The sequence below is a fragment of the Ceratotherium simum genome, chromosome 7, assembly GCF_057802395.1.
Source record: "Ceratotherium simum simum isolate JZ-2026a chromosome 7, ASM5780239v1, whole genome shotgun sequence".
Lineage (NCBI taxonomy): Eukaryota > Metazoa > Chordata > Mammalia > Perissodactyla > Rhinocerotidae > Ceratotherium > Ceratotherium simum.
This window is the reverse complement of record NC_141906.1, coordinates 69946035-70086953: the sequence shown is the minus strand read 5'-3', so window position 1 is coordinate 70086953 and position 140919 is coordinate 69946035. Positions and strand designations below refer to the sequence as shown.

At 54.4% G+C, this 140919-nt stretch overlaps 2 protein-coding genes and 1 pseudogene across 2 annotated transcripts; 1 reads left to right on the top strand and 2 right to left on the bottom strand.

The window, feature by feature from the left end:
- Positions 1-5247: 5247 nt before the first annotated feature.
- On the bottom strand, positions 5248-6304 carry LOC101408294 (L-lactate dehydrogenase A chain-like; annotated as a pseudogene).
- Positions 6305-27794: 21490 nt separating this feature from the next.
- On the bottom strand, positions 27795-41245 carry LOC147916703 (uncharacterized). Its single transcript, XM_087434089.1, has 5 exons — positions 40798-41245; positions 36295-36389; positions 34229-34330; positions 31426-31487; positions 27795-28182 (listed from the first exon to the last, which is right to left on the bottom strand). The coding sequence occupies exons 1-5, from the start codon at positions 41243-41245 to the stop codon at positions 27795-27797; spliced, it is 1095 nt and encodes a 364-aa protein (XP_087290215.1).
- Positions 41246-41367: 122 nt separating this feature from the next.
- On the top strand, positions 41368-108056 carry NECTIN1 (nectin cell adhesion molecule 1). The gene is made up of 6 exons (XM_087433820.1): positions 41368-41562; positions 91027-91377; positions 91942-92244; positions 92630-92747; positions 94209-94360; positions 103828-108056. The coding sequence occupies exons 1-6, from the start codon at positions 41484-41486 to the stop codon at positions 104373-104375; spliced, it is 1551 nt and encodes a 516-aa protein (XP_087289946.1). The 5' UTR covers positions 41368-41483; the 3' UTR covers positions 104376-108056.
- The last annotated feature ends 32863 nt before the right edge of the window (positions 108057-140919 follow it).

Here is a 140919-nt window from a genome sequence, read left to right as displayed (position 1 = left end):
GCTGTGCTTGGAATTCTGACCCACAGAAACTGTGAGATGATAAAATATGTGTTGTTTTAATCAGGTAGGTTTGTGATCGTTTGTTACCCAGCAATAGAAAATGAGTACATATGTCTAACCAAATAAAACATCACACAATAGCACCACCTAATAGGATTTTGCCTGTATCCCACTCTGATGCCAAGCACAAGTGGCCTGCCTTCTCTGCTGTTTAGGAGGTGACCAAGACCCCTCCCTTGGACCCCAGTCGCTGAGACTAGGCCACAAAGACAAACAGCTACCCAAGGAGGTGCTGCCTTCTCCCATATGAAGACAATGACATCTGCCCAGCCCAGTGCCAACACAGGATGGTAGAGACCACCCCAGGGGACAAGTGCCCTTCTATTTCTCCCAGCCAATCTGATAATGGCATGCAAATGACTCTATTTGCTTCCAGGCCAATTGACAGCCAAGCCATGCGTTATGTAAATTGCCTCCAGGAGGGGGCCCACTCCCACCTCCCATAACAGAGCACCTTGGCACCCAGTGCAGACGCCTGCCCTCTGCCCTTCCTCCTTCTGTGTTCTTTCTGCTGCCCCCATCTCTGCCTGCCCCATGGGGCACCTGCCCTCACTGCATCTGCCTGCCACTTCTGCCTTACTACAGTGGGAGCCTCATCCAATATGACACCAGAGGGCGGGGGCACAGGGACCCCAAATGGGGCTTTGGAATATGCCATACCAAGGCCCAGGGGATGAGGGTGGAGCACAGGCCCTATCCCCCTTGTCCAAGCACACCCTCAACCCCCTCTCATCTCCACTACATATACCCCACTCCTTCCCTGATCTGCACAGGTTGAGTGTGAGCGGGGAGGATTTCCAGAGATGAGCAAACCCTATGGTGCAGTCCTAGGGCCTAGAGTCCCTTCATCCATCCCATGCCCCTCTCTGGATATGCCAGAGGGCAGCTGTCTCCAAGCCCCTGAGCAGAGGCATCTGCTAATTAAGCCTTTTCCTAGTAAGTAACCCAGGACTTCTCTGTTTCCCTGTCTTCCTTCCCTCACATCCTAGTCCCCACATCCCCATGGAGCCAGGCAAAAAGTGAGGAATGGGGCTTGATGAGGCAGTGAGTTTTCTGAGGCCTTAACCAAGGAGAGCTTGAAAGACTTCTATGGTTTATCCTTTTATTAAAAGCAGAGAAATAGCACTGGCCCTATCTCTGGACACTTGAGAAACAACAGGAGTTGAGGGGAAAGGAATTGGCTCATAAGCCATTGGCCCTGAGAAAGGACTTGCTGGGATGGATTTAGTGCCCTTGGGGCTTGTTTGTACAAATCTACAAATGCCCCATCCTCCGAGGCTGGGGTCCTGAACAGTCAGAATTCATAACCATCAACCCTAGTGCTTCTAGGTCCAGCCACACTAAGTGTCTCCTCCTCTGAACAGAGCAGACCTTTCACTTCCCTGCATTTGCACAGGCTGGGCAGAGCCTCTCAGAGTGTGGTCTCTCAGTGATGCACACCATAACCACCCGATGAGCTTGTTAAAGACGCAGATCCCTGGCCACTTAAGTTCTCCAGGTGAGTCTCACGCAGACTGAAGTTTGAGACCCACTGTCTAGTTCTCTGCAGGCATTACTCTTATACTTTGCTACCAAGTAAATACTTAGAGAGGAAACCATGTAGGAGCAAGGTCATATGTTTGATCCACCTAGTAAGTTATGTGGTACTTACTGGGCAATTTACTTAATCTCTCCAAGCGTCAGTTCACAGGTATAAAATGGGAATATCCATGTTGCAATGTTCTTATAAAGTAACATATATTCATTCCACAGTTATTAATGGAGCGCATACCCTGTGCCAGGTACAAAGACAAAATGACAGTCTCTGTCCTCCTGGAGCTCAGTCTTGTAGGGAAGAAACATAAACAAAATAAACAAAAAAAATCAGGAAATAAACAAGAATTTTTCAGGTAGTGTAAAGGGCTGCACAAAGAATTAAAAATAGAGTGATGGAAAACTACCAAACCTCATTCAAGAAGAAATAGATAAACTGAATTGCCCTATATGTATTAAAGAAATTGAAATTGTTAAAAATCTTCCCATAAAGAAAACTTTAGGCCCCGATGGCTTCACCAGTGAATTCTACCAAACATTTGCAGAAGAAATAACATCAAATCTATACAAATTATTCCAGGAAATTAAAAAAGAGGTACTGCTTCAAAACTCATTTTATGAGGTCAGCATTACTCTGATACCAAAACCAGACAAAGACATTATAAGAAAACTACAGACCAATATCCCTCATGAAGATAGATGCAAAAATTCAGAAAATTTCAGCAAATTCAACAATATAGTAAAAGGATAACACATCACAACCAAGTGGAGGGTATCTCAGGAATACAAGGTTGGTTTAAAATTCAAAAATCAATCAGTGAAACTAACCATATTAACAGACTACAAAAGACGAACCATAAGGTCATCTCAATAGATGCATAAAAATCATTTGATGAAAATCCAACATCCATTCTTGATAAAAACTCTCAGCAAACTAAAAATAGAAAGAAACTTCCTTAAACTGATAAAGAGAATCTATTAAAAAAATACAGTTAACACATTTAATGCTGAAAGACTGATTGCTTTCCCTCTAAGATCTCTTCCCCCTAAGATGTCTACTCACATCGTTTCTGTTCAACATTGAACTGAAGGTTCTAGCCAGTGTAATAAGGCCAGAAAAAGAAATAAAAGGCATCCAGATTAGAAAGGAAGAAGTAAAATTATCTTTATTCACAGAAGGCATAATCATCTATTCAGAAAATCCAACAGAATCTACACAAAAATTTGTTAGAACTAATCAATGAGTTCAGCAAGGTTGCAGGATACGAGCTCAATATAAAAAAAATTGTATTTCTATAGAACATCATCAATCAATTGGAAATTAAACTTAAAAAAAAACGCCTTTTATAATAGCATCATAAAATATGAAATATTTAGGGATAAATCTGACCAAAGATATGTAAAACTGGTGCATTGAAAATTACAAAGTATTGCCGATAGAAATTAAAGAAAACCTAAATAAGGCAGAGATATACCCTGTTAATAGATTGAAAGACTCAATATTGTTAAGATGTAAATTCTATCCAAACTGATTTATAAATTCAATGCAATGCCAATCAAAAATTGCAGGAGGCTTTTTTATAGAAATTGGCATGCTAATTCCAAAATTTATGTGGAAACACAAAAGACCTAGAAGAACCAAAACAACTTTGAGAAAAAAGAACAAAGTCGAGGGGCTCTCACAACCTAACTTCAAGGCTTATTATAAAGCTAGAGTAACTAAGGTACTGTGGTATTGGCATCAAGACAGGCAAATAGACCCATGGAACATAGTAGAAAGACAAGAAATAGATCCACTCATGTCTGGTCAATTGATGTTTTACAAAAGTGGAAAGGCAATTCAGTGGAGAAAGAACAGTCTTTCAACAAATGGTGATAGAACAATTGGATAGCATACACAAAGAAAAAAAAGAAAGAAAGAAAGAAAAAGAACTTCTATCCATAACTCATACCATATACTCAAAATGCAAAATTATTTTGTAAAATAAATGCAAAATACAAAAGTTAACTCAACATGGATCACAGATCTAAATGTAAAACCTAAGATTACACAACTCCTAGGAGAAAACCTTCATGACCATGAGTTAGGCAAAGATGTCTTAGATATAACATCATAATGCATGATCCACAAAAGAAGAAATTGATAGATTTGACTTCAGCAAAATTTATAACTTCTGTTCTTTGAAAGACACTAAGAGAATGAAAAGACAAACCAGAGACTGGGAGAAAATATTTGCAAATCCCACATATCTGATAAAGGACTTGTATCCAGAATATAAAAAGTACATCCCACAATTTAATAATAAGAAAACAAACAACACAATTTTAAAAGAGGGGTACAAAACATTTGTACTCCTCTACAAAACAGAAGGTTTACCAAAGAAGATCTACAAATGGCAAAGTAGCCCATGAAAAGATCCTTAACATTATTAATCACTAAGGAAATGCAAATTAAAACCACAATGAGAAACCACAACATAGCAATTAGAGTCACTAAAAATCAAAAGACTGACCATGCCAATTTTTATCGAGGCTATGAAAGAACTGGAACTCTTGTACACTGCTGGTGGGAATGTAAAATGGTACAACCACTTTGGAAAAGAGTTTGGACAGTTTCTTAAAAAGTTAAATCTGATCCAGCCCTTCCACTCCCAGTATTTACCAAAGAGAAACAACTTGTACATAAATGTCCATGCAACTTTATTTATACAAGCCACCACTAGAAATAACCCAAATGCCCATCAACAGGTGACTAGATAAACAAATGGTCTATCTGTAGAACAGAATACTACACAGCAATATAAAGGAATAAACTATTGATACATGCAACATGGATAAATTTCTAAGTAATTGTGCTGAGTGAAAAAAGCCAGACTCTCCAAAAAAGAGTACATCCTATATAATTTCATTTATATGAAGTTCTAAAAATGCAAACCTATCTATAGTGACAGAAAGCAGATCAGTGGTGGCCAGGGGATGAGGTGAGAAGAGTGGGAGGAACAGGAGGGAGGGATAACAAAGGTGCACGAAGAAGCTTTTGAGGATGATGGATACGTTTATTATCTTGATCACAGTGATGCTTTCACAGGTGTATATATGTGAAAATTTAACCAAATGAGCATTTTATTTTTTTTTCACTGTTTAAGGTTTACTTGGTGTTTTAGTTGGTACGACACTTGGATAGTTGGTTGCATCATTTATATGTAGATTTTTCTTTTTACATTACATGGCAACGTACAGTATTCTGATACATATAGTACACAAAATAAGGTCCTTTAGAACAGTTATGCACAAGATATGCTGTACTGGATTTATACATTGCATCCCAGGATGTGATTGATCAAAGGAAAAAAAGTTGGACTAGGTGTGTTGAGTGAAGGAACCCGAAGCTATATAGCGCACAGTAAACACACATCTGGTCTGATGTGCCACGTTGTGCCAGCATGTGCCACGTTGGCAGTGGTGCCTGCCAGGTGGTAGAGCTATTTTACACTAACCAGTTTAGGACTACAAGGTAAGTATCAACCAGCATCAGGACACAGCTGCAGGGTTTTATGAACCATTCCTATTTTAACTTTAGGAAATTGATGTTATTCCTAGGCTACCTTAATATTACTGCTTTTGTCACAGATCAGATGAAAAGGACAATATGCACAATCTCCAGCTAAAATCCTGTTGCAGCCTAGACAGTGAAGTGATACATTAGAAGACTTTAAAACTGCAGCTCTTTTTGGATCCTCCAAAGTGTATCTGCACTCTTCTCCAAACGGGCCTCTTCCTCAGGAGTCAGAGCCACCTTCACAACATCTGAGATTCCATTCTGTCCCCAGATGTGAGGCACACCAAGGAAGATGTCATCTTTTATTCCATAGAGACACTTAACACAGTGGAAATTGGATGCACCCACCTACGATTCTTCATTACTATACTTTCTGCCAAGTCTGCCTGGACAGTCCCATGGCCCAGGATGTGTAGCCCTTCAACTTCGATCACCTCATAAGCACTGTCAGCCACCAGTTTGCGAACCTCTTTCCAATGCTACTTATCTGCATCAGTGCCTAAATCAGGGTGCAGATTCTTCGGAGAGACACCAGCAACATTTACCCCGTTCCATACAGGCACACTAGAATCTCCATGCTCCCCAAGGATCCACTCACGACACCCTAATGGGTAGACTCCCAGCCTTTCTCCCATTAGGTAACGGGACCAGGCTGAATCCAGGTTGCAACCACTTCCAATAACACGGCTTTTGGGAAAGCCACTTATCCTCCAAGTCACATAGGTCAAGATATCCACTGGATCGGAAACAACAAGCAACTTGCAGTTTGGGCTGTGTTTTACAACATTAGGAATGATGAATTTAAAGATGCTCCCATTAAGCTGGACCAAATTAAGACGACTTTCTCCCTCCTGCTGACGTGCCCCAGCTGTGATAATAACCAGCTGGGAGTGTGCAGTCACACTATAGTCTTTCCACAGACAATTTTTGGTGTTGTAAGGAAAAGGCTGCCGTGTTGGATATCCATCATCTCTCCCTTCAGTTTGTCTTCAGTGACATCAACAAGGCAAGTTCATTGGCCAAGTCCTTCATTAAGATACTGATGGCACAGGCCGAGCCAGTAGCACCAACCCCAACAGCTGTAATCTTATTCTGGGGAGTGCATTCTTCCTTAACAAGATTCTGAATCAGCTGATCCTTGAGAGTTGCCATATTGGACTTAGAACAGAAGGAATCAGGAGTGCACGGCAGGCAGGCAGGCAGACAGGTGTCAGTGGTGCGTGGCGTTTGATATAGACTTGGCTGCAGCTGCTCCTGTATTCCCAACTGAGCATTTTAAATATGTGCAGTTTATTGTATGTCGATTATATCTCAACAAAGCTATTTTTAAAGATACAGTGATAGGATAAAGAATGCCTCTGGCTACTTTAGGTTAGTAATCAGGGAAGGCCTTTCTGAGGAGGTGACATTAAGCTGAGATCCAAATGATGAGAAGCAGCAAAGCGGAGGTATGAGGAAGAGCACTGAGGCAGAGGGAACAGCATGTGCAACGGCATTAGGAGACTAGGAGGAGACTGGCCTGTTTGAGGAGCAGACTGACTCACTGTCAGGGAGGGAGAAAGTGGTGCAAAGTGGGATCAGAGAGGCAGGCAGACCCTAGATCAGGGAGGGCTTTGTAGGCCAGGCAGGGAGTTTGGGTTTTATTCTAAGCAGACGAGAATTCATGGGATAGATCCTAAACAAAGTAGTGACATGATCTGACTCTTGTTTTTTTAAATAATGCTATTTTGTACCAAGTATTACCTATTAAAAAGTAAACTAAATTTAGAACAAGATCATTTTCACTGTTAGGTGGAGAATAGATTGTAAAAAGGAGTCCCATCAACAGGCAACCGTAGGGGCTAGGCGAGAGAGGGCTCGGCCCAGGGTGGAGCCACGCAGGTGGGGAGGATGCCTTTGGGTTCCATTTGGAGGTGGGATCTGGAGCATATACGAGTGGGCGGGGTCCGGGTGGAGAAAAAGGCAAGTCGAGGCAGGCTCCTGCCAAAGTGCAAGCTGCTGGCCCTCAGAACGTGGTGGCTCTCTGATCTCCACAGACCCTCTCAGTCACCCCCTGCATCCAGTAAAAACCTGGGCATCACCCTGGCTCATCTTATGGTTGGTTATGTGTCTGCCACCCTCTCTGGCCAAAGAGCTCTTCTTCCTACCCTAGCACCTGGCACAGTGCCTGGCACAAGGCAAGCAAATATTAAATGTTTGTTGAATAAATGAATGAGGGAATGAATGGCTAACTAGCTAGTTAATTCATGAGAGTGGAGCAAGGTGTCAGATCTTCTCCTCCACCCCTGCCCCACCCCACCCCCAGCTACTCCCCCCCTGCCCCACCACCCCGACTTCAGCAGCTTCCCTGCTCTCGCTGCCCAGAAGCTGCACCCACATGGCCCGGCTGCTGGGCAGTCAGTGCTGGCCGACTCCTGCAGGCCGGCAGCACGACCTGACCTAGTTTGGAGCTGGCCAAGTTTGATGATGCCACAGCAAATGCAGCTCCTCGGACAGGCTTAGCGTGCTGGGATCCAAGGCTAAATTCAGCTTTGAATGCCAGGAATTTGGGTAGAGAGCTATCTAGGGGGATGTCTGAGAATTACGGGGCTGGGACAGGGGGTAGAAATAGAGATGTTACTTTTTTCCTGGGAGCCCAGTTTCTGGTTTCCAAGCCCCTTTATGGGCATCTGGATGGGGGCTCTCAGCCCTGTCTTACCCTGTCCCACGGGGAGGGGTGGGGGACATTGAGAAGGAATGGGGGATGGGAAGGACTCCTTCAGCACCTCTCCCATGGCCCTAGTCATTGATTAGTTTATTAATTCAAGCATTTTGCAAACACTTATTAAACAGCAGCAATGTAGGCCAAGCACAGAGCTGTTGCTGAAGGTCCTGAGGTGATGAAGACGTTGTCTCAACCCTCCGAGGCTCACTGGCAAGAGTCAGGGAGGAGCATCAACACCCAACCCAAAGAAAAGCAGAGAACATTTACAGTGGAGATGTGTGCCCAGCTGGGTGGCACTTCAGTGGGAGCAGAGGCCAGGGAGGCATCACAGCGGAGGCAGATCTTGAGAGGAGATGCAAAGGAGGAGTAGAATCCTTCTAGGTGGCGAGGGGGGGCAGGTAACAGTCAATCCCGGCAGGGCGTGAGCACGCACCAAGGTCTCAAGATGAGAATGAGCAGGGTGTGTCCAGGGCTGCACCGGTTCACACGGCTAGAGCAAGCCTCAGCATAGGGACTGGGGAGAAGCAGGCTGCAGAGGACAGCAGGGCTGAACCATGACGGGCACGGGTGCCATGCTCAAACTTAGATGTGGTCCTGATAGCCATGGGGAGCTACTGAAGGATCCAGAGCAGGGAAGAGACACAGTCAGCATTTAGGGTGTTGGCAGCCTGGTAGACGCAATGGAGGTGGTGAGGCTGCAGGCAGGCAGAGCACTGGGAAGACTAGAGTCTGGGTAAGCAATGATGAGGTCTAGGGTAATGGAGCTGGAGAGGAAGGCTCAAGTCACACCCCGAGGGGATAGTTAGGAAGGCCTTGGGAGGAGCGGACGGGTGCAGCCAGCCCCTGCTCTCTGGAGCTCAGCTTGTGCGCAACTCATGCCTTCTACCCCCACCCCTCACTCCTCATGTTGGATACCCCACAGAGCCATGTGCCCCCCAAAGCCACTTTCTTCCTCAGGGCTATAGGCATGTGCCCTCTCTGCTATCCCTCTGCTGCTCCCCTGCCATCTTCAACCTAATGCTGTGGACAGAGGAAATGGGGGAGAGTTGCAGAGACTAAGCTGATGATGAGCAAAGCAGAACAGGGACCACGCTGATGGGCAGGGGGCTGCTAGGTCTCCCGTGGGCCTAACAGGGTCTGCTCTTTTCAGGAGGCAAGATCTGAGGTCTTCCCCACTGCAGTCTACCCTGCATCCAGGATTCTGTAGGGCATCACCTCTGAGCCGAGCCTACAGAGAGGGACTGATGGTTCCCTGAAGACTGGACTCTCCCCACCAAATCAGGAGATATGGGTCTGGCCCCCTGGGAGGCCAGGTGGAACTGTGGAGGGGTCAAGGCTCCTGCCCCCAGTCGAACACTCACTCCTAGGTAGTGGCACCTCCTGAAGGCCAGGCACCCAGGAGACCCTAACTGTATCCCCAGGGGTCAGGAAGGCCACCAAGTATGGCATCCAGCAGGAGGAAGGGAGAGAGGGCCTGGCAGCTGATCTCTTGGCTAGAGGGAGTAGGCCCTGAGTGCCCGCTTAATGCAGTGTGACACTCAGGCCCCCACAGCACCATAAATACTCCACATCACGGCAACTGAATCTGACATCTCCTCCCTGGCGCCCCCGGCGTGCGCCTTCCCCATCCATCTCTACCCACCGACCCAGGGGGTCGGGGCCAGGCAAGGGAGGGCCCCAAGCCCCACTGTTGTCACAGCAGGTTTTCACTGCAGCAGCAGCAGGCCTGCGCCTACACAAGCACAGGGGGTAGGAGAAGGGGATTCTCCCAGGCCTGTGAGTCAGCTGGGATGAAGGGAAGGGCAGCATAGGAGTGGGAGAGGGGCCAGGAAAAGACCGATTCGTTGGTACAAGTGAGACAGGTGATAGAAAGAGCCCTGGAAGTAAGGGACCCAGATCTCATCCCAGCCAGGACACTCACTTGGGCAAATCACTTAACCTCCCTGAACCTCAGTATCTTCATCTATGACAGGGAGGAAATACTCTCTCTTCCACATGGGGTTCTTGTGGAAAACAAAGTGGATATATTTAGGAGAGCTCATTGAAAAGAAAATGCTAAAGAAAGATCAGTCAAGGTCATGGAGAGATAAAGCTAGATCCTGTGGCAGTATGAGTGGGGGGCAGCCAGGCTAGGCAAGTGAGCCAAATTCTCCCTCCCAGTGAACAGAGGCAACTGTGGGGGCAGCGTTGAGACTGCTGTGCGGGTCTGGCTCCATTCCCTGACCCAGGGAATGGTCAAGGATCAAGACTCTGGGAGTTCACCCTCCCCAAGTCTTAATAAACTGTGCATTCTCACAGTTTTTCTCAGCCTTCACAACTGAAGGAGCAGGCAGAGATAAGGCAGGGGGTACCCCAAGACCACAGATACTCCTATCTCTCCCCCCATTCACCCTGGGCCTTTCCCATGGGCTGCTTTAGAATCCCTCCGTCTTGACCTTCAAGAACCAAACCATCCTTCTTACAGAGACCCCCTATGAGTTAAATTGTATCAAGTGGAACTAAGTAACAAAGCTGAGTACTCATAATATGTCATAATATGTCAGTAATAACAGTAACAACAGTTACCAGCATTTGCACAGCGCTGTAGAGTTCACAGTACCTCCACCTTTAATTCTCACTGCAACGCTAGGAAGTAGGTGCTAAATGATTATCCCCATTTTTCTGGTGAGGAAACTGAGGCTCAGAGAGTTACACCACTGCCTGTGCTCATACAGCTGTGCGACGATAGCTCCCTCTCATCCCTCCCTCCATAACACCAGCCCAGCCCACGTCACCTGAGCACCTGCCAGGTGCGGGTGTTATAGGGGCTGCTGATGGCACGAGGGTGAGAGCAACACGGACCCTCGAGGACAGAGACAAGAATGTGGGACGCAGAATCACATCATTTCACACCAGGAAGGAACCTTTGTGGTGTCTAACTCGAGCTCCACATTTCATAGATGAGGAAAGCGAGGAGTCAGCAAACATTTTCTGTAAAATACCAGAGAGTAAATATTTTAGGCTTTGCAGCCACATATGTCTCTGCAGCACTTTATTCTTTGATTTTTTTTCTTTTTTTTTTTTTTTACAATTCACCCCTTTAAAAATGTAGAAACTGTTCTTAGTCTGAGAGCTACACAAAATAGGCTGGCTTCAGGCTGGGCCAGTGGGCTATAGTTTGCCAACCCCTTTCTGGGAGATCATACATCCAGTTGCTTCCTGAGCTGGGGTTCATTCCACCATCAACGAACCAGCCAATGCTTTGAGCACCTGCTATGTTCTGCGCATTGTGCCAAGGGCTGGAGGCATAGAGGATGATGTTACATGGTCCGTGCCCTCAGGGGCCTGCAGTTGGTGGGCAAGATGGACAGGGAAGGAAATAATGTCACCTCAGCACTTGATGGAAGGCTATACAGGGTGGGTCACCCAGAGCAGGGGGGAACCAGATCTTCCTGGGGTCTCCTTTATGACGCCTCCTGTGGTGGCAGATGTCACAGCGTATTTTAATCTCTACTTCTCCATGTCCCCCCTCCCAGTCTGCATGTTACTGTGTCCGTGTTGTTCACTACACCATCCCCAGCACCTGGGACGATGCCTGGCAGTAGTAAGCAAGCTGTATTTGCTGAACGAATGAACGAATGAATGAATGAGGATAGCAGCTACAGAGCTACAGCTCGGGTGCTCAGGTGGACTGGCTGGTGAGAGCTTCAGGAGGAACTGGAGAGACAGAAGGATTGCTCATCCTGTCCCCTCCATTGTTGAACAAAGTGGCTGACTGAGCCTGGAAATATCGCCCTGGGCACCAGAGCCTTCTGCTGCAGCCTCTCTCCATCCCCCTCAGTCCTCTCCCCACCCCGGCCCTCTGCTGACTCACAGCAGCCGCTAATCACACCCCAGTCAAGCGTGCTTAATTAAGTCCCAGTTACCCACAGCTTCCTAGCAAGAGAAAAGGATGGGACTCCAGTTGTGTGCCAGGCCAGAAGGGGCTGGGCCGGGCGTGGGGTCTGGTGGGAGACACATGTGGACGACAGTGAGGCATTCACTGGGAACCTGCCCTAGAAACGGTAATAATGATAATAGTGCAGATTTACCGAGCACCTACCCTACGCTAGGCCTGGCTCTCACATGTTCTGTGTATTCACTTAAGTCTCCTCGTAGCAAACTTACGACATGGGTACTATTATTATCTCCATTTTACAGGGGAGGAAATTGAGGCTCAGAGAGGCTACATGGCTTGCCCCAGGTCACACAGCTAGTAAGTAACAGAGTTGAAAGGACTCCCCTTTTCCTGGTTTCCCTGTTCAGGGAGAGAGAGGGCAGCCATGTCCAGAGCCCTGACCCCTCTGCCTGGTAGCCTGGGCCCCTCCAGATAGCAAGGCCATCCTGACTCCACACAGAGATGCAATTCCATTTTTAACTCAACCCGCATTTATCAGACACCTACTATGTGCCAGGCTCCGGAGACACAAGTTGAAGAGACAGAGTCCTTCCCACAGAGAGCTCACAGACCAGTGAGGGAACCAACACACCTGTTGGGGGGAGCAGTGCTATAAATACAGCAATAAATATCAGTACCGGTGCCAGGGCTGGCACAGGGGCGCTAAAACGGCATCTATTGAACACCCAATAGTAGCAGACACCAAGGATATCACACCCTTGACTTTTCCTTCATAACCTATAATTGTATACGGGTTGGTGTGACCCTTTAGTGCTGGCATTACTGGTGTTATTGATTATTCCACACTAGACCATATAATCTGTGACACGAACCACGGATCCCAGCGTCTGGCATGGTGCCTGATGTTAAGTCAGTGCTCAAGAAGCGTTTTTAAGTAAGTAAATGAAGGCAACACCGTTCCTGCCCTCAAGGAACTTGAAGTCTAGGAGCGGAATAGAGATGTGAACAGATGGTTGGGATACGGTGTGACGGATGCAACAGCAACGAGAAGACAAAGTCACATGGGAGCAGAGAGAAGGGAGCCACCTGGAGCAGGGGAGCTGGGCAAGGTGTCCCAGAGAGGCAGATGCCAAAACCAGGTCTTGAGAAAGAGTAGGAGCTTCCCAGGGACTTGGGAGGAGATGGGGTCCTCAGAGCTGCGAGCACAGCCTGGAAAAGGCACGGAGGTATGACCCACCCTCTGTTAGAGAAACTCTAAGTGGCTTCATGAGGCTGAATTATGGGTAGGGATGTGAGTAGGGAGGGCGACAAGAGACACAGCTGGGCAGGGGGGCTGGGACCAGATCTCAGAGCACCTTGCTGCCACGCCAAGGAGACTGGACCTCATTCCTTAAGTAATAAGGAGTTATGCCAGGGTTTTAAGCAATGGGACACATAGTTCAATTTATGTTTTAGAAAATAGCCCTGGCAGGGTGTGGAGGATGCATTGGAAGAAGGTGACAGGGGGCAAGCAGACCAGTTAGGAGACTGGTGATGGGCTGTGGGTGTTTACAGTGAGCAGAAACAGTGAGGATGGTCAAGTAGGTGAGAAGAGGCATAAAGTGAGACCGAATGGACAGAACTGAGTGACCATTTGGTTGTGAAAGAGGGAAGAGGTCACTTAAGCTCTAGAGTCTGAGTGCCCTCCTCCTCAAAGTGAGGATAAGGAGGTCCACCCAGCAGGGTCACTGTGAGCCTTCACAGAGACAGACTCTAAAGGCCCACATGGGGTCTGGCAAGCAGGAGGCAGCTTTTTCCTCTTTGCACTTCACTCTTCCTTTGTGCCATGTCTTATACTTTTGCATCATCAGCAGAGTCAAACTCAGAGGGAACAAACAATCCTGGGGTGGGAGGGAGACGTCCCCTGGGCTCTGGCAGCACCTACGTGCCAGAGGCACGTGCCCTGGCAGTGGGATGGGGTGTCCTGGCCAGAACAAAGTTGCCACATCGGAAGGACTCCAGGTGCCAGGCAGATCAAACCTGCTCGGATCTGCTGTGCATACACCATGTTCTTTCTGCAGGGAACAAGTAGCACATTCACTCATTCACTCCACTGAGTTCACTGAGGGAACAGAAACCACTCCAGGCCTTTCAAGCAGAGGGATTTAAATCTGGGATTTGGCTGTACAGATGACAGAAGAGGTAGGACAACCCAGAGATTAGCAACAGCAGGAAGCTGCCACCTTCCTGGGGCTGGAGGCAGGAGCTGAGGAGTTCTAGGAGCTGAGTCCACCAGATGGAAGCTGGAACCACTGCAGTCCTGCCAGAAGGAGCTGGCCATGCAGGAAGGGGCTGCTCAGCAGGAGCCAAAGAAGAGACTCGGATGCTACAGAGACCTGGCCCGAAACAGAGAGAGGGAAGAAATATCCTGGCTTTTCTCCTCCTCCCTGTCTCCACCTTCTTCCAGTGCCTCCCATTGGCTGAACCTATCCAGAGGCCAGTAGGTGAGGGAGCCTAGGAAATGTAGTTCTCTGTGCCACAAAACAGGGCAGGAAATGGATCTGGGCATAACAGGCAAATGACCAGCACACTCATTCATTCTTTCACTCACTCACTCATTCAGTAAACATTTATTGAGCACCTAAGTGCTGGGGAGATCATGACAAGCAAGAATTCTGGATCCTATCTTCACCGAGCTTAAAGTTCAGCAGTACCTGGACTGTACCCCTCATTGCCCACCACCAGCCAGCTGTGGGCATCTGCTCAACTGGCCTTGGGGGAGGGGGGTTGGTGCTAAGCTTCTGGGGGCCCCTGGGAAGCATCGAGTGTGCAGAGAGGATGGAGCCAGGCTCTGCTGAGGCTGTAGATTTGGAGGAGCAAGGAGTTCAGTCGGCTCTGCCTCCTCCCCAGCTGAAAGCTCACAGCTCAGAATGAAATGTCTCCAAAAAGGGAAGAAAACCCTTAAATCCCACTGTTTGTCTTTGGAGCCTGGGAAGCAAGGATCTAATGAACATGAAACATGCGGGCAGCTCAGAAGTTGTCTTTGAAACCTCCCCAGGCCGGCTTTGTCAAGAAGCAGCATTGCCTTTCAAAGCTGCCCGGCTCCAAACTCCCCTCTCCTCCTTTGTCGGTAGCAGGCAGCGAGCAGCTAATTATCCAGAGATGTTAAACGTTCCCTAATTCCTCGGAGAAGTCCCCAGGCTTCTGGGGAACTGGCAGCAGGGCTGGAGAGCTGAGTACTTCCACTCCTCCTAGCCCTCCACCCCGTGCCACCCCCTCCCTGCCCACCTGCTCCCAGCCTGGGCCCTCTTGGGTCTCCTCCTCCATGCCAAGCTTGCCCTCCCCACTGCCTCACACTGGCCTGTGCGCCAACGCAACTCTGTTCCCAAGTCTTATCTTCTGGAATCTGCCTCATCCAGGAAGACTCCCTAGAGGTACTAGCTGCACCCTGAGCCTTCGCCCCCATCGGGGGTCTTATACACACCCCTCCTCATGCATGCAGGCCCAGGGGCTGCCCTCACTGCCCACCACTCCGTGCAGCCTCCCTGAAGGAAAAGGGCTCCAACCTAGCCTGTCCTTGAGTGTTCATGCCAGCCCAGGGGAAGGAGGAGCACCAAGGCAGGAATACTCCAGGGCTTCCCCATATAGACGTTTCCAGACAGGCCATCTGGCCTAAAGTCATAGCCTGACCATAATGCCACTCTCTGAGACCTTGGGGAAGACAGGCCCTTCTGTGGGCCTCAGTTTCTCATCTGTAAAGCAAGGAGGTTGTACCAGCCCAGTGCTTCTCAAACTGCAGCGAGCATCAGAGTAGCCTGGAGGACTTCAGCACGGATCACTGGGCCACCCCCAGATTTCTCAGCCAGCAGGACTGGGGTGGGGCCTGAGAATTTGCATTGCTAATAAGTCTCCAGGCGCTGCTGCTGCTGCTGCTGCTTCTGGTCCAGGGACCACGCTGGAGAGCCAATGGAATAGACTGGTGGATTTTAAGCTGTATTTGTCAAAGCTCCAAAGGGTTGCGGGAAGCTGGCTCACTCACGGGCATGTAGGAGTGGCGATGTGGGGGGATGCTGAGGAGACTGGCCCCCAGCCCCCACCCACCTTTCCCCCAGCAGTTCAGCTTCCATTGTTCTGTTTGTTTGCATGTCCAAGTAAGAGTTGGTCAGAGCTGAGATTCCATGCTTCCAGTGAAATGTTTGGAAACCTGTTGACTAGACTAGTGGTCAGGGTGATCTCTTCCAGCTCTGACATTCTAGGATCCCCTGCTCATTTCACACCCCCTCTTGGGCTTCTCCTACCTCCCTTCTCTTCTTTACAGTCAAGGGGAGGTGGGGGCAGCCAGAACAGATCTGATTTCGGGTCTTTACTCTTAGGGGAAGGGGTGTGGAAATGGGTGGGGAAGCTGGTGGGTTCCTGGGTCATTGTCATCGGGATGCACATTTCAACCCAGAGATGCACCTCAAAGTGGTGTAGAGTGTGTGTGTGTGTGTGTGTGCATGTGTGTGCACACACACACACACCCTTCTGCTCGCAGCCCCCACCCTGTAAAGGAGCCCGGAGCCCAGCTGAGTTGAGGAAATTTCTGGAAAACATAGAATAGCTAAGCTGCATTTGGATGGGGCAGGGGCCGGTGCACGTGTGTGTGTCTGCATGTTTGCATGTATGATGTCTGTGCATACAAATGAGTTACAGAAAGAGAGATTTTAATTGGAATGATCAGGGTGTAGACAGATTCTAAATAAAGTAAAAGTCTCTTTGAATCTCCACATTTTAGAACTCAACTAGACATCATCACTTCCAAACCCCTCATATATCTGATGAGGAAACCGAGGTCCCTCTGGAGCTAGAACCAGGGTTCCCGACTCCTGGGTCAATGCTCTGCCCCTTGCCCTGCTCTCCATGGATGGCAAAGCCTCTCACGCACCAGAATGACATCAACTGAAATCAATAAAACAGCATGGCAAATGGACAAAATTGTTCACAGAAAAGAAGCCAAGGCAAACGAATCCCTTCTCAGCCCTGCCTGCCCCGCCCACACAGCCACTCCCTGGCCAGCTGCTCCTGGGGATGCCACCTCCAAGAGGGGGCCTGCCCAGCCCTCCAGCCGGGCTGGGAGAGCCTGCAACAAAAGCAGTGAGGAGAGAAAAAAGAGAAGACATAGCCCGGACCCTTTAAGATTAATGAGGTCCTCTGCCGCCCAGAGTTGTGCATGGATGGGAGAGAAAGACCAACCAGCAGACAAGCAGCTGGGAAGCAGGGCGATAGATGGAGGGGAGTGTGTGCGTAAAGGAGACACACAACAGAGAGATATCAGATTGTGCATATGTGTTTGTGCAAACCCAAGAGAGGCCAACAGACAGCAGAGCACTGTGCAGGCTGTGGAGGGAGACACACACACAGCCTGGATGTGGGTGGGGCTGGGAACGGGAGAACCAAGGTGCACGCCAGGAGGTGCAGCGCCGTTGGAGTGGGCCAGGGTGCAGGCCTGTTTGTGTCTGTGATGGGCTGGGTGACAGAGGAGGACAGAGCAGGTCTGTGCATGTGTGCAGGGTGGGGCACGCCCCAGGGACCTGGAGAGAGAACGTGGAGGGCAGGCTGGCCTTGGGCATTCCTGTAGTCAGCAGCCCACAGGCCTGGACACCCCTCACAGACGTGTCTCACACCTCTGGGGACCAGGCAGCCCCCCAGTGTCCCCTCCCCTGGGGCCCCTGCTGACAGCCTCCCTTGCTGCGTGCAGGCCCTCTCCTGCCTTCACCCTCCTTGCCGCACCCACTTCTGTCTCCAAGCAGAGCACCAAGCACAGACATTGGGTTACACAATCCCAACTTCAGATTTTGTCTACCTCTTACACTGTGTGACCTTGGACAAGCTACTCAGCCCTTTCTAAGCCCTAGTTTCTTCTGTTAAAAAAAAAAAGAATGGAGTTTTTGTGAGGATTAAATGAGATAACATATGTGAAGCCCCTGGCACTGTGCCAACCACAAAGTAGGTACTTCCCTTTCTGGTCCTTTTAATCCATGCTCCCAAGTGGTACGTCTTTGTTTCAAAGTCCCAGGGGCTTCCCAAGTGGCATCATGTTCTTGAAATCCTAAAGCTGAAGTCACCTTAAAAGTTGTGTGGTCCCAGCCCCACCTCCATGTTATCGGTAAGTGAAGACAGAGGCGTAAGTTGTATTAACAATGGAGCTGAGGCCAGAATACAAACCTCCTGTTTCATTACCATCAGCCTGCAGCCAAAGCCAGAGGATGTTCACAGGGATACTCCTGGGAGGTTTGTTCCCCACTGGTCTGGAGGTGAGACTGAGCCCTGAGGTGGGCTGGGGCAGAGGGCAGAGAAGGAAGACCCTGCGGGACAGAGCCTTGCCCCCTTCCAGAGTCCTGAGCAATTCAGCTCTGGCCCCCAACTTGCATTCCCACCCTGCAGAGAACAGCTCCCCTCCTCACTCCCCCACTGCCACTTAGAAGCACTCTAGTGCCCTTCTGTGGTCCCTCTCCCATGTCCCTTGGGTGTTTAACCCCCACCTATAGTAAGAGACCAAAGGATTGCTTCCAACCACACGCTGTGCTCTCCCTGAAAGGAAGGACCTCGAGTCATTACCGGCTTCTCCCCCTCACGATATTTCTGTAGCACAGACGGTGCCAGGTAGCCTATAAGTCTGTCCCTTTGTCCTGGCTCTGTGTCCTTCCCACCCCTCAGTCATGGCCAATGGGATCAGCAGCGCTAAGGATGGCAGGACTGTGCTGAAACCTGCACCCTCCCTGGACAGGGATCCTGGGGGAGGGGCTAAGACCAGCTGCTAAGATGACAGCAGAGGGGATACTCCTGTGTCTGCGCATCATACACGATGGGAAGGCCCCCGGGAGGGAGGCAAGTACATGGGCAGGAGATGACTGTGGCAGGGGGAGGTCTGGCAGGAAGGGAGAGCAGGACAGGCCAGGAACCATGCAGTTGGGAAGGGAAATGCTGAAGGGGTGCAGGAAGGGGGCCCAGCTGGGGACCGAGGTGGCAGGAACTGGGGACCAGGTGAGTAGAAGCATTTCCAGACTCACCTTCCTTGACCCTCCTGCAGTGACGGAGCAGCCCCCCACCCCCATCCCATCAGCAGGTGCTTCTAGGGACAGAAAGGCAGAGACCAGGACAGGGAACTCAGGGGCTCACGTGCCCATGCCCAGTCTCCTCAAGCTTCCTTAATCCTACAGAGTGGGAACCAGGAACCACGGCAATTTAGAGACCCCTGAGCCTACAGTTACCCCTACCCTTCAGCACCTGATGGGGAGGGTGGCAACGGGAAGGAGACTTCCTCCAAAAGGCCCTTCCTGGGTTCCCTGTCCCTCTCCAGACAAGCAGGGGCCAGCTGTGTCCTGCTCACCAGAACCACACAGCCTAATCTGCAGGAGTCACGCCATTCACTTCCTCCCCCAAAACTCATTTGTCCTAATGCAATGTACATTTTAAATGTCTAATGTGGTCCATGCATTCATTCCTCTAGAGAGGCAGTATAGCATTGCAGCTAAAAGTATGGACTCTGGAGCCAAAATGCCTGGCTTGAATCCCAGCTCCATAGTTGATGGCTGTGTGACCTTGGGCAAGTTACTTAACCTCTCTGTACCTCTGTTTCCTTATCTGTAAAATAGGGATAATATTAATCACTACCTCACAGGAGTATTGTGAGGTTTAAATGGGTTAATATATGTCAAGTGCTTAGAATCATGGCTGACATAATAACAGCTAAATAAGTACTCACTGCTATCATTATTGATTCAGTCATCTAAAGTTACTGAGCACTGACTATGCGCCAGGTGCTATTGCAAGCCCTAGGATCCCATGTGAGCCATCCAAACATGGTCTCTGCTCTCAAGGAGCTTACATTTTAGCAGGGAGACAGACATTCAGTAATCACTAAAGAAATGACATATTTACAAACTGTGATAAGAGCTGTAAAGACAGAGGATGGTGCTCTGAGCATGTCTGACCGGTGACCTAACAGACCGCAGGTTGGGGAGGCTCTTTGGGTGTGATGTTCACCTTGCTCTTCCCCACTCTGCCCAGCCACACAGGAGGTGCCACCACTGGCAGCACGTGCCCACCAAGGACAAGCCCACCAGTGCCCTCCACGGGTCTGCCCACAGCACTGCGTCTGTCACTCTCAGTGTGAGAAGCCGACAGAGCCGGCTCTCCATCACTGTGTCTGCCCCCACCCCCACCCACTTCTGGTCCTGGGGGGCCTGGGAACAGAACCTGGGGTCTTCCCGTTGTCTGATCAAGAGCAGACACTCTTCCTGTGGTATTTCCCGGAACAATCTGGCCCTTGGAAGGTCACGGCTGCTGGTCAGGAGTCGTACCGGCTCCCTCAGAGACTGTCCCAAATCTGCCCTCCAGCCAGGAAGACGAGGTGGCGTCCGGGGCTAGGTCCTCTACAGGGTGTTTAGCAAATTTATTCAGTTGTCTCATTTAATCATCACAACATCTGTGAAGTTGGCATTATTATTATTATACCTATCTTACAGATAAAGAAACTGAGGCTCTGAAAGGTTAAGCTACTTTCCCAAGGTCACACAGCTTGTTAGTGGAACTGCTAGGATTCCAACCCGGGTCTGCTTGACTCCAGACCCTGCAGTCTTAAAACAACTTAATACGGTCTTTTTAATGACATGAGTAATAATAATTATAATGATAGCTAACACTTATGTAAACTTTCTATGTGGAAGGTACCATGTTATACCTTTACATATGTAAGTCATTTAATCTCATAATAACCCTATGAGGTAGCTGCTATTGTTATTCTCATCTTACGGGTGAGGAAACTGAGGCACAGAGAGGTTAAGCCACCTGCCTCAGGCCAGTTAGATGAGTCACACGGTAGAGTGGCCAGGAGGAGAGCCATAGAATGGTGGAACTGCGAATGACTTAGAGGCCCTCAGCTGAAGGCCCAGAGGGAGGAGGGACGGACGGAGGCTTCGGTGGAGCTGTGCCACCCCCCCTGCTGCCTCGCTCATCCATCTGTCCCCAAGTATCCAGGGGTCTCTCTTCCCCTGGGACTTCGCCCTCCCCCTCCCACCCAGGTCACCCACGCTAGCCAGGGCACAGGCACCACCTGTCCAACTCTCTTATTGTGTGTGTCTCCCTTCAATACTCGACACACTGCCTGGCACTGGTGCCCCCATCCCAGGGCCCCGTCTGCAGCCGAATCAGGCGTGGCCGGGAGTCCAGGGCTGCTCCACCCACAGTGACAGAAGTGAAGCAGGAAGGTCAGCTGATGGCCGGTTCAGAGGCCTCAGGGCAGGGTGGCCCCTCCACTCCACTGGGGTCTCTTTCTCCAGAAGGTAACTTCAATCCAGCACAGTGGGCCTATTCTAAAAAACAGATCCCTTGGGGCCAGCCCGGTGGCATAGTGGTTAAGTTTGTGTGCTCTGCTTTGGCAGCCTGGGGTTCACGGGTTCAGATTCCAGGCGTGGACCTATGCACCACTCATCAAGCCATGCTGTGGCGGAGTACCACATACAAAATAGAGGAAGATGGGCACAGATGTTAGCTCAGGGACAATCTTCTGCAGCAAAAAGAGGAAGAGTGGCAACAAATGTTAGCTCAGGACCAATCTTCCTCACCAAAAAAAAAAAAAAAAAACACAGACCCCAGGGCAGAGCCAGGGGAAGAGATGCCCCTTGCAAGGTCCCACCTAGAAAAGAGGTCACCCCTGCAATGTCGCAGTTTCCACCCAGAGGAGGGTTCAGACACCAGCTCTCCTCTGTCCCAGATACCTCTGCCCTCTACCATTCCAAATAAATCTCTGCCCTTCGCAGGCGCCTTCAGTGCCAGCCCTCTTCATCGTCACAGACCCGTCTCTGGTCCTTCTAACCACAGGAAGGGCATGGGGTGAAGGACGAGGGGGAAAGGGGCAAGATTTAAAGGCAGCAAAGGACCTGGCAGACTGGAGAATGATTTTTGCTTTTGCCCTTGCGCCTGTGGCACCATCCTGCCACCACCACCTGTAGGCTGCGGTGTGCACACCTTCTGAAAGCTTAGCCTCCTTTTCCCTGGGGAAAAATAAGGAGAGGGTTTGTTCAGGAGTCGCCCCTGGCAGGGGAGTGGGAAGCCCTTCCCATGGGAGGGGTGACATGGGGGCACAGAGGGAGAGGTGGCAGCAGCAGGACAGGCTGAGCCGCCGAGGGCCGCAAGGTGGCTCGTCATTGTTTCTCTCCCTCCTCCCGCTCCCGGCTCGGTTCTCCAGAGTCCTGTGTGGAGGACAGAGCACAGAGTATGAAGAGAAAGGAGCCCGCAGTGTGAGGCTGAGAAGGCGCCGCAGACTAGATGCTGACTTTACTGGTCCCCATGGACAGGAAGGCAGGGCTGGGGCTGGTGGGAGGGGCTGCAGATCCTGTTGAGACGGCGCCCTCCCTCCAAGTTGCTCAGAAACATCTAGACGAGGCCTTGTGCTGAGCTGGCATGTTTCTGCCTCCCAGCTGGATCACAGAATGGGAGGAAACATCCATAAAGTGCCCGAGCTGCCTCTGTGGCCGGAAGATCTGCCAAGGGGCTGCTGCTTCCCCCTCTAATTGGTCTTAATTTTGATGATTTGCGGGTCCCAGGCTCACTGAGGGCCCATTCCCCAAAGTGATGGATGGGCAGGAATAGTCAGCTTGGTGAGCCAGCGCCCGCGGGCTCCGGGCTGGTCCAGCAGGGTCCTGCGGATGCAGGGCAACCCAGGCCTCCACCCAGGCCCACCCCAGACCCCCGAGCCCTGAGCCCACTAGAGCCCAATCCTCTCCCCCGGTTCACCTCTGCAGAAGAGGGCCCTATCCCCTCACACAGCAACAGGATGTGGAAAGAGAATGAGCTCAGTACCGGGGCTCAGACGGGAGCTCCATCACATCCTCCAGAGAGCCCTCCTGGGCCTGACACACAGTAGGTGCTCAGTAGGCCCATGTCACTGCACCGCCCAGCTGATCTAGGGGGACTCACACCACAGGAAACTTGGCCACCTCTGCCTCCTGCTCCCTGGTTCTACTTTTGTCACAATGACTCAGGTCCAACTCGGGAGTCAGATTGCCTTAATCTGAATTCTGAATACAATGCTACAGGCAAGGTAATCTTGGGCAAGTTATTTAGCTTCTCTGTGCCTCCGTTTTCTTATCTTTAAAATGGTATAATAACAGTACCTCCCTCACTGGCCCATTAGATGAAAAAGTTTAAGTTTGTGATGGTGGCAGAGCAATGGACCCCAAAGATGTCCATGCTCTAATCCCTGGGGCCTCTGAACATGTTACCCACGTGGCAGAGGGACGTTGCGGATGAAGAGATTATCCTGGACTGCCTAGGTGGGCCCAGCCTAATCATGTGAGTCCTTAAAAGCAGAGAACCTTTCCTGGCTGGCTTAGAGAGAGGTGTGACAACAGAAGGATCATCAAGGAGATGCAACATCGCTGGCTTTGAAGACATAGGAAGGGGCCACAGCCGAGGAACACAGGCCTCCGGAAGCAGAAAAAGGTAAGGAGTAGGAATTACCCCTGGAATCACCAGAAAGGAATGCAGCCCTCCCTCCACCTCGATTTTGAGCCCAGCGAGACCTGGTTCAGACTCCTAACTTACAGAACTGTAAGTTAATGAATTTGTGTTGCTTTAAACCACTAAGTCTGTGGTCATTTGTTACAGCAGCCACAGGAAACGAATACAACTGTAAGCACTTAGAACAGAGTCTGACAAATAATAAGAGTTCAATACATGTCAGCTTTTTAATATTAATATCATCACCATGATCATTGTTATAAGACAGGGTGGAGGACACACTGTTGCTTCCGTCCCAGGGCAGCAGCCTCTCCAGTGTGAGCTGCTCAGAGCCCACATCTCACTTTGCTGGGTGTTGGAGGCTGAATGTAAGGCAGCCAGGGGGTAGAGAACATCCTCGAAACAAAATGTCACTTGGCACAGCCACCCTGTGAGCGTGAGACAGATGATCAGCTTCCCTGCGGTCCCTTTCTTTTACAGAACAGGAGTGGTGGGCAGCCTAGGAGAGGGGGCGGGCCTGCCTGGCCCAGGAATGAGGGCAGGCCTGTAGTTGTCACTGAAGAGATGACAGCTCCGGGGCTTCACTGAGCTCCATCCCCATACAACTGGGATTGCTAAGGATACAGAAAGGCTGGGAAAGGCTTGGCACTTCTGATGATTTGGCACCCAAAACTTGTACCTGCTGTGCTGTGTGGGAAGGAGCAGGACCTGCCCACCTTGGGAAGGACCTCTAGTTAGACAGAAGGGGGGACTTTCTCTTGTGAAGGAGCATCAAATAGCAGACCAGGTGGGATGTTCCGGGAAGAGCTCACAGAATGGGAAGGGCTACATCTCCTCTGAACAGCCGTGTGCTGGAGGCGGGGGCAGGGGAGGGAGATGAAATGGTCTCCAGAGGGCCCGTCTGTGATCAGCCCAGGGTCACCCTCCCAGAACAAGCCCCTCTCAGTGCCCACTCACACGTCTCCTCATTCTCAGTCACTCCCCCAACCAAGTGAAAGTGAGGCTTTGCCTCCAGAAGAACCCCCCAGCCTGCCCATCTCCCCTTCTTTCCTTTCAGAAGCCCTTCCTCTCCCATTTTCCTCCTCAGTGACCCCCACATCTTCCCTGGATACTGGGGGGAGGGGGGCGCAGAAATCTGTCCCCACTGGATCTTCTACTTCTCGAGAGCCAAAGAGCCCAACTGGTAGCCACTCACAGTCTTCGGTTCTAGGGAAAGACCCTTTGCCTCAGACCAGATGGAGCCGAGTGTGGGCACCAGACTGTGCAACAGTGTCCACAGTCCTCCCCATCTCAGGGATAAGGGCCCTTTCCCTTGAGACCCATGGACAAAAGCACTATCAGACTGTCAGTTTCCTGAGGGCAGGGTTCACGCACATCTGTTCACACAGGGCCTGGCCCAGAGCGGGCCTCCAACACCATTTGTTGGACAAGGGAACACCCTCTAAAAGTCCCCAGCACTCTCCAAGGGCCCTGCAGAAACCCAAGTCCTTCCCTTCTCCCTCTGAAAGGGAGCTAGGCAGAAAGAGCTGCTCCAAAGAGACCGGCTGCTTTGGGGTGACTAGAGGTGGGAGTGAGCTAGGCTGGGGGGACAGGAAGAGCCACTGCTCCCAAGGACACCCCGACCTCAGGCCAAGGGCCCACCCCATGTGGGTCACCCTCTGTCAGCTCAGACCTGCCTCCCTACATCCCACGTCCCCGCGTAACCTCCCTTTCTCTCCAAAGTTTAGCTCCGAGCTGGCGTTTCCCCACTGCTCCCTGCTCAACCAGCGGTCTCTGGCAGCTCATCGCCGTGGAGCTTCTCCTTGTTCCTCCCTCCATAGCCGTTATCTCCCAACCCACAATCTCACTTTCCAATAAAGAAACTCTCCTTCCCACCACCCCCCAACTCCAGCTCCAACCATGGGGAGCCAATCTGCATGGGGAACTTGCACGGCCACTGCTGGTCCATGTGGTGCTTCTGTGCAAACTAGAAAAGAGTACCTCTTTCTCCAGGGAACGCAGGCCCCACCACGGTACATGGCCTGGCGAGAAGGGCATAGCCTGGATTTCAGCCCCCGTCCACCTCCCCATCAAATGTCCTTGCACAGTGCACAACCTGCCCACCTGCACACAACAGCCCTGTTTGACAGACTTCAGGGAGTATACCCACTGAAGAGGCCTGATAGACCAACAAGTCTTAACTTGTCATTTTACAAGTGAGGAAGTGGAGACCCAGAACGGCAGCGTGATTTATCCAAGGTCATACATCAAGCTGGTGGCAGAAAGATCCAGGTGTCCTGACTCCCAATCTAGTGCTCATTCCCTCGCCCTACTGTCCCCAACTCTCACTCTTGGGACAGATGGCAAAGCCCAGACAGTAGGATTGCTCCTGAAAGCAGCACCCAGGGAAGCCTTCTTGCACTAATTAGAAGAGAAGTGATAACCTCATCCCCAACTCTGTCTAGACATAAAATTGCACATAAAACTCTCTGAACCGTGGACCACCTTACTCTGGGCTGGTGTGGAACATAAACACCGATCTTCCCCATTTATTTTCTGTCTACCAACCACATTTATCCCGTGCCACTTCACTGTGAGTATGTCCCCTACTGTCTGTCTGGCCAGTATGCTTGTCCTGGCCTGGAAACTCCCAAACGGAGCTGCTGGCTTCAGGAGAACCCCTGAACACACAAGTGCTCACCAGATGCCTTTTAACTTAGATGAAGGTGAGGGCAACGAGGATAAAGAAGGAAGGGGAGACGAGTGGAGGAGGGGGAGAAGAAGAAGGGCAATTCCTGATGCCTTAATTTCCTGTCCAGGGTTCCCAGTTGCCTATAACACCACTGAGCTCTGCTTCTCAGAAGTGGTGGTGAAGAGCCACACACACTCACACTCTCTCTCTCTGGGTAGAGCCTGCAATATAATGTATGGTTAAGCTCAGGCAGAGCCAGACCTCCTGGTTTTGAATCCTGGTTTCGCCTCTTCTTGGCTGTGAAGTTTCAGGCAAGTGCCTTAACTTCTCTGTGTCTCAGTTTCCTCTTCAAGACAACGGGATAACAGCAAACATGACCTCAGAGAGTGTTATGAAGATTATGAGAATGAATAGGTGTGCATCACTTACGTTGGCCGTAACTATATTGGGATGCTGTTTCTTGACACCTTGTCCTGACCCTGTTTTCCTGCGGTTGGGGATGGGGGGAGGGGGGCATTGTCCAGGCTTCCCGGCAGTTTCCAACTCAGTATTCAAACTGTCAGAGCAGAGATGGACTGCCTTGATAGGTAGTGAGCTCCCTGTGATGGGGAGCAATCAAGCAGAATCCAGATGAGTATTTGGCATGGATATGGCAGAAGGGGGGAAGGGGATCTCTTCCAAAGACATTTCCAACCCCGAGAGACTATGAATGTGTGAATAAACCCACATGTCCTGGCACCCACGTGGGCACAGCCTTGCCCACAAATGGGGACACACATACAAGGGCACACTCTCCACACTGGCTTTGGGGACCAGGAAGAAGTGTTTTAAACCAGGCAAGCCAGCATCCCCACCCAGCCCTTCCCCCAGCACCCAGCCGGTTCCTGTGTACACAGGCACCCAGGTGGCAAGCAGGAGCTTTGAGGGAGGCACCAAGTGGGGTTTCAAGGAGCCTGCTGCCTACCACTCCCAGTTCTCTTTTGACGGGCACCAACTGCCAGCCCCACACCCCCACTGCAGGCCAGCTCTAAGACAGGTAGAGCACGTGATCAGCAATGGGGCAGGGTAGTAGGGGGTCTGCTCTACCTCTGATGCAGGTGGACTGAAAGGGAACCCCGGGCAGTCCTGGCAGCCCCGCCTCTAGAGAGTCAGGGGGCCCAGAAGTCGGATGCTGTGAGAGGTAAGGACTTCACTATCACAGAAGGAATGAAGTAGGAGTTTGTGGAAGGGTCAGAAGCCTCACCTCTAGCCAAAATGATTCCTGCCCCTGCCTTCTCCCTTCTGGCGCCCCACCTCACACAGCCCTCCCACACTTCCTCCGAGCGCGGCGTGCCATCTCTCAGCCATTCCACGGGGAGCACGGGTGCTGATAAACCGGAGCGGCAGCATATTCGGACCGTCCTATCAGCCGGGATGCATTACTGCACATAGTCTCTGCAGCAGCTGCGACAGCACTTCTTCCTTCCTAACGATATTGGCTTCGCCTGGTATTAAAAAGGGACCCTAAGTGCCACCAACATCTTTGCTGGGAGAGGAGACCACGCACTGGGGGGAGGGGGAGGCCGGCCAGCTTGGATGAACCGTTTGCTGCGGATTCATCCAAAGGTGGATGCAAAAATTAGGCAGGGGGAGGGGGAGGAGGGGAGGAGGGGAGGGGGAGGAGGGGAGGGGGCGGGGACAGGCGGAGAAGGAGGAGGGAGCGAGGAGTTGGCATCCCAGAGGCAGAGCTTTCCCTCTGGGACCAGTACGCCCAACCCCAAGCCGTCCCGCGCACCCCCCTTCCCACCCACCCCGTCCCCTCCAGAGTGCTGGGCGCTGCAGGAGGCGGGGCCCGTGTGTGTGTGTGTGTGTGTGTGTGTGTGTGTGTGTGTCCACGCACGTCCCCTCCAGCTTCCCTACCACAACCCGGCTACTCTTCCCAGTCAATGGCCTCTTTGTGGCTGAGGAGGGACGGGAACCGGGACACGAAGTGCGGGGGGAGGGGTGGGAGCCACCTCATGGGCGCCCGGGCGCGCACAACGCTGACCTGCCGCCGTCGGGGCCAGGGCTCCCCGGAACGCGGGAGGAGTACTCTCCCCAGAGGGTCTCCACACTCTCTGAACGTAGAGGATGGGCCGCCAGGGGCAGTGGCTGTAGCCTCCCTGACTGCGCGGTGGGGCGGTCGCCTGTCCCACAGCCCAGGGAAGACGCGCTCTGCCCCGGCGCCACGCCCGCTAGGTGGCGCTGGGCAGTAGCGCTCCTCCCACCTGCGGGCGGCCCCAGCAGCGTCGGAGGCGCCCAGGGCATCGGGCAAGTGCCTTGTCAGGGACCCACAGAGGTGAGGGAGGGAGAGAGGAACAGCCTTCCTCCTTGCTTTATTCATGTCCTTTGAATTTCTAAGGCCTCATCTCTCAGTTGTCGCTCCTTCTCTTGAAGATCTAAATGCCCCCAGTCCTCCAGAAGCCCACAGCCCTAGAGAGACAAGAGACAGCCGCAGGAAAAGTTGATCCGAGGTAACCTATGCCAAAGGCCAAGGGAGAGGTACAGCCAGTGCCCTGAGTTCAGAAACAACCGTGGAATAAGACACCACAGAGCTCTGAGGGGGCTATCTGGACCGTTCTGCTCTGGACCAATCTGATGGGTGAGACCATTCCTTCCCAGTGCCAGGCACTGGGCTCAGCCCTGAGCATCCAACTGTGACCAGGTCACACCGTCCCTGTCCTCAGAGAGTTTGTGGACTAGTGAGGGAGAAAGACCTCAGGCAGATAACTACACACATAATTAGCTAACTACAGCTGTCAGAAGTGGTATTTAAAGATGTCTGAAGGAAGATCAAGACCCCACACCCACCCTGGGTCGCCTGCTCCCATCCTAAGTAGGGTTGGAAGTGGGGAAGTTTGCATTATGAAGAACACGAACCCCCTTCCTCTTAGTCCAAAGTAGACATAAGAAACAGTTGCCTAACAGCCAAAACACAGTCAAGGCTGGGGTGGCATTTTTCCTCCAGGTAAGCTGGGGAAAGAAGCCCCATTTACTAAGTGCTGGGTTCTGTGTGCAGGCGTGGCTGTGTCTTCTCCTTTAATCTCCACTTCACTCTGCAGAGTGGAGGTGAAGCCCACTTTACAGAAGAGGAGACTGAGGCTCAGGGAGGTTAAGAGACTGGCCCAAGGTGCCAAGAGCCAGTCTGTAGCAGAGCTAGGGTTGGAACCCATAACTGCCTGAGTCTGAATCCCACATTTCTTCTGCTGTCACTCGCTGCTTCTGGGGCCATGTCTGGATGCCCTGCTGGGGGCCAAATCAGGACGCATAGGGAGGAAAGAGACAGAGAAAGAGGCCTGGCAGGCTAAGAAGCCACCAGATTGGGGCCCCATCACCACCTCCTGTTGTCACAGCCAGCCCTTTCTCAGCATCTCCTGACCAAACCACCATCCGCTTAACATTCTGCTCAGTTTCCACTCCGCTCCGACTCCAAATGTTTATCAACACATGCTGTAATGTAATCAGCTCCTGGGAAAATACACACCAGGTAATGGATGCTGACAAGAGTGTCAAACAGATGTCCCCTCCCTCCCTCCCAACCTCCCAGCCAAAGCCGGCACACCCAGGAGGCTGGGAAGGGCCTCTCGTCACCCCTCCGGCCGGCTGTGGCAGTGGAGGGCTCCTCAGGAGGCTGCCACGTGGAACTTGGCTGTGTGCCAGGCACTGTGCGGGGGTGGGGGGGGCCTTTACACTCTCATCTCATCTGATCCTCACAGCAGCATGAAGGTTGGTCTTAGCATCCCCATTTCGCAGATGCAGAAACTAAGGCACACAGTGATGATGAAAGCAGAGTGAAGCCGCAGCAGCATCAGAGGCAGAAGAGGGCTAATCTGTCTGCCTGTCTTTCACCATGAGGCCACCTCCCCGGCTGAGCACAGGCCTTTGAAGAAAGCTGTTTCATCACCTTGCAAAGCCGTTGGATCTGAGGGATGCGCATCCTAAAGGCCTCGCCTCCGCCTCCGTGGACGTGGACGTGGCAGGCCAGGTGTCAGGGGCTGGCAGCTGTTCCCCATCTGGGCCCCAGCAGGTAGGAGACAGGGCTGATTGTGTCCCAAAGGCTCAAGACTGAGCAACAGAGGAAGGCTTTGCTGCACGGTGGGAGGAGAGTGGGGCTCTGAGGGAGGGGGAGGCCCATTCTTGGTCCTTTTCTCCCCTCTTCTAGAACCAGAGCCTAAGGACCCAGAGGCTGGCCCAGACAGAGGGGAGAGGAAGTGCATAGAGTTGGGGAGAGCCCACATGGGACAGGACCCCCCACCCCAGGACCTGCAGGCCCTCCCAGGACCAACTGTCTGAGGCTGGGCAGTCCTAAAGGAAATCGGTATTTGCTTTTCCCTCCAACACAGTCAGTTGCTCCTTTCATCTGACAGGAGTTGTAAATGAGACTTTATGGGATTTCTAATGATGGTGGTTTCCCTTTATCAGCCTCCAATTCCCATTTCTCAACTGGGGTCAACTCTGGGAGATGTTTTGACCAGGAATCCAGAATCCAGCAGCAGGCCCCTGCCCTGCGTGCTGCCGTCCATAGTAAGAGCTGGAGGCTGTCAAACTGGCACTGGGCCCCGGAAGCTCACTACCAAGAAGTCAGATCTGGGTTTCAGGCCGCCTCCCAGATGGCATAGTTCACCTCTCTGGCTTCTGCTTCTTCAACTGTAAACCTGGGGTAATAACGCCTGCTCCACCTACAACCTCACCTGGCTGCCGTGAGGATCAAATGAGATTATAGGCCTGAAGGCCCTTTGAAAAATATAAAGCAATCACCCAACCTGGTTTTGCTGTTATTATGATTGCTGTTGTGACTGTGTGTAGGTGCAACTGGGAGAGCAAATTATGGCCACTTGTATGTCTATGAGAGTGAGCTTGTTCATGTACACGGGGTCTGTGCCCCAGCTTCGTGGAAGAATGGAGTTCTTGTGTTTGCACCTGCCTTTAAAGGAGCGTACAGGGCAATGTCTGTCTATGAGTGTATTGGTACTTGAGTACACGTTCGGGTCTTAATATAATATTATATTAAAATGTAATAATATAATAATCCTATGTGCCAGGCATTTTGCTAAACACTTGACACAGGGGTATGGCCAGCGTGGGTGTGCAGGCATCTACATGCGGCTGTATATAGAGCATTTGCGACATATGCGTGTCTGTGTTGGGTGAATGTAACGTAATGTGTGCCTGTTCATCTCCTGCAGGTAGCAGGGAATCTCTCCGTGTGCTTGCCTCAGTTTCAGTGAAAGTGTGGGCACGAATGTCAGGAATCTGAGTGTGTCTGCACATGCATGTGTGTGCGTGCACATGCATAAGGGTGCACACCCCCGTCCCTGTTCCCGGGCCCATTGGTGTAATTGTTTGTTATTTATCAGCTTCCTGGACTACATGAGCCCCCAGCATGCCCTGAGCTCACTGCCACACCGCCATCAAGCCCACACACACGTTGTGGTGACAGCAGCATGCTTAGGAGGGGCGCCACTCTGCTCCCTGGAGCCACACTCTGTGCCAGGCAGCAGGGCCCCTGCCGGGGAAGGTACAGAATGACTACATCAGGCTTGGAGTTGCAGGAGCGCTCAGCAGATGGGCCAGGCTTGGGCGCCTTGGGAGTGGGACAGAGGGAGCTGGCACCTTCAGGTCCAGAGGATCTGGCGGTAACAGGGTAAACAGCCTGGCCCAGGAACACCATCTTAGCAAAACAGGGGTTGGGGCTACCGAATGGCCAGGCGTGAAACATCTTTGCTCTGCTACACCCCCACCACAGCTCCTCGCTGCCCTCAGGATAAGTCCAAACTCTCTCAGGCAGTGTACAAGGCCCACGCACCCTGGGCACGCACTTCCCAGCCCCTCTCCCTCCCTTTCCTCTTGCACCAGGCAGACTGAACCACCCTCAGTCCTTCAATGCACCCAGCCCCCTGGGCCTTCTTGCTGCCTTTCCTTCTGCCTGATTTCTCCATAAGACATCCCTGGCTAGCCAGTCCTCACCCTTGGGGCTCAGCTCACCTCCACAGGAACGCATCCCCAACACCCGACATTCCTCTACGCCCTAGATTTCCCTGTCCTCCCACTTCCCTATAGATCCTTTCTTCCCCATTAGACTTCAGCCCCAGGAAGGAAGGGAGCATGTCTCAGTAGTTCATGGCTTAATTCCAATGCCTAGCATGATACCTGGTCACAGGTGGTCCATAAATATTTGCTGAGTGAATTATTGTTAAAAGCCTGTTGTGAGAGAGCAGTTGCCTTCAACGCTCCTTATAAAAATCATGGTGTGCATCTGGACAGGCTCTTGGTCTCTCAGAGCTCAAAGTGGGGAGGACCACCCCTTCCCCCACTTCCCCTCCTCTGCCACCCCGCAATAATAATCATCATCCCCAACAGGTGTGAAGATGGTCGAGTTTACAGAGTGCTTTTACAAAGCTCCTGGAAGTCATCAGCATCATTTTATAAATGAGGAAACTGAGGCACAGAGAGACAAGGTGGCTCATTAATAGAATGACCCACTCACCTTGGTTTGCCCAGAACTTTCCCAGTTTTAGCACTGAAAGTCTCCTGTCCTCGGAACCCCCCTCAGTCCCAGGCAGACTGGGACCGTTGGTCACCCTTATTGCCCACAGATCCGGGACACAAACCTAGGACTCCTGACCCTAAAGCACATGCCCTCTCCCTGCTCGGCTGCCTCCTGTGGTTCCTCAAAGTTCAATGACCCACCTGGCCAGTATCTACCCTTTGGACGTCACCTCCAGGCCACTTGGCATCCACCTGGAGCATGTGCTCAAGGAGTGCAGAGCATTAATATCAACCTAAATCAAATATAATTCAAAGCTCAATTCTGGAGGAAAAGCACTCTCTATAATACAGGAAAAAGATTAAACTATTATTAAAGTAACTTTCTAATGATATTAAAGTAAATTTTAAAATAAAAAACCTACACCCACAAATTGTTTTCATTTCTCTAGGCTGCTTTCACATTTTTCTCTTTCTAGGTGCATATTTTTTTTTACAGAATTGCAATGCAGTGTATGTATTGTGCTTGTTCTTCTTTTTACTTCAGATCATAGAAATCCGGTTTAGATTTTCCTCATTCTGGATCCTCCATGTCACTAACATCCCTCATTAGCCCAGATCGCAGGGAGTCTGGGCTCAGGGCTGCCTCCCTTCCGAAGGACCCCTCCTCAGAAGGGCTTCCCAACTCAAGGCCCCAGCTGGGCTTCTGCGGATTGCCAGGGAAACACTGTCCTGTGCATGTGTGCCATTTGCAGGGCACAGGGACATGGCTTTCATCAGATCCTGAAAAGGTCGAGGCCCAAATAGGTTAAGACCCACAGCTCTGGGCCCACCCCGTGGCTTAGCGGTTAAGTGCACGCGCTCCGCTACTGGCGGCCTGGATTCGGATCCCGATCGCACACCGACGCACCGCTTGTCTGGCCATGCTGAGGCTGCGTCCCACATACAGTGACTACAAGGATGTGCAACTATGACATACAACTATCTGCTGGGGCTTTGGGGAGAAAAAAGGAGGAGGATTGGCAATAGATGTTAGCTCAGAGCCGGTCTTCCTCAGCAAAAAGAGGAGGATTAGCATGGATGTTAGCTCAGGGCTGATCTTCCTCACAAAAAAAAAAAAAAAAAAAGACCCACAGCTCTGCAGCCTCCTAGAGAAGGAGGTGCAGCCTCATCTCCACGATCCCAGGGCCAGCGGCCACCCGCACTTCCTCTGTAGGGCCTGGGCTGACCCAAGAACTTTGTTCCTCCCTTACAATAAGTTCCAGCTCTTGCCTTCCATACGGCTCTCAAAAAAAAGTGTGGTTCCTCTGGTCATTATCATGACCATAACACCCACCCTCCTGGATCTACAGGCACCATTGAAGGGAAGAGAGCGTGGGAGGAAGGCTGAGTGTCTTTTTCCTCTCTCTGAGTCCTTTTCCCTCTCACCTCCCTCTCCATGAGGTATGCTCCAGGCTGAAGCTCTACTCTGCCCCTTCCCACCTCTTGGTCTAAGCCCTCTGGTCCATGCAGATCCTCACTGAAACCCTCTTGTCATTACCATTGTTGAGTTTTAAGTATTCCCACCCCAACTCAGGAATGCTGCCTCCAATCACATCTAGAATTCCTTAGGATTTTGGATGTGGTGATTCACAGGAACATATTAAGGGCTTTCTGACCAGAGCAGGGCGTAGACCAATTTACCTTCCGGAATCCCTTCCTTCTGGAGAATTAGGTGGTTCAAGATGGAACTGGGGCCTTTCTATCATTGCTCAGAGCTCCAGCCCGCAAAGCCATGGAGATTCTTGGGACACTCCTCCAGGGGAGAGGCTGGCTGCCTGTTAGCCTTGTTGGTATCACTTTGACATGGTAGATCATTGGACCCGGGGGGCAGCTGAGTTCAGCTGATCCATCGTCCCCAAGAGCAATGGCGGTGGCAATGGGAAGGTTCTGCAGTGATCTCTGTAAGAATAACAATAATTAAATGTTGCTCGGCACTGTGGGATACAGAGGCACGATCATAATCGCCACAGCTACCAGGGTGATGATAACAGTAATTAGACGCTGTGGTTTCTCAACTACCCCCGGGAGCATTGCCCAGGGTGAGGTTGGCCTGGCAGGTTAGGGAAGGGGGCACCCATGCCAGTGGGTCCTCTGTGGGGCTGAGTAGGGCTCCTTTGTGGGATTCCTCCTCCTCCCCCTCTCCTTTCGCCTTGCCCTCAGCCTGAACTGACTCCAGATTGGGGACTGGGGACCCAGGAGAGGGTGACCCCATTCAGCATTCTACTCTATGTTCAAGTTCATCTTCTCCTCTCCACAGATTTCAGGGGATTGGGGAATCTTGGTGACTTCTTAATAGGGTTGCCCTCACATCAAAGTGAGCTTTATTAGCCCATTACTGAATGACACAGAGGGGCCTGGGATACAGCCAAAGGGGAAGTCCTTATTGTATTGACTCTGGACTTATTCCAGGCCCAACAGCTGCCTCTCTAAAAGAGCCTGGGGAAGCCGAGGGAGGGCTTTGGGGACAGTTTCCTGGGGATGGCACCTTCCTCAGGGCTGAACTCTGTCTGGTTACTGCCCCCAGCCGTGGGGTGGGTAAGCAAGGTCAGTCCAAGTGCCTGTCCTTTGTGTGGGCGGTCATTCCACAGTCACGAAGTCTCAGAGCCAGGAGGGAACATGGAATGCATCTGGTCTGCTCTCCACGCCAGGGCAGGAATGCCATCTACAGCATCCCTGACAAATGGGGTCTCAGTCTGAAAGGGACGGGGAGTTCATTCCATTGTCAGTTCCCTGAACAGTCTTCCCCAGACTGAACTGAAACCTACTTCCCCAACACGTATGCCCGTTGGTCCTAATTCTCTATGAAGGCACACAGACTATGCTTGATCCTTTTCCCCTCAGGTTTTGGAAGATCGCTAAGCACACCGCCCTTCCACCTCCTTTGGCCTTCTCCTTTATGAAATCAGAAGCCACCTTCTATCTTTTCTCTGCAGGTAACTGCAAGTAACTCATTATTGCAATGACCTTATTATTAACTTACCTGCTTTCCACCCCAAAACTTCCATCTTCACTGCTCTCTTCACCTTCCCTCCAGGCTCAGAGAAAGAGGAGTCCTCTCCTTTCCAAGGCTGATCCCTCCTCTGCCCTAGTCCCACCACCCGCGCCTCCTCCAGGGCCTGCTCCATGAACTGCACCCTCTTTCACTTTTTTTTTTGCTGAGGAAGATTCGCCCTGAGCTAACCTCTGTTGCCAATCTTCCTCTTTTTGCTTAAGGAAGATTCGCCTTGAGCTAATATCTGTGCCCATCTTCCTTTATTTTGTACGTGGGACGCCACCATAGCACGGCCACCGATGAGTGGTGTAGGCCCGCACCTGAGAACCGAACCCAGGCTGCCGTAGCAGGGCACGCCAAGCTTAACCACTAGGCAATGGGACCGGCCCCTCCTTTTCGCTTCTTATACTGGTTCCTCCAGTTCTCGTTGTCCACTAGCTCTTCTCCCTCTGCCTACAAGATGCTCCATTGCTTCTGAGTCCCCCTGAAAAGGGGGAAATAAGCCCCTTGGTCTTTGTCGCACTAACCCTCTCTAAGCTTCTGATCCATTTTGCTCATTCCATCCACCACCAAACTTCTCAAAAGTAGGGGGGACACCTGCTCCCCTGCTGTTTCTCCTTCCATTTGCTTCTCCTCCCCCTTTGATCTGGGTTCTGCCCCTGCTCTGCCACCAACACCTCTCTCAAAGGTCACTGGTGTTCTGGCCACTGTTTCCAAAGACACTTTCTGATCCCCACCTGCTTTCTGCAGCATCAGACACTGTTGGCAACCTCCTCCTCCATTAAATCCTCTCCTCACTTGGCTTCCATGACAGCCCTCTCTCCTCACTCCCATCCTCCCTCGCTGACCAGTCCTCATCTGTCCATCCTACCCATGTTATTGCCAGATTCATCTCCCGAAAGCACAGCTCCGACAGCTCCCAATAAGTGCCTCTCGGTTCAGAAACCATCAATGGCTCACCACTGCCTGCAGAAAAAACATCATGGAGTTGTAAAATAATGCAACTATATGCAATACATAATATCTAACGCAATAATATGTCAGGGGGTTCAAACTTTTTTAAGAAGCAGAATCCATTAAGAAGAATATTTCTAGGAGCCCAATGTGTAAAAAGGATGAAAACAACATGCCCTTTAAACACAGCTCCTATTGAAGAAGGGAGTGGGGAACCCAGGAAATTCTAAGGCTTTCACAGCACAATTGGAAAACCAGTGAACAAATTAAATTTCTCAATCTGCAGATGAGAAAACAGGCCCAGAGAGGAGAAGTGATTGGTAGACAGTAGCACAGGATGTGTATTAGTCAATCAACACAGTTTTCATTCAGTGCCTACAGAGTGCCAGGCATGTTCTAGGTGCGAGGGATAAAGCAGGGAACAAGAGTGACACGGTCCTGCCTTGGAGGGGATGACAGCCGAGTGGGGAACGAATAAACTATTACTGACGTGGTTACACACATGCAAGGGGAGCTGTGAGAGCACATAGGAGGGGACGTGCCTGATCTGAAGGGCACAGTGGGCCACCCTGGGGAAGTGACACGTGCAAACTGAGCCCTACAGGATAGACAAGTAGCTGGCCACAAAGAAGGGGAAGAGCACTGGTGCAGATGGAACAGCTTGGGTGAAGGCCGAGGAGGTGAGTTTGTGGCTGGAACCTCAGGAAAGCCCCGGAGCTGGGCGAGACAAGGCTGCAGAAGCAGCAGCCACACAGGCCATGCTGAGGACTTGACATAGGCCTCAGAGGCTGGCAGGCCAAGGAAGGGTTCTTAGGTGTTGGGACCTGATCATTTGCATTAGAAGACAGCCCACTGCTAAATGCAATGTGGAATCGTGGAGTGGATCCTGGAAGACAAAATAGGCATTAGCGGAAAAACGAGAAATCTGAATAAATTCTGTAGTTCAGTTAATAGTGTTATACCAATGCTGATTTCTTGATGTTGACGAATGCACCATGGTTATATAAGATGTTAACATTAGGGGAAGCTGGATGAAGGATGTACGGAAACTCTGTACCATCTTTGCAACTCTTCTGTAAATCTGAAACTGTTTCAGAATAAAAAGTTTTGAAAGTACATGTATCCCTCTGGCATCACAGCAGTGAGGAGCAAAACTGGATGCAGGGAGAGAGATTATAGTAATAACGATGACTAACACTTAAACGGTGCTTCCTGTGCACCAGGCATCTTTCCAAGCACTTAATGTGTTTAATTCACTTAATCCTCACAACAACTCCATGCTATTATTTCCCCTCATTTTACAAATGAGGAACCTGAGCACAGAGAGGTTAAGTCACTTGCCCAAGGACACGCAGCTACTGAGTGGCAGCGCTGGGGTTTAAGGATTCCAATGCAGGCAGTCTAGCTCCAGAGTCCCGTGTGCTTCACCATTACATTTTACTCCCTCCCCTCAGTGTGTGCTGGCCGTACTGTCAGAGGATATTGCGAGGATCAGGCAGAAACCATGAGCTCATGGGCGAGGGTGATAACAGTAGAAATGGAGCAACATGACTAGACTTAAGATATATATACTGGAGGCAGAATCAACAGTGTTTGCTTTTGATTGGAATATGGTGGTTGAAGAACAGGGAAGAAGCAAGAATGGCTCCTGGGCTTCCAGCTTAAGAGCAGGGAGCAGAGCCCAGTCTCCTGATGCTTGGTCCCGTGCTTCCTCCTGCCACTGAGGGAAAACTTTTAGACCTTTTGCAAACTGGACGCACCTACTGTCCCTTTCTCTTAACATCCCCAGAATGCAGAACAAATTGGACTGCCTGCTGTTCCCACACAGGCCCCGATCTCTCCCACCTCCGTGTCCTTGTGCAAGCTGTTCCCTCTGCCGAAATTCTCTCCTTGGTCTCCCTTGGTCCAAATCTGATCCACCCTTCAGTGCCTAGTCAAATGTCTTCCAGAGGGCTTTCCTGCTCTCCACAATGAGAAGCACTCACTCAAAAGATGCCAGCATTTTTTAGCTCTCTTTGGCAGTGAACAATATCCATCCTATAATATAGTTATTTGAGCAGGATCTTGGCTTTGCTCACTTTTGTATGCTCAGTACCTAGCACAGTGGGTACTCAAAAAGAGATTTGTTGAGTGAATCGTCTCTCTGAGTAAACAAGCTCTATCTTATTTTCCTTTGCCCCCTCCCTGGCTCCTTTTCCTGTCCCCTGCAACCCACTACATACACACATACACACACACACACACACACAGACACACACACCCCACCTGGCACCCATGTTGGTGGTTTGCATGTTTTAGGGGCTTTTTTAAAGATCATGAGTGGATGACCATACTTCGCTCCATCTTCTCCACTAACCCATCCCCAGGCAGCCATGCTGACCCCAGACACACCCTCTCTGGAAGCCCATTTAAGAGCAGAAGATCAAAGAAGCCTTATCCAAGGATGGAGAAGTGGGAGAACATAAGCAGGGAACTAGGGGGCACTGGTATATCTGGAATTGCCCCCTCAAACCTATCCATTCAGCTGCCAAAATGTGCCAGGCAGAGTCTGAGACTAGAGCAAAGAACCCAATTCAATGAATCCTTAAAGCACTAGGGTCCAGAAGGGATGTGCCTGGCTGCTGGATTGGGCTACCACAAATCATGATAAGGTATTCCTCAGCATAAAGCCCTTCTAGTGGCTACCCAGTATTCATGGCATTCACGGATCTGCAGGCCTCTCCTTTCTCCAACCCTTAGGCTCAGGCTACAGTCCACCCTTTGTGGGCTCTCCTCACCCAGCTGTTGCTGGCCTTTGTGCCTTTCCTCACGCTGACCCCACTACCTTAAATCCAGTCTCCTTAATGCCTCTCCCTCCAGCGCAGGCCTCTGTCTGATAGATGACTCACTCAGCCCCTGTGTCCCCTTCTCCGCTCCCCCCAGGCTGAACTGGGCACTTTCTCCCACACCCACCAAATCCTGTGTGCACATCTCTGGGACCCTCCGCATATTAAATGCTTGTTCTAACATCTGTTTCTGTGTTTGTCTTCCTCCTTGCCCCCCAACTAGACAGAGTGCCTTTAGGACAATGACGATGTCTCTGTATCTCCAAGCCTGGCACAGTGTTTGGTACAAAGAAAGCCGGGTTACATTTGTTAAATGTAAAAGATGTGTACATGAGTGTGTAAGTGTTCGCGCGAATGTCGAATTAGACTACTTCAGCGAAAAACCGAGAGACTGGCCACCGCCAGATCACAAAGAGTGGAAAGTGGTGCCCTCCTTGCCCATCCTCCTCCTCCCAGGAACTAGAATTTACATTTTATCAGGAACGGCCACTTCCCGTCTGCACCTGCCAGCTGGGCAAAGGGCGGCAATGGGCAAAGGGAGCATTGTCTGGTCAGGTGTCCGGGCAGAACTCGGTTCTCCTTATGGGGAACCCCGTCTGTCTGTCTGCCTCCTTCTGGGGGAGAGGATGGGGGCAGGAGGTCCAGAGGGAAGGAGCAGATGACAGCCTTCAGGCTGCCAAGGACCCAGGGGCCCAGCCGCCTTGGCAGGAAGCCGACCACACCCGGATGTGAACGGGATGGCTTGGAGAGTGCCTGCTCCGCCGCGGGCACTGACTGGATGGGTCACTTTCGCGGGAATCCCGCAAATCACTCACAACAAAAGTGCGGGAAGAGGGAGCGGAGCTCGGGTTCACGCTCTGTTTGGGGACGGCACGGGCTTCAGTTTTCGGAAAAGGAACCCCTGAAGGGAACGTGGATTTGAAAAGACCAGAAACCCCTGTGGCCGCCTCTCACCCACGAATGCCCACCGCCCACTTCTCTGGCAGCTTCCGGTCGGTCCCCGCATAGCAGTCTCTCCATTTAGCGTTCAGCTGATGCAGAGGAGAGGGAGCTCCGGCCACTGGATTCTAGTCCGAGCTCTGCTACTTTCTGCCCTTGTGCTCCTAGGCGAGTCGCCTTCCCCTTCTTTGGGCCTTTGTTTCCTCATCTGTAAAATGGGGCCAGGATTGGAGTAGAGGGCCTGTAGAAGCCCTTTCAGCTCGGACACTGCTTGATCCAGTATTCTCCATACTGCACGCTCGCTCCTCCACCACCCTCCCCATCTTAACTCCACCCCCACCCAGCGGCTTCTCCCCCGACGCCGGCCGCTAGGGGTCACTGCCTCCCTTTGTCAGCGACAGAGGAGGTTGGCTGGCCCTCCCGCCCTCTCCCGGGCTGAAAGGCGACCGAAGGGACATCTCCCGAGCCAGCGGGCCTGAGCCGGACCCCACGGCCCTCGCTTGGGCTCCGCCTCTGCCTCGGGCCGGAAGGTGTGAGCGGTCGGGCGGAGGCCGGGGCCGGGCGCGGGCCGCGCGTCGGAGCCACGAGGGGGTTAACGCTAACCCCTCCCCCTGTCTGACATCACGGGGAGAGCGGGCGAGAGGCTGGAGCTGGGCGAGTGAGAGAGAGAGGGAGAGGAGCGAGCGCGGCTCGACTCGGCGCCCAGGCAGCTCCACATTGTTGCGAATCGCCGGGACCGGGCACAGTGAGCGGCGGGGACGCGCGGCGCAGCCGGCTCGCTCTCCTCGCGCGGAGCCGCACCGCCGGAGCCGCCCGGGCAGCTGGCCGCCAAGCCGCGCGCCCGCCGCCTGGGCCCCGAGCCCACCGCGCCGCCCGCCCGCCGCCTGGGCTCGTCCCGCCACCCTCGGAGGACGGCCGGCCATGGACGCCTGCAAGTTGGAGCCGAGCGGGAGGGTGTGAGCGCGCCAGGGGCCGGGAGCCCGCGCCGCGCAGCCGGGCAGCCGGGCGCGCCGGGGGTGGGTCCCTCTCCCCAGCCCGGCTCTGCGTGGAAGAAGAGGGCGGGGACCGGCGCGGGGAGGAGAGCGGAGGAGGAGAAGGGGGCATGACTCGTGCAACTTGCGGCGGGCATCTGCCGAGCCTCTGAGCCGGCGGCGGCCCGGGGCCCGGATTGCGGCCGCGCCGATCCCACCCAGCCCACCCCGCCCCGGCCGACGGCTGCGGCTGACCTGGATCCTCGGAGCGCCCGCCGGCCGGCAGTGATCCGCCTTCGTCTTCCGGGCTGGTTTCTGGAGCGCGAGGAGCGCTCTCCTCGCGGCCCCTCTCGCCGGACCCCCGGCCCCCGATGGCTCGGATGGGGCTTGCGGGCGCCGCTGGACGCTGGTGGGGACTCGCTCTCGGCTTAACTGCATTCTTCCTTCCAGGTAAGCGCGTTCCGCCTCTGCCTTTTTTTTTTTTTTTTTCTTTTTTTCATCCAATGCCTTCCTGGGGCTGGGAGCTGGATGGCGGGCACGTCTGGGTTGTAGGGAGTGAAAGGAGCCAGAAAAGTTAGGTCACGGCTTAGGTAAGGGGGAGGCGAGGGGCACGGCGCAGAAAAAGAGGTTGAGAAGCCGAACAGCCTGCCCTGCAGGGAAGCAGTCGGATGCACGTCTCTATGTAGCAAGAAAGCACTTTCTCCCCTCAGTTTTTCACAAAAATAATAATATGTAATAGCGTTCTATTTATTTAATAACCAGCTCTCAGCTTGGGAAGCAGTTTGGAAACACTGCATGTTACATAAATGCAAAATAATCACGGTAATCACCATCTCGGGGTATGAGACAACAGCCCCAGGGGGAGGGCGTCAGTCTCGGAGCTGGTGGGCTGTGGGTTTGGAGGATGGCATGGGGGCTGCGTTTCCTTCGCCGGCCCCTTTGCCAGACGGTCTCGGGCGCTCGGGTCCGCTCCCGTCCCACGTCGCCCCACAGCGGGCGCGGAGAGCCGGCTTCTGCGGCACAGGCGGCGCTCCGCTCACCTGCGGTTCCTTTCCCGGGATCGCAGCTTCCCGGCCTGGCGCGGGGCTGGGCTTCGCCTCGGAACTCCGTTCCCAGTTAGGGCGGCTGTCCCCGGAGGAGGCTCCTCGGGCTTCGCGCCAGCCAGGTGGCTGCATGACCCACTTTCCCGAGAGTGCCCCTCGTGTCCTTCCTCGAGGTGCCGGCGGTCGAGGGGTTAACCCGACGCCGACCCTGGGGTGGCCCACGGTGGCCCCTCTGACGGGTGGGGTGGGGGCGGAGGCTGGGACCGGCCCGGGCGTATTGTGCAGGGGAATGAACTGGAAAATGCGTTTAGGAGGCAAATCCGGCCGAGTCCCCTCGCCTGGATTTAACCCTTTGTGTCCCTGGGGAAGCTGCCGGGCACGGTGGCTGGCCACGCCAGCGCGGGTCCGGGTGGGGGTGGGGTGCCTCCAGCCCACTGGGAAGAAACCTGAGACGACCTCCTGCTCAAGCTAGATTGGGGTTTTGGGGGGACGGTAGGGGTTTGGTTGGAACACGTGGTCCTGGCTTTAGGATGGCAGAATAAGAGGTCGGAGTACAGCAAGACCAGCTCTGCGCGGGGCAAGAATATCTATTAGATCGCAGCCGCCGCTGGCAGCGACCTGAAGGAGGTACCTTCGATGCTGCAGACTCACGGGGCAGTTTGTGATCAAGGGACCAGCCTGGCTGCCGAGTTAGGCTGTAGTGCACTCCTGGGAGGCAGGAACCTGGCTTCATTGGCTTCTATACCCCTTTTGGTCCAGCTCACTGCCAGGACTCTGCACATCTCGCTGAGTGGCCGATGGCATCCAAAGCAGTTTGTAGGAGCCCAGCCACCACGGTGCCCCCACCCCTGCAGCCTGAGGGTACTGCCCTGCTAGGTGTGTGCAGAGACAAATTGCAGGACACAGGGGTGGCACTGCCTGTTTCAAAGGGGCCTGACAGAGTTCCTCCCTCGGAGGGTGGTCGTGGTGAGAGTGCGAGGTCTTCCTCTCCCGCTGGACCCCCTGGGCAGCTGGCAGGAGATAGCAGAAGCTCAGGCTCTAGGACTTGTCTGACTGTTGGGGTTTGGGCTTCTGGAACTCTTGAACTGCACAGTGTCCAGGGCCAAAACCCAGCAAGAAGAGAGCTTTCTTGGGGGCTCTAGTTGATCTGGCACACTAGGAGTTAAAGGGCAGGAAGGTTAGAGGAGGGAACAATTTACCCCCATTCCCCTCTCCTTTTGTTTTCTCTTCCCCCAGCTTGGTGATGCATAGTGGTTGATTCCTTCTTTGGGGGGCTGGAGACCTTCCCTGTTCCACCCCACTCAGGAAGTGGGGGCAGGGAGGTGACACTCTCACTTGGCTCAAGTGTGGGCACTCCCCCAACAAAAAATCCAGATTGAGGGAATGGGATGCAGAGAAGGGACCACAGCTCAGACAGGCTTGATTGGATTGATCAATTGTTATGGCTGGGTAGCATCAGCAGCCCAGCCGGAGTTCCTGCCCTCGCCAGCTCCTCTACCCAGTGCCTGTGCCCCTGGGGCCTCTGTGAAGGGAGGCAGGTGGATATGGTAGTGCCCATCTGACCCTTGGGCAGAAGCTGGTAGGCCCAGAACTCGCCTGCCCACATCCCACTTTCCACCACCCTCTGGCTTCCTCCTGATTGCCTGCTGCTGCTGCTTCTCTCTGGGGACTTGCCAGTCTGATGCTCTTTTCTGGGTTCTTCTGGGCTGTGGCAGGGAGCATGGAGGGGTGAGGAGAGGAGCCTCTGGGGGTAACGGGGTGGGGAGCACCTGCTGTGTGTGTGATGGCCCCCTGACTTCAGAACACTCCAAATCTGGCTATTGAAGTGTCAACACAGAAGTCTGTTTTCGACAACACAGACTTCACCAGGCAGGGTGGTGAAGCCCCACAAGCCTCTAAGATGACAGTCTGTGGTTCTTGCCCGTTAACTCAGGGGAGGCCAGTGGGGACAGGGGCTGCATCCCAAAGAGGGACAGGAGGAGCCTGGGGGAGGAGACAGAGAACCTGCCTTAGAAGCAGGTGCGCTGAGCTGGTGTCCCACCTACACCACACCCTCCCTAATTGGCTTCCCCAAACCTTTTGTCTGGAAAGAGAATACACACCCCAGGTGTCATGCACACCCTCGGAAGACCTGTTGGGCCGCAGCACACCCCTTCTCTGCAGCCTCTGCAGAGCTCGCTGTCAGGGTAGTTTCCTTTGAAACTCAGAGTGTCAGGGCTGTTGGCGTATTTTCCTCTCGCCCCGTTTCTCACAGACAGGCATGTATTGGGCTGGCTGGGCAGGATGTTACGGCAAAACCAATTCCGCTGGCCTGGGGTTTGCAGCATGTGTAAACGGGAATCTCAGTGTCCGTTTTGGAGGCAGCGCTGTGGAGAGTGTCTCAGAATCCGATTCAAGGCCTAATAGTCAAGGCTGGAAGGGAGGAGGGGATATTGCAGAGCCTGGGCCCAGCACCCCCGGCTGAGTGGACTAGAAGGTGTCTCAGAGCCTGACCGTCCATGGCCCGATGAGCTGTGATGCATTGTTGATTCTGATATCAGTTCCCTTCGCCGCCACTCAGCTTTGCACAATGAATCCACTTCGTTGGCCATTGCCTGACTCCAGATCCAGTTGCATGCTGCCAGGATCGTCGCCGGCCAGCATCCTGGTGCTGATGGCTGAGCAAGTGGGCCAGGCCCTGGGCAGAGGGTCGGCCCCAGTTGCTCTGTCTACGATACTGCCATTGTCTAGCAGCTGACTAATGTTCATTGTTCAGCACAAACAAAACACCCAAGGGAGGTGTGAATGTACCTTCGATTTTCCTGATTGTATCTTTCCTGGTTAACCTGGCAAATTAAATGGCTCCTACCTTTGGGAGGGACAGACAGAGTGGGTGTCTGTGTATGCATCTGTTGTGCTAATTTTTTTTTTTAACTTCGAATTTTAGCCAGTGTGCCAGGCTAAAATGGACATTAGCCAGCTGTGGGACTTAGCTTATAATATTTCTGACCATCTGCATATAGTCTCACCTTCACTATAGAGCGTGTGCATACATGCATGTGTGCAGGGCTTTGTGTGTTTGTGTTGGTTATCTACAAGTCACTGCACTGTGCACGTGCAGACCCATGGGGACTAGGACAAGGAGGTGTGGGCACTGGTATCTGTGAGTCACCATAGGACTGGAGCCATAAACATATATCAAATATATATGCACGTATAACTGACTTCTTAGGGCTTTCTGACTGGGATTTTGTGAGTGGCCTTGATAATGCCCGTGTTTATGTCAGAGTGTCAGTGAGGGTGACTTTGGAGGAGACTTAGGGTTTGCCCTTAGCCAGCCCCTTCCAAGACGAGCTGCCGGGTCCCCTGGAGTGGGAAGCCTGGACAGTGCTTTCTTTTTCTGCTCTGACCTTGGCTTCAGATAGGGCCTCCGCATCCTCAGGGAGATGCTCACCTGGAGAGACCTTCCTCTCTTGTTAGCCTCCAGTTGTCTCCCTGGCAGACAGAGCAGCTCTGGAACCTGGTGTTAACTGGGGCCTCGCTTGCCCACGGCTTCTCATGATCTCTGAACAGCTGGGAGGAGCCATGGGAGATAGATTTTCAGCTACTAATTAGGAATCTTTGCTTCCTGCGTGAATACTTGGGGAAGAAGATCATCCAGGGAGAAAGGTGGCATACTCTAGGAATTTAAAAAGGAGCGTGAGTATGGGCTCTGCTCCTGCATGAATAGCCCTGCAGAACCACATGTGTGCCCAGACTGGCAACATACGTGTGCCTGGAAGCATTCCGGTTCATGCAGCAGAAAGCAGGAGCCGCCTTGTTGGAAAGAGAAGTGGGAATGAGGGTCAAGGAGTAGGGAAGAGGGCAGTCCTGGGAGCCCAGCACCCTGTGCCCAAGTCCAGCTGGCAAGTGCTTCTCCCCCGTGATGCCCGCCCCTCTCCATAGAGACCAGGTCTGCAGAGCCCGCAGCAGATGTGGTGGCTGGGGTAGGAGGTAACTTAAGATCTGAGCAGGGATCACCTTGCAAAGGGAATGCCCTGAGCTGGAGATAACACCCCTTTGTCCAGTTAACCGTTTAATCTCTGAATTCTATTGTGTGGTTTGGGGCTGGGAGCTGGGGAGAGGGAAAGTTTAGGAGAAAACCCATCAGACCCATTCCACAGGGAGAGATTACTCAGTGCAACAGAAGAGACCCAAGAAGGACACAGAGGAAGACTTCCTGACAGGAGACTGTAGGCTTTTTAGGGCAATGGAAAATCCCAACGTTTATCCTGGGATGGGAGAGTGGGGGGCAATAGGTATGTATTCTCAGGTGCTTATGGGATCTGTGCCTTTCAGTCTTCCAGGACAGAGCAGCAGTTGTCCAAGGCTCTAGTCAAGAGGGAGCCACAGGTAGCTCGGGCCCCTAGAACCTGGAGATTACCCCATCTTGGCCACCCACCATAGTGAGACAGCAAAATAGGGCCAGGTGAACTGGGTTTGAATCCCAAGTCTACCAATTGCTAGCTGAGTGGACTGTTAAATCACTTTGTAGGCCTCAGTTTTCCCATCTGCAAAATGGGTTTCTGTTAATACAGATTTCAAAGGAGGTTTGTGAAGATTTGGTCAAGAATAACGTATGAAACGTGCTTAGCACATTGTCACTCCATGTGATAAATGTACAGGAAAGTGGCAGCTACTCCTGTTTTCTGTGCCTTTCCTCTGAGTGGTCCTGGCCCCCTCTGGGTCTGCCACCTGGGCGGTGCCAACTTTGTACTCTCTTGAGAAAGAGCCACGCAGCTGCCTGCACTCTGCTGACCTCACTACCCTTGTCTCCAACCAGGAGCTGCTTGGGCGGTGAGCCCCCGCCCCCACCTGGAAGTGATGGCAGAGGCTATGGCAGCCCTGGGGGCTCAGCTGGCCTGGTTGGCTGCAGGCACCTGCATGAGCCCGGCCCTGGTGGTCGTGTACTACACAAGCAGCAGGTGCTGTGCGGCCTTTGTTCTGCAGCGTGTCGCCAAGGGTGCTCCCCGGCACCCGCCTCACTCCCTGGCAGTGGCCCAGCTGGGCGCCATTGCCCATCTGGAGCGCTCGCTGTGACAGCAGCCTGGGGTCTGCAGGAAGGGCCTGGGACTCAGCCCTGCCTCCCTTCAAACTTCCACATTTGGGGGGAGGGTGGGCAGCAGGACGGTCTCCAGCAGTCCACTCATCTGATGAGATGCTGCAGCCAGATGGGTTGAGAATCCCACCTGGGTCACCCCCTTCTCACTGGCAGAAAGTCCTTCATTCGATTTCTCCTGTTGCAGAGTGAATCTTTTCGCCAATAATAATGATAATGTTTGGAGCACTCTTTTCAGCTCATAGTTTCAGCTGATCCTCTCAATAACCCCGTGTGAGTGGTATTAGTAGTTCTTCCATTTTGCAGATGAGGAAAGCGAGATTTGGGTTTAGTACCTGGCTGAGCGTCTCATGCCAGTGTAGCCAAATTAGATGCCGGCGCTTCTGGCTCCAGATCCCTAGATGAGGACAACGCAGTGGGCTGGGATGGACAGATACAGAAGAAGTTGGGCCAGGCTATGGTAGAATGTGTCCCGTGAGATGGTAATTCGCTTCGCCAACCACCACCAGCTCACACTCTCCCACAACAAGCCAGAGCATGGCCACTCCCTGGGGAAGGAAGCTGTGGACATAGGTTGGAGAGGGGCCCAGGCAGAGCTGACCACAGAGCCCACGGTAAGGACACGTAACAACAGAGCAGCTGGACGGTCGGGGGAGCGATGTCCTTCTGGCCTGAGACATGGGCAGGGCCCCTGAGATGTGAGCACGGAGCCCCAGGGCACAGGCAGGCACAGGGCCAGGGCGTGGGCCTAGCCCAGGGGCGGAGTGGTGCTCAGAAAGCATTGTGGACCTGACGGAGCAGCAGAGAGGGGAAAGGGGATGAGATTTGGTGGGCAGATTTGACTCCCACTCCTGGGCTGTCCCCCACCCCCCTCTGGTCTGCACAGACCCTAATTTCATTCTCAGTTTATGAGGAGTCTCATTACCAAGCCACACACAATAAAACCCACCCGGCCACTCCGGCCCGGATCTCATTAGAGGACATTAGTTCCGCTGGCTGGTGGCTCCGTTGGGACACAGCTGCAGGCGTGGCCCAGGCAGCAAAACAGGCCAGTGGCCATGGCACAAGAATGTCCCATTGGGAGTTTGAGTTCCATCTATGGGCTTAAATGGAGTCCTCCCCCCTCCCCCCCGAAGTCCTGGAATGCATGTTCCCCAAAGCTGGAAACACAGAGTCCCTCCTGCCCACTTGGACCCCCAGTTCTGCCCCCTGCCTTAAGGGGAGAAGGACACAGCTCCCTGCAGGGCTGTTCACAGGAGTCCACCTTCTCTGGGAGGAGCTGGCTGAGAAGCTCGGCAAATCCTCGTTCCATGGAGGAGGGCCTTTGGGGACAGGGAACAGCAGGCCCACCCACGCACATAGGTCTGAAGATGCTCTGAGCCATGTCCTAGCAGCAGAGATGGGAGTCTAGAGTCCTCACCGCAGCCTTGGCCTGAATTTTAGCCCATCTTTCTGTCCAAAAAGTAGGGATAGAGACCTGGGGACCCCATGGTAGAAGCATTTTCCCTCCCCTAAAGATGCAATTTCACCAACTGGCAGCCTTGGCAGAGGCTTCCTGCTCCCACCCCTTCCCTGAGGAGGAGTAACTTGCCTACAATCCCTGTGATGAAGCCTTGGGTTTCATATTCTCCAAAGATGGGATTCTTTCTCTTAGCAGAGTCTAGTGCCTGTTGACAGCCAGCCTCCTCTCTGTCTGTACCCTCCCCTCTATTTGATCTTTCTTCCCCTGCAATCCTGCATACCTGCTGGTCACCAGAATACCACCAGGGCTCAGTGGCTGTCGCCGTGTGAAACAAGACAAGGGCGAAGGAGAGCTTGCCCCTCCTCGTGCCTCAGTCTTGTGGAGGAAAGTAAGTGCCAGGCCCGAATTATAGGCCTTAGTGTACGCGGGCTCACTTGGTCTGCTTCCATGGAGGGGTCACACAAGCCAACCCAGGCTTTGGCACATGAGCTGGTGTTCCCGCCACATGAGTCAGCGGAGATGGGAGCACCGGTCTATTTGGGCAGACGCGAGTCGGCCCTGCTGTGGAGGAAAGGGGCCTGGAGACCCGTACTGCCCCTGTGAGGCCCTTGTCTGCAGCTCGTCTGGAGTGCGAGCCCCGAGGGGGATCAGTGAGGCTGCCTCCGTGGGCTCCGTTCTCCGGCCCCCGAGCAGCGCCCCAGGTGCCCCCTCCCTCGCTCCCGGTATCTTAAGGGCAAGTGCTGTCAGCTGCTAGGACAAAGGAAGTAGAGAAGGTGCTTCTGAGCCAAGCCAGCCCTGCCGCCACTTCATGTGGGTCCTGCTGTGGGAGGGGCTGGTAGCGACATCCTCATTCGTGGGACTCTTGCAGCAGCCCCGGCTCGCTTCTCTCCCGGACTCCTGGCTCTCTAGCTCCAATCTGCGCGCACTGCTTCTTGGGTGAATGTGTCTAAAGCACACCTGAGAAAGACACTCACTGGCCCAGAAGCATTTGATGGCTGCCCCCTCCCTTGCTCATCTCCCACCACCCTCCCCTGCATGCCAGGCCCACCCAGCCACACACCCCTCTACACATGCCCCTTGGTTTCCCACCTCAGTCCTTTGCATGTGCCATTTCCCTGCAAAGTTCTCCCTTATTTCCCATATGTAAATACTGAGGTTGAGGGCCACTTCTCTCAGCCTTCATGTAGCCCCAGCTAGGGATAACCTCTCTCATCTCAAAGCCCCCCCAGCACCTCATCCATGCCACCCCATGGCACTAACCACTCTACGTCTTTCAAAATAGTTATTTGGGCCTGGGATTTATCTTCTCCCCAAGACTCAGAGCTTCAAAAGGACAGGGTCCATTGCTGATGGAGTTTGGTTTCCCCAGGGTCTAGCACAGGGTCGGCCACCTCGTGGGCTGGTAGTACATGCTAGGTGGATATGTGGTTGCTTGTTTGGGCAGTTGATGATGGTGATAATAGTAGCAAACTTTTATTGAGAGTCCTCGGATGCTCAGACACTGTTGTAAACATCTTACATGTAATAACTTATTTAGTTTTCATAACAGCTTACGTGGAAGGTACTTCTGTTCTCCCTGTTTTTACATATGGAAAGACGAGGCCCGTGCAGAGGTTGCCCGTGGTCACACAGCTAGTAAGTGGCAGAGCCAGGATTCAGATCCAGGAAGTCAGGCCCACTGTCCCTGATTGTACGACTTGGCGAGCTGCCTCTCTTCTGGGGGGGTGATGAAAGAAACAGCTTACTAAGCTGGGAGTAACACAAGATCTTGCCTCCAGAATGCCCACCACCCCTGCACAGCAAGCACCTTATCACTGCTTACCCTTCTGCTCCTTTGATGGTACAGGCGTAACCTGGCACATCCCTGGAGCATTTGGGGAATTATCAGTGCTTATCATCAGAGAGTCTCAGCAGTCATTACTACTGTATCTTTTGGATACCTTACAAGTTCTAGAAGTACAATCGTTATGCTCCTAGTATATTCTGCTACTGTCACTGTTGTGTCTTGAGAGTATTAATGTGGCTATGCTGGAGGGACATGTCTTGCTATTCATCACTCTTTCATCCCCTGAGTCTTTGGGCATCACTGATGCCATTTGGGGCCTCCTACCATGTTTCACTGGGAGACTAGAGGCAGGTGTAATAGCTTCTCCCAGAGAATCCGCCTGGAACTGCCCCCAGCAGGTGTTCCCAGGCTGGCCCAGATCCTGAATGGGTCTACCACTCAGCAAGCTGATCCTATGCCAGGGCCTGTCCTAAGCTTCTGCAAGGTTCCAGTCTCTCTTGCCCTCACCCAGAGATCCCAAAAGATGGCAAGGGAGGGGCCCCTCCCTGGGGAGGGGGATAGGAAGAGGATTTAGGGTGTTCACCTGTGCAGGCTGCTTTGATCTCCTGGGATGAAAGAGCTGGTGCTTCCTTGCCCCAGGCGGGTACAGGACAGAGCCTTCAGAGGCCTGGCAGCCTCACAGTGTGTGTGTGTTGGGGGGTGTGGGTTGTAGAGAGCTATCTCAGGAAGGAGGATTGTGGGAGCAGAAAAATCAAAACCCTTTCCCAATCTTGCAGCTGAGGATCAAGTGAACCCCAGATGACCCACGTGCGTATTGTCTCTGGAGGGTCACAGAGGGCCGGTGCTCCACTCCGCATACCCTGACCCTGTAGGTCACCACGTGGGCTCAGGCCTCACAAACTCCCTTGCTTAATTAGGAAGGTAACTCGGCTGCAAAACAGTCATCTGATATGTTTCGACGCCAAAGAGAAATTCCTGCTAGACCCTCTGCTGGTCTAGATTATCCATGCTCTGTTAGCTTGAATTACGGTGTGGCCTCTGAGGCCCAGACACAGGCCAGAGCTATGCGATGGGTTCCTGGGGCTGGAATCTGCCCTGCACCCAGAAGGTGCTTGGAAGCAATAGGAGGATAGGAGGCTTAGGACCCACCTGACCCCCATCCAAACCTAAGGATTGCTTTGTCTGCACAAAGGGAACAGCTTTGCCCAGAGCCTGCCTGCCCCAGGTCCTGTGGATGTTCCCCCCCCACCGCCACCCCCCACGCCCCTGCTCTTGAGCTAGCTACTTTCATGCCGCTCTTCTCTCCCCCCTGGGCCAGGCCTCCTTTGAGGTTTTGAGTCAATGGCAGAGACTTTCTGCAGTGGCTCCAGGGTAAAAATTGAAACGGAGGGAGGGACAGGCTTCTCCCAAGTGTAAATAAGATCAGAGCACAGCATCCACACTACACTGGGTTATTTTATTATGATTGCCCACCTCCCCTGCCCCCGAACTGTCCTCATCTCATTGGCCTAGATTGCTGCATCTCTCAGAGTGATGGATGGGCCTCCTCTCCCTTCCCAGGCAGGGTGGCCAGCCCTGCTACCGAGACACCCTCCCACCCAGCCCCTTCCCAGATTTATTCCCTGTGTTTATGGAGCCCAGAGAGTAATCAGTGTCCTGGGCTGGCTGAGCACTCTGATTATCTGCACTCGGTTGATGGATGGGCCTTTGGGGAACTCAGGCAACAGCCTCCTGCTTCCCTGTGCCTGCCCCTGCCAGGGCCCAGCACCCTTCCCAACCCTCCTGGCCTCCCAGGAGTTAGATAATGGGCCTCCGGTGGTACTGAAGGGGGCTGGTGATGGGGGAGGGGAGGCGGCGACAACCCTGAGCACCGACCTCTCAGCACTGCTGCAGGGGTAGCTGGGAAGGGACTCTGGCTCCCCCTTCTCTCCAGGGAGCCTGGGGCAGGGGCAGACAGTGCCACCAGACAGCTTCTCTGGAGACAGGCCCCCAGCTCTGCTCAGGAACACCCTTCCCAGGAAATGGCCCGATTATCCTCCCGTCTCACATCACTGCATTACTCCTATCCCCTCGGCACTGTGTACACAGTTTACGCTGTAATGATAATTTGTGTTGCTTTATGTGTTTCTTTACAAGTGTTTTTATGTCCTCTGTGTGTATGAGAGAAGTTTATGGGTTTATGTGTGTATGTGTGTGTGCATGAGGTCATGTGCTGTGTGTGTGTGTGTGTACCTGCTCCTGATTAGACTCTGATTGCCATCTTCTCCCCGACGGAGGTAGGGAGCTCTCACCCAGCTCCCTGGTGGGGGGACAGAGCCTGATACTGGGGGACGGAGTTGGGGAGGCAGGCAGTCAATGATGACCGTCCGAGGCAGGGTCCACACTGCCCGCCAGTCTGAGAATGCAGAAGGTCAATCTTAGATAATTGTTTTGTCTATAGGATCACAAACAACAGGTTTGACTATTTTTTCCCAGCAAATTGACTGAACCCACTGACTGATTTGGAGCCAAGTGGTCTCCGCCTTTTATTCCTTATGTGTGCATGTATATCTGTGTCTTGTTTCCTCTGAACTTGAGCTCCCTTCACTGTAAAATGGGGAGGCGAGAATGGGAGGTTGAGGACGTGAATCATGCGTGTGGCGTGGTTAGCGTACTGCCTGGTACAGAGCAAGTCCTCACACCACTTGGCTGTCATTAGCTACTGCTCATCCAGGCCCCTGCCTCTGGAGGAAGGTCAGTTCCCTGGGACTGAGAAGCCAGCCCAGGAGCCCTCCCAGCAGTTCATGACCTAGCACACCCAGGAGTCCCTCAGCTGGGCTCCCGACCTCTCCAGGGTGATCACCTTGGGCAGGGTACATCAGGGGCTCAGGCCCCTGGGCTCCTGGAAAACCACCCCCACCCCTACATGGTCACCTGGGAAGGTGCCCAGTGGCTCTTTGGAGCCATCCTGTGCTTCCTTCCTAAAGGTAGTTGGAAGCAAGTGTTATATGCCCTCCAACAAGGAACCCCAGGTGCAGGATTGTGGCTGCCCCACGTGCCCGGTGCCAGCACTTGTGGGAATCCCTGTGCCCTGGGTGTGTTGTGCTGGGAGAGGGGTGGGCAGGGTCATTCCTGCACTCAGCCAACAATGTGGGCACTAGTGCCCCCTGTGGGCCAGGCACTGAGTGGGAGTAGGCAGGGGCTGCAGCAGTAAACATAAGGTCCCAGCCCTCCTGGAGCTCCAGTCCAGCATGGGACAGCATCAGCCCTCTGACCTCACACACAGCAGGTGACACCTGAAAATGCCATCTCTTCATGCCTGCAGGGCAGGGGACTGGCTGGGAGATGGAGAGAAGGAGCTGGGGCCTTGTAGGGTAATGCCCACATAAACCGGGCACTCTCCCTGAGCCCTCCCTGCTGGACATGGAGGGGCAGGTGTGGCTAGGCAGGGGGCTACCTTCTCCTTCACCCTTGAAGGTGGGTTAAAACGTCTGAGCCTACCTGTTGCCCTCTCAGCCCCAGATCTGGAAAGAGCCTCCCAGCCGGCTCTCCGCTGAGGGTACCTCCTTGCCATGCAGGGGAAGGCGGGAGAGGATAGAAAGAGTAAGTCAGAGAATCCTAGAGTCTCCGCTTGGAAGGGGAGTCAAATAATGTAATACCCACCCACTTCCGAAAACCCCTCAACAACATCCCTACCAGTTGCCTGATCATACAGCTTCAGCATAAATACCTCCAGTGACGGGGAACTCACCACCCTACATGGAAGCCCATACAGCTCTGACTGCCCCAAATTCTTCCTTGCACTGAGCTGAAGTCTGTATCCCTGAAGCTCCCACCCCTTAGTTTCTACCCCATTGGAATCACATCTTATCTTGCACGTGGTTCCTTCAGGCATTTAAAGAGGGCCTCCTGCTCCCAGAGTCTTGTCTCCCATGAGCTCATTCAACAAAGGTCGGACACGGCTCCCCATTCTCAGGTGCTCTTTGGGACCAAGTTGTCTGGATCCCCAGTAAGAGGTGTGGTGCTCCAAATGTGGGCTGACCAGCCCGGGGATTTTGGCACAGGCTTTCCCAGCTGCCACAACTGTCCGAGGATCTGGGAGGAGGCAGAGTGGGCTGGCTGCCCTCACGCTTCCCCACTTCCACCTCACCCCTTCCCAACACTGTTTTCCTTTGGATTAACAATAAATTGCAGTGAAGGATCCGCTTATCTCCAGTGGGAATTAAGGAATTAAGTTGGTGGTGGGAAGAGAGGGGCCTGAGAGAGGGAGCATATTGCAGAGATTCAGGGCATAGTGAGGACAGTGGGGAGGGCAGGGGACAGCAAGGGCCCTCTGTCAGTGGTCCCTTCCCCCTAGAGGGAGTGGAGGCAGCCCCCCAGTTCTCCCAGCAGCCTCTGCCCTAGCGGGGATGGGTGGGGCCAGTTGGAAGGGTGTGATCATGGGGGGGCGGTGCCCCACACGGATGCGCACGTGGGGTGATTTCCTGGCAGCCTTTCATGTCGCCCATTGGTGCTTCATGACACGGTGCAGCAGCTCTGTGGCATGTCATGGCACAGGGAGAGCAAGCCACGGCGTGTGGCAGGGTGAGGCACCCTGTTGTGTGACATTGTGATACGGAGGCTGTGATGCGGATTCTGCAGCCAGAAGTTCACCACCCTGCAGACAGTTGATCAGCACCACCCAGGCACTGATGACCCCTGGGCAGACCCTGGTGGCCCACCTTGCCTTTCTGCTGAGACTGACTTAGCTATGGATTCTGGTGGCAAATGGTTGGAGAGTCTGGGCTTCTCTATATCCTAAGGGTAACCCAGAAACCTCCTTCCTGAACCCCAAGGGGGTCACTCAAGATCTGCCCCCAAAACGTGCCTCCACCCTACTCAGCTCCAGCCCCCCTGCCCCCAAAGCCCAGGAGGCTCTGCTTGGAGTCCTTTCCCCATCCCCCATGGTTGCTGCTCCTGCCACCCTCTCAGACATCACCTCTCCCTAGCAGGGGATTCGGTGACCCCCTTCAGTGCCTCCCCTTGCCAAACCCTGAGGCTAAGCAGGGAGAGATAAGGAGCTGAGCTACCCTCGGGAGGGTGGGGTGGGGAGGTGAGAAGTGAAGAGGGGATGGGTCCCAAGGATGGGGCTGCCTCCAGGTCACCCAGACCTATCATGGGGACGTGCCCCAAATAATAGTTTTACTCACTGTCATCCTGCTCTCTCCAGCCCCCCACCCCCCTCAGGGCTGGGAGCAGGGATTGATATTGATATTCAATAGCAGCAGCCACTGGGAAGGGCAGGGCAAGATAAAGAGCAAGGCCAGGCTGGAGAGAGTCTGCGGGAAGGGGAGGGGCTGGGGGAGAGGCGGGAAGGCAGGGTGGGGGTGGGGAGTTCCAGAAGCGCTGGGATTCAAAGCTGGCCAAGGGGTGAAGCCAGAAATTGGGCCCTCAAGTCCAAGAGCCTAGCTGGTTAATAATTAGTAACTCGAGTTAATCAATCATTGGTGGTGTTTCCCCAATTTCACATCCCCCACTTCCAGCCCTGGAGATCCTTCTAGGCTCTGCCTAGGCCTCTGAAAAGAAGCCCCCACCTCCACCCCTGTCCTGAGCCGCCCCTCCCCATTTCCCCCTCTCCCCCTCCCCTAGGCGGTTTCTGGTCTCTGGAGCCAGCCTGGTGTTTAATCTCTGAGAGAGATTAGTGACCTGCTTTCACTGGCCTCCCCCCACAGGCTCTTTGGATGCCCCTAGATATCTCCTGCTGGAAGGGCAGGCCCTGTGGCCACCCAGAGAGCATCTCCAGGTACTTACCCTCTTTGACAGTGCCACTGACCCCCATCGGCTCACTTAGCTGGGCCCTTTCTGCTGGCCAGATGGGTTCCTGGGGTGACCATGTGGGTAACTCGTCCCTAATCCTTTCGGTGAGGTCAGTTAGTCAGTCAACAGATGATCTTTGAGCCTTCACTATGTGCCAGATACTGTGTGTCAAGAAAAAGTACTTTAAGCCGCTCAAATTGAGGTTAAAGGCTTTATTCAAAGGCTGATGTGCCTTAGGGGGCACCTGAAGACCAGCTAACTCCCCAAGTCAAAGCAGGATTGGAGGTTTAGAGGAAAGGGGGCCACGTGTCCTTGAGGTTCGGCCTGTTGGTGGCATTTTTCATCTCCAGCTGCTGGAAAATTTCCCATTGGAGGTTGTCCGGGTTTCCGTGCCTCTTCCTTGGGATCCTTGGTGCAGTCCCATCCTGATGGCTGTCAGAGCAGTTGTTTCTAGAGCTGGTTTTGTAACCCTGTGGTCAGGGGAGGGGGAGGTGGCAAAGAAAGGACGAAAAGGGAAAGGAGGTGAGGGTTGAAGCGAGGGAAGCGGGGAGCCTCTCCTGCCTGTTTGAGTCCTTTGCACGAGCTGGGGCTGAGTAGAGTAGTGACATACTGTCCAAAAACAGGTGTCGCCCCTGCCCTCGGGGTGATGCACAGAGCAGTCCAGAGGATTAGCCGAGTGATTAAAGTATGTATAGGGCTGTAAAGGAGTCGCCGGCCCGAACCTGGGGGAGGCTTCCCTGGGAAGTGACCTTGATGCTGAGACCTGGAGGCTGCGTAGGAGTGGCTGGAGGAAGCAGCAGAGGAGGGTGACCAGGGCAGCCTGAGGGAGGCCAGACTGGGCACGCGTGGAAGAAGCTAGCGTTTTCTGGATGGGCGTGTGGAGGCGTGTGGCCATAGAAGGGACTGGGAAGGCCATGTGGAGGATTTTGCACTTAAGAGAGCAATCCCCCAATCTGTTCTGTCCGATTTCAGCCTAACCTGCGCCCCAGGCCAGCTTTTCTGACCAGCTGGACATTCCCGTGTCATACCTCGTGTGCCATCCAAAGCCGCCCTTGTCCTCCTCTTCCCAGGACACAGCCTTCTCTAGGCTCTTCCCATTTCTATGCTCGGAACCCCAATTCTGCCCTTCACTGGAGCTGTGGCTCCTTCTTCATCCTCTGCCTCTGATTTGCTGTCAGTTCTTATTGGTTCCATTTCTGCAGGACCCCTCCCCAGTCCCACTACCACCCCCTCTGAGACATCCCTGGGGCCTCTCCCCATTCATGTGTAGCCTGCACATCTCTGTCAGAGCAGGAAGAAGTTTGAGTATGTCACCCTCCTGCTCTGTCTGAAGCCCTCGTGGGCTCCCCAGTGCTGCTGACTGAAGTACAGACTCCACTATCTGGGCCAGGGTTTCTCAGCCCCAGCCAGCACTCCTGACATTTTGGGCTAGATAATTCTTTGCTGTGGGGGGCTGTCCTGTGCACTAACAGCATCCCTGGCCTCTACCCAGTAGACACCAGTAGTATCCTTCCCCCACCCCCCACCACGTGACAATAAAAAATGTCTTTAGACATTGCTGAATGTCCCCTGGGGGGCAAAGTCACCCCCAGTTGAGAACTACTGGTCTAGACCCTCGCTGTGGCCAGAACCTACTTTTCCAAAGATATCTCCCACTACTTGACATGAGCACACTCTAGGTTCCAGCTACAGTTAACTGCTCCCAGATCCTCCACTCCTGCCCCTGGGCCTTGACTCCTGCTGCCAGCTGAGCCCAGAGCCCCACCATACCTACCTGTGAAATACCTGGTTCCCAAATGGCTGCCTCCCATGAGGCCTACCCCCGTCTCCTGGCCCTGTGTTGTCTGGTACTTTCTTTCTCTTCTCCCCTTCTCCTAGGCCCTGAGCTCTTTGAAGGAGCGGACTCAGCCTTTAAAATCTCTGCAGGCTCTAGCTCCGTGCCTTGTACACAGTACGTGCCCTGTAAATGTGCAAGAAACTGTTGGGAACTCGCTGGCTTCCCCTCCTGCTCAACCCCAGTAAGCTATGAGGTTTGCTTCTTCTGGACATCTCTCTGTTTTCTTGGCATTTTGTTTAACCTCCGTAGCCAAGATGTGAGAACTTCTGACGCTTCCCTCTCTCCTGACACCTCCGATCCCCACCTCATGGTGTTTGCAGCAAACAAAAGCATCTTTTCCATTCAGTCAACATTTACTAAGTACCTCCTATGCATCGAGTCCTGGGGACCAGGGGGCTCTGTGGTTGTGTGTGTGAAGTTGCACATGGATGTGTGGTTTTGCAGGCACGTGTGCTGGCACATTTCTAGGTTTGGGGGTTTGTGTTTGAGTCAGAAATTATACCATCCACACCAGGGTTTGCTCTGGGGTCTTCTCTTCCGCAAGCTGCTCTGCACTCCACACCCCACCCACGCTGGGCTCGTCCTCTCTGCACACTGTCTCTCACCTTTCATCCCACCAGGCCTTTGCTCTCACTGTCCCCTCTGCTCGGCGGGCCCTATGTCACTGCCTGGCAAACTCCCACTCATCCTTCGAGGCCCTTCCGTCTCTAATCCCCCTCCCCAAATTCATCATTTCCTCCCCATATCGTCATGGCACTTGTGAACATTCCTGCCACAGCACAATGATCATGTTATTAGTTAATTTATCCTGCGTCCTTGAGCCTGGGACTATATCACTCATGCGTGCGTGTGTGTGTGTGCGTATAATCCCTACTTTCAAGAACTTGATAGGTTTAAATGTGTGCCCCCCGGTGCTGCCCCTCTCCAAGGTGGCATTCCCTCAACTCCAGCCCCCGACCTTTGAGAATTGAAGGGGTGAGGGTAGGGGTGACTGAGTGGTGACTCCCCCTGGGCAGCTTTCTCCATGCACCTGAGATCTCCCTCCCAAAATTTCTGTCTGACCCCAGTCCCTAGTCTACTGGAAATGACCAGGGGCTTCCTGGGGTAGCCGGGGGTAGGCAGGTTGGGTTAGGGGGCACAGCCCTCTGTGGCCTATTCACATCACACCCCCTTCCAGATCCATCTCTCCCTGTTTAATTGGAATTTGGCTAGTGGAGACCATCTGTTCTATTCCGGCCTGTTTCCATGACAACCAAGTGGCTTGAGACTGAGGTTTGTGGTGAGAGAAGTGGCCTGGGGGATGCCGGGAAAAATCAGCAAGGTCTTCTCCCTCAAACCTTCTCCACCTCACCTTCTCCCCTCCGCCCTGCCCTCACCCCCAAGCCCATAGTAAAAATAAAGCTGCTGCCTGTCAGGAGTCAGAAGTCCCCCAGCATCACTCTGCCATTGCAGCTCCAGCCCTGCTCTCTCCCAGGCTCCTTTGGGCTTCCCACACACGGCTCCCTCCCCTTTCCATTCATAAGCTCTTGCCACTGAGCAGACTGGGGAGTTGGCCCTGCCTTCTACCCACACCTGGGAAACCTGGGGCCATGAAAGCCTGCAGTTTTTGCCTATGCTTTTGAACCTCAGCCACCCCTGCCTGCCTTCACTTCCTCACCCCATCGGGCATCTCAAAATCTCCTTCATCACACACACACACACACACACACACACACACACACGCACGCACCACTTTATAAGCATCAGAAATTTCCACCCCTCGTGACAGCTGATGCATTCCCCTCCCTGCCCCTGTCCAGGGAGCCTCAGTCCCCATAGACCTTCAGGTGACAGGGCTCTGAGAGTGGAGTCCTTTGCTTCCCTGCCCTAAGAATGAGTGCCACCTCACAGCCCCGTTACAGATGCTCAGGGCCCCACACAAAGGACTCTGTAGGACCGCCTTCCCCCTGGAGCTTTCCCCCACCCCTGGTGAATAGAGTGGCCCCGGAAAGGAAAGTGCGTGGCAGAGAGAAGAGCTCTGAGCCCAGCAGAGAAAATGTGGCAGCTCAGCAACTGGCTGGTCCCTGGATTCGCAGGAGCTCAGACAGGCCCTGACACACGGGGATGGGAGTGAGGCTTTTTCTCTCCTATTTCTGGACAGACAGTTCTGTTTTCATGGTGTTATTTTCTGCCCTAATTTCCCCGTCTATGGCAAAGCCTCTTCCGTGCCTGCTCTATTACCAGGGGACCTGCCTGTCTTCAAAAATAAGTGATGTGGCTTGTCAGGTGACCTGTCTGTCGCTCCTGGGTCCCAAGCATAACATGCTGGGCCATACCTCCTGCATGTGGGGAGGGGAGAGCCTGCCCAGAGGTGGGGGTCCTAGGATCTCTCCAGTGCCCCCTACCCCAGCCGAATCAGTCCTGGGCGGGGGAGGGAGGAAGATGACAGTCTAGAGCCTCAGAATCATTGCTCAGAGGAGCTTTGCTGAGCAGGGGACCCGCCCCACGTTGGGGGGTGCTGCAGCCTTGCACAGGTCTCCTAGTGCCTGCCTCCATCAGGGGTGGAGTCTAGCTCTCCACCATCCATCCTTCTTCATATGCCTCTTCTTTTTTTTTGAGATATAATTCACATACCATGAAATTCACCGTTTTGAAGTACACAATGCAGTGAGTTTTAGCACATTCACAAAGTTGTGCAGCCATTACCACTTCCTAATATAAAATATTTACATCACCCCAAAAAGAAACCCTGTACCCATTTGTAGTCACTCCCCATTTTTCCCTTTCCCCAACCCCTGGCAAGCACTCATCTACTTCTGTGTCCATGGATTTGTCTGTTCTGGACATTTCATGTGAATGCAGTCATGCTCTGTGTGGCCTTTTATGGCTGGCGTCTTTCACTGAGCATTCCACGTGCCTCTTTCCATGTCACCGTCCTGCAGAAAGAGCGTCAGTGGCTCCCAGTAGCTGCAGGGTGAAGTGCAGACCCTTGTCTAATACAAAGCCCGTTTTAAACGGGCGCCCACCTTCCCTTCCATTCACCTCTGCACCAAACAGCCAGCGCTTGAGCCACATCCATGCTTTCAGAGACAGTCTTTCCTCTTCCTGTCCCCTCTTGTGTCTCTGAGGGACTCCTGCTTATCCTGCAAGGTCCAGCTAAAAAGCTCACTCTTCAGTGATCCCTCCATCACCCTCAGAATCACTCCTTCTTCTGAACTCCCATCGCTTCTGGTTCACACTTTAAGAAAACAAACAACAAAACACAGCACTTACCACTCAGTAATTATTTGTTTGCGCCTCTGGGTCCCCTGCTAGACTGAGCTTCTAGAGAAAGAGGAAATGCCTTGTTCTTTCTTATTCCTCTGCTTTCCTGCCTCTTACCACTACCCCCGTCACCTGCTTCTCCCCAAATGAAGCTGGCATTCTGCTTGGCACATCGTATAGGTTCAGTAATGCTTCGCAGATGAAGGCAGGGGAGGAGAAGAACGGGAGCTGGTGGGTTTCATCTGGGGGAGGTGACTTTGGAGAAGGACCTGGAAGGAGGAAGTGCTTCAGCATCCTGGTACAGCAGAGACTAGGTGGGTATGGCTGGATCTGGGAGCTGCCTTTACGGATGCTCAGAGGTGAGAGAAGTGGGGAGGGGTCGTTCCCTCAGTTAGACAGCCTTTGTGGGATGCCCAGGTGGTCACTAGCATGAGAGATGGGGTAGAGGGTTTGGCACGGGGAGAGGCAGAGGTGGGGGCAGAATGGGGGAAGGCAGCAAAAGAGAGAGTAGGGGGTGACCCTTTGACAGAAAAGGGGCATGCTGGGTACAGGAGAGGAAGGTGCTCCCGGCAGATGGAACAGCTTGTACACAGGCCCAAAGGCAAGGCAGAGCTAGTGCCTGAAATATCCAGGAGGAGAGAGCCCAGCATGGGTGAAGGAGAGGGCAGCCGGAGGCTTAGGCTGGTAGGGTGAGCAGGAGCCCAGTTGCCCGGCAGGGGTGAATGGTGGCCTTTACACCTGTCTGATGAAAACCTCCCCCTCCTTCAAGGGTTACTCAAGGATGGATGGACTTTCCCTGACCACCCCAGCTGGCAGGGGTATCAGTGGTCCTGCTGTCCTTGTCCAGTGGAAACTACGAGAAGGCAAATGATTCTAAAACCCTCTCCTTCCTCACCCAGCCCCATGGGGAAGAACTGAGGGACAGGGATAGATTTAGGTTCCCTGCCACATAACTGCTTTGTGCCCTTGGACATCCTACTCCACCTCCCTGACCCTCAGTTTCTCTTCCTATGAATGTTGGCCAGCTGAGTATAAAAGCAGGATAATAATACCTACTCCAAGGTTTCATGAGGATTAAGTGAGATGGGGCCCACCAGTGCTCTGAAAGGGCTGCGTGAGCATTTATTCTCACGGGTGTGCTGTCAGCAGAAATTAACTGAATGAAGGAAGTGGAGGCCCAGAGTCCCTGGTTTGAAGGAATCGCCAAGGCCTCTTCTCTTTTCTTTTATGTCATTTGCAAGAGATTAGAAACCCTGATGGGGGCAATTCCATGCTGCTTATTTGAAATAGGCTTGAAAGCAATCAGCACTGTATTTCAGGGGCAGGGGACAAATTTAGTCTCCACTCTTACTCTGAGGGTGCAGGTTTGCAGAGAAAAGACAAAAGATGTAGTGGGGCCTGTTTTGGGAGGTCACTCCCTCTTCCTGGGCACCCAGCAGTTCTGGAGCAGAGGGAAGTCGGTCCTTCCTGCTGCTGGGTGCCAGTGAGGGGCGGGGGCCAAAGTGGGGTGGGAATAAGGCGAGGCCAGCAGCATTCTCCACGGGGAGTCACCAGAGCCACTGGCCCTCCAAACAGTGGGATCCAGTTCCCGAGGAGGGTGGCAGGCAGACCTTCTGCCCCTGTAAAAACAAAGCTGCCTAATTGCCTTTTAATCTGGGGATGTGGGTCCGCTGGTGTTGGTGCTGAATTGTAAGGGGAGATAGTATCTTTCCCTTTGAGTGAAAAGTTATTTGATCTCTGTGTGTCAGAGGAAAGCCCGTGCCCAGGGAAGAGGTGGGGACGGAAGGGAAAGGTGGAAGGAGAGAGAGGAGCGAGGGCCTGGCTCCCGGCCGAGTGGAGGCATGCTGCAGAGGGCTTTATTTCTCCCAATAACAATCTTAAATAAAGGGGAACAAGCATCTCTCTTGTCTTGGCTCAAGGCCATTGTTTGTGCAGGGCTTCCTCCCCACCCTGCCCCTTCCCGCCTCCCCTGCAGGCCCAGGATGAGGAAGACAGCTTGTCTGCAGGCAGAGGGAGTGGGCCACCAGCTGTCTCACCTGAAGAGGTGGGCGAGGTGGGCTCCTGAGACCTGGAGGCACCCGTCCCCACCCCCACGCCTCTGGCCTTGGCTCCCCCTCCCCAACTTTGCAGAGGCTGCCAAGATGTCCCAGATGACTGCAGTGGCCTCCTAACTAGTGCCCCTGCCTCCACTCCCTACAGTGTATTCTCAACAGTTGTCAGCAGTCTTGGTCAAATCTTGTTCCTCCTCTGCTCACACTCTCTTAACAGCTCCCATCTCTCTCAGAGGATGAGCCTGGGTCCTCCATCATCTGGCTCCTGCATCTCTCCTCTCCAGCTACACCAGCCAAACTTGCCAGGCACACTCCCACCTCAGGGCCTTTGCACCTTCTACTCCCTCTGCCTGGAATGTTCTTCTCCCAGACAGCCACATGGTTGGCACTTGGTTCTCGGCTCACCTGTCCCCCCCTCAGTGAGGCCTTCCTGGCCACACTTGATCTAAAGTTAAGTAATCCTCTGTACACACACACACACACACACACACACACACACACACACATGGTCGCCTTGAGAATCCTGCTCGCCACAGCCCGCTCCAGGAGCTGTCCCTGACAGCGCACCCCGGTCCTCTGACAGTGCCCCACTCTCTGCAGGGCATTACAGCATCTACAGAGTGCTCTCACCTCATCCGCCTAGCAACCTCCGGAGGTCAGGGTGGTTATCAGGATGGTTATCCCTGTTTCACATTTAAGAAAAAGTTCAGAGAGAATTCCACATGAGAGTGGCAGGCTCGTAGCTGGAGCTGTCCACGTTTTCCACGGAAGCTCCCCCTGGGCTGTGAGTGGAAGAATGTCCGAGCCCTCCCCCAGCCTCATGTCTGACACCCTGGCCTGGGATGCATGCTGCCTTGTCCTGGGAGCAGCTCTCTGCCCACAGCCAAGGGCAGTCTGGGTCTTGACGTGGCTCTTGCTGACCGCCTGCTGCCCCGTATCCCAGCTCGTCTGGGTCCCCTCCCACATCCCTCGCCTCCCTTCTGGTGTGCACACAGGCACAGCTGATCTTTCAGCCCTTTTCCTGCATCTGTCCACCTGGCTGGAGAGAGCCTCCTGAGGTGTGGCAGGACGTTCTCAGTGCCCAGGGCCTGCCCTTACCCCAAGGAGGAGAGTCAGACCCGAGCCCTCACAACCTTAGTAAACCAAGTTATAGATGGGGAGGTGAAGCTGAGAGGGCCCGAGGGACCTCTTCCTGTGCTTGGGGCGGCCCTCTGTTGCCATAAGCCCTTCTCACACAGCTCTGGGCTCTCCATCTTGAGAAACACTGGGGTAGTCCCGGGAAAGATCCAGAGGGAGGAGGGAGACAGCCCTGCCCTCAGGTGCACATGATGGCCACCAGAGACTCCCAGCTGTGTGGCTTTGAGTGAGCCACTAGAGGCACTCGTTCCACCCCAGGTCCATGTCCCTGGGTGCTGAGGCAGGGTGCCCGAGCTGGGAGCTGGTGGGGCTCTCTGCAGCGGGCTTCCTGGAGGAGCCGAGCCTGGGAGGATTGGGAGGAGCAGCGCCTTGTCTTGGAGGAGACGTGTGGGTGCAGTGGAGTGGACAGTCAGTAGGGCTGAGCACACATTTCATTAACCTGGCAATGAGCTCTCTTGCATCGTACGTGACTGATCCTTTTGGGACCTCACTTGGAGCACTGAAGGGAGGAGTTGTTTTAACAATAATCCAGGGTGACGGGAATCAAATGTGGGCCTCAGGAAGCAGGTTTGCTGTCGTGGGCCAGGTGTGTTTTTGGGGAAAGAGCATCAGCCTGGAGTTAAGGGTCCTGCCTCAGCCACTTGCTGGCCGAGGCACCCTAGGCACCCTCTGGCCTCAGGGTCCCCATCTGTACAGCAAGAAGGTTGGAATAGTCATTCCTGTGCAGTCTCTCCTAGCCCATCCTTGGTGCCCAGTGGATGTGTGTGGGACCAATGACTGTTCTCCACCACCTGGCCAAGTCCAAGGCACTCAGACCCAGAAGAGCACAAGAGAATGGGGTGCTGGGACTTCCCAGGGTCCAGCTGGTCTGTGAGCTCTGGAGATGTCCAACTGCCCTTGCTGTGAGACATGTCTCTGTCCCTTTGGCACCCAGCATGAAGGCCCTTCCTGGCTACCTTTGGGCCTCCAGCACGTGGGACGCAGAGTGGAGCCTGACGGGAGAAACTTGTGGTTGGAACTGGCCACCTCTATCCCTGCCCAGGAGCATTTCTCAAACCTGCCAGGGTCCCAGACCCTTTCCGCTGGGATGGGAAAGCTTTGAGGCACCTTGGCCTCTAGTTGTGCCAGGCATCAGTCAGCTCTGAGCGGTTGATCACCTGTGTGCCGGCCCCGGCAGGGTGCTGAGATCCGGCCTAAGCAGGCAGGTGCCGTCCGTGTTCTCTGGAGCTGATGGTCTGGGGGGGCCGGACACTGAACAAGTGATTATGGGTGTGGCAATGGCCAAAGAGGATGGCCTGGTGGGAACACACAGCAGGGGGGTTTAACCCAGTCTAGGGGGACCTATAGGATGAGGGGGCACCAGAGAAAGAGGGCAAAGGAGAGGGAAGAGCACATGTGGAGGCCCTGCATTGGCAGGAGGCGTGGGGGCAGCAGCACGGGCTGACCTTTGCTTGGCACTTCCACCCGGGTCTGCTCTCCATGCTTGGCTTATAGAAATCTGTTTCATCTTCCCAACAACCTGTGAAGAAGTTACTCCTGTTGCTCCATTTTTATAGATGAAGAAACAGATACAGAAAGTCTGCAGTCACACAGCTAGCCGGTGGCGGAGCTGGGATTTGAACCCAGGAGCCTGGAGCCAGAGCTCTCTGCTATACAACTAGGGAGAACATGGGTCTCCAGCAAATGCCCCTGAGGAGGGAGGACTGGGGTGGGGGCAAGTGGCAGGGCCAGGCCTGGCCCAGCCAAAAGCAAAAGGGAAGACACGCTTTCTTGCAGCACCAGAGCTGGCTTGGCAGTACAGGGACAGCCTCTTTCCCCAGCCCTGGACTGGCCTGGATGGCGTCTGGCGGTGGCCTACCCTCTCCCGGGCTCTGTATCAAAAGGCATGGGGAAATGCGCTTGCTTTTCAGCAAAAAGGATCAAGATTAAACAGCAGGAAGAATTTCCCAGCTGTCAGGACCATACGCTATTAAAACAGGCAGCCAGGGGAGGGGGAGGCCCTCGTGGAGAAGGTCAATGCCTTAGTTGCTCAGAGCTGCAGAGGAGGTAAGTGGAGGCCGGGGAAGGTATAGGATGACCCCTCCTGCTGGGCTCGGCGCTGAAGGTGAGATGATGTCAGCCAGAGCAGAGAGACTGTCCCACAGAAAGAGGAGACTATCAGCTGTCCCCACGCTGGGGCCACCCTCTTCCTGGGACCCTGTCTGCCCCAGCCCTGCCACTGGACTTCATTAAATTGCATTTTCCCAGAGCAGGGCAGGCTGGTGACAGAATGAGTCAATGCCAGCTTGCTACAACTGTCGCCCCTGCAGCCGGCGGGCATGGAGGGAGATAATTGGGAGTGGTTTGACAGCTTAATGTCTGGGTTGGCTTCCTGCAGCCGTGGAGGGGTGGGGTGGGGTGGGCGCGAGGAGCCAGCCAGGAGGAGGCAGGCTGATTTGGGCTGCGCCTGTCTTCAGACTGACCCCAGCACTACCACCTTTCCCCTCCATTTCCCTGGCAGCGGCTTGTTGGGCAGGAAAATAAAGCACAGGGAAGGAAATTAGATCTGGAGAATAAATTAGGCTTTCTTTATTAATTTGTCAGAACTAATTAACATCTCCCCCAGATTCATCTCCTCTCCAGATGCCCCCCTGAGCAGGAGGAAGAGACGAGTCTGGAAGAGGCCAGACTTTGGGCTTCGGGGTCCCATTCTAGGGACTGCAAGCCGAGAGGGACCCCATAAAGTCATCTTGTCCACTTATCTGGGGTGCTGAGTCCCATCATGGGTGACACACCTTGAGGGTGGAGCCCCAGAAGACTCCTAGCACCAAATCTCAGTTACTTCACCTCTGAGCTTCCACCACTTCATCAGTGACACCGAGTCAGTGCCCACCTCATCCAGGGCTGGTGGGAGAATGTGAAGCAACAGGTCCCTGCCCAGCTCCAAGTCAGCTCTCCACCTTACACGTTGGGAACTGGGAAGTCTCAGGGTTCCTTCATACTCACAAGGTCATTTTGGTTTGACCCTAAGGATAATCTCAGGAGGTATCAAGAAGCAGTCATTGGTATTCACATTTCACAGATGACAAAGAGGAAGCGCAGAGTGGTTAAGTACCTCATTGAGATCACACAGCAAATCACTGCAGAGGCAGGATAAGAACTCAGCTGGGCAAGTGCTCTGCTCCGTGGCTTGTCCCACTCCACCCCCATCCCTGGGCTCTGCAGAGACCTGACTCACTGCCGGAGTCTCGCTTACTAACAGACACCTCACTTCCTGGCTGTGAGTTCAAGGTCTCCAACCCAGGAGCTTCCTCCAGCTACCAGAGCTCGGGCGCTTCTGCAGGCTGCCCCTTGAGTTAGGCGAGAGCCTGGATTCCTTTTGTAGAGTTGGTGCCTTCCCTCATACACCCACCCCCGTCCCAAAACAGGGCTCAGCTCTGCCATTTCAGAGAATAATCAGCTCTGAGAAATGCCTCTCCACACCGAGCACATGAGAAGCCCTTGAGAGTCGGCCACGCCTTGTTTGCAACACCTCGGAGGGTTGCAAAATCTCGTCTGTTCTCTATCCTGCCGAGCTGTGATAGCGTCCTAGAGGTTCCATTTCTGCCACTAGGCAGCTTCCGGGCCCCTGGAAACACCCCCCACCCCTGCAGCATTGTCCTGAGATCAAGAGCTTGTTGCCTTCTGCACCTGGAGGCTGGTGGAGGCTGGCGGCAGAGACTCCCAGACGGGCCAAGCCAGAGCGAACGTGAAGGAAGCATCAGCTGACCAGTTCCTATATTTTAAATAAGGAAACTGAGGCCTAGAAGGAGATAGTCACATGCTTCTCTGGCTCACCGCAGCACCAAGATTAGAACCTGGGTCTCCTGACTCCCAGCCCAGGCCCCTTTCATGAACTAGGTGTTAATGCTTGGCAAATGACATCATAAAATGAATTTGTCACATCAGGGACCCTCAGGGCCAAGAATAAGCTGAGGGGCTGGTGGCAGCTGGACAATGTAATGTCCCTGGGGGGTGGGACATATGCCCAATGGGGCCAGACCACAAGGCCCGGGTCCAGCGACAAGACCACTACCCCCACCCCCTCCAGACCTCCTGGAAAAGCTCTCAGGAGGGGCTTCACCCCCACAGGGGCAGATGGTCCTGTTCCATGCCCTCAAATCATGAAATGGTAGTAGCTGGGCACCTCCTCTCCAGCAACACAGTTCTCTTTTCAAAGCTTGTCTCATTTGATGCCCCCAACAAACCTGCAGGTGCAGGTGTGGTGGTGGTTGTAATTCCCGCTGTACAGATGGGGAACAGAGCCCTAGAGAAGCTCTGGGTTCTCGCGTCTTCATGGGCCTGAAAAGCAGACTCCTCATTCGAGAGGCCTGGGAGAGGAGGGGTGGGCAGTGGGCAGACCTGGGTTTTTGTCCTCGCTCCACCACTACCTGACTTGGGCAGTCCTGAGTGCCTCTGAGCCTCAGTTTCCAGCTGGCTCTGGAAGGTCGTGCTGAGGACTTAGGAGCCAGGTGAGCCATTCCCCAGTGAGTCCACCCGGTGTCTTTCACAAGCCCTCCCCCTGCCTCCTGCCACTCTCCCTCACACATTTGTGGGTGACGAGAGAGTAGGAAGAGATGTCAGAATAGGGCCCTCCCAGCCATCTTGTGACTCCAGCCAGGCCCAGAGGCCTGAGGTGCGAGAGTGCAGGGGTGTGGTAGGCAGCTGGGATGGGGACCTCTGCTCTCCGGGACTCAGGGCTGGGCACTGACAGAGCTGGGTGTGGCTGGCCTGGGGTGGTGGGGAGAAGGACGCGGGGAGAGGGAGGAGCTGGCATAGTTGGCATGTGCTGGCCGGACGTGGGAAAGAGTCCCAGAGTTCCCGTGAGGACGCTCAGAACTTTCTTAGACTCCTGGAACTGAGGAAGGAGGTTGGGGGAAACCCCTCAGGCCACGTCAAACCTCTGGCACCTCTGGTCCTTCTCTTCTCTGCATCCTCTGGGCCCACAGTGTGAATACAGGTCTGTGCTGGCACCTACCCAGGATGCCGGCTGGTAGAGACACAGACATTGCCCCTTACCCTCTGCAGGGAGCACACCCCAGCCCTTTACTGAGCTCTCCTGGGTCCCCAGTCCACTTGCTGTAGGACTCTAGGACCAGGCCAGGCACCATAGGCCAGAGTGAGGGTGCTGATTTGGGGGGGAAACTGAGCTATCTGAGACCTATTGTGGAGTTTTGAGGCTGCCCATTCTTCTGCAGGAGGGCGCAGGGCAGCTTCTAGAATCCAGACAAATGGGAGTAGCCTTGACCTTTGGGGAAATCCTGGAACCCACTTCGGGGTGCTAGAAAGGGCATGCTCCAGCCCTGAGGGATTGTCGCAGCTTGTTGGCTCCGTTCATGACCCCAGGGTATCTACATACCAGCTGCCACCTCCTGAGCAATTACTCTATGTCACACTAACCATGTACATACATTATTTTATTGAATCTTTATAGCTAGTTTGTGATAAAATATTAAGCCCATTTTACAGATGGGGAAACTGAGGCTCATTGCCAGTGAGTGGAAGAGCTCAGCCCAGGTCTTTCTGCCACCCAAGTCCCCTCCCTACCCCTCCTGTTCTCTCCTTAAGAGGAGGACCTGCCTGATCTCCAGCTCTGGTACCTGATCCAACAGGCCCAAGCACACCACGGGACAGAGTGTGCTTCCCTTGCAGCAAGAGGAATTGAGGACAGACATCAGGAAGTACATCTCCATCAGTGAAGGGTGTAGAACATTTTAGCAGTTTCCCAGAGGAGATGATAGGATCTCCTACTATGAAAGAAAGGGAAGTGATTTATTTAGTCACCGGGGTGGAGTTGTTTGGGGTAAAACCTTGTCAGAGGCAGAGGGTAGTTAGTGTATGATATCCCCTCTCTCTAACCTCTGGTTGTGCAGGTCAGAGGCCCAGGCCCCAACTCGGCTGGGCATGACTGCCCTCTGCTGCTGCCACTTGGCCCAGCGTCAAGCACAGATGTCACCTTCCCAAGGACATGCTTCCTTGCCTGAGTCCACTTGGGAGCCCTTGCCAGCTGGTGCCTGGGGCGGCATGTCGGGCAGGGCAGGGCCTAGGCCTGGGCAGGTGTGGTCCCCAGCTACCTGTCTGAGCACCAGTTGGCTCCAGGGTGAGAGCTCAGCCACCTCAAAACCCCAGTCTTTGCTCCCTTTCCCTTCCCTGCTCCCAGAACGGGGCTGGGAGGAGACCCAGACTGGGCAGGTCACCAAGGGCTTCAGCCTTTGATGCCCACCCTGCCCTCTGGGGAGATCCATGCTATTCACTGCAGCAAATCTGAACCTACAAGTGTCAGCCAGTGAGTCAGGCACTACCTGCCTGGAAAGCTGGAATCTGGTCTCAGGAGAGGTTCTAATTGAGCAGACAGAAAAACAGAGGGCGGTCTCATTCTGAAAGTGAGTACAGTGCACAGAAGCCAGAAGACTGCAGCTCAAGTCCTGGACCCACCACTTTTTAGCTATGCAACTTCCTCAACCGCTGGGCCTCAGTTTCCTCCTCTGTAAAATGGGAATATCAATACTTGGTCCAAAGGATGGAAGTGGAAATGATGTGGGATCCTAAACGGGAAACATTTCTCAGTGCCTGGTACATAGGAGGTGTTCAATCAATACTGGTAGAAATAAAACAACTTGCTGCTAGAATCCTGGGAGGCAGGAAGCGCAAATACTGTCCAAATACTGTATTTATTTTTAGGGATGAGGGAGCCTACAAAGGAGGGAGACTGAGCCTTGTAAAAACTTAGGGACACACTCAATCTGTCTAATCACTTTGAAGATGAAAAGTTGCTGTGAAATGGCTACCATTCTGATGGGACCAGGGCTGGAGCAAAGATGTAGAGACAAAGCAGGGCAGATTGTGTAAAATAAAATGCATATTTTTAATTGCTTGAGTTCACATCTCATAAAAGAAAAAAAAATAAAGCACAAGCCCTGGCCATCCCCCCTTTCCCTGCCGTGAGTCAAGAACCAGTTCCCACCAGTCTTTCTTGGGTTCAAAGCATCTCCCCGCCCTGATCCTCACCCCAACCTCCACCCCCATGCACTGTGGGCGAAAGGGCCTTCCTCTGAGCAGTGTGGGCACGGCCCCTCCCCGGGCGGCCTCTGCCTGCGGTGGGCAGCACCCAAGTTGTCAGGCCTGATGGGAGGCAGGGAGGGGGCTGGGAGATGGGAGATAAAGGTGGCTGTCCCCACCTCTGCCCACCAGGCCTCCTGTTGATTGTAACTCATTGTCAGGTGAAGTGGTGCAGCCATCTCACTATTATCAGGCCCCAGCGCAGTTCTTCCCCAGACAATGGAGGCTAGATGCTGCTTCCTACCTTGCTCCTATCTGCAGCCAGCAGCCCTGCTTCCCGGACCTGTCTCAGCCTGTAACCAAGGAGGCGGGGGCCTTGAGCCAAAGACCCACTGAGCCAACACTGCTTCATTCCCACCCTGGGAACCCACCCTTTCCCTGCTTCCTGCCAGCCCTGGTCCCCATGTCCTCTGAGGTGGGCCAGACCTCCCAGCCCCCTGCCTGACCCTGTCTGTCCTCCCCCTCGCCTCCCCCACCCCCAGCCCTGACTCACCCTCTCACTTCCCACTCAAGCAGATCTCTGGGACGTGTCAGGACAAGGCACCTGGGTTCTGGTCCTACAGGCTCCGGCTCTGCCCGCTCTCAGGGGGGTGGGGCATGTGGGAAGGATTTGCTTTGACCTGCTTCTTCAGGCTGCCCTCCCTCCTCCACCCCCACCCCAAGGGGGCAGGCCTGAGGTGAACTCCGGAACACCTCCTAGTTGCACCCACAAGGGCCCAGCCTGAGGCTGCTGAGGCCTAGTGTGGGGAGGAGTGGGGGAGAGGGGTGCTACCCATCTTCACCTTGACCTAGGCCAGCCCGGGTTTCTGAGCACTAGGCATCAGACACCATCCTGCCCCCCCAAGGCTCCTACCCAGAAGCCTTCACTCAGCCAGGGGCTGTTTCTACCCTGTCCCTCTTCCTCCTCCCTTTGGATCAGGAAAGTAAAAGAAGTTCGAGAGACTTGGATTCTCTCCTTGGCTTTTCAGTTCCTTTATTGTATAGCCTAGAGTAAGTCACCTCACCCTTCTGGGTCTCAATTTCAACATCTACAAAATGGGCGGCACCTTCCTCTAGATCATTCCAGAACCTAGGGTCATCAGGGTAAATGGGACTGGATGAGCAGAGTGATGGGATCAGCACTGGCAGGCCAGACTGGATAGCAAAAGAAGGGGGGGCTTTCCCCCCTCCCGTTGGGGCTGGAATTGGATGCATCTCCCACATATGGGGCCTGTCAGCCTTTTTCCTATAGAGAATTCTTTTTACAAATAATCATGACATTCTCCAGGGAGTCTGGTCTTCCTTTGATCACGAGCTTGATTAAAAGATCTCAGTGACCAGAGAAGTCTACCAAGTCCCACATCCGCGAGCCTGTTCTCTGAGATTTGACTCTCTAGCCTGGCTCGCAGGTCATTGAGCAAACACGGATCCAGGTCCTACCATCGCCGGGCGCTGGGGCTCAGAGAGAACGGCTCTCCTCAGAGCCCAGCACTGTGCCCCGGGGAGAGCTGGTTGCGTTGTGGACCGGGATGTTGGATGTGGATAGGAGTTTTCCACAGGGGCTGGTGTGGAGGGTGGGGACATGGGGGAGACAGGAGAAGCAGCTGGGAATACAGGCAGGGACAGATTATGAAGGCTGACAAGTAGCTCAGATTTACCTTAGATTTACTCCAAGGTAGTTAGAGAGCTGGGACCTGTGTGACAAGATCTGATTTATATTCAAATCTACTTATTAGCTGCCTGGCTTGGACCAACTGTCACCAGACATGGACCCTAACCTGCTTCTGTTGCCCTGCTTAAAAACCTAACTTCTGGTGCAGTTTCATTTAGCTCCCAAGAAGGAACCCATGTTTGGTCCGGTGACAAGACCACTTCACTAGCCTGAGCCTCTGTTTCCCAGCATTAGCAGTAGGACATCTCTTGGAGGATTTTTGTGAGGATGAAATGAGATTCAGTGCCTAACAATATCTCTTAGATAATGAATGCTCATTAAAGGTTCACTGTTTGTAGTGTTATTGGTCCCAGGATTCCAGATAAAAAATGGTGGGGCCTAAACTCCCAGGGGAGCTGCCGTAAGGATTGGGAGTGCAAGGGCTGTATTCTGGAAATCAGAGGAAGGAGAGTCAGATGGATGTAACAAGGTGACTGACTGATGGGACTGGGCGCTGGGAGGGATGGGGGTGAGGGAGCAGCTGGAGAGGGAAGAGTTCAGTGTGGGCCCGTGGATGGTGGGTTGCCCCATTGGCAACTGGACACATGGATTTGGGGCCCTCAGTGTGGAAGCGTCATCGAGGTCATGGGGGTATGTGGGCCCACCCCAGAGTAGACCAAATATTCGCCAGTTCTCTCCCACCCCCCTTCTCATCTCATATTCCTTCCCCTAGTCTCCTCCTTCCCCAGAATAGTACAAAACTTAGAGGTCACCATGAAGTTCAAGGGCAAATGTCTTATCTACCTCAACCTCCTCCCCATCACTTCAGGATGAGGCTGGTGGGTGTGAGCAAAGCAGGAAAGATACAGGAGATACCTTAAGAGACAGCTGTCCAGCCTTTTCCATATGGACCAGAGAGGAGAGAGGTTGCAGGTGGAGATGGGGGAGGTGGTGGCCTTCCTTCCACTACCCGCCCACTATGCTCTCTTTCTACACCTGACTGCCTCCTGGCTTTATTTGCTTATCTACTGACCCTGAGGCAGGTCCTTTGTAACTACAACGAGAGAAACAACCACAGTACATTTCTATGGGCTGGTGTCTGGCTGATAACCATTCCCCAGGTGCCCTCGGGTCCATTATCACATGACTGAACCATCCAGGTGAAGTCACACCTTCTCACCCCTGTTCTTCCCTGTTCCAGCTCTGCAGCTCCTCCTTCCCCATCCCCACCACCTTCTTGGCAACTTTAGATGAGTTGTTTTTCTCTGCACCTCCCTTTTCTCATCTATAAACTGGGAGCTTAGGCCAGATGGTCCCCATCTAAGGGCTCCACCATCTGAAAGATTCTCAGTCTGGTCCTTCTTTCCACCCCAGTCTCTCCCTCCATCTCATTCTGAGTTCTCTGTCCCTTTGACTTTACTATTTATATGCCGAATTCACCCACAACATTTCAGTTTTCCAATAGAATCATTAATTACCCCTGTAATTAAACCCAATTAGCAGTTGTAGGGGCCTTTCTGAGCGAGGAGCCATTAGCCAGGGTGAAAATGCACGGGAGTGAGAGAGGAAGAAACCCCACCCTTTCCCAGCATTAAAAATGAAAGCAGGAGACGGGGCTGCAAAGCAGAGGGCACCAATTAGAGCTGGGGCCTCGCTCATTAAGCTAATTTGGCATGCTATCCCAGCAGACTCTGGTGGGAAGCCTGTCGGTGGAGCTGGGTAAGAGATGTGTCCGAGTTCCGGGCTCACCTTGGGGGCTGAGCTGGCCCCAAAGTAGCCCCTCTAGGCCTCCAGCCCCTTGCTCAGGGAGGGGTGTGAAGAGTCTCTGCCGATTTTTAGTACCTGCTGCCCACTCCCTGGGCTTTCTGGGCAACTCATAATCCAGAGTGGGTGGGGCTGGCCTGGGGGTAGGGGGGGTGGTGCATGCCAGGTGGGAGGAGCAGGGATGAAAAATGAGAAGGAAAAGAATAACAGAACCTTATATTGTTGGGGCCTTGGGAAATGACAGGGCCCATCCCTCATGGGATGGTTGTGAAGATTGAGATTGTGTGTGTAAATGCCTGATAGCCGTAGGTGCTTAATCAATGGTAGCCATCAGTAGCACTTTGCAGTTTCCCCTGCATTAGCCCTTCGGCAAACCTGGTCCTCCCTGGTCCTTCCTGGGCCTCCTGGGCCCTCCCTGAGGAAATGGGAAAAGATGTAACCACCAGCACTTCACAGGTGGAGAATCCCAGGGACACAAAGATCCACAGCCAGAGGTGGGCAGTTTGGACTAGAAGTCAAGTTTCTTAACTCCTGGGCGGGGAGGGAAAGGGAGAAGGGAAGAATGGAGGTTTATGTGTCTGGAATGCCCGGTAGTGTCCTCAGACCGGGGCTGCCCGGGGGCTCAGCCTGCCCTGACAGGAGTGGGTTTGGGGGGCTCAGCCTCACCCAGAGCCAGGATGAGTGGCAGAGGGGAAATGGCGTCTGCCCTCCCGACAAAGAACCCTTCCCAGCCCCATCCCAGTCCCAGGGCTGCCAACAGGCAGGGTCCAAGTATCGTGTGCACCTTCACCCACAATTCTGGGGCACACTGGGTATGTGCCGGCCACTCATCTCTCCTGGAAAGGGAGAAGTGGGAGGCCATGGGCAGCCGGTGGGGTGATGAAGACCGTAGCCTCTGGAGCCACACTGCCAGTGTCAAATCGGTTTTGTGGACTATGTGACCTTGGGCAGGTTACTTGACCTCTCTGTTTCCTCAACTCTAAGACGGAGACAATAATGGTACCTAGCTCTGGGATTTGTTGTGAGGATTAAGTGAGTTGATGTCTATAAACTTTCAGACCTGGGCCTGGCACAGATAAGTAAGATACATATATTAACTGTTCTTGCCCATTCGTTGGCAGGGCTCTGGCAGAGAACTTCATCTTTTTGTGCTTTCTCTCCTAGGGAGGGAGAGGAGCATGTGAGACCCTTGGCTTCTGCTGCTCAGGGGATGAGCCCAGTCTTGGGGAGGTGGAAGATGGCAGGCAACGCCCTTCCCAGACTTAGCAGAACATGGGAGTTCACCCCACACACACCCCTGCCACGGGCCACTCCTGGGTTTTCAGGGGCCACTCTGGGCAGTGTGGTAGGCAGGGTAAGGAGGACATGGGAATGGAAAGGAGAGGCAGGGAGGGGAAGGGAAGGGAAGCAGGTGGCCGCAGAGGCTGGGCCGCATCCTGCAGCTGGGCGCCGTGCCCCGCTGCCTACGTGCTAGCTCTCTCTGCGAGGCAGGACGAGAAGCAGGTCCCGGCATGCCCGGCCCCTACCCAGTGACTCCTGAAACCCCAACAAGTCTGAGCTGGAAGCGGGACTGGGTGAGGCTCCTGATAGATTTGTGCTGGGCAGAGGGATGGCGGGGAGGAGGGGGCGGGAAGGATGGGAAAGACCCCACACTCAAAACTCCAACACTGCTAGTGGCAGATGAAACTGGGAGAGTGGGCAGGGCTGGGGGAAGTGACCAGGGCTTGGGGTTTTCACCTCCTGCCTCTCGGGTCCCCTCACCCCACCCGCCCCTGCCCGGCAGGCTGTGACGGCGGCGGCAGGGACCTGCTCCTCTCAGCATTTTGCCAAGAGGGCGATGATTTCAGTGCTGCTGAGAGAGAGAGTAGGAGGAGAAGGGAGGGGATGACAGCCCGTTGCTGGGAGCACAGGGAGGCCCGGCAGGAGGTTTCCCAGACCCCAGGACGTCACTCCATCCTCACCCCACCCAAACTAAGTGGCCGTGCTTAGGCCCATTTTACAGGTGAAAAGCCTGAGTTTCAAGAAGGCTGTGGGACTTGTTTGTGGGTCCTACTGCTAGTAGTCGCTGAGGCTGAAATTAGCAACAGGATAAACTGGAAAGTGTATGCCCTCCCACCGCCACTTTCAGCCTCCTGGGTGCTGGGGCAAGGGACAGCCCAGGGAGAGTTTTCCAGGGACCTGGACGTGTCCACAAGGCCCTGCCATGGGGTGGCTTGGAGAGAGAGCAAGATGAGCGTGGAAGCACAGTGCCCCCAGTCAGGCAGACCCACCTGCATGGGGGAGGCCTCAGGTTCAGCTGGCCTCTCCCTGCGTGCCACCCGATGTCAGGACCCTTTGAAGACCCCACTTTCTCTGGCCACCCCAAGTGGAAGGACCATTGGGTAGAAAGAAAACTGTGAGCCATGACTGCCGCCTTCCTACCGGGGTGCCACAAAGCTGTGGCTGCCTTCAGACCTGGAGTGAGTTGAGATTCGCGCTGTCCTGACGGCCACACGTAGGGTTCTGCTTCGTTCTGCGGTTAAGACCATAGGAGGTTAGCACTAGGGTTAGGTCATGACTCAGGTCTCGTGGTCTAGGTTGGCACTGACATTGAGACAGGGCTGGGACTAGGATTGGGGTTTACACTGGTGGTTGGGGAGGATGCTATTCAGGGTTAACACTAGGGTGGGTACAGTGAGTTGAGGGTATTACAGCTAAGGCTACGATTATCAGAGAAATTAGGGATCCAGCATCTACTGCTTATATTAGGAGGAGAAATGTTCATTTTCACTTGAGCCTTGGACTGGGGAGAGAATTGGGGCTGGGGGTGGTGGCTGAGCCAAAGCAGGTTGAGTGTGGGAGTATACAAAGAAGTGGGTTCTGAATGTGGCAGAAGGACCATTAAGACTCTCACCTCGGGCTGGCCCCGTGGCTTAGCGGTTGGGTGCGCGTGCTCCCCTACTGGCGGCCCGGGTTCGGATCCCGGGCGCGCACAGACACACCGCTTCTCCGGCCATGCTGAGGCCGCGTTCCACATACAGCAACTAGAAGGATGTGCAGCTATGACATACAACTATCTACTGGGGCTTTGGGGAAAAAAAAAGGAGGAGGATTGGCAATAGATGTTAGCTCAGAGCTGGTCTTCCTCAGCAAAAAGAGGAGGATTAGCATGGATGTTAGCTCAGGGCTGATCTTCCTCACCAAAAAAAAAAAAAAAAAAAAGACTCTCACCTCCCTTTTCCCCTAAGTTCTGCTCACCTCTGTTGCCTCCTGTGATGCGGTCCACCCCAGGCCCCACTCTGGTGCTATTCAGACATGAGCCTGAGTTTCTGAGGCATTGGAGGTCTCTCTTCTGTAGAGTCTGGGTTCTCCTATCAGCAGATTGAGCACAAGGACTAGACTTTGCCTCTTGTCTCTACCCCAGCAGGCCTGGGTGCCTGGTCTGCTGAAGCCTGGGGGACCTGGCCCACGGCCAGCCCCCTGCTTAAGACCCTTTAGGGGAGGCTCCTGGGGCAACACTAGCTGAGGAAGATCAGTCATAGAAAATGTGACCCCCAGCCTGTACCACCTCCCTGCTTCCTGTGCCCTCCTTTTGTCTGCTCGCTGGACTCTGCCCATTAAAATGGTTTAATGCTGCCCTGAGTGCGGAGTGGGTCAGATGAAGACTGCTACCCTCCTGCTTGAAGTCCCTGGTCCAGGAGCAGAGTGGTGGCAAGGAAGGCTTTTTTTGGATGGAGACAGCCCAGAACTGGGAGGTGTGGAGAGGGAGCCTGACCTGCTGGAGTCGGGGACCAGATTATGACAACTGAGACATTGGGAGTGGGCTTCACCAAGGAGGGGCCATGCAGGGAGAGGAGCTTCCACTGCCGTCTCCAGCGTCACGGCTCCCCTTCCAGCACTACAGGAGGCCAGCTCCAGAGAAACACCCACTGCAGGCCCCAAGCACCCTATCCCAGTGCCCCCTACAGAGTCTGAGAGAGAGCCACAGCCCACCTGGTCCTGCATCCCAGAAGCTAATCCCCAAAGCCTGGTTTAGTTTTGTGTCATCCGTACAGTGAAGGGGTGAGCAGAAGTCCCAGCGCTGCCAGCCCTGCCTGTGTGTGTCCAACCTGAACCCCGCGCTGCAATTGGACTACAGTGTCACTCATTTGGCCCAGACCAGTGAGTCCTGCCCAGAAACAAAACAGCAGGTTTGGTGCCTGCGGCAGCCACCTTCTCCCTGTTAAGCTACTTGGGAAGCAAGTGAAGGGGAAGAGATTGCCTTGGGCCCTAATCACTGCCCCTTCCCTCTCCAAGAGTCCAGGGTCACCACTGTGCTGTGGCTACAAAGCATCATCACAGAGGTCGCCGGTGAGACCAGGACCTTCTACAGCAGTGCGGTCGAGAGGCAGCGTCCGCCCCATCCCAGTGTCCCTCGCTCCAGGGACCCCAAACACTGTCGCAGCAGTGCAAGTGGAGCCTTAGTCCTGCTGCCTCGTTGGCAGTGTGGATGCGGCCTCCTGAGCTGTAGAGTTGCCTTCTCATTGGCCGGTCAGCAGCAATGCCCCCCGCCCTGAAGCCCGTCCCGTCCCTCCTACTCCAGCCCTAGAGTCCCTCCTGGCAGGAAGAATTCTGACCCTAAAGCCTTGCCTAGGAGGAGCCCCCAGAGGCAGGAGGTGATGGGGCAGAAGGCAGAGCTGCCAGCCCACGTAGAGGAGCCTGGGGTGTGGACGGAGGTTCTAGGAGCAACAAATGCCAGCCCAGGGTGGGACGGGCCCAAGGGCTGGTGCTATAGGGTCCGAATGCCACAGGGAGGGGGTGGGGTGTGTGTGTGTGTGTGTGTGTGTGTGCGCGCGCGCGCGTGCACAAGGCTCGAACAACCTGCGCGGCTGCAATCAGGCTGTCCGTGCTAGAGGAAAGACGGAGGAGAGCCAGGCCCAGGGTGAGAAGAGCAAACGGCAAAACTTAATGACTTTAATATGAAAGAATTTGCCACTAATTAAGCACAAATACTCCACTAATGCAGAGAACACATGTCGTGGATTTCACTTAAGCAGGAACCAAATGAGGTGAAAATCCTTCCGAAATGATAGCAGGTTACCAGCCGAAGGAAGACGCTGCCCCGACCTTGTTTCTGCTCTTAGAAACACAGCCCGCCCCCTTGTCTTCGCAGCCCCACTACTCCCTGTCCAAGGGTTCCAGTGATGCTTCCACTGCGTGTCTCCCTGTCTGTGTCTCTTCCCCGGCTCCCCCTGCCCCATGTGCTCTGTCCTCTGAGGACATGCATGCCCCTCCCTGACCATGTTCTGACAGCAAGCAGCAGTCGGGTCCAAACTACCCGGGGCCTCCTGGTCCCTCTGCCTGTCTTCCCCAAACACACACCTCACTGCCCTCCGCCTCCAGAGCCGAGAGCAGCTCTGTAGACAGGAAGGCCTGCATGCCTGCTCTGAGCCACCTCTGGGCCCTCTGCCCCAGGACAGATCAGGACAGGTCCTCTCTGAGTGCCCCCAACCCTGTTCCCCACTCCCCTCCTGCACCCAGCTTGCTCTGGTCCAGCCTGTACATCCATCACACGCTCCAGCACCCCTGCCTGAGCTTCATGCCCCTTCCTCCCGGCCAGTGGTGTGAACCGGAGGCAGTGTTGCCCCCCAGGGAACGTGTGGCAATGTCTGTAGAGATGTTATTGGTTGTCACAACTCGGGGGGTGCTACTGGAGTGGAGTGGGTCGAGGCCAGCGATGCTGCTGAACATCCTGCAGTGCACAGGACAGTCCCCACAACAAAGAATTATCAGGCCCTGCATGTCACCAGTGCCAAGTTGAGGGCCCCTGCTCTGGGAAAGTGGCCTTCTCCTAGCGGGGACTTGCCGAAAATCACACGGTGGCTTGGTAGAGCCAGGATGGAAACCAGCTTACCTGATCCTAGGCAGCTTCTGTCCCCAACACTATAATAATAACAATAATACACGCACTTGTGTAGCCTGACTGTGTGCCAAGCACTGTGCTAAGAGCGTATATGAATTACCTCCTTTAATCCTCGGATCAACCCTGGGACATAGTACTATCATTGTCCCCATTTTATGCCTGAGAATACTGAGGCACAGAGAGGTTGATGCAACTTGCTTAGTCACCCAGCTAATAAGTAGCAGGTACAAGCCCAGGTCTGTCTGAATTCAAAATCAGGCTCGTGGGTAAATTACTTTATACACCCCCACTGTATTCCTCTGAACCCCTTCCCTATCAGTCTCCCCCACAACCCTTCCCTCTGAGAAGGAGTCTTCTCTGGAGCAGGCAGCATACCCCCACCCAACTGCCTTCCCCTCCCGGCACAGGCCCGGCCCCCAGCCATTAGTGCGGGCAGCTGCCTGGAGCTGGACAGGGTGTTAGCAGAGCTGGGCAGAGCTGGGCAGAGCTGGGGTGGTCTGACGGCCCCTTCCGGTAAGAGGCAGATCGAGAGCTGTCCACTTCCAACAGGTGGTGAACGGCAGCACGGCACCCACAGGGCTGAGATAACACATGTGTCAATCCCGAGCTTTTAGAAGGTTCTGCTGGGGTAGCCTGGGGAGTTCTCCCTCCGCTTTCTCAGCAGCCCTCAGCCTCTCCCACCCCCACACTAGCCTTGCGAAGAGGATGCTGCCTACGTTCCCCAAACTGTCATTAAACATGCACCCTTGCGGTGGGGAATCCAGGCTGCTGTGTGTCTGCTGTGAGGCGGTGTCGTCTGCCGGAGCTGGTGGACAGAGGCGGCGTCTGCTGCAGAGATGGGACCTGTCTGAATCCTGGCCTCAGACCAGGCGGGCCAGGTCTTCGAGGCTTCAAAAGGCCCTTCCAGGAGAAACCAGGCTGTGTTGGGAGGGTGTGGAGCTGGGGAGCGGGCAGGCTTCGCAGGGCTAAGACCTGGGCAGCAGGGCCTCAGGGCCGCAGCTTGCTTGGGTGAGAAGAAGATTTTTCACCTTATGGTCTGGAGTGAGGAAGGAACCAGGGCTGGGTGCTAGGAACTGGGGCAGAGGAGAGAGGAAAGGAAGCCAGAAGTGGCAAGTGGGAAGGAAGCACAGGTTGGGGTTGGGGGCAGGCAAACCTATACCCTTTTGGAGTATAGCTTCCTGGTTTCAGTCAAGAAGGAGAAGATTCGGACCCTGACCCGCTTCCCTCCCATGCAGGTGTGTGGCCTCCCCTTCCACCTGTTCTGCCCTTCCTGCCGACACTGTGCTGTGTCCTCCTGTATAAGCCCTGCTCCTTGGCTAATGTGCGATTTCCAGAAAGCTGCTGTCAGACCTGAGAAATGGCTAACCCTGGCCCAGGACCCCAGCTGGCTCACAGCCTTCTCCACCAACCACTTGGGCCCCCTTATGCTCACTGCATGACAAGCACTGGGCTGAAGTCCTGGCCTTTCCCCTCAGCAGGGGAAATGCTATGACAGACGTATGCTCAGGTCCTGGGGCCCTCAGGGGGCAAGAACACCTCACTCACGGGGTGGGGGGGCTCCAGGAAGCCTCCTCCTCAAAACTCTAAGATCCTTCAGGAAGGATGAAGAGGACTAGGGCAGGTAATGGGGTATTCATTTTTAGTGGAGGGAATAACGTGGCAGGGAATTGATGGTATTGTTCCATGTGGCAGGAGAGCGAGAGCGGGAGAGGAGGTGGCTGGAGGCTTGGGATGCCCAAGAATGAGGTCCAGAGTCCAAAAGGACTTGATCCTGAGGGATGCAGGAAGCCGTGGAAGGATTTAAATAGAGAATGATTTATATTTTAGAGTGGGGAATAGGTTAGAGGAGGGAGACTGTATGTAGACTTAGCATTATTCTGCAGGAGACCAGCCCTGCCCCAGGGACATGGCTTGGGGAGCAGCAGAGACAGTGGGAGAGATGAGATGGCGGGTGCTAAGGCTCAAAGGAAAGGGGTTGGATTTACTTAACTGGGGTAGAGTCTCAGCCCAAGAGTGTTGAGAAAATAAGGAAGTGAGACTCTGCTGAAGGTGGGAGGTGGGGAAGGGGCTGAGCTCGTGGGAGGGGCTCAGGAGGAGTCTGGATGGGGGCGGTGGGTTGGAGAACAAAGTCATTCAAAGGCCTTTAGGAGCCCCATCAGCTGCACTGGGGGTTGTATGGCTATTGAAGAGCCCTGTGCGCCTGGCTCTGCTGTTGTGAAGCCTGGATTTTCCCAGTATTCCATTTAATCTGGGAGGTCGTCCTGGAGGAGCTGGGCAGTATACAGAGGTAGAGCGGCCACTTGGTAGAGAAGTTCCAGAGGCTGAAAGAGGGAAGATGCAGAGCTGGGGCAGAGAGAGAGCTGGACAGGTGGTGTTCAAAGTACAGTCCTCCAGGGTCATGGGCTCCAACACTCATTTTACAGAAAAGGAAACCGAGGCCAGAGAGGGGACCTGCTGTACCTAAAGCCATACAGAAGTGACCAAGTAGTGGGGTCCAGAGCCCACCTTTCCCAATTTCCAGGAGGTACCCTTCCTCCCTACCACCTGGCCAGAGGAAAGGTGGCAGGTACGGGATGGGTACCACAGAGAGGACCAAGAGGTGGAGCCTGAAGGCTGGAGATGGAGAGGGGCAGAGCCACGAGAGGCTCCCTGTTCCTGGGATGCTGAGGTGAGTCAGGGGCTGCTCAGGGCCAGCCCTGCCCTGGACCTTAGGGATGGGACAGCCAGCGTGAAACAGGACTGCAGGAGAGCAGTCCACGTGTCCCTGGCCACTTGCTCCTCAGTGGGAGAAGGCAAAACCCAGCTCCCTGATTCATCCTGTCCCCCAACCTGTCCTGCCAGGTTTCAGAGAGAGATGGGACTTGCCAAAGCATCCCCCACCGCCACCACCACCCCGGGGCTTCCACGCTGCCGGGGAGCAGGGCCAGCCCAGCCTGTCTGGAAGATCCTGGGCTCCCATTCCAGCTCCTTCTCGGGGCTTTTCCCAGGCTGCCGCGGCCCCTCCTCTCCCACGCACTGTGCTCACCCGCCCAAGGCGCCAGGCGCCAGCCCCACAGCCCATCATTAACCAGCTCCATGTGGGAAGTTGAGGGGGGCATCAGCCAAGAGGAAAACATCGGCAGTTTCTGTGACCCCAAAGGAGGGGCGGAGGCGCCTGGGTTTGGACGGTAGCAATTAGCCCCTGACTGTGGGATCATGGGATGTTATCACCTCTGCTGGCAAGGTGGATGTGGAGGGGACTCAAGGCCCCAGGACACCTGGAGCCGTCCCAGCAGGCCCTGCTCCGGGAGAAAATCCCCCGGGGCCCACTCCCACCAGGCAAAGCCCCCACATTGCAGGAGGCAGGGGAAACATTAGGGCCGGGCTAACAGCGATGCAGGGCAGGGGCGCTCAGCCCAGACTCGGCCCTCACGCCTTCTTGCCATCCCCAGCCCCAGTGAGAGGTAGCCAGGGGTGCAGGGACAGGAACTGCGTCAGCTGCTGCTTCTCTGTTTCCTCACTGAGCCATCTAACCTGGGTCACCCTGGACCCCATCCTGGGTGTGGAGGGGAGGCTGGAGGTGCAGCACGGGCACTTGGGGAGCTCCCAGACTGATGGGGAAACATGCCCGGGGCATAGATACGAGACAGGACAAGTTCAAAGGACTTCAGTGAGAGCCCTGTGCATGTGAGTTCTTGCTGGCAGAACAATTGGGTCCAGGCGACACTGTTTGGTGAAAACTTCCCAGAGGAGGGGACCACAGAAATGGGATTCCCTCTGGATCGCACCCTCTTCCTCACCAGCCTGTCCCCAGGTGGATCGGCCTGGGCATCAGGAAGCGAGGAGCCGGCCAGCCCTGGGAGCTGGCATCTGGGGAAGTAGGTGCCCTGGGAAGAGGGGACCCATCACCTTCAGGTCGCTGTGCTGACTCAGCAGGGTTTTGGCTGGAGGCCCTCCCCCTCCGTGGGTGAGTCATTCCCACTTACCACTTAGCTGGTTTCTCACCGGATGTCCTGTTCCTTCCTGCCAGTTCCGGGGAGGGTGGGGGAGTATCCCTGGAAAGCCCTAGAGATGGATCTCAATGGATGCTGGTTTCAGAGAGGCCGCTGTTGGGGAGCCCCGTGCCCACCCCAAATGTGCTCCCACTTTCCTCCAGGCCAGGCCTGCCACTTCTGCCCACCCAGCTGATGGCCCCAGGCAGAGTCTCAGGAGAGGGGGGACAGAAGAGGAGGTGGCCCATGCCAGAAATCCCCCGAGCCTCCCTTCCATGGCCCCTCCCATTCCCCGACCCACGTGGGCCCGGTCCCAACCTACTTAGCCGGGGAGAGAGGGGTCTGAGCTTTCAAAGGGCGGGAAGAGAAACTGCTCGAGGTGACTGGGAGCTGACTATGGGAGCGGAGCGCCTCCCCCTCTGGGCCACGCCCCGCCGCGTGGGAACCCATGGCCTCAGCCTCGGATTAGCTCCCTGGCGGGCAGGGCAGGCAGCAGGGCCCGGGGAGCAGGTTTGTCGGCCACAACTGAGGAGCCTTTGTTTTTTTGTTGCTGAGCTTGGGCTTTTGCGGGTCCGTGACGTCTCGGGGGCTGGCCCGATGCCTGCCTTGTTGGCTCAGCACTTCTGGGAAGCCACGACGGCAGCCTGAGCTGCCTAACCCGAGCTTGAGTGGGGAAACTGAGGCACGCGTACACAGGCCCCAGGGGCCTGGGTCCCAGACCTTGGAGCTCCTAGGGTAGTCAGGGAGAATATAGGCAGTGCTCGAGGTCAGGAAAAGAAAGAGACTTATTCTTTTGATATCCCTGAGATGCAAAAAGCCCTCTGCCCGGGTCACAGGTTCCCATGGATGTCTCCACCCTTCACTCCCCACCTCTCTGGCTCCTTCCTGCTCTGCACATAGCAGCCTCCTGCATGTGCAGGAGGGTTCCCAAAATTCCCTGTTTCTGACCCACCACCTGATATCCAGTTACCGGACTCCAGCTAGGGCTTCATCTCTGGCCCCCTAGCCCCTTGACCCAACCCCATGCCAAGTCCAGTGCAGGGTTGCTGTGGCTGCAGTATTGTAACTGGTATTCATGCTATTTCTCAAAAGGAGCAATGGAGGAGCTGAGATTACATTCCGGGAGGGACGCCATCCAGAAAGAGGTCCTGAGGAGTTAGACTGAGCACCTGAGTCTATTTTTACGGCAGAGTGGGGAGAATGCTGGGCTGGGAGCTGCTGTTCTGTGTCCCTGAGCAAATGACCCAACCCCTCTGGACCCTGGTCCCCTGCTTGTCAAATGATGATAGATTGTATGGTCCACTGAGCTCCAATATGCTACCATCTTAGTGGTCCTGGTTGCCACATCTGGGACAGCCTCTGCTTCTCATGTAAGAGGGAGCCTGCAGGGAAGGAGAGATGGGGCCTTCTGTGGACCAGCCCTGACTGCTTGGGGAACCAGAGGAAGCTAGCAGGGTGCTCGCCAAGCCCTGGACCCTGCCAGCATCAGCCATGACATGATCTACTCCACCCAAGGCCAAGCCTGCTCCTTCCCTCTCCCACAAGGACTTGCAGTCTGTTGGGAAACGGGGAAACACAGTAGACACACGTGCCAGGACACAGCAAATAAAGGGGCACAGATTCATATTCTTTGCGGTTGGGGTATGAATAGAGGTGTCGCCTGAGTAGGGATGAGAGTCAGGAATGGCTTCCTAGAAGAGGGGCCTAGGAGCACCCAGTACAGTGCCTAGTAGTGAGTAGGTGCTCAATAAATATTTGTTTAATGAAGATCCAGGAAGGGAGGCCTACTGCTTCATAAATGAGAGATGATGATGATGATGGTGATGATGGTGGTGATGGTGGTGGTGGCGGTGGTGATGATGATGATGGTGGGGTTGATGGTGATGATGATAACGACTAACATTTATTAAGCATTTAATTTTGTGCTAAGTGCTGCTCTCTAAGTTTCACATGTACTCATTTAATCCTGACAACAATTTTATAGGATAGGTATTATTATAATCCCCATTTTACAGGTATGCAACCTCAGTGCAAAGTGAGGTACAGAGAGGTTAAGTCATTTGCCCAAAGTTTCACAGCTTGTAAATGACAGAAGGGGAATGCAAGCCCACACTGCCTGTCTCTTCACAAGGTTACCATACTGCCTGAAGGGGACGGTGACGGAACAACCCTTCAGAGGCTGAACGGAGCTTGGGCGATGTAGGGGAGACACAAGCGTCAGTTTTCAGGTTGTCAGGGCTGGAGTGGTTGGTGGAGAAGCTTGGACTGCAGGGGAGAGGGGCTGTGTGGTCTCCAAGAGTCTCCCCTCCTGCTGTGTGCCCTTCTCCTGGGGCATCCAGAGGGGGCTTGCGGTCCGCCTCTTCCTGCGCAGACGAGGGCCCTCTTCCCGAGTTCCTGCCCCCATCCAGTCCTTTCTCTCCCTTTCAGTGGTAAGCCCTGCTCCCGCATTGACTGGAGCACCCTGACCCTGCCTGTCAGAGTCACCAGGGGTCTTCCCCTTTTCTGAAAACCTCCCAACCTACCCAATGTAAAGATCGAGGGACATTCTCCACGCTCTGCATCCTCGGACAAAGACAGGCCGCCCCGAGCCAGAAGATTGGGTTCTGGGTGCCTAAGCCTGGGGTGGAAGGGAGGAGTAAGGGAAGGTCTTCAGACCTTGCCAGTCTTCCCAGCCCCTTCCAGTTCCAGAACTCTGGGATCCCCATGCTCAGTGACCCCAAACCCCATATTCCAAGAGCTCCCTTATGCCCACCCCCAGGGCCACCTCCCCTGGCCCTGCTAGCAACAGTGGGCTGTGGGCAGAGAGGCCAACATCAAAACAAGTCTGCCTGCTCCTTAGAGGTCCTCCCGCCCCGCACTTCCATCACTGGGCCAAAAGGGGCAGCGACCTGGTGGACCCGCTTTTTGGGCATTGAGGGGGCACCCCAGCCGCTTTCCTCCCTGCCCTGCCGGGGGGGTGCTTCTGGGAGAGCCACACCGAGAGGAGAGAGCAGCCTTAACCCCAAAACAGACATGGGGTGGGGAGGGCCACCTCTGTCTGGTGAGCGCTGAGGGATGAGGGGGGCCTCTGGGGGGCCTGAGCCCCTGTAGTGCCCTCCCCACCCCACGCCCAGGCCACTATCAGTGATCTCCCCTCCTGGCACTCACAGCCCTGAAGGGTGAGGTCACTGCTGAAGACACGGCCAATGAATGTCAGCCTGTGTGCCAGCCACTGAACCCTGCCTGTCCCCACACCTGCGGGGGGATGAGAGAAGATGGGGTCGCTTGGTGGGCCGGGTCCCACTGTAGGCCCCACCATGCCCTGGCACCAATCCTGAGGTGGTTCCTGGTGCCCACACCACTACCCCCACCTGTGGCCCAAGCCCTCCCAACTGGCTTTTCCTGTTCCTGGCTTTCTGTGGTGAAAGTTCCCCAATTACCCACATTATCTCAGCTGCTGGGCAGCCTCCAGCAGGCTTGGTGAGTGGAGGTTGGGGGGTGGGGAGCGAGCACCCACTTATCCTGCCGGGAGGGCCAAGGGCTTAGCTACTTGCCAACTGGCCAGTCAGCAGGACTCCTGGGCTGTCTGGCCCACTGACCTCATCGTGGGACTGTATCTGGGGTGAGGCCACAGCTGGGCTGGGCTGCAGTTCAGGGAATCAGACAGTTAGGGCCAGAAGGGACCATTGAGACTGGGGAGTCCAGCTTGCTCCCTGAGAGGAGGAAAATGGGGCCGAAGAGGGGGAAGGCCAGGGTCCCAAGGCAAGCTCAAGAGAGAGCCGGGCTAGATCCCAGCCCTCCTGACTCCCTGGTGGGCGCTTCCTCCATTGTGCTCCCACCAGCCCACAGTGCTCTCTGCCAGGGGCCATGTCAGAACCCCACAGACCAGCCGAGGGGACAACTGGAGGCTCAGTGGTGGGGACACCCCAGGTGGGCCTTGAAGGGCTGTGTGGATGTGAATAGGCTTAGAGAACGGAGGAGCATCAGGGAAGCTTTTAGAGCACAGCAAGGGCCTGGCTTGGAGAGGCCAAAGCTGTATTTACTCAGCAAGCATTTCTTGAGTACCTACTGTATACCAGACACAGGATGCTGCAGTGACCTAGAGAGACCTGGCCTGTACCTCTTGAGGGGAGAGAGGGGCAGCACACTTCACTGGCCAGGGTCTTTAGGGCCCTCTGAGGAGTGTGCCCTCTCCGTGTCTCCATCATGCAGAGGCAACTGTAAGCCCCAGTTCCCACTCTTGAATCCAAGACTCCCTTGGGGGACCATTTAGGCCATCCACCTGCCTCTGGGTCTGTACAGGGCCTGGTGTTGATATGATTGATGGCCTCAGTAACAGAGTGAAGTAAGGATGCAAAGACGTGCCATGTACAGATGCACGGCCAGTGGCAGAGCTCAGGAACCAGGTCGGGCAGAGAGAGCTGAAGACGCCCACTGGAGGGGATGGCTGCCCCAAGTTAAGGGGCTGAGCCAAGTTCAGGGTTAAGGAAAGGCTCAAACGAAAGCCGTTCTAGATGGAATAAAATAATCGGTGGGAAGACTAGAGGGAATTCATTCATTCATTTGACGCCACTGATCACTCCCTCCTTCTCGCAAATCTCCACAGTCACGGCTCACCTTCCAATTTGTCTGGCAACAGATATTGACTGAGCACCCACTGTGTGCCAGAGGCTGGGCTGGGCACTGGGGCTGCAGTGATGGAAGACACAGGTCCTGCCCTGGAGGAGGTCACAGTCTGGTGGAGAAGTCAGAGATGTGAACAACCACATTCCAAGGCAGAAGAGAGCTGTAATAGAGGTGGCCAGACTGACACTGGCTGGGAGGACCATGGATGCTTCCCAAAGGAGATGGCCAGTGGGATATCCATAGGTGGAGAAGGGGAAGGGCCTTCTAGGGCATTGCACAAGCAAGAGTCTAGAAGTGTTGCATCAAGAGGCTCTGTGCTCCTTGGGGGCTGGGACTGAATAGCTCGTTGATATGACTCAAGTACTGATAATAAATAGACTCAGCAAATGGTGGTTGAATAAATGGGAGCAGGGAGGGAGGAAGGAAACATGGAAACATGGCATGTTCTGAGGAGGGGCCCAGTCTGACGGGGTCGGAACACATCGTGCATGGAGAGATGTGGACAAAAAGGCAGATGACAAGGACGTCGAATGCCAAGCTAAGACATTTAGACTTGATTGTGAAGCCAACCAGGAGCCAGAGGCCAAGCCTTGTGCAGTGCCTGCTCCTCTCTGCCTGGCTGGGTAAGAGGGACCGAGCCAGTGCACCCTGGGGCATGGGACTCAGCGTGAGGGAGCAGGCAGTCGCGTGGCCATAATGACGGCCACTGTGGGCCCTGTGCTCACCCAGCGCTCCCTGCCTCCCAACACACGTTCTCATCCATCATACCATCTGGTTCTCCTAGCAACCCTGTGAAGTAGAGAGGACTGGATTATCCACCCCATTTATCAGACGAGGGAACCGAGGCTCAGCAAGGTGAAGCAGCTGGTGGCTCCTAGGCCGGGGCTCTACTCAAAAAACAGTGCCTTCAGGGGCCAGCCCGGTGGCGCAAGCGGTTGGGTGCGCGCGCTCAGCTGCGGCGGCCCGGGGTTCGCTGGTTCGGATCCCGGGCGCGCACCGATGCACTGCTTTGGCAAGCCATGCTGTGGCGGCGTCCCATATAAAGTGGAGGAGGATGGGCACGGATGTTAGCCCAGGGCCGTCTTCCTCGGCAAAAAAAGAGGAGGATTGGCGGATGTTAGCACAGGGCTGATCTCCTCACAAAAAAAAAAAACAGTGCCTTCAACCCTCGTCATCAAAAATGAGGGTGTAGATGTATATTTCCTGCCATGGAAGAGTATTGATAATCTATCACCAAGTGAAAAGGCAGCTTATGGAACAATATGTACAGTATGATTCTGATTTTATAAAAAAAAAAAAATAGATGGTTACATAGACATACAGAGAAAAAAAGTAAGAGGGTATTTTCTACAAGATTATTAGTGATATTTCTGAGTGATGGGATCATGGGTTGTGGTCATTTTCTTCTCGATGTTTTTCAGAATTGCCCAGAGTGTTTTTATAACAAGAAATTATCATTTTTATAATCAGAATAAAAAGAATAATAACTGCTAGAAAAGGAAAGACCAGCACACAAGGGGCTCAGGCAGGGGCTATGCCTGTCGCTGACCGCTCCCTGCCCTCTCCCTCGACCAGGCTCCCACACCCAGGTGGTCCAAGTGAACGACTCCATGTATGGTTTCATTGGCACGGATGTGGTGCTGCACTGCAGCTTCGCCAACCTGCTGCCCGGCGTGAAGATCACCCAGGTCACGTGGCAGAAGTCCACCAATGGCTCCAAGCAGAACGTGGCCCTCTACAACCCAGCCATGGGCGTCTCCGTGCTGGCTCCCTACCGCGAGCGTGTGGAATTCCTGCGGCCCTCCTTCACTGACGGCACCATCCGCCTCTCCCGCCTGGAGCTGGAGGATGAGGGTGTCTATATCTGCGAGTTTGCCACCTTCCCAGCTGGCAATCGAGAGAGCCAGCTCAATCTCACTGTGATGGGTAAGCTGGCCTGACCCTTCCCTCCCTGCTCGTACAAAGGCCTGGGGCCTGGGGCCTTGGCCATCCTCGGTGTGTGTCTCAAGGGCCCCATTCTCCTTGAGTTGTCATGCTCCCAAAGGAGCATGGCATGGCACTTCCTGTCCCTTCTAGCCAGGTTGTCACACAGTTCACTAGGGATTGGGGGCAGGGCCTTAGCTGTGGACAGGGCTGAGGATCGGTATTCGGGTTGGAGCTCCACCATGGGGCACTTTGTGGATGGCCAGGAAGCAGGCAGAACCATCAGACACCATAGTAAGGAAGAGAGCTGCTTGCCTTGAGCATGCCAAGACTCCAAGAAGGCCACCACTTGACAGAAGGGGATACAAATAGAGCAGGAGGACGTGGGTTAGACATGAAGACGTCCCTTTGAGAAGTGCTGGGAGGGGCATTGGTAAGGCCCAGCTGAGAGGCAAAGATGACCAAGGTGACCTGCAGAAAGTCCTGGGGGGTACATATCCTCCTGGGCCTGTGCGTCTTTGACAAGGCAGTAGAGCCAGTCCCATGGCTCTCTCTGGTTCCCTGCAGCCAAACCCACCAACTGGATAGAGGGCACCCAAGCAGTGCTTCGAGCCAAGAAGGGGCAGGAAGACAAGGTCCTGGTGGCCACCTGCACCTCGGCCAATGGGAAGCCTCCCAGTGTGGTATCCTGGGAAACTCGGCTGAAGGGCGAGGCAGAGTACCAGGAGATTCGGAACCCCAACGGCACGGTGACGGTCATCAGCCGCTACCGCCTGGTGCCCAGCCGGGAGGCCCACCAGCAGTCCCTGGCCTGCATCGTCAACTACCACATGGACCGCTTCCGGGAAAGCCTCACCCTCAACGTGCAGTGTGAGCCGGGCCTCCTGGGGCGGGCGCCGCTGTCCCCACCACTCTACCCTCGCCAGCCCTCCTTCCTCCTCTGCTTCTCCGATCCTGTCACTCTCCCCACCCCTTCCTTCTCACACCCCCTCTCTCCTTCCTCCCTTTCTCTTTCTGGGGGTGCTTTGTCCTCCCCTCCGCCATCTCCTCCCTTTGCTCATTCTCTCTCCTTCTTCATTCCCCTTGCTGCTTCTGCTCTGAGGGTCAGTGATCACCACCCTCCCTTTCATCTTCCCTCTCTTCTGGCTCTTTCCATGCCACCGCCCCTTCCATCCCTTCACTGTCTGAGGATCCCTTGTCCCAAGTCTTGCTCTCCTGGCCTCACCCTTTTCAAACATCATCCCTTGCCCCACAGATGAGCCCGAGGTGACCATCAAGGGATTTGATGGGAACTGGTACCTGCAGCGGATGGATGTGAAGCTCACATGCAAAGCTGATGCTAACCCCCCAGCCACCGAGTACCGCTGGACCACGTAAGTCCTGTGGGGCTGGCTGGTCACCTTGCGAGGTGCCTCGCTGATCACAGGGAGGCCCACCCACCCCTCCACCAGCAGCCTTGGGCAGGGAAGAAATTAAGGTCTAGGCTCAGGTTTCTCGATGAGAAGGGGAGGGTTCACAAGAGACCCCCACACCCAGACACCCCCATGTTTGACAGCATCAGGGTCAGTAGGACAAACCATTCTGCCAGAGGAGGCTTCCCTCGTGATCTGCCTGCCTTCTTCTCCCTAAATAAAGAATTTTGTCGTTTTCCTTTGGTGATTCAGTCTGAGTCACTCCCACCCCAGCCCCCAGTATTTATTTTTATCGAGGTGTCCCCAGGGAAGCTGGCTTTCTGGAGCATCCCAGATCTTTCTTTGTTCCTATTCCTTCTCTCCAGCACCCCCAGATTCTCAGGAAGAAGGCAGCAGTCAGCCCAGAATGCCTGTGTTCCTGGCGCGCTCGCCCCACATCTCATCATCCCATTCTTGGCTTCATGGTCTTTGGGCCTGGCCCTCAAAGGGTCCACTCTCCCCCTGTAGCCAGCTCTGATGGCCTGAGCCAAGGTTCTTCTCAGAGAAGAGCTAGATAGAACACACAGAAAGACAGAGTGTGGTGGAAGCCAAGAAGAAGGTTGACGTGGATGGCCAGAAGACAGCTGCCCAGGAAGTAGAGGCACACCCTAGGTGTTTATCACCCTCCACTTCTTAGAACCAGAAGTGCTTCTGAAGGTGTGAGTGGGCGGGGCCTGCTTGCCACTTTTAGTTCTGTGGACCAAGGAGCTTCTGGGTCCAACAGAATAATAGCTTTGTAGCATCAGGGATCAGGAGGAAGAAGGTCCCCTGTATTCAGGAAACTTCCAGGATGCCCCCCACGTGAAAAAGGCCTGTAACATGCCCAGCGATAAAATGAGATAGTGAAATGGAACACAATGCTAAACGTGGGTCACATCTCCTTACCTGAGAAGCTTGTTAAAATACAGATTTCCAGGCCATGGCCTCAGGGTTCAGCTTCAGTAGATCTGGAGTGAGGACCCAGACATCTGCGTTATTAACCAGCCACCGAGGAAACCGAGGACCAACTACCAGAACCAGGAGTAGTAGAAAGAGCACTGTGCCAGGAGTCCAAAGATCTGGCTAGAGCTCCAATTCTGTCGCTTACTAGGTGTCTTTCCTTGACTTTGAACCCCAAGTTCCTCATCTGTTAAGTGGGACTGGTGTCTGCCTCTCATGTCTACATTTCAGTGCTGTGATGGTCAAATGTGAAATGCTGAGTAATATAAAACCGCCAAATACAGGAGATTATTGTTGCAGTAGTTGTTTTTACTCCTTCTAAGACAAACCCTGCCATTAACTCAGCAAAAGGGCTGGTGGTCTTGGAGGCAGATGGGTGACAGAGGGGCAGCTTCTTGGGGCTGGAGTGTCATAACCCTCTGCCATGTCTCCCAATCCCTGCAGGCTAAACGGCTCTCTCCCCAAGGGTGTGGAAGCCCAGAACAGAACCCTCTTCTTCCGGGGACCTATCAACTATAGCCTGGCAGGGACCTACATCTGTGAGGCCACCAATGCCATTGGCACCCGCTCGGGCCAAGTGGAGGTCAACATCACAGGTAGGAAGCTGCACCCTTCCCTGCCTCTCCCTGCCCACTGCTTCCTCCACTGCCGGCATCCCCACCTTTGGGTTGTGTCATTGTGGGAAGTCTGTGTCTCCTCTTCCTGCTCCTCTGGTTCTCCCTGGGCTCTGGCCATTGGTCTTACTTTGCTTTTCTCTTTCCTCTGTAAAGGCTGTGTGTGAGACAAGGTGACCCCAATCAGAGAGGGGCAAGGGGAGGCTGTTACAGCAGTGCTGTAGGGGGGAGTGGGTGCTTAGAGCCTGCCCATGGGTCTGCCAACAGAATGCACCATGGGACGCTGGCCTGGTGGGGGTGGTTTTGCAGCTGGAGCTCATCTCCTGCAAGCTTTGCTCCTGCAGTTCAGGAAACCCACATGGGCTGGAAGGCGAGGCTTACCTCAGGCAGGAATACTGGAGGAAAAGCAAGGATACAGCCCAAAGCCATCGCGGTGTGTGTGCCCTGTGACTGCATCAATCTTTTACCCACATTTTTCGCTCTGTCAGTACAGACGAGGAGATTCAGCCACCTGACCGCTCAGGGCAAAGGGAGCTCAGGGGCTGGGGTGTTCTGGGGGGCACTTCACATGGGACGTGGACAGAGCATGGGCTTCAATGTCAGACAACTGGGACCCTGGACAAGCCCTCATCTGCAAAATGGGGATAGTGTGACATGCCTTGAAGGTTTCTTGTCAGGATTTACACAATGTAGGCCAAGTACCTGGCACAGACCAGTCTGTCAATAAATGGCCCATGTGCTGTGGTTATTATCTTGACCTCTATCATTACCATTATTAATGGAAGGAGCAAGACAAGCCAATAGAGGGGTAAGTTGCCATCACAACCTCACAACTGGAAGAGGGAGAGTCTTTGACGTTGTACCTGAGCTAGTTGCGGGGTGAGAAAATGCCAGAAAGAGCCTCCTAGGACAGGAAGTGGTGTCATGCTACTGCTGAGAAGGACAGGAAGTGACATCAGAGGGTGCATGCTACATACAGGAAGTGACCTCAGGGAGACGTCGAGCGGGGCTCAGGGATACAGGCAGTTGGGCGGTGGTTCCTGGGCTCCAGGCGCAGGGCCTGGGGAAGCCCTGAGGATCCCTTAGCTCTGAGCCCATATCTCAGAAGTGGGAGACCTCATTTCTGGGTACGTTCAAGACACAGCCGCAGGAAGAGCAGCCCGAGGCTGTCCAGGGGCCATACCTCCCTATCCCTGGGGTGGATCTGTCACCTCTCTCACTAGGGGTCAGGGGAGGGTGGAGTCACTTGTTGCTTGCTGTTTTCTCAACTCCCGGCCCTTGGCTCTCAGACTGGTTAAGGTAGTAGAAATGTCAGAGGTGGAGCCTGGGGAAAGCTGAGGCAGCCCCTCCCCCAGGCTTGTGTCTGGGGGTTCCCATAGGTTGGCAAGGATGGGAGGGCCAGAATCACACAGTTCTCCCCTCCTGGAGGAAGTCTGAGCAAAGCTCAGTAAGAGTCTCATAGGTGCCTGAGCTCTGGCCCTGGGCCCATGGGGCAGACAAGAGTGAGGAGTATCATAAGGGAGCATGACCGCCCCGCAGAGAGGCCTGTCAGATGAGTGACAGCACAGACTTGGCCTGAGTGTGTTCACATACGCCTCTTCCTGGCTGTGTGGCCTTAAGCAAGTCCTTCACCTCTCTGAGCCTCAGCTTCCTAGTCTCTAATATGCAGACAATCACACTTATCGCGGGCTTCTTATGATCCCACCAAATCCATCTTCCACTGCCTGGCACACGGTGAGTACTCCCTGTGTGGTGATATCTTCCCCCAGTGGTGGACCACCAAGGCCACCACTGCATCCTCCTCCACCACTCAGGCTTTCTGGGGAAACTGCTGATTGGGAAATCAGGGGAGAAGGCCAAGAAATCCGGGAGCAGTGACCTCCTGTTGATCCTACTCCGCAGCATGAGTGGACCGGCCAGAGGCCCTGCTAGGCTTATGGGGCAAAGTGGTGCTGCCCGGCCCCAGAGGCAGGGCTGGAACGGGAAAGCCAGGGCCTCCCTCTCCCAAAGCTCAGGAGGGTGCAGGACGACCGTGAGTGCAGGGCGTCTCTTCCTGGAGTTGCACTGGGTCCTAGAGCAGGGAGGAAGGTAAGGGGGCACCCCCCAGGCTCAGGCACAGCAAAGAGAGGAAAGGAAGGAAGAGAAACCGGCTGTGGAGGGGGCCGTCTCCTCAGGGGTGGTTGCTGCAGTGACGGCCTCCATGGGATCTGTGGTCAGGCCTAGGTGGCCTTGTGGGCAGGTGGGCTGGGGCCACCCAGGGCTCTAGCTGGAAGAGGCACACGGCATGGCCTCGTGTGCTCCACGGAGATACGGAACGGGATGAGGGTGGTAACCAAAGACACACGGGTGGTGAGAAGGGCCTTGCATAAGAGGACTCTGCTGTTGACAGCCCAGTGAGGCAGGAACCAGGGAAGCGTGATGCTCACGGAATCATTGATGGGCCCAGGAGCTGTTTGCCTGGCCGTCCCAAGGGAAGGTCTCTCAGCCCCCTCAGGAGGACCCAGCCAGGCAGCCTGAGCCTCTTCAGAGCTGTTTGTTCTTGTGCTCACAGGCAATTTCCCAGCAGCATCTGGCCCCAGCAGCCTTCATCCCACATGGGCTGGTGCCTGTCATGTTCTCTGGGGGCCCACGCCGAGGAGCACAGCCTTGCCCTGTGCTCCAAGCCCCACTGGTCTGGAGGGAATGCATGAGCGAGGCGGATAAGTGGAAATTTAATTTTTCATTCAGGCCATCCGTTCGGGTAATAGCTTTGCCCTGGGCGCATCTGGAGAGGGAGATGAAGAGCAGCTGGGGCAGAGGCGGGAGAAGGCATGCGGCAGGGGGTATGCCAAAGACACATGCGTGTGCAAGCCATGCGTGTGCCCGGCTGCTGCACCACGTGCACAGACACACTTGGGCATGGGCTTCTTGAGGTCACAGATCCCGGAGGAGGTAGCATTTGACTTGGTCCTACAAGGATGAGTGAGTGGGCAGTGACGGAGGCTCCGGGTTCCTGGGGTGGGGGAAGCCTGTGGGAAGAAGATGGCTGGAGCCAGGTGGGCAGGAAGGAAAAGAGTGGGGCCTTCTCTCTGTTGGCCTCGGGGAGCCGCTCAGCAGAGAAGAAGCACTGTGAGACGTGTGGTTTAGACAGCATTCGGGAAGCTGTGTGGATGGTACCAGGGACCAGGTAGGGGCTGTACAGTGAGAGTTTCCCTAGTGGGAAACAACAGGCCCAGGCTGTGGCCATGGGGATGAGAGAGTAGAGGAAACAAACTCACCAGAATTTGTGTATGCATCTCCCTGGGACCTGGGGCCCTCAGAGAAGCCCATTTCCGAGGCCCTCATACCAAGGAGCAGTTTCATGTGGTTGGTTCCATAGTCACAAAACAAACCAGTGAGCTCCCCTCCCTTCTCCTTCTGGGGATATTGCTGAGGGTGGGGAGGGGAGCCCAGGGTATGGCTTTGACCTGACTAAAGAAGCCAAAGGAGGCAGCATCTCTCCTGGGGCTGGGGATGTCAGAAGGAGAGTGTCCAGGCCACTTCCAGGAGCAGGACAGGGAGGCCACTGGGGTGTAGGATGTCTGTTTCAGTTCCCATTTCTGCTGAGTCCTGGGCTCATCCCTTGGGGATTATCACTGGGGGGTGAAGGTAACAGTCTTCCCGTTAGGCCGGGAGTTCTTCAGACCAAGGTTGGTGGGGCTTCAGAGTCCATCTGGAAGGAAGTGGGTGTGTGAGCCTGCGAGTGTGCGTGCCCGAGCGTGAGTGTGGGTGTGTGCCTCTGAGCGTGCGAGCGTGCACCGGCAACCAGGCGAGCGACTGCGTGCTGAATGTGTGAACGGGAGCCCATGGCTGTGCTGTGGGCCTTTCTCCAGGCCGGCAAATGGCAGTGTGCTGGGGAGTCTGAGAAGGCAGCTGCCTCTGCGCCCCTGGGAGGATTCGCTTCTCCTCCAGCTTGACTGAGGTCTTGCCCGATGGTCTGACGCGACTCACAGCTGCTGCAGCTGCAGGAGGAAGAGAAAGGCTTTCCAGAGTTTGACCTCAGGCCTCCCACTCTCCCTGTGGCCGGCTGCACTGCACACTGGGAGGTGTAGTTCTCGCAGCTTCCCGGCCTAATCTTCTGATGTCAGACCATTTCCTGCCTGCCTGAGGGAGCACCAGGCCTTGGTTTTAGAAGCAAGCCCAAACATTCTCTTTGACCCCAAACCTCCTGCAGATCCTGGATCCAGACTGTAAACCCTAACCTCTCCACCTCAGATCCATGCAGAGTCCCCATTGCCCCAGGGTCCCTGCCACTCCCGGATCCCAGAGCGGAGGCTGCAGCCCTTCAGGAATGGGGGCCGAGCTGCCCCCTTTGTAAGAGGATGTGAGGGAGGCCGGCCAGGCCCCTCCCCAGCAAGTGCAAATGACCCCACGGCCCAGCTCTTTTCTCCCTTGCCAGCTGCAGCCCTTGAGGCTCTGCTCCTGGCACAAAGACAAGAGCTACTGGCTGAATGTGACAGCTGGAGGGACAGAGGGGGCAGGGGGATGCTCCATTCCACACCAAATGGCCCCCTCTTCTCTGCTTGTGAATGAACTGGAACCCCGTAACTACTCCTTTCTTCTGCACCCTCACTTAGCATCTTCACTCTGAAGTCTGCAGAGCTGGAAGGTCGTCTTAGCCATCCTTCTGCCTGTAGACAGGCCGTAAAGTAGCCAGAATAACCAGGGTTCCCTTTGGTCCCAAAAGATCCCCAGGGAAGTGTAAACCTCCTTAGAATTTAGGGAAAAAAAGTTAAACAGAAGGGCCTAGAAGGGAACGAGACCCAGTATCATCTGTCCCCAAGCCACCGCTGCACTCTTCTTGTCCCAGCTCCGGTGAAATGAGGTCCCCAAGTGCACCCCACACAGGCATTTACCTAAGTGTCTCCTAAATACTTGTGCAGCCTAGAGCAAGGCTCACCTCTCAGACGTAGATAGCCTTGCCTTTTTATAGAATTCATTCAACAAATATTCTTGAACTCCAGCCATGTGCCAGGCAGTCTAGGTGCTTGGGGGTACACCAATGAGCCAAAGTCCCTGTCCCCGTGGGGCTTACGTTCTGACACAGGAGGACAGACAACAAACAATAGATAAAATACCTTTGAAAAATTATGAAGTCATTTTGAAGGTGATATGGAGAAAAGAAGAAGAGCAGGGTAAGGGGTCACAATGCTGGAGGTGGGGGTTTGTGAGCTGCGATATTAAACAGGGTAGTCAGGGAAGGCCTTGGTGAGCAGGTGACCTCGATGAGAAGTTTGAGCCAAGCCCTCATGGAGGTGAGGGAATGACCACGGGACGGCTGGGGAGAGCCTTCCAAGGTGTGGAGCAGCCAGTGCAAAGGCCCTGTGTGTGCTTGGAGTGGAGTGAGCTGGGAAGAGAGCAGGAGATGAAGTCAGAGGTGGGGGTGGGGGCACAGATCATGTAAAGCATTTTAAGCTCTCCGGATTTAACAGCATCTCTGTGGCTGCTGTGTTGAAAATAGTCTATTGAGGAAAAGGGTGGAATCAGGGAAGCCAGTTAGGCAGCTATTGCAATAATCCAGGTGAGAGATGATGGTGGCTTGGATTGGGGTGGTAGCGATGGAGTTGGTGAGAAGCGGTCAGGTTCTAGATTTACTTTGAATTTGAATTTACAGTCTAATTTGGGACACTAGCCACTCTCTGAAACAAGTAATACTCTACCATACTTTGATTAGTGGGGTCCAAAAAATTCAATCTAGTCAAGTAAAATGTAGGAAAGGTTTATTTTTCATTGGGTCTCTGCTGTCACAGAAAGCACAAAGGAAAATCTAGTGGAACTTATATTGTCCACAACTGTAACACACTGTATTGAGTCAATCCCGAATTATCCTAAGACTGCCACACCCTCCGCCCCTCTCCTCGTTCCTGCAGAAGAGAAGAACTTTAACCATTTGCAAACTGGCAGAAGGACCGGAGCCAATCATGGTAGATCCTAATTTGCATTTCGTGCAGGGTGTTTTATCACAGGCTTTACTATAATACGTCAGGATACGATTAATGGAATGGAATTAGCTACTGTTTACACCAGAATGAGAGGTACAGACCATTAGTATGTAAAAATTCTAAAGAGAAAAGATAAGTGTGAGCTGGAGAAGAGAAGGTTGCACAAAGAAGGAACTGAAGACCTGAAATAGGCAGAAGGAGTGATGAGGAAGGGCATTCTTGGAAGGGTGAACAGCAGGAGCAAAGGTTTGCAGTAAAGAATCAACTTGGACAGCAAAGATGTTGAGTTGGCCAAACCTAAGATCAAGTTGCGTGACAGAAGTTTTGAAAACCAGACTGGTGTGGTCCAACAGGCGGTGGGGAAGTCATTGCTAGTCTTTGAGAAAGGGAGTGGTCATGTCTACACAGTGAAAATTAACCTGGTGACTGTGGATGGAGTGACTAAAGGGGGGCAGAGATCAAGTGAAGGGGGGAGATTCAGGAATCTACAACAACTGTAAAACCTGGCATAAAGTGATTAGATATTGAATAGGAAGAGTCAACAAGATCTGCTGGCAGATTTTGACTCTAGAGATGAAGAAGGAAGAGTCAAAGACAAATGAGATTCTAACCTGGAAGAGTAGACCAATGGTAGTGGGAGTTGTGGTGTTGAATGGAGAGAAGATGGTGAACCAGGTTGAGACAGATGTGTTTTGAGGCAGTGGAGAGCATTCAAATGAGGATGTGCTAGAGAAGAGTTTTCAGAGTGTGTACCCAAATACTAGTCCTGTGAATGGTCCTTGAGTCAGGAAGGGCAGGGTTCACACTCCAGTAGGTTGAGAAACGCTGCATCCTACACGTTCCTCCTATAGTTCACGGTGTGCGTGAGAAGATGAAGGGCTCTGATGCTTTGTCTAAACCAACATTTCCCAAAGTGTTTGACCCCAGTATTCTTGCTGACCCTCTGAGCCAATGGCTTGAGGTTCCATGGACCACTGTTTGGGAAGTGTTGTCCGTGAGGCCTTTGGAGATCAAGTCCCAGAGTTGGGTGAGAGCTAGAAACCTGAGACGGTTTGGAGAGCCAGCAAGGTAAAGGTAACTCATGACCAGGTCTGTCACTAAGACAGAAAGCAGAGGGGAAGGGCTGAAGGTGCAAGAACGGAGCCCCCAGCCGGGCGGCTGGGGCAGAGAGCAGGCCTAGCAATGCGGCCGGAGACAGACACTCAGAGAGGAAAGCCGAGAATCAAAGAACTTTGTATGGAAGGCAAGGGGTGAGAACATGTCAGAAAGGAAATGCGGGTCCCTTCACCTGGATGACTTCCTTACTCTCTTGGCCTCTCCGAGTCCTTGCCATCCTTCAAGGCTTGGCTTAAGTCTTCTCCAAGAAGCCTCTTCTAACTCCAGACCACATCACTCTCCTTCCCCTGCACTCCTGAGGCACTTCTCTGCCAGTGCCCTTGATGTCTGCATGCTGCTCCATCTCTAAGAGTGTCATTTGGTTCCCCAGCTAGGCTGTGAGTTTCTTGTATCCTGTGACTAGCAAAATAGATGCTCAGTACATGTTTGCTGATTGGGTGGGTGGGTGGGTGGGTGGAGGGATGGATGGGTGGATGGATGGAGCCATGAGGCAGGTGAAGGGAGGAGAGAGCATTCAGATATTGAAAGTACAGAAGAGGCCAGGTTCCCACCAGCTGCCTCCTGGGCATCCCTTGTGGAGGCAGCTCCCACCTCATGGGGAGCAGGCGTGCAGCCCTTTTAAAGGCATTAAACAAATGGGACCTAGTGAACCAAGAGAAGCTCGAGGTTCCAGGGAGACTGTCCTGGAAGTAGGTGGTGAAGACAAATATTCAGTAAATATTTATTGGGCAGCCACTCAGTGACCTGCACTGAGGACACAGTGGTGACAAGTGGGAAGCTGAGTCTTCAGTGGTTATGCTTCTCTCTGCCAACTCCTGCCTTTAGGGAGGCCAGGAGCAGGAGCATCTGGGTGGTCCCAGCTCAGCCATGTGACTGCGGGCAAACTGCTGCCCCTTCTTTGGCCCCACTGTTTTCATTAGCCCTTCCAGCCTGAACTTCTGGAAGGCTTTTCTTCTCTTCTAGAATCTTCTAGAATCTCTAAATTCTCTTCTAGAATCTCTACCCTGCTCCCACCTGCTGCAGACAGCACTCCACCTTTGGGAGGAGGGAATGGTCTCATAGGAGGAGCAGGATTCCCATGGGGTGCGTGATGCTGAATCAGGGAGTGAGCTGGCAGAAACCGATTCCCAGAGGCCGGAACATATGCTCAAATCGACCCTTTACCTTGACCTGAAGAGAGGAGGGACCAGAGCAGCCGAGGTCACCTCAGGGCTTGCCCTGGACCTGCCACCAGCTCCTCCTGACCAAGGCCAGCCATGGTCTCCGGTGCCACCCTGTGGTGGTGCTGGGAACGGTCTCTCAGCCTCACGCGGGACTGCTTTGGCCTCTGGCATGGCCCTGGAAGGACAGGGAAGAGGCAGCATTGCCCAGAGCAGAACAATACTCTGGCCTGGCCCCGCTGGCAAAGAAAGTCACCACCCAGCCTTCTCCCCCCCTCCCACCTGCCTCCTTTCTCTTCTTTTCCCCTTTCCTGCCTTCTCGTTTCCACTCTGTCCTCAGTGCACACATATCTGGACACACACGTTCATCACATCAGCGTAGGCGTACGGGCTCGCTGTGACAAGGGTGTGTGCCCAGGCACAGGCACTCTTGTGCATACTCGTCCTCTTTGCTGTGTACTCCCCTGCTCTCAGGCCCCCTTTCTGCACAGCCATGCTGAGCGTCTTATGCTCATAGCTCTTGGCCCCCACCTTGCCCTGCAGGGCCAGACCGCAGGCAAGAACCACAGCCCTGGTTTCTGGCAGTCATGGGGCATCTACAGGGCCAGCACCTGGGAACCCATCCTCCTCCCTGTACGCTGGGAACGGATGAGATCAGGCGTGGGGCACCCAGTCTGCTCTAGACTCCGAGTCTAGGAAGCCAAGGTGTTGTGCTGGGGCACAGTGACCAGCAGGTGTCAAGCAGAGCAGTAGCTGTGACGTTTGCACAGGCTTTACATGCAAGAGAACCAACGTTACATCATTGGCTGGTGGTCTTGGGCAAGTTATTTAACCTCCCTAAGGCTCGTCTCCTCGTGTGTTGAATGGAAATGACTAGCACACCTACTTCACGGGGTGTTGTTACAGTGACTGGCGTCTAGTGGACACTGGGTCAAGGGTAGGCTGGCCCCGCATCCAAGGAGAAAGTCAGCGTGGAGGCTCTGGGGCTGCAGGACTGTCTCTGCCTCTCTCTTCTCGCTCCAGCTACCAGTGCGGCACCTTGGGCTCCTGGAAGGGTGGGGTGTGGAGGGGCCTCTGCAACAGGAGCTGTCCTTGACCCACTTCCTGGCCTTTCCCTCCCCCGCCTCCCTCCCTGTTCCCTCCCTGCTACCCCTGCCAGCTCCCCAGGAGCAGACACTGACAGTGTCCCCCTCCATCTCTTTTCCTCACCCAGAATTTCCCTACACCCCGTCTCCTCCCGACCATGGGCGGCGCGCAGGGCCGGTACCCACGGCCATCATTGGGGGCGTGGCGGGGAGCATCCTGCTGGTGCTGATCGTGGTCGGCGGGATCGTGCTGGCCCTGCGCCGGCGCCGGCACACCTTCAAGGGTGACTACAGCACCAAGAAGCACGTGTATGGCAATGGCTACAGCAAGGCGGGCATCCCCCAGCACCACCCGCCCATGGCCCAGAACCTGCAGTACCCAGACGACTCGGACGATGAGAAGAAGGCCGGCCCACTGGGCGGGAGCAGCTACGAGGAGGAAGAGGAGGAGGAGGGCGGTGGAGGGGGCGAGCGCAAGGTGGGGGCCCCCCACCCCAAGTACGATGAGGACGCCAAGCGGCCCTACTTCACAGTGGATGAGGCAGAGGCCCGTCAGGACGGCTACGGGGACCGGACTCTGGGCTACCAGTACGACCCTGAGCAGCTGGACTTGGCCGAGAACATGGTTTCTCAGAACGACGGGTCTTTCATTTCCAAGAAAGAGTGGTACGTGTAGCCGCCCTCTCCAGAGTGTCTGTCTGCGCCCCCTTCTCCCCAGCCCCCACCCGCACGCCCCCTGCTCGCCCCCCACCGCCCACTCCTCCAGGAGCTCGACAGAGACTCACCCAGCTGCCCAAAGCCAGCCCCACACCCCCGGGGAGCCAAGAGCCCAGGGCAGACATGACCTGGCTTTGATTTGGTTTCCTCCTGTCCCCAGCCCTCCCCGTGGTGTCGTGTTCACTGTGGCTTTGGTGTTGCTGTACCTCTCCTCCCCTGACCCCACCCGCCTGCCCTCCATGCAGGGAGCCCTGTTCTTGTCTTGTGTACCAGGGCACCCCTCTAGGCTTTTGGGAGCCAGCCCTCCCCTGCCCCCCAACACTGGAATTTATTTGTGTTCTCTCCATGGGGGGTGGAGGGCTGAGGGGCTCCAAGAGGAAAAGCCCCACCCCCACCCCCAGATGCTGCTCCTCTTTTCCCAGGGAGAGGGAACCCCCCACCCCTCACCAGGAGCTGTCCGCGGCGGGGAGTTCTAGACAGCTGTTGCACCCAAGAGGTAGGGGGTGGGGGTGCGGCTTCTCCAGAGCACCCAGGGTTGTCTTGTTTGTTAAGTGAATCCAGTCGAGGTCCCCACCTGGGGCCTTGGGCAATGTGTTTTCCTGGTGAGGTTGGTTTTACATTTTTTTTCCTCATTGGCCTGCTGAGAGTGAAGTTGGCCCAGCTCTGGTGTGTCCTCCTCTTTACCCCAGTCTGCTCCCCACACAGCAGGACGGCAGGCGGACCCTGGCCCCCAGCTCCTGTATGCCCCTGCTGACACATCAACATACCCACATGCACACGCACCACTTGTGTCTACCCCTGAGCTCCCCCTGGGGTCACACGCCTTACCCAGGCTGGACACTGCCCAAGACCCGCCCCTCTCTGCTCCACCTCCTCGCCCCTCCCAGCTGAGGATGGGGGCAGCCTTCAGAAGCTTCCAGGGACAGCTGAGACTAGGACCCCCTGGTGCCTCCACCCTAGGATCTCAGGCTGGCCCTACACTGCTTCTTAAGGCGTGGAAGCTTCTGGGATTTCTCCCTCATCTATCACGTGCTAGTGACTTGATTCTCTTGGGGAGTCAGGGCTGGGATCCCAGAAGGGGATCACCTTGAGGAGTTAGAGGTGAAGAAATATCAAGGTGGAGGGCAATGGAAAAGGCAGCCCGCGAGGTGGAAGCTCTGCAAACAGTCTGAGAGCCTAAAGAGTGCAGGGAGCGCCTCACCATGAAGGCCAACGTCAATGTCCCAGGCTTGCCAGCAAGTGCAAGGAGAGTGGGGCAGCCAGGAGTCCTCAGTCAGAAGCTCTTGCCTGCCACTCTCCACCCCTGCCCCCAGCTATCCCTGTTCTCTATTCGGAGTGAGGGGGTACCTTGGAGAAGCTTTCCCTTTGAGTTGTAGATTCCCTCCTTGAATGGGGCTCTGGGTTCCTGACCCAAAACTTGGTCTTCCCATCTGTACAATGGAGGAGGGCCCCTCCCAACCCTCTCTCAGTTCCCCCAGCTCAAAGTGCCTCAGTTCCTCCATCTGCCCACCCCTGTCCCCCCGGCACTCCAGATGGGAAAGACCCTGGGATGGGAGAGGCAGGTTCATTCCTGCCCATTAGGGTTCCAGTTAACACAGCCCAGGTGTCAGGGGCTCTGTGGGATGGCAAGTGTTGGGGGGAGGGAGGCAGACCACTCTGTGCCCCACGGGCACTGATCTACCCTGCCATAGGCTTCCCGAGGGAGCCCCAGCCCCCACCCTACTCCTCCCCTCCCTGGTGCTGAGCCCTCACCCAGCTCCATCTCTGCCCCCCTCGCCCAGCCCCCACTGCCCTAGCCCCAGCCCAGGCCGCCCAGTAGCCACGTAGCAGAAGTCTGAAGCCATGCCAGCCCTGGGGTGGCTCTCCCCTCTTGGCATTGGGGTATTGGATGGGGTGGAGCTGGGGAAGAAAAGTCCTGGGTCTTTCCAGCCACAGGGCAGAAGGGGGTGGAGGGGCTGGGCTGCTTCTCCCAGCAGTATTAGTGTCTCCCCAGGGCAGAGGACCTTTTCCATGTGACATCACTTTCCCATCCCACCTCATGCCACTCTGGCCCCTCCGCTTGGTCGCCTTGCCCCAAGGCAGGAGGAAATCTCAGGGGCCTGCCTGATGAGGCATTCTGTGTCCCCTTGAAACCATGAGACTAAAAGGACTCCTCCTCCTGTGTCTCCCTTATCCTGCACTGCCTCCCCTATTCTTCATTGTATGATGGACTTAAGAGGCCCCTGGGCCCAGCCAAAGCACTGAGTCCCCCTTAAGACACCTCCACACCCTCCACCCAAGCAAAGCACAAATTGTGGGGTCCGTGCCACATGCATGGGCCACGTGGGAGGCTCCTGCCTTGCCAGAAGCCCAGCAGCAGCGTGCCCAGCAGAGCAGCAGCTACCCAGAGCCGAGAGTGGGCATGAGGCAGAGGTCAGCACTTGGGCCTGGGGAGATGGGGTTTTCTGTGCCCCAAGTCTGTGGGGAAGTGGGCACTGCTGCTGGGCCCACAGACATAGCCAGCTGGCAAAGGGGAGGTCTAGCTCAGCAGAGAGGTGAGGATTTTTTGCTTCTCCTCCATGCCCCCAGCATGAGCTGAGCTTCTGCCTTTGCTGGAAATGAAATAAACTTGGTATTAATTGTGCCAAGGCCTCCCCAGTTGTCATCCTGCCTCTTGTTGCCCTCCCTGTCCTTGCCCTCCCCCCACTTCACCTATCCCCCTATTTCCTTAAGATTTTGATATTGTTCTAATGTGTAACAGAACCAACCATTCGAGTCCCCTTCTACCAGAAGGATCTGAAAAGCAGCAGCTCGGAATCGGTGAACACAAGCCTGTGTGCAGCACCTCAGGCCCAGCACACGCACACACGGGGCACACACACCTCCAACAGAGCCAAGCACAGGCCACACTTGCAGACATGCAGACATGGCAGAGGCTCGGGTGGGTCCTGCCGAAAGCCCCTCAAGAGAAGCAGTGAGTTTCCAGTGCACGGGCCGTAGAGAGACTCACAGGGGCCCTGTTTCCCGGGCACATGCCCCCTCTGCCAACCCCCTCCTGTGTGCCCGAGTCACTGGTGCGATAGTTTCTCTGCCATCCTCCAAGCCCAGGAATCAGGAATTGTGTTAGGTGGGTGTGGGCAGCCCACCCGGGAGGAGGGGAGTGCTCCCGGCCTCTGCGGGGCCAGGCCGAGACCCCTGCAGCCTGCCTGCCGCCAGCAGCCCGCTCCTAGTGAGGGGCCCGCACACCCACGGGGAGACCTGCTCTGGCCAGGGGTGCTGGGAGGGCGGCCCCTGCGCCGTGGCCAGGCGGTGAGGGCGTCCCCTGCCGCTGCTGCTGCCTGGCTTTCAGGTCGGGGGAGCCCCTGCCCCACTGCTGCTGCTCTTACGCCTCCTGCTGTGAGGAATGGGACTCGTGGCCGAAAAAAGAATGGTTTTCTCTTTTTCTATAAATGGAAACAAAGTCCAGGAGAAGCTGCCACCGCTCACCTCTGAGTGCGACCCACTACCTTCGCTTCAGCTTCCTCGTCACCGTTTTCGTCTTTGTTCCCCGGGGACCACCCAGCAGATTATCCTAGTTCTGACCCAGGGGGTGTTTGCATCACCCCCTTTTACTTGTATTAAAAAAAATGTACTTTTTTATAAATAAAGTGTTTAAAACAACCCTGGTTGCCTCGTGTTCTCCTGTCATGTCCCTGCAGTGGCTGTGCCCTTCCCCACAGCCGGGGGGTGGGACAGGGTGAATCTGGAGCTGTGGCCAGCACCACGGGGAGGGGAAGGAAGCCTCCAGCCTGTGCCTGGATTCCACGGGTCTGGGACAGTGACGCGGATCCTGCAGGAGCCCCCCTACACAGGGGCGAAGGAACCCCAACCCACCATCTTGCAAGAGCCCCAAGGGAGAATGTGAGGGTCTGGCCTGAGGCCTCCCAGAGGCCTGCCGTTGAACCTTCTTCCACACAGGAGGGAAGACCGTGGACAGCAGCCTCAGCAAGGCTTGGCCCCTCAGGCCCGGACAGGGAGGCTGGGGGCTAGCAGTGGGGGGGAAGGCCCTGTGCTGGCTGGAGGCCCCTGCCCCCCTGAGTTCAGGCCCTCCTGCCCCAGAGCTGCAGAGCTCCCACTCAGACCCTCTCCGATTCCCCTTCTCACCCTACACCCCGCTGTCCTGCTCCTTCCTGCCAGATCCCCTCCTGTGGCTGTTTGGAGAAGAAAACCAGCAGTGTCACACCTGTCGTGTTAGACAGATCCCTGGGGACAGAGAAGAGGCGGGGAGCTTTATCCTTTCATCTTCTGTTTCCAGGATCCTGCCGGGCCCCATCCCCTGCAAGCTCTCTCTGAGACCCAGCCCCCCGATCCCTCCAGGGGGCTGGTTGAAGGGAAGGTCTTCTAGTTCCTTGGTTAACAGCCGCCCCCCCAATCCAGCACCATCTGCTTCCCATCTCCTGGGCTGGAATGCAGGACAAATCGATCCTGGGGTGGGAGTGGCAGGGGTTTCAGTGACTGCCCCCTCCCAGCCACCCCCAGTAGCATCTCCTTTCACTGAAATCCACACCATACACCCCTGAGAAAAGGGGGTGGGGATGCTGGAAGCCAAGGTGGCTGCCGAGCAGAAAGCCCCCCTGCCCGTCCGGGGCGAGGCCATGTCCTCCACACCTAGGACTGGGGCAGGATGGAGAAGCCAGCGAGGGCAGAATCAGGCGTGGAGAAGGAGAAAGCAGCTGTTGGCAGCTGGCTGGGCCCCTCGCTGGAAGGCCAGACCCAGCACCCTAGACTGTGTTTAGATGTTGATACTTGAATGACATGCAAATTGGTTGTTTAAGCAGTCACTTCCTCAGTTTTCCAGGCTGTCCGTTTAAGTTAATTTTTAATTTGCGCAGGCAATAAATGCTTAATTACATTATTAATATATTGAAAGAGAGCAGTGGACAGAACGTCCTAATTGCGTTTAACTAGAGCGTTCCGGCAAATTAGCCAAGACTTTCTCCAGCAGCGGAAGGAGGGCAAGGCAATTAGTCCCAGGCACAGCCTCTCCTGGGCTGGAGAAGCCAGACCTAGCACCTTGCCCCAGGATACCAGGAGTCCAGGGCACATCCGCCTTTCTAGTTGAGCCAGGCTTAGGAAGAACTTTCTGCTAGTTAGGCTGTGGCTCCTTCCACCCAAACCCCAACCCTTGCCCCCATGCCCCCATCCCACCCTCAGCAGAGCAGAAGACCAAACACCGGATGGCCTGGAGAAAGGACACACCTGAGTGGCCAGGGCTCCCTGCGGTGTGCCCACCATTACACTCCCTCCACTGTGGGCCCAGGACTAAGATGGCTGGGCAGCAAGATCTCCTCTCTGGGTGCCACGAAGGCCTCTCTCTCACCCTCATTACCTTACCCCTCTGGTTGTGTGGTTAAGAGAATGAAGTTGAATTGAGGGATTCATCTATTCGCTCATGCATTCATTCATTCATTTAGCCTACCTGGGCCAGGCACTGTGTGATGCTGTGATAGTCCCACCCAGAGTCCCTGCTTGCAAAGAACTCAGAGCTTTCAGGGGTCCCAAATTCCAAACCAGCCAGTGCCGTGCTAGCCACGGGCTGAAGCAGAGCTGTGTGTAAAGTGCTGTGGGATCCCAGAACGGGAATGGCTAGTTTTGTTTGGAAAGGTCTCAGAGGCTTGATGGAGGAGGTAACATTTCCCCTGGGTCTTGAAGGATGTGTAGGAGTTCTCCAGACCAGAGGTTTGTTAAGAGTATTCCAGGCCAACTTGAGAATTTAGCATCTTATGTTAGTTGTTCTAAAAGAGATCATTCTAGTCCAACGCACTCATTCAGCACATGGAGAACTGAAGCCTAGAAAGGAAACTATAAGGTTTGGCAGTCAGACCATCAGAAAGCATGTGCTAAACTTGCCCAAGGGCAGGGCCATGTCCTTCGAGCAGTAGGAGGGAGAGGAATCCGGGGGAAGGGGCGGCACCAGCCTAACTCCTGGAGGTGTTCTAGACTGACACGAGTTTAGTTCACCCACAGAGCAGTGAGAACCCCATGGGGTATAAACTGGACTTGCAGGAGCCACGTTTGGTGTTGAGTGGAGTCTTCAGAGTTAAACGGAGCTCATGGGGCCCTGGAAAAGGTGGTACGATTCTGACACCAATTCCCATGTGTGTTTTTTTCCACACCACCAAGCAATTAACTCAATCCTGACACTATCCACCTGGAGATAGCATCGGATCCCACAGGTTAAGAGCTCAGTCCCACAAGACTGCCCCCACTTCAGATGCCAATCACAAGTCCAAGTTCTTAACTGTGCTTCTGACTGACTAGCTATAAATCAGAAGTTCCCACGATTCTCTCCTTGGATTCGATTAATTGGCTAGAGTGGCTCACAGAACTTGGGAAACCAGTTACTCACTAGATTACCAGTTTATTATAAAAGGATGTAACACAGGAACAGCCAGATGGAAGAGATGCATAAGGCAAGTACGGGGCAAGGGACATGGAGCTTCCATGCCATCTCCTGGCATGCCACTCTCCTAGCACCCGCGTGTGTTAACCAACCCAGAAGCTCTCTGAAGCCCATCCTTAGGGTTTTTATGGAGACTTCATTACCTAGGCATGATTGATTAAACTATTGACCATTGGTGATTGAATTCAATCTTCAGCCCGTCTCCTCTCCCCAGAGGTCAGGGGTAGGGCTGAAAGTTCCAACCCTCTAATCACATGCTTGGTTCCCCTGGCAACCAGCCCATCCTTAGGTGCTTTCCAAATATCACCTCATATAGTAACTCAGGTGTGGTTAAAAGAGACTTCTTATGAATATCAAGATAACTTTGTGGGTCTTATCACTTAGGAAATTCCAAGAATTTTAGGAGCTCTATGACAGGAACAGGGACAAAGACCAATTACACTTATTATAGAGCACAATATCACAGGTGGTGCCTGTGATGGTTTTGAAGAGTGGGAGGCACATGGGTTGGTGGGAAAGGTGGAGGAGGAAAGGCTTCTGGGAAAGCTTGGGGAGCACAGTAGCCAGACCCTGCTCCTGGAACCACCTCTGCCCTGCCCCCATGGCCAGACACCTCTGGGGAGCAGTCCTGGGCCTCCACCTTGGTACTGGCTTCTGTGGCCCCCAAATCCTATTTTCTCCTCTAGTTTATAGACTTGATGGCAGAGCCAGGCCAACTCCCATTGCTCACCCCCACCACCAACTCCCAGCTGAGAAGATGCCGGCACTGCCCTCTCCCCTCCCTCCCCTCTGCCAACCACGCCTTCCCCAGCACACACATACTCCATTGCTGGGGCCTCATCTAAGCTGGTCCCTCCAGCCCTGTAGCGTCCAAGCCCCTTTTGAGCTCCTCACTAGGAAAAGCACAGGAATAGCCTTGCTTGGCTCGCGAACTGACCCCAGGGCATCATCAACAGACATCACAGGCTCCATGGAGCCAGAGATCCAAACCCTGGACACATTAGAACCACCTGGGAATTTAAAAAAATCAAATTGTCCAGGCCCCACTCCAGGCCAATAGGGTCACAGCCTTTAGAGTTGGGACCCAGACAGGTGTGTTTTTCACAAGCTACCCAGGAGATTCTAACCAACAGCCAGATTCGGAGCCGCCAGCCTGGAGGCAGAGGCCATCCCAGGTGTCAATCATGAGGAAGAAGGGGGTCCTGAGATAGGAAACTGGGACTGAGGGGTGGATAATTGGTTGATTCCGTGAGTTAATGCACATAAGAGCTTGGGTGCCAGACATGCTGTTTATTGTCGTCATCGTCAATCATCTTCATCATCAACATTATCACCACCTCTGAGACTTGAGATGATAGTGTCTGCAATGGAGGCCAGTACCTGGAGGCAAGTAGGGAGCCAGGATGGAACGCTACCTGTGATCCTCCTAAGGCAGGTTTTCTGGTTTAGACCATTCCTGGGCGCTTGGTCTCTGGGCACCTGCTGGAAAGGAAAGCAGGATTCTAAGTTAAAAGCCCTGGCAGGAGGTCTCACAGGCCCTCCCCGAATGGAGATTCTTGCTCCACAGTGTTACCACCTTGGAAGAAGTGAATGTGCTTTATGAAGGACAGTAACAGTCCCCTTAGAATCTTGTAAGGCACATGAGCGAGGACCCTCTGAGAGAGGCAGAAGGGGAGGGTGGCAGGGCCTGTGCCCTGTAAGCCCTTTACTCTCCCTGAGGACTAGCCCGAGGGCCTCTAGAGAGTCTTCTCTGAGGAAGGTACTCCATTCCACAGGGAGCAAAGACGTTTTGGGGTATGACTGGCTCAGAGGCCGGTAGGCCAGGGTCCTCTCAGCCTGGACTCCTCATATCCACTCTCCTCTCAGTTAGTGGCCAGCTCCTTCCCATTTTACAACACTCCCAGGACCCTCAGCCCCGAGACAGCCTCCATGGATCGGAAGAGTCAGAAAGTAACAGAACCACACAAGCTGCCTTCCCACAAGGCTGTAAGCCCCTTGAGGGCTGGGATCACGTCTTGTTCATCCCCAGCACTTAGCCCAGGGCGAGCACAGAGTTGGGTGTTCAATAAAGGTTGAACCAAATTGAACTTATCAACGTGAGACAAGAGACCTTGCAGGTGGCCTGGCCCAACCTCTCCCAAGGAAGGGCTTTCCTCCAAGCATCCCAGGTGCCTCTGGCAATGGGCAGCTCACTACCTCTTGAGTCAAGCCCTACCACCATAGGGCAACTCTTCTATTCAGACAAAGTTTCCCTCCCCTAAGATTCACCCACTAGTCTAGGTATTTCCCTGAGAAGCACACAGTCCAGCCTTCCTAAGACAGTCCTTCAGATACTTGGAGATGGTTACTCCTGGCCAAACCTCTTTTTCATGTGCTCAACCCTCTGCTCTAGTCATCAGGCCACAACACATCTGTTAGGGGCTTGGACTTGGGAGTCAGGCAAACCTGGGTTCAAGTCTTGGTTCAGTTGACCAGCAGCTGTGGAAAAGCCTTATCCCAATGCCCAGCACAGGGCGAGCTCTCAAACCCACATTAAGTGTCCCAGTTCCCTATGGACTCTGGGTGATTGTGATGTGTCAGTGGAGGTTCATTGATTGTAACAAATGTACCACTCTGGTGTGGGATTTGGGTAGTAAGGGAGGCTGTGTGTATATATGGGAAATCTCTGTACCTTCACTCAACTTTGCTGTGACCTAAAACTACTCTAAAAAATAGTCTTTCTTAAAAAAAATCCCAGTTACCCCAGCTGTTTCTGAAAAAAACATTATTAGCTTCCTCTCATTCCAAGGGCCTGGGACAAAATACCATTCCCTGGAACTGATCTGACCAGCAGGGGATGGGGGGTGGAGGGGTGGGGATTATCTTCATGTCCTCTCTGAACCTGGCATATGCCCTTGTACACCGTGGGCACAGCCCATACAGCTGTGCCATCACCTCATGGTGGTGGCATGGAACACAGAGGGGTGCAATCCTGGTGGTTAAATTTCTGAGTGGATGGATGGATGGATGAATGGGTGGGTGGGTAAGTGGGTGAGTCGATGGTTGGATGGATGGATGAACGGGTGGGTGGGTGAGTGGGTGAGTCGATGGTTGGATGGGTGGATCAATGGGTGGGTGGGTGAGTGGGTGAGTAGATGGATGGAGCGATGGATGGATGAGTAAAGCTTTGAGACTTTTTCATGTGTGCTGCCTCTAAGTAGGTCTCTCACCCTGTACGTGGGCTATTTTTCCCTGAATGCTGTGATTGTCATGTATCTCTGCTATGTTTTATCTTAATGATCAAGGTCAGAATTTTAGCCTGTCATGGTCCTTTTAGATGCTGATTCTATCATCGGTTCAGTTCACAGCAGACATGTATTGAAAACCTGGTGAAAGCAAAGAGGCAGGGCTTTAGGGTCCAGCTGACCTTGATTCAGTCCCTAGTTCTACCACTTCTCAGCTGTGTGGATCTTAGACAAGTTGCTTGCCCTCCCTGAGCTTGATTTCTCAATCTATGTGAATAGACTGCTGGGGTGAGTCAAGAGAGGTGTGTGTAGAGCAAGTTATTTGTAAAGCAGATAATGGTGGCACCTACCACAGAGGGCTGCTGTAGGGATTAAAGGAGAGTCGTCCCTTTGTAAAGTACTTACCACAATGCCTGAAACAGAGTGCTCAGTGGAGTTGAGCTAGGGTAGTATCATCTCTTACTACGACTTCCACCACTACGTATCTGCCTATCCCCAAATGGCAGAAGGGAATTGGAACCTGTCACGGAAACGCTATCAGGGTTTAGGACACTTGCCAAGTCCCAGGTAGGAGCCCAGCTCTGCCCCTTCCTGGCTATGTGGTGACGTAGTTTCTTCCTCTCTGATTTGCATCATCCCACATGATGACCCACCAACTGGTAGAAGGAACACAGGCAAGGAGGAGCTGAGATGTCTCCCTCAAGGGCGTGGCCCTGGTTGGGATCCCTGCATTGGGCACCCCCCGCCCCGCCCCGTGCTGTGGGGGCCTGGAGCCAGCTGCAGGAACATGAAGCCATGTTTACGCCAGAGCAAAGCCTTCCAGCATATCCTCCAAAGTTCCATCTGCAGAAACGCCCCAGGAGCCGCCAGAGATGGGAAGCAAGAGGGTGGACCTCAACTTCTGTCTGCGTTTTACTTACCAGGAGGCCATGTGAGGTTTTAGTACTTTGTTATTTTTAACTTAAAAAAATTTTTATTGAGGAATACCATACGAACAGTAAAGTGTACGAATCTTAAGGGTACAACTCCACATGTTTACCCCCATGTCACCCCCCCAGATCAAGACACAGAGACTCACTCAAGCTCCCTCCCAGGCAACACCCCTATTCTGGAACTTCACATAAATGGAATCACACAAAGTGTACACTTACTTGTGTATCTGGCTTCTTCCACTCAATATGATGTCTGTGAGATGTATCCAGGTGGTGTGTTTTTCCTTGCTGTGTAATATGCCACTGTGTGAATATGCCACAACATATTCCTCTATTCCGCCATCAGTGGACATGTGCGTGGTTTCCAGTTTGGGGCAATTATTAATAATGCTACAAACATTCTTGTATGTAACTTTGGGACACATAACACTCATTTATGTTTGATATATACCTGGGAGTGGGATGAGGACCCGCAGATACGGCCGAACAGTTTCCCAGAGTGGTTGTGCCAACTTATGCCCCCACCAGGAGTTGTGTGAGAGTTCTAATTGCCCCATTTCCTTGTCCACACTTGGCATCATCTGTCCTTTTTGTTTCAGTCATTCTGGCAAGGGCATAGTGGTATCTCATTGTGAGTTTAATTTGCATTTCCCTGATAACTGAGGATGCCAAACATTTTTTCATATGACTATCAGAGATTTGGGGTTTTGAAAGGGTCCTAGACTTAAAAAAAAAGAAAAGAATGTTTGAAACCTACTGTCATGCATTGCCCAGAGCTCAGGAGGAGGGGTTAGCGCCCACCCAGCCATGCTGTGTTCCTCCTAGGACAGGTCCCTGTTCTGGGGGCCTAGGAGACACTGAGGGCGGTGGGGACAGGATGGTATGTGCTCTGGAGGAGTCCCAGAGTAGCAGGAAGGAAGGGCCAGCAATTGGGAAACAGGAATTCTGACACAAAACACAGAGCAATGCCCTGCAGCTAAGATGAGCTGTTGACCACACTGGATGGAGTGAGCTGGGAAACTTTCCTCTACTCCCCAGATCAACTCCTAAGCAATGCAAATTTCCTAAGGTTTCACAAGAAGGGCAGGGGACACTGAGCCACACCCAGATGGGGTTTTCACTAATGATTGTAATGGGTTGGTGGGGAAGGGCAGGCGGTCAGGGCTGGCCCACAGACAGGAGGCAGGTAACATGCTGGAAAGAGGCCCAGACTGGAAGTCGAGGCTAGGCTCTGCTTCCAGCCACTTCTCACCGGGTGACCCTGAGCAAGGCCCTTGGCCTCTGATTCCATGATCTCTGCATATGGGACAAAGAGCCTGGGAAAAGGGAGCTTGGCGGTCTTTCCTGGGCTGCTTCAGAGACAAAGCCGGGGTGGGGTAGCAGGTCACCCGAGCTCCTTGCAGCCCTGACAGTGATGAATCACCGCCCCATTCCATCGCCTCTACTACTGCAATTGATCCAGAGCCCAGGTGCCTGGGGTAATAGTGGCCGGAGGCAGCTTCCAGAGGAGTCCGGCTTGCTGCACAGTGGGAGTGTTGGGGAGGGTGGGCAGCGGCCTGTCAGGCTATTCTCACCCTCTCACTGGTGAGAACACCCCACACTGCCCTCCTCTACAGAGAAGTGAAGGATCTGCCCTGCTAACAGAGCAAAGATCCAAGCCCCCCAAGGTCTGAGCAGGGAAGGGTCCCCACAGGGAAAACCGTGGTGGGCGGGGGCTCCCCACGTCTCCTCTGACAGCCCACTTAAAGAGCGTTGGGTGGTGGAAGGGAGATCAGACCCCCAAGAAAGGCTGTGGCTGCTATCTGTCTCCAGGGTTTTCCTCTGGGCAAATTCACCCTAGGAAGATTTGGGGTTTCGATCACTGAAAAGTGTGGGTCCCTTCTACGCAGCTCTCTCAGGAGACATGGGAACTGGGACCCCAGCACGTTGGCACTGGCCTTCCAGCAGGCTCTGGATAAAGACGGCATGCAGGGCCTCCCCGACTGGGAAGTCTCGCCGTCCAGCGTCTGCAGCTTCCTCTTGCGTGTTTTGCTCCCTCACCTCCCAGCGATCAGGTTCTCCCATCCAAAGCCCGGGCCCTTGGGTGTCCCGCCCCATGCTATTCTTTTGCCCCGACAGCACAACACATGCAGATCCCAGGCAAGACATTTATCTACCTGTTTTAGAATTACAGACCATTACAACCAGAAGGAACCTCAAAGATCCTTTGCTGGGCCGGCCCCGTGGCTTAGCGGTTAAGTGCAGGCGCTCCAATGCTGGCGGCCGGGGTTTGGATCCCAGGCGCGCACTGAGGCACTGCTTCTCTGGCCACGCTGAGGCCGCGTCCCACATACAGCAACTAGAAGGATGTGCAGCTATGACATACAACTATCTACTGGGGCTTTGGGGGGAAAAAATAAATAAAAATAAAATTATTTAAAAAAAAAATGGTTTAAAAAAAAAAAAAAAAGATCCTTTGCCCCCAACCCTCAAATCGGGAAATTGAGTCCCAGAAGGCTAACAACAGTAAGAATTCCTTACATTTATACAATATTTGGAAATTACAACGTGACTCAAGATCTTTTTTTTTTTTTTTTAAAGATTTTATTTATTTATTTTTTCCCCCAAAGCCCCAGTAGATAGTTGTGTGTCATAGCTGCACATCCTTCTAGTTGCTGTATGTGGGACGCGGCCTCAGCATGGCCGGAGAAGCAGCGTGCTGGTGGGAGCCCGGGATCCGAACTCGGGTCGCCAGCAGCGGAGCGCGCTCACCTAACCACCAAGCCACGGGGCCGGCCCTGTGACTCAAGATCTTTGAATAATAGCTAGGACTCACAATATCACTCACTAAGTGCCAGGCAGTGTTCAAAATACCTTACAATATTAAATCCTCACCTCAGTCGTAGGAGGTAGGAATTATTATTACCATCATCCCAAGACACAAGGAAATGAAGAAATGAAGAGAGTCATCCAAAGTCACAGAGTTAGCTGGTGGGGAGCTGGGCTTTGAACCCAGGCAGTCTAGCCTCAGAGGCCGTGCCTCTAACCGTTGCACTACCCTGCCCACTGCCTGCAACCATTGAGACCCTAAAGGGCAGAGCCATGTCCTGACACAGGATGGGAGGAAAGCCAGGAGAAGGGGCCACACCAGCCCAACTCCCGGGGGGTCCTAGCCATGATACGAGTTTCAGTACACCCACAAAGCAGCAAGTGCCCCAGGCGGGGTGCAGCTGAGATGCGGGAACCATGTTGGGTGTTAGATGGAGTCATCAGAGGCAGGCAGGGCTCATCTTCCTGGAGAAGATGTCATCAGAGATGATTTTGTAAGACGGAAGTGATTCCGTTGTTGTAGAATACCCAGCACTGGAGCAGACATCCTTGTAAACGTTTGCAGCAGGAATCAACTCGGCCAGCCCCCTTGGACAGCAGAAGGGAATCTTGGTGCCCCAGGATCCTCACAGCCACCTGGGAGGGGAAGCAGAGGGCAGGTCTTCCCAGCCCATTTAGCTGATACTTAACCCGAGACTCAGGGATGTTAAATGTCTTGCCCAAAGTCACACAGGTGGCGAGGGGCAGACCCACACCTTGGACCCAGGCATCCTGACTCCAAGCCAAGCACTCTTTGCACTGTACCGAACCTCCCATTAAAAAGAAACAAAACGCCACCATGGCTCACGGTTTTCCGTTGGTTTATCACTCACAGAACGCATTGCACACACACAGTTCCGTGGAGGTAGTGGTCTGGAATCTGAAAGCACAGCCAAGATTGTGCTAACACTGGTGGTTGTGCTGGCACACATTGGTGGGTGGGCCTAGTTTTGGAGTCATACAGGCCTAGGTTCAGTGGCCAAATCTGTCTCTCATGAGCTTGGTGATTTGGGGCAAATGGTGCAGGATGGAGACAGTAATGCCTACTTCAAGGGCTGCAGTGAGGGGTGAGACATGATGCACATGGCCTTTCACAGGAAATACTGTCTCCACACTGCCCCCACCCAAGTGCTCCCCCCAGTCCAAATCAGACCTCTTCCAGCGTTTCTCCCAAGAAGGACCCAGAGTCCAGGTGGCCCCGTTTCTCTTCTTGCGCTCGTTTTCCCCTCAACTTGAGAGGGGTAAACAAATTGATTCAATCTTCTCTCTGAGGCTTCCCGTGGTGCTGCTCACAGAACTTGCCAGAACTAAATTGCCCCACTCCTCCTCACCTCCCTAGATGCAACCAAGTCCTGAAGTTCCCAAGATTCCTTGAATCTTCAGCCCCCAGAGTATTGGAGCTCATCCCCTCCCCGCCCAGCACACCCTGTCTTGGAACCAGACCTCCTCCTGAGGGAGGTGGATTTGCGCCTTCCACCTTGTCAAGGCCCAGAGAAACACTGTTTAATTGCACGTTAACTTAAGCATTTCCAAATCTAGATCCCTCTCATTTCAAGTACTCCAGATGGTGCTGAGGTTACTCTCAATATATACTTGATTTGGGGGGTTGTCCACAAGGAGTGGAGTCCTGCAGAGTGCCCCTGCCCAGGATGGACAGAAGCTAGACTATTAACACCCATCGCTCTCAGGGAGACAGACAACCCCTCGGCTTCCAGCTCTTTACATCAGGAATTCTAGCCTTTTGGGGTCCCCTCCCCAGCCTAATCCCTCCTGGAAGCCCCAAGAGCCCCAAGTCTGAGTCTGTCTTGCTAATGTGTTCCCATGGGAGGGTGACGCTTCCCCTCTCCCTGCTGAGGGCCCAGTAACTCCAGAATCACCTCTGGCTGCCTCCTAAGTACCCTGCAAATTTGGGCCAGCCTGGAAGAGGAGGCAAGTTGGTGGGATGGGCTCCCCACGCGGGACTGAGTAAGGGAAGAACCGCAGATGTCCTGAAGCTAGAGTAGCTCTGCCCCAGGGGGCTCAGGATGTGAATCCCAGCAAGTGTGGGCACCGCCTCTACTGACTTCAGAAAAGCTGCTTCTCTCCTGTGTTTCACTTTTCTCATCTGTAAAACAGTGATATTAACCCACGCTCTGCCTGTTTCCTAGGATTATACCAGAGCCACGAGAACACAAGCGAAAACCCTTCATAGACCGTGAAGTTCTGTGTGAATGTAAAGGATCACCATTATGTAGGGACTTTCAAGGTCATTCCCCACCAAGGAGACATCAAGGCCATGCTAGAATGCCTCCAGTGACAGGAACCTCACTTCCTCCCAGGGCAGCCCAAGCTTTCTGCCGGCAGCACTGACCTTCAGAGATTTCTAGAGAGTTTGTGACTAGTTGGTAAATTACATTAGGAGAAGAAATAGATGCTCCACAAACTCGGCCATGCCTGTGTTTTTGTATTTCCCGCTCTTCTTGTTTTCCTAGTAACATTCCTTTTGAAAAATGCTCATGTGGTCCCAGATGAAATAAAATGGAAAAATGACTTGTCCCCATGGGCAGTGACTGTTGCGGCAAGAAGTTCAGACTGGTGATGAAGGGTGGAGGGAATTGAGGACCCCCGAAGCCAGAGCCTGTTGAGAGGGGGACCGGAGGGGAAGAGCCTGAAACAGCTGGAGGCGCAGCCCTCCTCAGACCCTCCCTCAAACCGTGCAGGGGATGTCCTGGGGTTTGGGGGGTGGGTGAGGGCCTCCTTGGGCACCCACCAAGACTGGGAGGGAGTGATGGGCCCCCAAAACAGGGAGCAGGGGGCTCAGAGGATAGGCTGTTTCTAAGACCTGGGGCAGTGCATATGTTGGGGTGGGGGGAGGAGCAATTAGGCCGGTACGCCCTCCTCCCACCCTCAACTTACACCCCGGAACATGCCCTGTGGGGTGGAGCCTGCTCTCAAGTCCACTTGCTATTGTAGCCTTCAGTCCAACTCCCAGATTCCTCGGGACGATGTCGGCTGCCCTTGACCTCACATCTTTCTGCTCCTTGTGCACGGCTGGTACCACCAGCTCACAGCGAGGCAGTCAGACCTGACTGCTTTAATGCTGTTGTCACTCACGCCTTCCTACCCTCAGCCTGAGATCCCCAGCACCAGGAAGGCAGGCCACGAGTGTAAGAGCCCCTGCCAGACCAGAAGACAGACGAGGCTCCCTCAAGGCCACACAGACCCACCGGAATTCCCACTGGCAGGGGACAACGGAGGCTCCATCAGCGCAGGGAGTCGCTGCACAGTGCCTGGGGCTGAGAGTGGGATGGTGGCTGGAGAGACCTGGCTGAGACCTCAGGTGACACTGACCCTAAGCCAGTGAGGTTTGGTTTCTTGCTCTGCCCAGCTCTCCTGCTGGGTGCTGGACAGCGGCTCCGGCTCCCGGCGCAGGAGGCACAGGGCGGGGTGATGAGGGAAGATCCTCTGGTGCTGGGAGAATCTGGAGCTCATAAACACGCAGCCGCCCCCTGTCCCCGCCCCCCACCATCCAGGCAAAGGAGAGCACTTCCTCCTCTCTCACGCTGTACTTTAATGTTGGAATATTAGTAATACTGGCAATGTTAGCATCCGACCACTGCTGCTGCTATGATTTATGGAGGCCGCTCTGTACCAGGCACTTCGCATGCATTATCTCACTTATTTCTACTGTTTCTCAGAGAAGAAAACTGAGACTCAGAACAGTTAAGGTCACACCGCTCGAAAGTGGAGAGTCCAGGCCGTTATTTTTCCCACTGCCTTGTGCGTCTTCCCAGATTTGGTCCTTCTTTCCCCCTTCAAAGCAGCCCATTGCGAGAAGGAGATGGGGAGGGAAGAGGACACCTGGGACGGGTGGGAGGGAGTACCCGGCCCACAGGGTGTGTGACAGATATATGGTTTCCCTGTGCCCCCCAGCCCTCCCCACCTGGCTGGGCAGTACCCTCGCTCACCTCCCTCCCTCAGAGAGGGCTGGGGGTCAGGTCCCTGCCTGGCAGGGTCCCCGACAGGGAGATAGTCCCTCTCCCCTCAGGAATGTGCGTGAAATCCCAGTAACTCTCTCCAGCTGGGCCTGACCTTGGAGGAGCTCCCAGAATGGGCAAACCGAGTGGTGAGGGGCAGGCTTCTGGGAAAGTCAGCCTCCTTCAGGTTCCCTTTTCCTCCTAATGACAACTCAAGGTGTGAAGGGCTGGGTGGGAGGGGCTGGGAGACCTGGTGACATTGGGGAGAGCATTCCAGATGGCGGGAAGACTGCTGCATTCAAAGTGGGAAGTGACTGCCCTCAACCCTCCCCAAGGGTGTCACAGTCTGTCTATCTCTCACACACACACACGCACACACACGCACGCACCGGGATGCCCTGAGCCCTTGTCCTGAGGCCCACGCAGGCCTAGACAAGTTGGTGTTTGTGGATCGTGACCAGCAAGGGATGAGGGAAAGCTGAGGGCAGGGATGAGAGAGGCCAACAGACAGGATTAGAGCAGGGGTCCCAGCCCCGGCTGCCTGGGATTTGCCCAAGGAGCAGACGTGTCCCTCTACTAGAACCAGTGCTCGCTAAGCACTGACCAGGCCCAGGCGCTGTGCTAAGGGCCCTAACATGCATGACCCAATTTCTACCTGACAACAACCCTGTTGTCATTCCCATTGTACAGATGAGGGCACTGAGGCTCAGAAGGTTTGAGTGACTTGCCCAAGATTATACAGCTAAGTAAGTGGCAGACTCAAGAGTGAGCTGGCCTGTCTTCCTCTGCAGATGAACTGGGAGATGGAGGCAGCAAGAGGCATGGAAACAGACCCAGGCAGGATCCTCATGGAGGCCACTCAGAGCTCTGCACTGAGGATCCAGACGCCTGGGTTCCTATCTCGCTCCCATCATCAGTGAGCTGTGTGACCTTGAGCGTTTTATTAAACTTCTCTGAGCCTCCCATTACCCATCTGTCAACAGAGGCAAAGGGGTGGGTGTGTCAAATGAGATAATTTAAAGAAAAGCACATGTAAGATATAATTGATATTATGATAATGTGGCCACAGGTGTAACTCGGCCTGGCATGCTATCTTAGGTGAAGAAGCCAAGCTTCCAGGGAGGGGAGAAGCACCCACTTCATCCCCAGCAGCGGCGGCAGCAGCAGCAACATCATCGCCATCGTTAATTTGCATTTATTGAGTCACTAATAACAAAAATAGCAGCCATTTACTACATATCGACTATGTGCCAGGCACCTTGCTAAACACGTTCCATAATTTACGTCTGCTCCAGACGAATGAAATGGAAGTCAGGGGCAAGGGGCGAACAGGGCAGAGCTGCAGAGCCCAGAGTCTGAAGAAGGTGACGGCAAAGTGACCACCACCTGAGTTCAGAACCAGAGCAAATTCTGTGAGAGAATTTGCTTTTTGAGAGAAAGCTTTTTGCACTAATACAATACACTAGGGCGGGTATAAGGCCGAAGGCCGGGGGCAGCGGGAGTGACCAGGAGCCCACTCCAGGGAAGCGGCAGGCAGGGGGCTCCCAGCAGCTTCAGCCACGGGGCACGCCAGGGCCACCTCAGGCTGCGGACAAGAGGGTCGGCCTCCTAGCCATGTGGCCCAGGGAAGGAGAGGGCAAAGGCCTGGCTGTGTCTGAGCCAGGCTGGCCGGGGAGTCCCTGTCTGGCTGCATCAGCGGAGGAAGGATCTCCGTGACTCCTTCAGTTCCCGGCCTCTGGGCGGGTTCCCTCACCACCCCCACCCCTACCCCCTCCACCACCACCCCACCCCCCAGGATCAGAGGAAAGCCCCTGAAGGAGTCCCCTCCTCTAGGGGCTGAAGTGGGGAGGAGAGGGGTATGTCCACTCTTGGGCAAGGGGAGAGAACAGTCCCAGAACCCCAAGTGTGATGCTGCAGCCACCGCCCAGCTTGGAGTCCTGCGAGGAAAGAAGTGAAATGAGAGAGCAACAGAGACAGAGAGAGCTGGAGCCAGCTGGACACGCAACCAGACGGGTGTGAGGAGGGAGGAGGGCCGCTCTGGGCAGTCCGTGCAGGGCCTTGGAAGGCAGGCTGGGAGCTCAGTCTTGATGAGGCCGCAGGGCTGCAGGGATACTGCTGTTGGTCCCCAAGCACAGCCTGCCTGCCCTGCCAGAAGCCTCCTGCCCTTCGCTGTCCCTGGCTCCATCCTTAGTGCTGCTGAGTCAGAAGCTCCCTGCCACCTGTGCATCGGGTTCTGCCTTCTCCCAGTTGGGCTTCCATTTAACAAGATTAAAGTGGGTCTTGGGAGTCCTGCCTCCATCTGGCACTGGGAGATATGGGGTACCGAGTGAGAGTGCTGGACTCTGCCTTCTGACCTTGTGGAGGGAGGAGAGTTCAACTCAAGCCCTTGCCGCCTGCCTCTGGCCAGCAGGAAAGAGCCACTCCTGCATACCTGGGCTGCAGAAACAGCCAGGTGGACTCTGACCCACTGGGCAGGCCCCGGGCAGTGAAATCAGCGCCGAGTCCAGACACCCAAACTCTTCTGAGCTCCTGGTCCCCAAAACACCTCTTCCACCTGTGTCACAGGAGGAGGGCAGACCAACCCAGGCCGGCTTTGCGGGCAGAAGGGCCAAGTGCTGCCCCCAGGAGCTCTGGAAGAGACAGCCCCAGGGGAGCCCTGGGCAGTCTAGCTCTTCAAAAAGCAGTGTTTCTCTCAGCCAGCCCTGACGGCCTGGTGGTTAAGCTCGGTGTACTCCACTTGGGCAGCCCAGGTTCGCTTCCCGGTATTGGAACCACACCACCCGTCTGTCAGTTGCCATGCTGTGGCGGCAGCTCACATGGAAGAACTAGAAGGACTTATGACTAGGATATATAACTATGCACTGGGGCTTTGGGGAGAAAAAAAGAAAAGAGGAAAATTGGCAACAGATGTTAGCTCAGGGTGACTCTTTCCCTGCAAAAAAAAAAGCAGTGTCTCTGTCCCCAGGCAAGGGGCAGCAGGAGGGAGTGTGTTACATTACCTATGGATAAGATCTACACCTCTGAGCCAAGTCAGCCCCCGACTTACCCACTCCCAGATTCCTATCCTCTCTCTCTCCCCTTGCACCCCATTTCCCAGCCGAATCCAATACTTGTAATTTCCCCCTTACAACCCACATTCCACACACACTTCCCTGAAGCGCTCTTCACCCTGCCTACAACGTTCTTCTCCCTTTATTCTCCTGGTGAACTCCTATTATGCTTTCAAAACCCTGCTCAGAAGGCCCCTCCTCAGAGAAGACATGAACTCCCAGAGCTAATCACTCTCTTCTCTATACCATCCTGGGCCTTGGACAGATTTCTCTTGAGGCATGGATCACAAAATAAGGAGCTGATTTGTGTACATGTCTGACTCCCCCATTAGCCAGGGGGCATGACCCCCAGCATCTGGCACATAAAGATACTCGGGACATGTTTACTGGACTGAAGGAGGGGCAGCAGCGAGGGCAAGTGAGCACACCATGAAGGAATATGTCTGGGTTCGCTTTCTGCCACCGAGCGAAGGCCGGGCTTCAGGACCCCCGATGTCCAACTGAAAGTTGGGTGGGAGGGAGAAGCAGACTGTGATTGTTGGATATGGGGGTGGGATCCAAAGCTCCCCACACTCCCCACCGCGGGGCCTCAGTGTGTCAGGCAGGTCTGGTTCCAGGAGGAGCCAAGAAGCCCTTGACTGTCGCTGGCCTGCAGTGCCCCCCAGACTGGGGCCCAAGTCTGTGTTACCTCCTAGCCAGGATTTCTCTTTCTCAGTCTGAGGGACGGGAAAACCTATGTGCTATCACCATGTGACAGGTGTGACACTTGAGAGCACTGAGGATTAGGGGGTGTCACTGGTGGGACCCCAGAGACAGGTGGAGTTGGTCAGAGGCCATCCTTGGGGCCCGAGCCAGGATAGACGTAGGCTCTGCCTGGAAAGGGGAGCTCCTGGGCTGCAGGGAGACCAGGCCCTGCTAACACAGTAGGAAAAAGAGAGACCTCAGAAGTCGATCTGGATCCAATTTCAGCTGTGGTGTTCCTGGCTGCGGGACTCCGGACAACTGACATTACCTCTCTGAGCCTTCTCAAAGCCAACACGACCAGCCTGGCTCACAGGAGGTGCTCTCTGGAGGCCTCTCCCTTCACTCCCTCACACACCAACCCAGCTCTCCTGGGCCCCATGCTCCAGCCCTGGCCGGCCGGCTGCCTGCAGGTGACAGGTCCTGCCCTAAAGCCTGTGGAGCTGGGGCTGGGGGTACAGATTCGTCCCGGTGTAACCAGAGAGCGTCTGGGGGCTTGATGCCAGGGCTCCAGCTGGGGCCAGCGCCAGGCCCCCTCCTCACATCTGTCAAGGCGAGGCTCGGAGACAAAGCAACCATGGGCGAGGAGGTAGGTAGGGATGTGTCCAGTAAGGGTAGGGGGGCAGAAGCTCCATGCCGTGTGAGGGACCAGGACCACGAAGAAGACCCCAAAGCCTGATCAAGGAACGCCACCCAGGTGCAGGTTCCAGTGCCTGCTCTGCCACTGACTAGCTGGGTGACCTTGGGCAAATTACTTAACCTCTCTGAGCCTCATTTTGCTCATCGGGAGTAACGTGGTCTAACTTTGCAGGCTTGATGTGACCCCAAAATCAGCCAAGGCGCCTGGCTAGTGCCTGGCATGCCATAGACTCAGGCCGAGTTCCCCTCCTTGTCTTTCCCTTTTCTCATCCCCATTTCTCATTTTCCCTCCACTAGTATTACTTCCACCGGGCTGGGGCCCTCCAAGTGGATCAGGGACTCCAAGGGAACTTGCATTTGTACTGTAGGAGGGTGGGACATGGAGAGAGGGCAATTTGGAGAGAACAAAATCAGAGTTATCCACTCCAGCCCTGGCACCTTGGAGGGCCTGCTAGCAGATCCCACCCTATTTGGCCCTCCACATCCCTGATGCCCACGTTAGTGCATTCACAGTCTCATTATCCAGTCAGATGCTATTGTCTGCACTGTAAGCATGATGTGAAGCCCCTGATAAGGACAGCCATCTCCCTCTCTTGATGAAGCGGCCCCAGAGTCCCTGAGGGTGATGGGTGAGAGCCCCTGAGAGAGGTCGCCTGGAAACAGGGAGCCGAGGCAGGGCTGACATGAAACCATCTCTCCCTCCCGCCTGTGTGGGGCTGGCCCCCAGAGCTGAGCTGGCCCTGGCAGGAGAGAAACCTGAACCCCATGAGCCAGCTCGGGTGTATGTGCTCGTGCTTCTTTGTTCTTTCCCTACTGCTCCCTCGCGCCAGCCCTTTGGCAACACCAGCCTGCCTCAGCTGTGCCGAGAGGAAGCGGGGATATAGGTTTGGGTTGTGTCCAGGAAACAGAATTCCCAGGTCCAGCACAGAGGTGCCCGGGACTCAGCACCCCCTGGTGGAAGGTGAGATTCCAGAGGAGAGGTGGGCTCCAGAACCGCCCTCCGTACACTCATTCAGCCAAGCACTCCTTGATTCATCAATACCTACTGAGGACTTCCTGCATACTAGGTGCTGTGCCGAGGACCAGGGAGACAGACAAATGAGCCAGGCGTGCGCTCACAATCACTTTATTTTATTTTTTTTGGTGAGGAGATCAGCCCTGTGCTAACATCTGCCAATCCTCCTCTTTTTTTGCTGAGGAAGACTGGCCCTGGGCTAACATCTGTGCCCATCTTCCTCCACTTTATATGGGACGCCGCCACAGCATTGCTTGCCAAGCGGTGCATCGGTGCACGCCTGGGATCCAAACCGGCGAACCCCGGGCCGCCGCAGCGGAGCGCGCACTTAACTCCTTGTGCCACTGGGCCGGCCCCTCACAGTCACTTTTTTTTTTTTTTTTTTTGGTGAGGAAGATCAGCCCCGAGCTAACATCCATGCTAATCCTCCTCTTTTTGCTGAGGCAGACGGGCTCTAACATCTATTTGCCAATCCTCCTCCTTTTTTTTTTCCCCAAAGCCCCAGTAGATAGTTGTATGTCATAGTTGCACATCCTTCTAGTTGCTGTATGTGGGACGCGGCCTCACCATGGCCGGAGAAGCGGTGCATTGGTGCGTGCCCGGGATCCGAACCCGGGCCGCCAGTAGCAGAGCGCGCGCACTTAACCGCTAAGCCATGGGGCTGGCCCTCTTCACAGTCACTTTAAAAGAGGAGGACGCCCATTCCGGTGGAGGAGGCAGGGAGGGCTCCCTAGAGGAGGTGTGTCCAGCTTAAACCTGGAGGATAGGTTGGCCTGGCAAAGAGGGTGTAGGAAACAAAGACCGTGGTAGAGGGAGCAGCTCCTACTGAGACACGAGGATAAGAGGGAGCAGGGACTTGCTGTCGGGAGCTGCAAGTAGTCCGGGTGGCTGCACATGGCGGGCAGTGGGAAGCATGGAGTCGTTTCTCCAGAATGAGCAGGACCCAGGTCGTGAAGGACCTCAAAGCCTCAGAGCTCAGACACTTCACTGAGGGCCATGAGGATCTCTTGGAAGACTTTAAGCAGGGATGTGGCCTGATCAGATTTGTTTTTAGAAAGATCAAACAGGCTCAAGGGTGGGAAACAGCTTGGAAGGGACAAGACTGGGGACAGGGAGGCTGGTTAGGCTGTTGCAGCAGCTCAGGTGATGCTGGTGGCTTGGACCGGGATGGTGGCCCTGGAGATGGGGAGGAGAGCTGTCCAGGAGGCAGAAGTGGGACGAATGGGAAACAGTGGAGCTCAGAGGCAGGGCTGTGCCTTATGCACCTCTGTTGCCCAAAGACACAACAGTGCCTGGAGCACAGTGGATGCTAGGTCAGTGCGGGCCAAGCCAAAGGAGGAGCAGGAGAAGGAGCAGGAGCAGAAAGGCTTGAGGACAAAGAAGAGACTGGGACGGGGGCTCTGGTGGGTGCTAAGATGTAAGGTTTAGAGAAAAGGGGGCAAGGTTTGTTTAACTGATTGCGGTATCCCAGCCCAAGAGGTCTGGAAAGGAGAGGAGAGACGGTGGTGGCGGAGGGTCAAGGGTCGGAGGAGGAGTCTGGGGTTCCTGAGTCCCTATGATACACACACGCAGACATTGCCCTCCCGATGGGGCCACAGCCCACTAGCTGTGGATGGATGGATGCTGGGGCCAGAGCCTTTGCAGGGAGTCCTTAAGGGCTGCGGATTCACTGGGAGCCGGGCTGGTACTGAGGTCTCTGCCAGACACCCTCCCCTCCAGGGCCCTGGGATGGAGCAGAGGGAGAGAGGCAGGTGCTTGTCAAAGCTGCTTTAGGAAAATTGGCTCCATAATGTTTATTGCAAACTGCAATTTAGCATCTCTATTCAGGTGCTCTCTGTATTTAATTATATATAATATGGTGTGGGGAGGACGAAGGGAAGGGAGCATATATGATTTTCTCCCCAGTCCCTTCCTCCCTGGGTGTGGTAAAGGTCAGAGGTGAGAAATGGACCCTGGGAGAGGGAGCGGAGGAACAGGCCTGGCCAGCAGAGCCGGCCAGAGAGCAGCACATGCCCCCTGGTCACAGGCCCAGTTCCAGCAGCCTCGTGGTGTTCTTGTCTTCAGGCTCCAGCTCAGAGGCTCAGATTGAGAAACTGTTCAACAAACCCTTACAAACCGCCCCGGCCCTTTTCTTTCCAAGGCCCAAAGAGATTAAGTGACTTGCCCCTGGACCACAAAGCAAGTTGAGAGGGGCTGCCCCCGCCCCCAGCCCCACATCACCCACAGGGCTAAGGTTCTTGAGGCAATGGCCAGGCAGGTCCACGAGAGGGTGGGTTAGACCGCGGCCCTCTGAGTTTTTCAGTCTGTCCAAGTCCTGGACAGACTTGGTTTCCCCGAGGATCCCCATCCAATCTCACAGTCCCCGTCTTCCCCTCTCCAGATCCGTGCTCTCTCCAGACTTGGGAGGGCAAAGCACCAATTAGTTCATCTGCTTGTTTAATTGGGTAGGGAGGGGAAGGAAATTAAACTCCTCAACAGGAATCTTCCCTGCAGGGCCAGAGATGGAATGAGAGGGTGGGGACCCCCATCTCTGAGCACCCCTCTGCCTACCCTGTGTTCCCCATCCCCCACCTCCACCTCCATGCCCCAGATCCCAAGATCAGAGCCGAGTCTGGGGTTACAGGGCCCCGGGAGCCAGAGTATGAGCTCTGTTCCCCCCTAACTGGGACAGCCCCTCCCAGAACCAGAGCAGGATGGGGGAGAGGAGCTGCAGAGAGGGGCAGGAGGGTTAGGGCAGGGCACACCTCAGGGTCTGATTCTCTTACTTTTTGCCCACCTCTCTGAGTTCCCTCTCTCTCCCTCTCTCTCATTCTCTGCCTTCCTCTCTTGGTTCCAGAAAAGCCCCTCCCCCAGGGGGGCCTAGGAAGTGCTGCCAGGTTCCTTGGGGGCATCGTGGCCCTGGTCCTCATCCTTGGTGTGGCTCTTGCAGTCTTCTTTCTGTATCACCGGCAGCGGAAGAGCTGGCTGGCGATGGACAGTGGCAGGTGAGTGTTGGCAAGTCCATTCGTCCGCCCACCCAAACTCCCACCCCCACAGGTCCCTGCTGAAATACCTGAACTCATAAAAGGCTCAGAGCTTCCCCACTCCCCCAGATCTCACTCCCTCCCCCTGCCACCTGTGAGGCCCAAGGGGCACTGTCCCTTTTGCAGGAAGAGCTAACCCTTCAGAGTACTTACATTGTGCCAGGCACCGCCCAAGTGTTTACACTGAGTTATAAGGACACATTTTATCCTCTCAGCCACTCAGAGAAGTAGGTGTGCATTATAATCCACGGTTTACAGATGAGGAAACTGAGGCACAGAGAGGTTCAATACATTACACAAGTTGACCTTCTCCCAGCCATGGACAAGCCCAGGGTGAGGGGGGTGGGGCACTCGCCTCCGGCACAAAGTCTAATTGGACACCAAAAACCTCCGTCAGCGTGATAAATAATATTTTAATGGAATATTTTTAAAAATCAAAATTAATGCAAAAAATCCATGATGAACAAAATATCAACATTTTAAATATAGGCAGGATTAGTATTACTGATTTTTCCTTTTGCCTCAGGCTCCAGTATGGCACAGCACGGCACTATTACCAATCCTGTCTTTACTTAAAATGTTGATATTTTGTTCATCATGGATTTTTGCATTAATTTTAATTTTTAAAATATTACATTAAAATATTATTTATCTTGATGACCGAGACTTTTGGTGTCCCCATAAGCTTTGGCCCTGAAGCCTCCCTCCACACACCCTGGTCCTGGCCCCTATGTATCCACTGTCCTCCAAGCTAGGACCCCAGAGACTCACATGGTTCCCGTAGTACCCAGGCTGGAGGGAGGGACAGGCTGGGTTGGGCTGGGCTGGGGGCAGAGACACTGGGAAGATAGGAGGGCCACTCTCAGCCTCTCCCCCACTGTGTGGAGTAACCACATCCCAAGCCTGGGAGCAGAGCCCTGGGGGCCATCGCTGTGGGTGGGGCTCAGGGACCAGTAACTGTCAGGTGGCCTGACTGGGGCAGACCCCCATGTGAGCCTCATTCTGTTCCCCCAGGACTGCCCTGTCCCCCTCTCAGAAGCTGGAGCCTCCTCCCAACAGGCAGAGCCACCTTGCACCTGAGCACATCCAGGTGGGTCTGAGTCCCTGGAACGAAGGGGTGGGGAGAAAACACGGGAGATGGCCCCAGGAAGGGGGCCCAACCTGAAGGCAGAGCCAACTCACCTGCACGGGTCCCTGAGCAGTCCCCAGCATACCCGCTAGTCCTGGTCAGTTCCCACAAGGCCAGGTCTAGGCTAGAGACTATGGTCCAGGTTTTCCCCCTCCCCACCCTGAAAAAAGGCAAACAGGACCCTCCCTACCCAGGGCCCCCAGGGAAACCTCTTCCTCCACCTCTCAGTGCATTCATTCATTAAAAGAAAATCATTGGTGCCAGCCCTGTACTGGTCACCAAGAGCCTGCAAAGCTAACGGCTGCTCTTGTGCCTCCAGAGGGCCACCAGTGTGGTGAATGCCAGGAAGGGGTGCGTGGGAACCAAGGAGGGGAACCCCAATCAAACTGGCAGTCCAGGAGGGCCACCTGGAGCAGGAGGCATGGAAGCATCTGTGCAGCTGCGCACCCCCTTCTCTTCCAGATTCTCCACCTGGAGCCAGGGACGCGGCAGCCACAGCAGGAAGAGGAGGAACTGCAGAAGCTGCCCCTGCAGACCCCCTACTATGATCTGGGGGCCTCCCCGTCCTACTGCCCCTCAGTAAGGAACCCCTGAACCTCGGGGACGGTGCCCCCAACCCAGCTCCACCCAGCCAGGCCACGAGCCCAGCTGCCTTAGAGGGAGAGAGGACAGAGGAGGCTAAGGAGACGGGGCAGGAAGGGCACAGGGTGCCCACCCAGGGTGGAGGAGGGCCCTCAGAGTTGCACCGCTGCAGGTACCCTGGGCAAAGTGGGTGCTAGGCGCTGAGGGACCAGGGCAGGAAGGTGGGGTTTCCAGTGAGGAGGAGCCCCAAACTGATGCCCAGCTGTCCTTCCCCCAAGCCCCTCCCCTCAGCACTGCACCCTGCACCCGGGCCCCAGGCCTGCCAATGCCACAAGAAAGCCAGCCACAGCCCCTTCCTGGCCCCACTCCCAGCCACTCAGAGGGTCGGCGTCCACTTGAACAGCTGCCACCTCCGCCCAGAGCCCGAGCCTTTCAGGGGACCCGTGGACTGGGCGGGACCCATATGGTGCCAGCCCAGAGACCCAGGCCAGACGGCCTGGGCCCAAAGATAACACGTTCTCTCCTGGCGCTGGTGAGAGAGCCAGGCCTTTGTCTCCACAGCACAGCCATTCTCCTTCCTGGTGGGAAGTGCCAAAGCGAGCCCATCTTGAGATGCCAAATCCTGCCCCTGGGGAGGCAGCATTCCTATCCTGGGGTGCCAAGCCCAGAGGACCCCCTAGCCCCCACCCTCTGATTCTATGCAGGGGGCAAGACCACCAGCTGTTTATTATTCCTCAATCAACCTAGAGACTTGGAAGTGAGTTGGACTCACTGTGGACACAGTCTATTCCTCAGATAGCAGCTGGACAACCCTTCCCATGTGCAGTGCACATACCCCCGCATCCCAGGCATCACGTGGCCCTGCCAGCTCTTGCCGAAGGGATCATAATGGCTATGCTGAGCGCCTGCTGTGTGCCAGGCCCTTTGCTGAGCACTCTTCAAATGCTATTCTGTTTAACCCTCACACCAATCTGTGATAAGTCCTGTTATTGCTCCCATTTTATTTATTTGTTTATTTATTTATTTATTTATTTATTTATTTATTTATTTATTTTTGTGAGGAAGATCAGCCCTGAGCTAACATCCATGCTAACCCTCCTCTTTTTGCTGAGGAAGACTGGCTCTGAGCTAACATCTATTGCCAATCCTCCCCCTTTTTCCCCAAAGCCCCAGTAGATAGTTCTATGTCATAGTTGCACATCCTTCTAGTTGCCATATGTGGGACACGGCCCCAGCATGGCCAGAGAAGCGGTGCGTCGGTACGCGCCCGGAATCCGAACCCGGGCCGCCAGTATCGGAGCACACGCACTTAATCGCTAAGCCAGGGGGCCGGCCCATTGCCGCTATTTTATAGATGAGGAAACTGAGGCTCAGTGGAGTTAAGAGGTGTGACCAAGGTCACGCAGTGAGTAATTGGGAAAGCATACTTCGAAACCCCTAGTCCTCTGGCTCCCACGTCCAGGCCCTAACCACACAGCAGCACTATGATGACCAGACCTGTGGGGAGTTTACCTGAAGACAGAGGAGCCCAAAGAGGCTTGCAGAGCCTCAGAGTGGACACTAGCCGATGCAGACCCCTCTGCGGCCTCAGGCTTCCGTGTGCAGCAGAATGCCCAGCTCAGCTGCCTGGCTGTCCCTCAGCTCCAGGGGCTAGGAAAGCAGGCCAGCAGCCCTGAGAGCTTGAGTCTGGTGTCCTGAGTTGGGGGCCTGGTGTCACTTTGGACCACACAACAAGCACCATGCAAGGTAGCATCTCTGGAGAGCTCATCTCATCCACCTGCCTCAGGACAGTGAGAAAGAACACGGTCCCCAGGCCTGAAAGCAGGTGAGGTAGGAGGGAGTGCAGAGACCCCAGTGTTCCAGAAGGGAGAAAACCATGCTTCATTCAGGATCCTCCAAATCAGCCTCTCCCTCAGCTCAGCCCTGAGTCAAGAGTCAATAGCCTTGTCAGAGCCCCGGGTGGAAGGAGAAGGGGGGTGCGGCAAATAAGCAGGAATGGGGCAGGGAGGGGGCCTGAGGCACGAAGGGAGAAGTAAGATGATGGAAGTTAGTGATTTGGAAAGTCATGGAAGACTCCAGTGGGATCCTCTAAAGAGCGGGCCCAGGCTAGGCATAAAAATCGCTGTGATGTAATGGGACAGCTGCGGCTGGCCCTAATCCCGGCTAACGACTTCTCGGTCTGCTCTCTGACTGCTGCCCCCTCAGCCTGGCGTGCACAGCCCTCCCTGGGGGCATGGGAGGGGCCAGGCCAAGCCTGGCGGCTCCAGCTCAAGGACAGCCCCACCACCTCGGCCCCCCACAATGCACACTCCTCCCTGCTTCTCTCAAACGAGCCCAGACCCCAGCACACGGCTCTGCCCTGTCCCCCCTAACAGCCCTCCCTCCCTGATCTCTGCTCACCTTGGACTGACAGAAACCCCGACTGAGCTTATGCATTCAAGAGACACAAGACCACTTGGGAAAAAGAGCGAGCAAGACCACCTCTACCCACTAGCCCTGGGCAGGAGGCGCTAGGTGATGGAGACACTCTGTGTCCTGAACCCAGGGGCCATGTGATTAGGGCATCGGGGTGCACGTGAGAATGGCCTGTGAAGTGGTGTTTGGAGGTCAACTCTGGCGTCCTGGGAGGCGCTGGCATTGTTGCCAAGAGAAGTGTAATTCCTTTTGGCTTACAGAGCAGTCACTGGTCGGGGAGAGGATTTATCCCCAGCGCTCGGGTTTGTTGGTGGTGCAGCTTGTATACAAGTCACATTATTGATGTTGTCATCAATTCTCCTTCCCAACAAGTAGTGAGAGGGAGCCAGGCAGAGAGCATGCACCATTCACTGAGGCAGGGCTCAGGAGGGGAGTGGGAAGCTGCAGGGGGCCTGGGGGACCAGCAACTAGAGGCCATCTGAGCTGGGTGGGCGCAGCCTGGGGGGACCCAGTGGGGGGACCCAGGCCCCATGCTGCACACATACCCAAGGGCACTAACGAAGACTGTGGCACAACCCTCAATTTCTGTCGAGGATTCTGGGCTAGGAGTCCACTCAGGTGGCAGGTACCATTTGAAGAACTGAGTGGCTTTAGGCTAGATCTCCGGGAGGACTTTCAGAAGATCCAAGTAGGTTTCTAGAAGAGGTGGGAGAAGGAAGCATTGCTTTACCTTTAAGGAGAGGGGCTCCCACCTCCTCAGTCTTGTGAGGACAGATAGCCCAGGCTAGAGGCAAAAGATGGCACTCAATGACATTTGGAGGGATGGGGTTCTGAAGCCATTGTGTCAGTTCAGGAGTCTCAAGGAGGAGATGCCAAGATGAGACTAGATGTACAGAGTCACGGGTGAAATACCTGTGAAGGATGAAGGAGGGTGAAGGAGCAGGCAGGAGAGCCTGCAGCCCATGATGCAGGTCTGGCACCTGCGAGAGGAGAGGATGAAGGACGAAGGCTGAGTTGCAAGAGTGTCGGACTGTAGCGCATTCTCTGCAAAGGTTGGGCAGGCCACAGAGAGTCCTCGGGCCACAGCAGCTGCTAGAGGAGTCCTGTGCCCCACAGGAATGGGCCTGTGCTAGACCCCATCATGTTCAGTCATTGGTGGGTGCAGCCTGAGGGAAGCATGGTCTTAGCGCAAATGCTGTGGGGGATCCAGATGGGCAGCAGCTCGGGCTGCAGTCAACCATGCTGCCCGCAGAGGGAGATCTAAGCTGTGCTGTCCACAGCTGCCACGGTCACCCTGGCACCATAGGGATCTTCTCCTCCATGATGTGGCGAGCCTCTTCCTGAGGGGTGGAGCCCCTGGGGCTCCAGTAGATCTTAGGGTGACAACTGGTACTCATCTTCTTTCCATACCCCTTCTCAATTCCTCTAGCTCAGCTATCACATCAGGAGGTCTTGGTGGCTTACTTCGTGCTGTGACCCAAACCCTCATTCCTGGGGGGTCTGAGCCCTTGGTAATCATACCCTTCCCAGGCCAGAGCTGTTGCATGTGTCCATTCACAGTTAAAGCAGAAGAGGCCCACGTAGTCACCTGTGCCATCCCTCCCTCCCGCATTGTGTGACAGCAGCCTGACCTCCTCCTGCTGATCATAGCCAATTACCCCTGCCAAGACGTGACCCCTTCTTGCCTGCTGGCCCCAGAACACAAGTCCACCCTGCAGAGCCCAGAGTTTCGGGGATAAGAAGCACAAAACTCCCACATTGGGTCATTGGGAGTGATGGTGAGTGAGGCCACTCCTCTTTTCATCCCTTGGTTCCTGGACCCATGTGTTCTTCCTGCTGGTGACACAGCACCATATAGAAGCCCTTCAGAGTATTGCCACCGAGCTGGCCCTTCAGCTGGCATTTAGAAGGCTGTTCTAGTAGCTGCAATCGCAGCTGCCATTGAATTGAGCCTCTGGTGGTCAACAGTCATTCTCTAGGATCCATCTGGCTTCTGTGGGGCCAGACTGATAAATTAAATGGAGATAAGTTGGGGACCACCACCCTGCATCTCTTAGGCTCTAATGATGACACTAACCTCTTCCCAACCTTGAGTATGATATCACTTTTGCTTGACTCCCTTGGCTGGTGGGGCAGTTCCAGAGGTTTCCACATGGCTCTTGTCCCACAGACCAAGGACCCAATGTGGTGTTAGCATGTCAGCCCCAACTCTGCACTTGTGACCAGGGAAATGCCATGCCCCCTAGCAGTGAATCTGCTCTGTTCTCTGGGGTCCTTGCCAAAGTGTTCAATCCCGTGTCCTGAGAAAGTGCCCCCACATCAATGCATTGTTGCTTATCCCATCTTTGTTCTGGTCCCTTGATCAGGAACCCTCAAAATCCCACCCAGGAGTGCTCGCCTGGCTTCTGCCAGGACGTGCCAGCTAATTCCTGCCACTCCTTGCTCCTTGGATGTTATCTCTCCTCCCCATCCTGTCCCCAGCTGGGTCATGCTGGGCTGTAACCCTAGTTCTCAGCCTGGCAGCCAGGAGTGGCGGTAGGGGCAGCTCCCGAGGGGGCACCTGTTGCCTTGCAGGGGAGAGGGTCCTGCAGTGTCTTCCAGCATGGAATGGTGTTAGCTTTTATTGGGGAAGGGTGGGCCACCTTGGTGTGGTCTAAGGGACACATCCTCAGGGGCCTCATCCACTGGTCCTCACCTCGGTTTCAGGTTCCAGATTTTCCCAGCCAGAGCCCTTTCCTTGGCATATCCAGCCTGGCTCGGCTGAGCGTCTCTGGAACTCTGTGATTCTCACTCTCAAATCCTGCATCTGCTCCTCCGCTGTGTCCACTCCTCCAGGGCAGGAGGAGATGGGACCTCTTTGTAAGCTACCTGAGAGAGTCTCTGGCTCTCACACGGAACCTTTAACTATTGATGGCCCTTGTTTCTCATTATCCCTCTGTAGGTGCCAGTATAACTAAACAGTAACCAGCCAAGTCTGCGGCCCCCTCTGGCATTGTTTCCTGCACGTCAACTGCCCGAATCGTTGTACCTGAAAGAGCGCTCCCCTCCCCAGGATGTCTCCCAGGCCCACTGGTGAAAGCTTCACCACAGGGCTGCCACATTGTGCCAGGGACCCTCCGTGCCCCGCTTTCCACTCGGGGTGGGCTCCTCCTTGCCACTGGGCAGTGAGTGAGCAGTGCCCAAATCTCCATTTTACCTTTTGCCTCCTGTTTTCTCGGCCCACGCCTGGTCTCACTTATGTCAGTTTGAGGCCTCCAAGAAGAGACAGCAAGACAGGATTTGATGTACATGAGCTTCATTGGGGGAAACGCCTTTGAAGGATAAAGGGGAGTGGACAGGAGGAGGCAGGGACAGGCTTCAGACCTCAACACATGTCTGGCCCTGAGAAAGAGATGGGGACGGAAGGAGGAGCGTGTAGGAAGAATCTCCGACTGCAGCACAGCTCTGAAAAAGCTTCGGCCGGGCCAAGGGGGAGTCCTCAAGCCAAAGTTGTCCGTTAGAGGAGTCCCGCCCCACAGGAATGTGTCTACACTAGTACCCTGGCTGGCCATGCTCACTCACTGCCGGAGCAGCGAGGGGAAGTGTGATCTCTGCAAATGCGGTGGTGGATCCAGCCAGGCGGCAGCTGGGTTGTCACACAGCGATGCTCCCCATGGCAGCTCTGAGCAGTGCATGGCTGCTACAGCTACAGACCAAACAGGGGGTATGGGAACTCCAGAGCACGAATGACCTTGGGATGGTACTGATGGTTGAGTTTGCTAAAAGGCCAACTCAGGGAGCAGCTTCGGCCAGTTCCCTGAACTTGTGCTGCCAGCTCTGTGCCTTCTGGGATGAGATGGGGGCCAGAGCCTGAGCAAGGCCAGGGACACGCCTGGCCTGCAAGATGCTCGTTCCCTGACCTGTCACCAAGGCTTCCCCAACTCCAAGCAAGAGTCTCAGGTCACTGCTCACTTTCCATCTTTGAGACAGATTCTATCCAGGCTGAAGGCAAAACACCCAGGGCTCCCTGGGCAGCCCCACACTCTAGGAACCTATAGAATGAACTGGAGAACTCTGCTCCACCCACCAGGACAAGATGGTCCCTAACCACCTTTTGCCATCACCCACCAATCTCCCAGGCCTCTGTGGGGTCAGAGCCAAGGTTGCTCCATACCGATGGTGCTCAGTTGGGAAGGGCCCAGGAAGAGAAGTCATCTGGACATTGACAGTCTCTCAGCAGACAGCCTCAGACTGGGCAGGCCCAGGACACCCTGGCCTCCCATCCACCTGGTGTACCTGTCCCCAGGCATCCTCATAATGATGGGAAGGACAAGAAATGGGGTCTATTCATCCTGCCACACCATTGGTGTATGGAATGAGGCCACAGTCAATGTATCCGTCCCCTTCCTCCACCAGATGGTGGTCTCCACACCATCCCAGACTCCCGGCTTGTGGAGTCCAAGCTCCTCCTGCCTCCAGGGGTCCTCAGCGGCAAGGCGAATCTGGGCTGCCTCCCGGAGGTCTTTTTCCCTCAGCAGCTCCTCCTCGCACACTGACCTGCTTGCCTTGAGCCCACCTTCCTGTCCCTCTGCCACCCTCATAGGACCTCCAGCTCATGGCCTGGGAGCCAGACCTCCTGTCTGTTCAGCCCCTTCCCTTCCACCTGTCTCCAGCCTCCTGTACCCCCAACATCCTCCCCGGGGCTGCTTCCTTCTGAAACGGAGGTGTTTCCTCCACCCTGATCTCCAGGTGAGCTCTGGAAGCACAGGGGCTGAGGAAGGAGAGGCATCAGGGTGTGACTTTCACTTCTGAGGAATCAGGAGCTAACTGCTCTCATCTTAGCCCTGCCATGTGTCCCTCACCACGGTCAGGGATGGGCACAAGATGGGCGCTGCTGAAAGTCAACTGAGATCAGGACACCCGCCTTCCCTACCATGCAGGCAGCCTAGCCAAGGGGAAGGGACTGGGCATAGCCCAGGTCACAGGGGTCTGCCTCTCATTGCAGAGCCCTCCTCCCTGCCCCAAGCCTCCTGCCCTCCTGGCTGGGAGAGCCTCCACTCCTACCTGTGGACAGGTCCATCTGTCTGTCTGCCTAAACATGGACACTGAGCTGAGGGGGATGATTGTGAGGAACGCTCCAGAGATAAAAGCTGGGACAGCCCCAGAGGTTGTCCAGCCACCCTCTCATTTTGCTGAAGGGGACACCGAGGCCTGGCGAGGGAGAAGGGCTTGGCACAGCCACCGCTCGAGTCATCAGAACAGCTGACTCCCACGGGGGCAGGTGGGGCCTCTGCCTTTTCAGCCTCCTGGCAGCCCCTGCCCTCAGAGCTCTCGCATTCTAATAATTTCCAAGTCAGACTGAGATACAGGAGTAATATGGCACCACTGAAGAGCTCAGGGTGGAGGGTGGAGCCCTGGTTCTAACTGCAGTGATAATTCATGTGAGTTCTATTCCTCTATTTTATAAATGAAAGACTGGGATCAGGTGGGTTGAAGACTCTCCCCAGCCACAGCAAGTGGCCCAGCTAAAATTCAAAGCCCAGTCTTCTGACTCCAAATTCCATTTTATGCCACCATTGCTCTGCCAGTAACTTCCCTGTGACACTCATGGAAATGACACGACATGTCATTTCCTCTCTCTGGGCCTCAGTCTCTTCCATCTGCAAAATGAGAGGGTTGACTTAAATCATCTTTCAGAACCAAGTACAGTGGGGCCAGGAGCAGGAACCACTCTGTCTCTGCCCACCCCCATGCCCAGAACCCCCCCAGTAGTCACTGGACCCACAGTTTAGCAGAGCATATCAATGCTTTGTGGCCAATTTTGTAAACACCTTTGCCAAACCCATTTTCTCTGTTGTCACTGATGGATTGCTTCTCTGGTTCTGTTCCTCCCTCCACACCCTGCAATCCTCCATGGTCCCCTTTTCTCCCTCCTGCCCCTACCTCACTCCCACACCTCCCCATCTCATCCCGACACCTGGCCCTGGGGCACTTTGTCCTGCTCCTTACTCCTCTCACTCCCTCCTGCCATCTCTCCTCCTGCCTAGGGCTCTGACCTAAAGGACACTGACGTCCACTACGCAGAGCTGGACACCTCAGCCCTGGAACTCACGCCAGGGCCACGGATCATGGTGCCGGGGTCCAGAGAGGTTGTGGAATATGCCACCATCCAGTTGAGCCCACCCTAGCACATGCCCTCTAGCCACCCACCCTGCCTCTGGACCACAGGTATGCTCTGCCCACCACCCTTCCCAACAGTGCAAATGCCCGGTGCAAATGCAGAGCTGGGGGCCTCAGCAATGGAAAGGGTGGAGGAGGTGGGCGGGGACCAGACGAGTCAGGAGAAGGAACCTGGCCTGGAGCCCAGAGGTGTGGAACGCAGTTTCACTTCTGCCTCCAGTTTACTTTACCTTGAGCTCATCATTTCCCCATCTGTGAAACGAGGAGGCTGGACGCAGTCGTCTCTGGGCTCCTTCCTGCTCCAGCCAGCCCTGTTCATCCTTCTATGGCTCCACTGGGCACACACCTCTCCTAGAAGCAGCCTCACTTC

Excerpts from the sequence above, each read along its gene's own strand:
- LOC147916703 (XM_087434089.1), bottom strand. The coding sequence starts at position 41,245 with ATGCCCCCTTCTCCTCCTCCGCTCTCCTCCCCGCGCCGGTCCCCGCCC. Across the intron at positions 31,488-34,228 it reads CAATGATCTACCATGTCAAA|GCGCCCAAGCCTGGCCCATC; the intron begins GTGATACCAACA and ends CCCACTCCCAAG. Across the intron at positions 28,183-31,425 it reads AAGCCTGATGTAGTCATTCT|GCACTTGCCCGATGCCCTGG; the intron begins GTACCTTCCCCG and ends GTCCCTGACAAG.
- NECTIN1 (XM_087433820.1), top strand. The coding sequence starts at position 41,484 with ATGGCTCGGATGGGGCTTGCGGGCGCCGCTGGACGCTGGTGGGGACTC. Across the intron at positions 91,378-91,941 it reads GCTCAATCTCACTGTGATGG|CCAAACCCACCAACTGGATA; the intron begins GTAAGCTGGCCT and ends GGTTCCCTGCAG. Across the intron at positions 92,748-94,208 it reads ACCGAGTACCGCTGGACCAC|GCTAAACGGCTCTCTCCCCA; the intron begins GTAAGTCCTGTG and ends CAATCCCTGCAG.